Source organism: Myotis yumanensis, unplaced genomic scaffold (genome assembly GCF_028538775.1).
Source record: "Myotis yumanensis isolate MYYU_CA2020_CCGP unplaced genomic scaffold, mMyoYum1.0.hap1 SCAF_2, whole genome shotgun sequence".
Taxonomy (NCBI): domain Eukaryota; kingdom Metazoa; phylum Chordata; class Mammalia; order Chiroptera; family Vespertilionidae; genus Myotis; species Myotis yumanensis.
Window position 1 is genome coordinate 82,494,056 of NW_027223753.1, and position 144,179 is coordinate 82,638,234.

General features: G+C 42.5%; 1 protein-coding gene and 1 pseudogene across 7 annotated transcripts; one reads left to right on the forward strand and one right to left on the reverse strand.

Annotated features, from left to right (window-relative positions):
* Positions 1-46,509: 46,509 nt before the first annotated feature.
* Positions 46,510-107,423, reverse strand: RNF182 (ring finger protein 182). 7 transcript variants are annotated; one of them, XM_070403432.1, is made up of 5 exons: positions 106,916-106,932; positions 105,084-105,135; positions 58,121-58,199; positions 54,011-54,159; positions 46,510-49,585 (listed from the first exon to the last, which is right to left on the reverse strand). In XM_070403432.1, exon 5 carries the CDS (start codon positions 49,373-49,375, stop codon positions 48,635-48,637), a length of 741 nt encoding a protein of 246 aa, XP_070259533.1. In that variant the 5' UTR covers positions 49,376-49,585; positions 54,011-54,159; positions 58,121-58,199; positions 105,084-105,135; positions 106,916-106,932; the 3' UTR covers positions 46,510-48,634. The 7 variants fall into 7 exon arrangements, with proteins under 7 accessions (XP_070259533.1, XP_070259535.1, XP_070259537.1 ...); XM_070403434.1 differs by lacking the exon at positions 105,084-105,135 and having other exon boundaries at positions 106,916-106,981; XM_070403436.1 differs by lacking the exons at positions 105,084-105,135; positions 106,916-106,932 and adding an exon at positions 106,620-106,662.
* A 9,319-nt stretch (positions 107,424-116,742) lies between these two features.
* On the forward strand, positions 116,743-117,842 carry LOC139001933 (doublesex- and mab-3-related transcription factor C2 pseudogene; annotated as a pseudogene).
* The last annotated feature ends 26,337 nt before the right edge of the window (positions 117,843-144,179 follow it).

Below are 144,179 nucleotides of genomic sequence, written 5' to 3' on the forward strand. Positions count from 1 at the left end.
AAGTGAGCCTGGAGCAAGTTATTGTTGTGGTGGGGGAATGGAGGGAAAGCAAAGGTAAGAGACATAAGTAAAATCAGAATGTCTAGGAAAAATTAAAGGGAATATATCCTAAAACTTCCAGGAAATCTCCACCAATGAAGCAAAGAAAAAAAATGCCTCTATTATTCTGTGAGCAACAAACCAAACTGGGTTGGGGGTCTCAGACAATTCGCTCATATGATTCCAAAGACAGACAGAAACTCCCGGATTGGAGAGGGCTTCCCTGATGGCTCCCAGATTGGAGAGGGTTCAGGTCAGGCTGAGGGACCCATCCCCAGTGCACGAATCTTCATGCACCGGGCCCCTAGTGTGTGTATATATATTTGTGTATATATATGTGTGTATATATTTTTTTTCTGTTTTCCAAGTAATACAGAAGAGACTGGTGTACTTTGCCATAGACAGCTGTGCTGCTGTGTTGGCCAACAAGGCGAGGTTCCTGCAGGTAAGCTTCAACAGAGAAACCAGATCTGATGCTGTATTTGCATATTAGTCAGGATAAACAACCCTCCAAAATCTCAGTGGCTTGATACAGTGTAGGTTTATTCCTTGCTCAAGTCACATCCAGAGCAGACTGGTGGCTTTCTTCCAAGAGGTGACTCAGGAACCTAAGCTCTTTCTATTTTGTTTTGCCAACATCTTACATATGCGGCCTTTAAGGTTGTCATGGAAGAAGAGAGAACATGAACTGTTGCACACAGGGTTTCATGCCAGGCCTGGAAGCAGCTTATAGCTCTTCCAGCTGCATTCCATTGGCCAAAGCCCAATCACACAGTCCCAGCCTAATGACAAGGGGAGTTAGGCAATGTGTTCTCCCAGGGTGCCAGGGAGAGAAAACAAGTTCAATATGCAGCCAATCTCCATCACAGTAATGCTTTCTTCAGTCCATTAAGTTGTTAAACTTTAAGTGTGCTAAATCAGCAGGGTAAGAAAGAAGAAGGGAAAACGCTAAACAAGAACTTTGTTGGTCTGATACAATCAGAGCTTTCATTGGGCTGCATATCCCCAAGTGGCAGACCAAATGAGAGAGCTAAATCAAGGTGGAAGCACTCAATGTAGATGCTAAAAAGTTACTTTCACTCCAAAGTGCATGGAAGGCTCAGCTTACAGGAACTGGTGTACCCCAGGAGCATGCCAAGACATGACGTGGCTTTGCAACACTAGAATGACCAGGTCTGGAGGCAAGTGTATCCCTGGGGCCCCAGCTGAGGATGAAGGGAAAAAACATTCTTGAGAATTATTCCACAAACATACTGTTCTCTAGAGAATCAGGACCGGAGCTTAAGGAAGAGAGCTAGATTAGTCAGAGCTATCAAGGGATGTGGGAGTCCAGAACCATCCTTGGCAGAATGGGGGACTCCATCAGGAAACAAATCACTGTGTATCCTCACACACAACATGCACCCCCCTGTGTATCCCACCCCAGGGAAATGGTACCACAAGCCAGACTCCTCTGCCCTCCACCTTCTACCTGCAGGGTCCCCACCCTGCTGATTCCACCTCCCAACTCTTTTTGGAATGCATCCCACTCTCTTTCTCCCATGCATGGCCTTAGTCCAGGCTCATAGTGACTCCTTGATCTTCCAAATCAGCTTCCTACCTGGCCTTCTTGCCTCCATCTAGTCTCACCCCATCCCATCTATGCTCATACTGCAATCAGAGTATTCTTTCTAAAACACAAAGCTGATTATGTCAACCCCCTGCTTAAAATTCTATAATGTGTCCCATTACCTTCAGAAAAAAATTTTGAATCATTGGCATGGCCAACAAGGCCTAACCTAATTTGTTTCTTGCTTGGTCCCCTAGCATCACCCCTGGCATTGCCCCTTCTCCCTAACACCCCACTTGTACTCTATAAACCAACCAAATGCTACCACTCAAGGTTCCCAGGGAAACACAAGTTCCATCTTCTCCAGGATTGGCTCATCTCCTTTTTCAGTCTCAACTCCTGGCCACTCACATCCCTATCACTTCCCACTTGTCTTTGATAGAGTGAATGTAATGCTCCTCTGTCCCAAAGCAGGAAGTATCCACTTGAACAAGGCATGATCATGCATCTTAAAATGAGAATATGACAGACTTAGCATCATTGCTCCAGGTCACTGTTTGGCAAGGATTAGGGTCAAAATATTGCTATTCAGAGGAATATACTGGTGATGGAAAGAGATTTGACTTTAGCTGGTAAATGCACAATGCAATATACAGATGATGTATTATAGAACTAGAGGCCCAGTGCACAAAAATTTGTGTACTCGGGAGGGTGGGGTTCCTCAGCCTGGCCTATGCCCTCGTGCAGTCTGGGACCCCTCGGAGGATGTCCACCTGCTGGCTTATGCCCGCTTTCTGAGGGATCGGGCCCAAGCTGGCAGTCAGACATCCCTCTGGCAGCCCGGCAGCCCTCGGGGGATGTCCACTTACAAGCAGGGAGCAGACCTAAGCTGCCGTTGGACATCCTTAGTGCTGCTGAGGAGGTGGGAGAGGCTCCTGCCACCACCGCTGTGCTGGCAGCCATCAGCCTGGCTTGTGGCTGAGCAGAGCTCCCCCTGTGGGAGCGCATGACCACCAGGGGACATCTCCTGCATTGAGAGTCTGCCCCCTGGTGGTCAGTGTGTGTAATAGTGACCAGTCATTCCCAGTCGTCCTGCTGTTAGGGTCAGTTTGCATATTACCCTTTTATTATATAGGATAGAGGCCTGGTGCATGGGTGGGGGCCGGCTGGTTTGCCTTGAAGGGTGTCCCGGATCAGGGTGGGGTTCCCGCTGGGGTGCCTGGCCAGCCTGGGTGAGGGGCTGATGGGTGTTTGCAGGCTGGTCACACCCCCTTCAGGGTGGGGGTCCCCACTGGGATGCCTGGCCAGCCTGGTGAGGGGCTGATGGCTGTTTGCAGGCTGGTCAAGCCTCCCCCCCTGGGGACCCTCACCCCATGGAGGTTTGGCCAGCCTGGGTGAGGGGCTGAGGGCCATTTTCAGGCTGGCCAAGCCCCCCAGAGACAGAAGCTCCCAGCCTCTCCTTTTTTTCTTTTTCTTTTTTTATTCTGGGATTTATTTACCATCTATAATTGAAACTTTGTTGCTTTGAGTGGAGCTCAGAGCCGGCCAGGGAAGATGGGAGGGAAGCCTTCTGCTCGCTCCAGCTCTGTGGCCACGGCCGGCAGAAAGCAGGTATCTGGGATTTATTTACCTTCATAATTGAAAGTTTGTTGCTTTGAGTGGAGCTCAGAGCCAAGCTTGGCTTCCTCCATCATTAGGGCAACCAAGCCTCCTGCTTGCTCCAGCTCCATGGCTGCTGGCCACCATCTTGGTTGGGTTAATTTGCATATAGCTGCTCTGATTGGCTGGTGGGCGTGGCTTAAGTCATAGTGAAGGTACAGTCAATTTGCATGTTTGTCTTTTATTAGTGTAGATTGTATACTTGAAACATAGATAATTTTACTAACCAATGTCACCCCAGTAAATTCTCTCATATAGACTATAAAGAAGCACTCCACAGACCAGCCCCAAGTTTCTTTTATGCACTTGAGGAGCACAAGTGGCTCTGGTATCATGAGAGGAAAGAAACCTCACAAAAATGGAGATACTCACAGGCCTCCTGCCCTTGTCTCCCTTTTCATAGATCCAACCCCATCTCAGCCCTCTCTCCTAGAAGTCTTCAGGAGCTAAAGCACATGGAGACACCACTGACATCTCGCTGGAGCCTGGCAGGGCAGAGTTTTCAAGTCTCAAGGAAGTCTTAGGACTAGAGCTCAGTTATCCCACAAGAAGCTTGTCATGCATGCCCTGAGAAGGCATGGGCTCAAGCAGTCATGGCTTAGAAGAGGCTGTAGAACAACCTCAAGGAGAAACTAAAGAAACAAGGACACTCCAAAGCAGTGGTTCTCAACGTGTGGGTCGCGACCCCTTTGGGGGTCAAATGACCCTTTCACAGGGGTTGCCTAAGACCATCGGAAAACACATATATAATTACATATAGTTTTTGTGATTAATCACTATGCTTTAATTATGTTCAATTTGTAACAATGAAATTGGGGGTCACCACAACATGAGGAACTGTATTAAAGGGTCACGGCATTAGGAAGGTTGAGAACCACTGCTCCAAAGGCATAATCAGTGGATCCTCTGCTGATGGCCCAAGGGTGGAACTAGCACACTGTCCAGGTAATCCACAAAAGAAGCTGCACACCTATGCAGGGCTTCCTCAGGAGTGCCCTAAACCAAGCAGTGAGGGCAGGTTTGTGACCTCAGGCCTATTATCACCTGCAGAACACACAAGTGGAGTGAGGATGATCAGGGAGAAGAATGGAGGGGGGGACTTCTGGTTGTCTGAGGGGCTCCTTGTCCCCTTCCCCTCCACAGGAGAGGGAGGGGATACTCTCTCCCTTCCTGAAGCCAGATGAGGGGACATTCAAAGGAAATGGTTGAAGATTTGGGTGTGGCCCAGGAGTCTGCAGGACCCACGCAGAGACTGTGCCTGACCCTGAAAACAAAAATCTGTCCAGAGGCCTCCTGGATGGAGAGCAAAGGAAGAAAGTGGGCAATGGTGGGAGCAGCCTGCCTTCCCAGCTTAGAGGAGAGTGAGCATTTCCTGTGGACCACAGTGAACCCTGTAGGAGGTCACAAGGCTTGAGCTGTCTTGGAGACCCTCCCCATAGATCTGCCTAGAGGAGGAAGTGGCCACAAAAGAATAGTCTGTGAAGGGCAAACCTTCAGAAACAAAGCTTAGAGGGAAATCCAAATGACCAGTCCAAGGGGGTACCACCTGCACCACTGCCCCAGTGAGCCTACAGTGGGCAGAGGCCCCACAGGGGGTTCCCCAGAGGGACATTTTCAAAGAACTCACAAAGATCAGAGCTCCCGTTTGGGTATCTGGCCCTCCCAGAGGCAGGCAGTATGGTGACTCCTCCTGCCCCCCCCCCCCTTCTTCCTCTTCCTCGGCCTAGAGGCTAAGCCAGCCTAGGGAGTGGGAGGCGAATGTCAGGCAAAGGATGAGGAAAAGCTGAAGAAGCAGGGCCGGCGGGCGTTCTCCACACTGCGGGCTTTAAACTGGGGACACTAAAGCTTTCATATTCGATGCAACTAGACTTTTTAAGCCTATAAAGGAGTCTGTTCATTAGACCCAAAACTGACCAGGAAAGCTGTGGGGCCAGAAGGACACATCAGAACATAGTGGGAGGGAAGGTGTTGGATGGTGAGGAAGCATCAAGCTCTCCCTGCTTCCTCTGCACCAAGTGTCCTCATTCAGGGGATCAGTCACGTGAGCGACACTGGGGCGATATTCCCGGCCATGTAGACATGAACCTCACGTGGCTCAGCCAGCTTTCTGATGTCTTGGATTGCCACTCACCTGGGCTTCAAGTAAGCTTACATTTTGGCCAGTAAACAAGGCTGCTCCATAATCTTAACCTTTTTTACAGTGTGGCCATCTTGAGCAAAAGTGACCACCCTGGTCTCGATTCTCCTGAAGTTACTTGTTTATGATTCTGCTTGGAGGACATTCATCTGCTAACATGAAGCCTTGGGACACACTGCTCTCTTCAGGGAAGGGAAGGAGAAGCCATGCCTGGGCAGTCGAAGGAATTCTGCTCTCACATCTTGGGGATTTGTTCAGCCTGCCTGGCGAAGGTTGCTGATTCCAGGCGCAGACCCAAGAACTGGAAAATGTCAGACTTCGCTCACAAGCCCCTTCTGTGACTGAGAGGAACGGATGGGTTTGGAGGGAATACAAATGGGACAACTGCTTAAGCAGCCAAATGAATCCACCAGCCTTTCCTGGACTCTGTAGAATGAGCAGAAAAGGAGAGTGCCCCCTTCCAGAGTCTCTCCCTCAAGTCCTCAGTAGTGGAGCATTACTTTCCTGTGCACGTGAATTTTTCATTCTCTAAATGTCAAGTACCGGTGAGGAGCTAGCCTCAGTATTTCTCCTCATTTCTTTCTTCTTCTTCTTCTTTTGTTTTCTCCCAGAAATGTGTGTGTGTGTGTGTGTGTGTGTGTGTGTGTTGGTGTATTAGTTTTGTAGAGCTGCCATAACAAGTTACCACAAATTTGATGGCTTAAAACAACAGAACTTTATTCTCTGGCAGTTCTGGAGGCTACAAGTCCCAAATCAAGGTGTCAGCAGGGCTATGACCCCCACCCCCACCCCCACCCCCAGGCTGCAGGGGAGAATCCTTCCTCGTCTCTGCCAGCTTCTGCTGGCTCCAGGCAATCCTGGGCTTGAGCTGCATCACTTCAATCTGCCTCTGTCTTCACATGGCTGTTTCTCCTCTGAGTGTCCACATTTCCTTTATTTTGTCTCTGGCAAGGACAATTGTCACTGGATGTAGGGGCAATGTGGATAATCTGGGATGATCTTATTTTGAGATCCTTAATGTAATTGCTTCTGAAAAGACTCCTGTTCCAAATAAGTTCACATTCACAGATTCCTGGTAAATGAGTCTTTTTGTGAGGAGGACGTCATTCAACCCACTGCAGAAGGCAAAAAGACGGCAATAAATGATAGACTACTTAGGGTTCAGGAATAAGGACCTGGAGATCATGGGAAAGTTTCTCCATTTTGGAGACGTAAGTCTAGCTCCTCCTTGTATCTATACCAAGCGCCTCACAGGGCCCCAAACACCACTGCCTCTCTTGCAACCTCTAGATCTGGATCAGTTGGAGGCACTAGGATTGAGGGGACACGGGGCGCTCTCCCCAGAGCTGTGCACCAGATCACGCCTCTGTTGGGTGGCACACAGGGAAGCATCAGAGTCTGTAAGGAGATGGAAACCCCTTCTCTTTCGTGAAGTAGAAAAATCAATCACCGAGGCCTCTATCTCCAGGGCCAACTCCTCTAACAGGTACTGCTCTCTTGAGGATAATGAACGACAAGTACTTTGCAAATTTCGAAGGCTCTGCAAATGCAAGCCTTCTTTATAGCATCACCATCATTGTGATTCGGAGGAAATAACCTCTAACCTGAGCCTGGAGAGGCCTAGGGTCAGCGATAGCAGCCACAGTAACAACAGCAAGTATCCACCGCTGTGCTCCACAGTTTACACCCAGAACCTCTTTCTGTCTCATTTTCCTTTTTTATGAAAAATATGCTTATTGATTTCTGAGAGGAAGGGAGAGGGAGAGAGAGATACATCTATGATGAGAGAGAATCATGGATTGGCTGCCTCTTGCACACCCACTACTGGGGATCAAGCCCACAACCGGGCATGTGCCCTTGACCGGAATCGAACCTGGGACCCCTCGGTCTGCAGGCAGACACTCTAACCACTGAGCCAAACCGGCTAGGGCAGTGGTTCTCAACCTTCCTAATGCCTCGACCCTTTAATACAGTTCCTCATGTGGTGGTGACCCCCAACCATAAAATTATTTTCATTGCTACTTCATAACTGCAATTTTGCTACTGTTATGAATCGCAATGTAAATATCTGATATGCAGGATGTATTTTCATTGTTACAAATTGAACATAATTAAAGCATAGTGATTAATCACAAAAACAATATGTAATTACATATGTGTTTTCCAATGGTCTTAGGCGACCCCTGTGAAAGGGTCGTTCTACCCCCAAAGGGGTTGCGACCCACAGGTTGAGAACCGCTGGGTTGGGGCATCATTTTCCTTATTTTTAACGAAAATAACAACCCTCCCTCCTTGGTTGTTTTGAAAATTAAGTGAGTAAAATATGTGTGTATGACCAAGGTCATACAGCCAGTGAGTGCTCTCTGGGGACGCAGCTAGATCTTTCTGATTCCAATGCCGGTGAGCTTAACAACGGTGCGTGTTTTCCCACTAGTGTGACTTTATACAGCAAGGGACAGTTTTTGCCAGTGGGACTGTCTCTGCACTCTTGAGTATTATCTTCTTTCTTTCAGGTTCTTCCCCTGTGCAGACTTACTAGAGCCTTTTAGAGACATGAGGAACAGGTGGATTCTCAGAGGCTAGACTCGGTGAGGAACAAGCTATTCCTGGTGGGTTAGCCCAGGGTTCTCTGGCTCTATGAGCCCGAGTTCCTAAGCCCTGGTTCTGTACTGCCTCCAGCAGGCCTAATGAAAAAGGTGCTTTAAACCCTTAGGCACCAGCTGTTCTTCCACAAGTAATTATGGAAGCCCTGTGAGGGAAGGATGCTTCAGGAAGCTTCAGTCTGGTTGATAAGAGGACAAACAGAGTAAAGTGGTGGGAAAAAGTATGTTTACAGTTGTACTCATAAGTAATATGATAATTAATAAATAATAGCACACAAATAAACTCTGTTTCCTGTATTCACAACTGTTAACCTACTTTTGCCCACCCCAGCATATAATCAAGTGTTGGTAGAAGTGCAAACCATAAAACGGGATGTGCACGGGGAATGGACAATCAGGGTGTTGTGCATTATTGAAAGCCCAGTTCAAGTTCATCCAGCTCTGTGAGGCTGGCTTCAGGGTATGCTGCTGCCCTGGCCTTAAAGGAGCCGGCTGCCCTCCTGGTGGTCAAGTGCGGGCTGATGTTCTGTTTCCTTTAGCCGATAATTTGAGCTAGTGATTCTAGGGTGGTATATTTGCACACAGAAGGTAAAAAATTGCTAGGTGAATTGCCTGACACCCAGACGCCCCCAAACCTTCATCCTTTAGGAGTCACACGCTCGACAATGGTCCAGGCCCTGCACTTTGTACTCCCCAAGGGACTGCCTCACTGTGGAGGAGCTCTGGTCTGCTCCTCCAGCCACACCCACTCACCCGTATGATGGGTGAGACACTAACTAGCTTTCCTGGGGCTTCTGTTATTCCCAAGACCACTTTGCCCAAGCTTGAGCCCTGTACCATTCCTTAATTCTAAATAGAGATTGAATGCTTGACAAGGCTTTGGTGAAAGCTCTGAGAGAACAGAAGGTTTGGCTGGTCTTGGAGCCCAGGTACCAGGCCTTCCTCAAAGTCTCTGCCCACCCTGCCCTCATGGGGCCCTGTTCTGTCTATGGTGGCAATAAGGAGCCAACTCCACTCCCAAAGAATCAATGTGAGGTTCAGGTCTGCTCTGAGGCTTCCATGGAAGGCAAAAAAAGTTGTTTCTAGAGGAAAATTATCATCTGAAATTTGCAATTCTACTCTCAGTAAAGACATTTTAATTATACAAAACATTTAGATTCTTGTTGACTTAAACTCTTCTCTTCCTGCAGATGATCTGGGATTTACAAATTTCATAACCAAAATGTCCATTAAAGTATTGTTCTGCAATAAATGAAGAAGCTTATCTTCTATCTCCAGAGAAAATGAAACACTATAGACAGCTTCAGAAAAAGCAGATTCTTCCTATAATGGTGTTTCGGGGTGGGGGAGAGGCTCTCTAGGCTCCTACAAGCATCCTGTTATATGCCAAGAATGAAGGGATGGAAAGAAGGAGAAAGGGAGGGAGGAGGCTGCTTGATTAGTTTACACTTGCTCATATATTATTTTATTTATTTATTATCATGTGTCTCTTTCACTACAGTAAGCAACCAAAGAGCAAAAACTGTGATCTACTCAGTTGTATGTCTCTGTCTTTAACAGGCCTAATGGGTGGTCAGTGAAAGTTGGAGAGAAGGGAGAAGGGAAGGAAGGAGGAAGGAAGGAAGGAAGGAAGGAAGGAAGGAAGGAAGGAAGGAAGGAAGGAAGGAAGGGAAGGAAGGGAGGGAAGAAGGAAAATGTCACCAGGGCATCAGTTTAGGACAGAGATTTCTATGTACATAGAGGTGAAGGCTGGAGGAATAAGAAATGGGCTGGAAGCAAATCGGGGTCAATAGTCTCCACCTCCATGCTGCCCCTCCCCTCCCCCTCACACCCCTGTGCCCATAGCAAACATTCAGGTCCCTCCCTTACTCTCTCTTGACTGTAAAATCCACTGGCCCCTCACAGGCAGTGGGAAGGAGATGATGTGGCAGAAAGAGAACAGGTTTCCAAGGCACGCAGCCCAGTGAGATGCTGGCTCTGCAAACCACTGGCTGTCAACTGAGTTCAGGTTGCATAGCTCCTCAGAGCCCCATTCCCTCGCCTGCTGAGGGAAGATGGAAAACCACCCTCGAGAAGTGCAAACCCCCCTGAGGCTTCTGAGGACTCTAGATAAGATCAAAGCTTCAGGTGCTCAACTCCTTCATTTCTCCAAGGCACGGAGTGCTCACTGCCCTGGTGCCTGGTGGTGCCTGACAGGTAGCCAAGCCCCTGGTAAACTAGTCCTCGTCCCGAGTAAGAAATTGAGGCATGCCATCCCCCAATTGTGATTATTTTCTCTGAAAAAGCATACCACTTAAATGGTGTTGCAAACTGAGAATCCAATTTGTAGCAAGATTTAAAAAATACAACTCCTACACTCACAGCTAACATCTCCTTGAATTAAACCAGCAAATGTGACTGGGCCTAATCTTGGCTCAGGAGCTTACATGCTTCCTTTCTTATCCCAAATCTGTAGATCTGTTTTTTCCTAGTAGTACTATTACTTTGAGGCTCTATAGAGCTAGCTATGTGTTTTAAAAATAAAGCAAAAGGGAAAGGAAGTAGAGAGGAGGAGATAGGGAGGGGGAGGGAGGGGAGGGAAAGGAAAGAAGAAAGGAAGAAAGGAAGGGAGGAAAGAAGAAAGGAGAAAAGAAAAGAAAAACTTCTTGATTTATGGGGTGGCATGTTACTTCTGCTTTCAAGTTCTACCAATTAGCTCTAGCACATGGTTTTTCTTGGCGCTTTCTGCCTCCCTCCACAGATGGCATGGAAAAGTCTGACTGCTGACTCTCTGGTTCTTCCTCCCTGTTTCCTCTCCCACGGCTAATTTAAGAAAGTCTACAGGATACCAGACCATTGTCAGCCCCGCCTCATTCCCCTGCCTTTGCCTTCTCTAGCCACCTCTACTGCTGGACTCCAGCACCCAGGCCTGATCAGATGGCCCAGGAAATGATCAGCATCCTCAGCCGCATGAACCAGTGTGGAATGGATCCAAGTTATTCCCTTCCCCAGTGGGGAAGCGGTGCCCTTCTGGGCTCTGACAAGCTCCACCTGCCTCCAGTGTGAGCACTGCCTTCCTTGAAGAAGTTTGGATCCATTCCACGGAGCTAGGCTACCCTTGGCCCTGTTTACCAGTCCCTCACTGGTCCTGGGCAGGACCATCCTAGAGTCAGCAGTTCCTAAGCCACATTTGGCTCTTCCCATGTCACTCCATGGAGGCCACTCATTTCTCGATGCCTATGATGAGGAGACAGGATTCCACAGGCCCTATGGAAGACGGGTCTATGACTATAGGCCATGCCCAGGCTAGCACCCCTGCCTGGGTCACTCCCAACACAGGTGCCCACACCCTTCACTGAGCTTCCAGGAAGCAGGTGCTAGTTCCCTGGGGCTGGCAGGGCTGAGCAGAGCCTTCTGCTGGGTGGAGGAGCAGGAGCAATGAGGCCGGGCAGTCTCAGCAGTTTCTGATGAAGGCCCAGCCTGAGTCTGTGGGAATGGAAAGAAAGGAACAGGTTTCCACACACTGCAGGTAATGGGACAAGAACGCCTTATTGATGGCTGATACCACAGGACCCCACTGTTGCTAGGGAGGGTGGGGCACCCTGATGGGGCTGGGTACCCAAGATTAATAGCTGCATTTGGGACAAGACCAGAGCCCACTCCTTTAATAAAGGAGGCTTTATTAGGTACAGCTCTGGCTGTCACTCTGCTATTTAATTACGTTTGACAGTTTCCCATTGCCTGCAAAATAGCTTGACCCACAACTTCCTTTGCAATCTGAGATCAATATTGTACCAGTCAGGGTTTTCCAGAGAAAGAGAACAATAACATTGTTTCCTTCAATGTGGTTTCATTATAACACTAGAGGCCTGGTGCACAAAAATTTGTGCACTCGGGGGGGTCCCTCAGCCTGGCCTGTGCCCTCTCGCAGTCTGGGGCCTCTCAGGGGCCTCTTCCCCTGGCTGCTGGCACCAGTTTTCCTCCGGAACCCAGAACCCAGGCCTCCGCTCTTCACTGGGAGGGGCTGGAGCAGCGGGCGAGGGGCTTAGCTCCTCCCTTGCAGCGAGTGGGCCCCGGGGGCATAGCGGAGGCCGGCGCAGCAGGCTTCCTTCTTTGCTCTTCACTTGCCACGCTGGCCTTCACACGCTGCTCCTGCCCAGGGCCAGCCGGCTTCACTTTGTTGCTTGGCGCCTACATATGTAAATTAACCGCCATCTTTCTTAGCAGTTAATTTGCATATCGTCCTGATTAGCCAATGGGAAGCGTAGTGAAGGTATGGTCAATTACCCTTTTTGTCTTTTATTAGATAGGATTGATGAGGGGAAAAAATTGATTCCTGGACAGGGTCGCTGTTTGTGCAGAGTTTGCACAGGGTCACTATCTGTGTGGAGTTTGCACAGGGTCACTGTCTGTGTGGGGTTTGCACAGGGTCACTGTCTGTGTGGGGGTTGCACAGGGTCACTGTCTGTGTGGGGCTTGCACAGGGTCACTGTCTGTGGGGGTTGCACAGGGTCACTGTCTGTGTGGGATTTGCACAGGGTCACTGTCTGTGTGGGATTTGCACACGGTCACCGTCTGTGTGGGGCTTGCACAGGGTCACTGTCTGTGGGGGTTGCGCAGGGTCACTGTCTGTGTGGGATTTGCACAGGGTCACTGTCTGTGGGGGGTGCACAGGGTCACTGTCTGTGTGGGGCTTGCACAGGGTCACTGTCTGTGGGGGTTGCACAGGGTCACTGTCTGTGTGGGGGTTGCACAGGGTCACTGTCTGTATGGGGGTTGCACAAGGTCACTGTCTGTGGGGGTTGCACAGGGTCACTGTCTGTGTGGGGGTTGCACAGGGTCACTGTCTGTGTGGGGGTTGCACAGGGTCACTGTCTGTGCGGGTTGGCACAGGTTGGCCATCTGTGCGGAGTCTGCACATTGTCTTCATGTCTGTGTTGGTCTCCTCCCACATTCCAGAGATGTGCTTTTTAGGTGAACTGGTGTGTCTAAATGGTCCCAGTGTGAATGTGGATGTGGGTGGAAGTACACACAGAATCAGAGAAAAGCCTGAGACTAAAAATCCATAAGGAAGCGAAAGGAAAGACCAAAGAAAGAGGCTGGACACTCCAGTCTGGCAACTAACTGCAAGACAAAGTGGATATTTCCCCCGCTGCTTGGCATGCACCAACGAATTATATAGGGTAAAGGTGTATGTGTTGGGGGGGTAGGGATGGGGGTTGGAGAAAGGGGCAGTCACGGCACTAATACAAGAATGCTACCAGGTACGGGGAATTACTTCGCCTGCTTGACCAGGTCAGGACAATGGCCTGTTCCAAAAACCAGCACACAGTGGGAGGCAGGGAGGGGTGCTGACTTATGTCAGACTGAGTATCGATTACCATCAGACAACCTCAAAGGTTTGAATCTCCATTGGGGTAAGAACCTCCATTCCAGCCCGGGGCCAGCTGGAGGGACAGATGGTGGTCAGGTCATGAAACTGTTTCTCCTCTACGCCTGTCCAGAGTTGGGTCCCGCCAGCTGCTGGGATAGGCTCCAACACCCGCAACCCTGAACTGGAAAATAATTACTCTTCTTGTTTTCATTAATCTTTGTTTTTTCTTTCTTTCTTTTTTTTGTTAATCCTCACTGGAGGATTTTTTCCCATTGATTCTTAGATAGAGTGAAAGGGAAGAGAAGAGACAGACAGAGAGAAACAAGGATGTGAGACACATCAATTGGTTGCCTCCCACATGCCGCCTGACCAGGGCCAGGTATCGAGCCTGCAACCAAGGTACGTTCCCTCGACCGGAATGGAACCTGGGACCCATCAGTCCATGAGCCGACGCTCCAACCACTGAGCAAACTGGCCAGGGTTTAATCCTCCTTAAGTGTATATATAGCTCACATGTATTTAATGTTTAATTTTGGAAGTGTCTTGAGTCTTTACATAGAAGTTTGGTGATGTTTTCGTGACCAGAAATATGCCATAAGAACTCAACTCTTGTTTATATCAATTACCTATGGCAAAATTGGTTTTGTTATATGTCATTTCACTTAGTCAGTTTCCTACAACATTGAGAACTTTATCTCTGTATCTCTATTTATATCTATGCATCTATCATCTGTGTCTATATATCTGGAGAGAGAGATTTATTTTAAGGAACTGGCTCAGATTGTGGAAGCTGGCAAGTTCAAAACCTGTAGGCTGGCGACCCAGAGAAGAACCGACGTTGTAGCAAAGCCATCTGTTGGCAGCACTCCCTCTTCCTCAGGGAAGGTCAGTCTTTTTTCTATTAAAACCTTCAACTGATTGGATGGAACCCACCCACAGTTTGGAGGGTAATCTGTTTTAAATGTCCACTGATTTAAATGTTAATCTCATCTAAAACAAACCTCCACCAAAAAAGCTAGAATAATATTTAATCAGATTAAATATCTGGGGACTGTTTTCCAGCCAAAATGACACAAATTAATCATCACAAACACAGTTTCCCAGCTTCTTTTTCAGACGTGCGCCTGCATGGGCCTTTCTTCTGGCCACTCAGAGACCAGTTCTTTGGACACACCAGAAACTTCCTAGCTCTGGGCCCTTGTCCATCCCCATGGACTCCCAGAGCCCTGCGCCTGTGTCTTAGCACAATTCGTTGTAATTGGGTGTTCACCTGCCTGTCTTCCACTGGATTTTTTTACAGCCTCAAAGACACCTTTAGTCTTTTATTCATCCCCACGCTGCCAGGATCTGACATAGTAATTGAAATTCAAAGAACTTCAGTGGATGTTTGTGACATAAAAATGAATCAAGAATGCTGAAGAGCCACACCAGAGCTGAGGGCTGAGATTAACCGCAGTCTGAGAACCAAGGAGATAAATGTTCAAAAGGTGGTAATGAAGCCCAGAATCACTTCTGGCTGGAAATCACAGAAGACTTTATCAGGGAAATAGCATTTGCATTTTGCCCCATGGGATTTCAACAGGTAGAGATGGGGGAAGGGCAATCGAGGGAAGGGAGTGCCTTGGGTTACAGCACAGAAGTGGGAAGATGCAGAGAATGTTCAGGAAAGAGTGCATGTTTTCCTAGGACGTGGGCTACATGCGGTGGTGTGGGTAGAGCTGGAAAGGCAGCAGGACCACAGCACTGCGGGCGGCAGTTCCGACGTGGTGGGGAACCATCAGAGGCTGTCTACACCAGGCAAGGGGTGGGCGGTGACATAATGGTTCAGGCCGGGCTGTCACGCCTGCCTCTGCCCAGAGAGTTATTAGAGCGAGGTCCGCACTGCGCCAGTGCTGAGGGTGAGCTCACTGATGCCTGAGTGAATTAAATACGTGGGTGGGCGAGGGAAGCCGCCTTCACTGTCATTCATTTGCAAACCTTAGACAGAGCCACAAATCTGACTGCTCTGGTTTCATGTCGTGGTGTCATTTAGACAGGCTGGAAGAAGAGGTAAAGGAAAATGTTTCAAAAGCTGAAAGGCCAAAACAACTGCTAGGCTTTATTTAGTCTTGGCTGCAAATGAAAGCAAACAAAAGGCTGAGGGAATGACATGATCAAGATCAGCCCTGAGGTGGGGGACCCAGGGCTGGAGTCCTGCCTGAGAAGGGTCTGGAGGGCTGGGCTTTAAGAGCCCCTTCTCCCGAAGGCCCAGGATGACCACGGCCTCTCCCACAGCCGAGGCCGCAGCCTCTGCACTGCTCCGGCGCTGGCTGCAGGGGCCTCTGGGTGAGGCGGAAGCTGGGCCCCGGCCCTGAAGCATTCAGGGAGGCAGCCTGTGCAGATGGGCTGTGGGCTACTTTGTAGTTCTAATTCTTCCACTTATCCGCCTCCCCACCCTCTGTTTTTTTCCCCTCGTTCCATCTCAAATATGATTATTTGAACAGCTTCCCAAAACATCTTGTTCAAGTGGCTTTTCTTGACTCTTAGCACCCAGGAAGAATGAGTCCCCACCACATAGCTCACCTGCTCCTGACTCCAGGCGGCGGTTAGGGGTGGGTTCCCTGCAGCCTCTCAGCCTGTGCCTCCGGCCTCCCTTGTGCTGCCTGCTCCCGCTCAGCGCCCTGCTTCCCCTGGCCCTCAGTTGCACCCCCAGCACCGCAGGGACTGCCGGGCCAGTTTTGTGGGCCAGGTCTGGACTCCGGCACAGTATGTTGGCAATAGCATGGAGCTCTGCGCATAAAACACTGCACGGCAATGTTTCGGGTTACAGGGCAAGCCCCCCCCCCGCTCCCGCTTCCCCCACCCCACCCCCACCCCCCCCTCCCGTATGCGGCCCCAGGCAGTGAGAGGACAGGGGGGTGCTGGGCACGGCCCTGTGCTATTCCCAGCTGGGTTTTAGAGCTGCGGCTGCCCCACTTTGCTGCGATTGGAGCGGAGCTTCAGGGAGGAGAAAGAAGGGCCGTGAACCAAATACCCCAGAATATATTTTAAGGTCTTTCAGTGAAGAAAAAAAAAAATAGACGGAATGATTTTCCCATTTAAAAAAAGAAACAGAACCAACACCTCGTGGAAGATTGAGCAAATGAATGAAAGGCCTATTAAGCACAGGAGTGTTTGTTTACTCCCCGAATTTCAGGCTGCATTTCACAGGGACTACCTTCCCCCTGCAACAAAAACCTGCTCAGAGGACAGGACAAATGGTCTGTCTGCAGCCCCATAAAGCTCCACTGAGGCGGAGCTTCTCAAGGAAGATAGTTTCTCAGACGCTGCTCCTTCTGGTGAAACTGCAGGGCTCTCAGAATTCCTAGGCCTACCTTGGAGGCCCGCCTCCCTAAGCTTGGAAAGCTACAAACTCCTCCCCCAAAGAAAAACCATGAGGTTGACTGAGCAAAGGATTTTGACCCCTAGGAACCAAGGAGGGACCTGTAAGGAGTAAGGCCCCTCCAGCTCTCCCATCCCGCTCTGCAGAGGGAGCTCGGGGGCTGTTGGGGGGGAAGGGTCACAGGCCTGAGTGGAGGGCCCACACTGAGAACTCAGGCCGTTCCTGAGTTATGTCAGCCTCTGCATTATCTGACTTAATCCTCACGACAGCCTCACGGCTTAAACTATGACTATCTCCATTGTTCCCCTAAGAAAACAGACACCCAGAGAAGTTAAGTCACGTGTCCACGCTCACACAACTAGTAGAATTAGAACCCAGGACTGTCTAAGCCTACAGCCTGAGACTCTAACCATTTTTTTGTTGTTGTTAAGTATCTGCCTGAATTCAACCATCAGCTCCTTTCTGCAAGCCCTGTCAATTGGCCACTCAGGGGCAGGGGAACATAGCTGAGCAGAACAGCCAATGCCTAAGTGTAGGGTGGAGAAGGGACACACATATGGGCAAACGATACCCCATCCATTCCTCCAGTGATGATCCCACCCTAACTCTCACTTCTTCCAGTTCCCCCTGGGAAGGGCGCCCTATCCTATGACTCTAGCTAGCCATGGATAAAGTTTTGCCCACATATTCTGGGTATTGCAAGTGTAAAACATAAACATCAAAGCTAGTGAAACAACATAAAACAGCCACTTGAATCTGTGAGACCTCTTCCTTCCCCTCCCTTCAGGCTGCACTGGAACTGGCAGGAGAGCACATAGGTTACCTGCTAATGATGGCGTGTTTACCTGCTCTGCTCTCCTCTGCTCAGCTGCCTGCAGAGTTAAAGCGGTGGGAATTGTCAGTGACAAAACAAATATGGGTGAATGTCATTTTCACATTTCTAATCATTTTTGAAGACCAGTTGCAAAGGCCAGTGCACGAATCTGTCCCCTTTGCCATGTTTCGTGGTACACCTGTTCCTGGAAACTGTACCCCAAGCTGGCAATCCTGGTCATGGCGTGGAGATCTACCCAGCTGCCCCGAGTCAGAAACATCTTCTCCCACATCGCACAGACCACTCACTGTTGACCAATTGGACATGCAGGATTCGTGTGAAGTCGGGCTTCAGTAACACCTGGTCTCACGCTCAGCACCTTCGTTTTCACTGGTTGAGAGAGTGACGACGGAAAACAGTTCCTCCATTTGTGTGATCCAGTCCTAGCGAGACTTTTCAATCCGTCTCCTAAGTCACTGGTTTTCTACATTTTTATTACTTTCCAAAAGCATTGGAGGAAGGTTGAAAAGAGGCCAAGTCTTGAATCATCTGTCTGGGGCGCTGGTTATGTGCTACCTGGCAGCCTTCTTACTGGCAAGACAGTGGGGAGACAAATAGTGGTTTCTCATTACTGACAGCGGTGGGGTGTCAGGATGGCTCAGCTGCTAGCTATACTTCAAAGACGGAAGTCTCAAAAACCACCTCCCTCGGTATGCCATTAATCCCTAATGAGAACACGTATTCCACATACACTCTGGGCAACACAATTATAGAAAATCTGTCTGAATACACAGAATCAAAATATCCTCTTTTGAATAGTCATCTTGTGTCCTAGGGGTTCAGCTGCATCCTATTCCCAGGGCTGCTCCAGTTCTGCATCCTACCTCTTCCTAGGGGACACATACGTAGGATATAGCTGGTGCTTTCTCTCTGCTAGCAATCAAAGGAATTAAAAGAGCACTCAAAAAAGGACAACTTTGAAGAGAAAATAAGCAGCTGTCACAGCAATTTATATGAGACATACACTCAAATATTGGTCTACTCCCAAGTTCTACAAACCTATTTATAAATCAGCAGTTGAATTGTTTGTGAATGCCTTTCCACAGATAAAATCATTCCACAGTAGGGAAAGATTTTTAAGGGACAAATGATGATCTACAAGTAGAAAGAAATTATTCATAGCACTATTTTCACTAGACCTTCCACTGTGCCACCTTGAATGAGCTGTTGACAATGTGAATTTAAATATTCATTTACTTTTTTTTTTTAAACTCTATGACTTCCTTTTAGGAAATGCCTCCCCCACCAACCCTCCAATCTGTGATTTCCCAGAGCTGTCATTCCAGTAAACTTGCCTTCCAGCACAGTAATGAGCAAGGTCTGTACCCTTGTTATCTGAGGCAGCTTCCAAGAAGGTGCCCAACCATCCTGCCCCCTTGGGCTCACACCCTGTGTAGCACCTGCCCAGAGCTGGTCTTTGTGACCAATAGAATACAACAGAATTGACATGTCATTTCCAAAATTAGGCTGTAAAAGAAGGTGGCTTCTATATTGGGTTCTCTTCTCTCTTCTCTTCTATCCTCTCTTCTAATCTTTTTCTCTTGGTTGTCACTCTGGGGGAAGCCAGCTGCCATGTGGAAGGGACTCTCAGGTAAACTATGAAGGGGCCACATGGTGAGGTGCCCAACAACCAGAGACAAACTGAGGCCAGCAGGCAACCACATGGATAAGCTGCGAAGGAGATCCTCCAGCCCCAGGTGAGACTGAGGAGATGATGAAGCCTGTGAGAGACCCTGCGCCAGAGTCACCCAACTTAACGGCTCTCAGGTACTTGCCCCATTGAAATTATGTGAAGTAATAAATGTTTTAAGCTGCTATGTTTTAGAGTAATTTGCTATGCAGCAAAGGATGACTATTACATTGGCCAATCATGCCAAACTCTCACACACATAAAACACCGTGATTGGTCGAGAGGTAGAAACACGATCCAAGCACAGCCAATCAAAATTGTTTTCAAAAACTGATATGGAGACTAGGTGACAGAGAGTTGGGCTGTTTTCTCTACGAAGGAAGTAAGCCCAGAGATTATACTGCCTCCCCAAGGGGCATCTGCAAGTGTGGGGACATATTTAGTAATCACAATGTATGGAAACCCTGGTGGCATTTGCTGCAGAGCAGCCAGGGATGCTGACTATCCTGTAATGCATGGGACATCCACACAACAAAGAATTATCCATTCCAATTTTCAATAGCACCCACATTGAGAAATGCTAAGCTAGACCCTTCACTTGGCTTCATTCATTCATTCTTTCATGCCATATGAGAGTTCTTTTATGAGAATAAAGTAAATTGAGGTAACAGAAAAAAAAAAAACAAGATGTAGCAAAAGAGAAAGATAGAGTCTTGATGATAGATTTGAATCCCAGAATGCATTCCTGCCTAAAGCTAGAAGCAGTACCCTTTGATCTTCCCAAGTACATGACCCAATACATTTTCTTTTATGTTTAAAACAGGTTAAATTGGATTATTGATGTCTTTCACCCAAAGAGCTGTGACTGCTTTGTCATTCTACCATCCATTCATTCAAATAATATTTATTGACCCTTTACTATGTGCAAGTCACTGGGTTAGATCCTGGGGCTATGTAGTTAAAGATGACACATTCCAGAATGACAAGGAGTTAACTAACAATTATAATACAGAGTGACATGAGATATTTACACACACATACACATGCAATTTTTTTAATGCTAAGGAAGTACAAAAAAGGAACAGTGTAATGGTGGGAGGAGGTACACAGGGAAGTCCTCATTTAGATAAAATGGGAAATTAGTAACATATAGAGACTGTCTAGAAAAGCCAGCAGAGCAGGTAGAGAAGCCTTGCTTAATAAACAACAAATGACTCATCGCACAGACCAAAGCTGTTAATATATCTTAGTCCTGACAACTGAGGCTGAGATCACAGTGATTCAAGAATCACTTGCAAGCCATTTGGGAAAATCCAGAGCAATAAGACAAAGTGGCATTGATCCAATACAGTGTCCCTTATAAAGCACTCAGGTCATTCTCTTCCTCCACTTCTTTATGATCTCTAGTATTTCATCTCAAGAAATAAGTCTCTGTTACAAAAGCAACTCTGTTTTTTACAAGTGACAAAGAGACTCAGGTCAGAGTAGGCAAAATCATCTTCATTATTCCTGACATTTTTACATCTCCTTCACCCAGCACACAGAATTATGGGAGGGAGTTAATGCTATTAATGGGAGCTATTGCAATAACTCTATTTCCTAATACCAGGGGGAAATCAGTGGTGCTGCATGTTAAGGAGCCTCTCAATCTCTTGTGAGCATTCAGACTGGGTCTTGGTTATAAGTGAATAAAGAAGTAGTCACTGAATTTTTTCCAGATCCTTCCAAACATTCCTGAACTAGTTCCTCAATTCTTAAATTTCCAGATCACCAATCAATCACATTATAATATCTATTGGAGATCAGTGAGGGCAAGGCATTATTCCAGATACCATAGGAGAAGATGTGGAAAGATATACTGCCCTTGATCCCAAAGGACATACAATTTTATTAGGGAGACAATCATGATGTCACAAGAATTAAATGTGACAAGCTGGCTGACCTACAATAGGAGAATAGTTAGAAGGCAGTTCATGGATGCTGGCCTGGCCTTTAGCCAGGTCTACAGAATGGGTAGAATTTGATCAAGAAGAGAGAAGGAAGAACACTCGCTCAGCACCCAGCAGACCCTAAATGGAGACGACGAGGCAGCAAAACTGATAGGCCAGAGGGTTTGTGCTGGGAAACAGAGTCAGGAAGTAGTGAGAGCCAGACTCAGGGAGCAGTAAAGGGTCCTGCCATCAATCTACTGCCTTCAGCCTCAAAGTCACGTTGTCACGTTTTTTCACCTGTTCTGTGATAAGGGAGCTTTAGGCATTTCTCCTTTGCAGCAAATGCAATATTAAGATTTGTCAGAAGAGAGCTGTGGGTGCGGGCAGGAGGCAGGGGTTCTCTTCCTAGTCCTGGTGTGCTGCTGGTTTTTCTCTGTCTTGAGCTGCAAGGCTCCCAGTGGCTGTCCCCAACCTCACACCAACAGCACACAGATCTCAAGCTCATCACCAACGGAGACCATCTGGCATGGTGCTCCTGAGGTAGACCCTGACGCCCAGTCCTTATGCTGCCCTGCTGGAGACCAGGCCTCGGACACCTGCTGCCTCTGCACTCACCAGCAAACTGCAGCCCGGCTTCACTGCAGACACCAGTCTTCTCCTTGTTCAGCATCCACGGGCAACCTGGAGAACTTCCTGCCACCCAGCAGGCTGAGATCACACTTTCTCCAATGCTCTGAGCTCCAGCCCAGGAGAGGGCCCTTTTCCAAGCTTGCCCTTCCATGGGTGCTACCCGTCAGCTTAGAGTGTTGTTTAGGGTTTTCTTTGTCTTAACTAGAGGCCCGGTGCATGAAATTCATGCATTGGTGGGTGGGGGGGTGTCCCTCAGCCCAGCCTGCACCCTCTCCAATCTGGGACATCCCTCTCACAATCCAGGACTGCTAGCTCCTAACCACTCGCCTGCCTGCCTGCCTGATTGCTCCTAACCGCTTCTGCCTGCCAGCCTGATTGCCCCCTAACCACTCCCCTGCCAGCCTGATTGATGCCTAACTTCTCCCCTGATAGCCTGAGCACCCCCAACTGCCCTCCCCTGCCGGCCTGGTCACCCCCAACTGCCCTCCCCTGCCGGCCTGGTCACCCCCAACTGCCCTCCCCTGCTGGCCTGTTCACCCCCAACTGCCCTCCCCTACTGGCCTGTTCACCCCCAACTGACCTCCCCTGCCGGCCTGGTCACCCCCAACAGCCCTCCCTTGCTGGCTTAATCTCACCCCCAACTGCCCTCCCCTGAGGGCCTGCCCCCCCCCCCAACTGCCCTCCCCTGCAGGCCTGGTCACCCCCAACTGCCCTCCCCTGCAGGCCTGGTCACCCCCAACTGCCCTCCCCTGCCGGCCATATTGTGGCAACCATCTTGCGGTGGTCATCTTGTGACAATGTGTGGGCAGCCATCTTGTGATGACATGGAGGCGGCCATTTTGTGGTGATGTGAGGGCATCACACAAGGGCAAGAGGTCCACCTAGGCTTTTATTAGTATAGATAGTTATTCTGCTGTTAGGATGACTACATCTTTATATTAAACTTCTCGCATGCAACTTGTAGTGTGATTTCTGGTTCCTGATTGGACCCTGACTGACATAGGCAGGCAGAGAAGTCTAGACAATGCGGTTAGGGGGCCATGTCCGGGCGATGTGGGTGTGTATGCTAAAAGACAAGGAGCTGGACCAGGAGTGCACAGGAGAGAAAGGAGGAGCAGAGAAGAGAGAACAGATGATTTGGGGAGAGCACAAGAAGCCTGGTCTTAGAGACCTACTCCACCAGGCTGTCTGGCTGCCCATCCATATGCCACCATCTCCTGGTAGTGCCTGGCCCAGCCAGTCCAGCCTGAGAGCCACATGGTGATGTGTTTGAGAACGATGAGTCTCGGAAGTGTTGGAGAATGCATTGAAGTGGGTGGTGAAGGAAGTGGAGGGAAGAAAATGCAGAACCTGAGTTGACTGGCTGTGGGACTCAGGAGTCCAAAGGAAGAATGCACAGCCAACTGAGTGGTGGCCGAACAGGTCTAAGTGACAAAGGATTCAGAAGGAGGACTCGGAAAGGGAAGCAGTAGTTATTTCCAGGAAACCTCCCTTAAGAAAAGAGAACATGAGGGAAGGAGAGGACTGGCCTCTTCCGTGTGTGCAAGCTTGGGCGAGTCGTTGGCCTCTCTCACCTCAGCTTTCTGTAGAGCATGCCTCCTGTAGAGTATGGTCTTAGGGGTTAAATGCAACACACTTAGTGCCATGTCTGGAATGTAGAGATGCTCATTACGTTGCAAAGTGACAGCAAGGAATGGGAGTCCTGATGGGTAAGCTGGACCCAGGTGACAGAGGGGAGGAGGAGGGGCTAGCTGCAAGGTCAGGGCTCCTGAACTTTGGAAAAGAGGAAGCAGCAGGAGGGCACCAGGTCCTGGGACAGGGAGGATGGTTCTCTGAGTGAAGAGAAGATGCCAAAAAGAAGGAGGGAGAAGAGCACACCTGCCTTAGCCTAAGGCTGGTGGGTTTTTGAAATTTCAAGCTAATCATCGTAATACGTTTACTGAACAGTAGTGTTTTCAGCAGTGCAGAGCCATTGTATTGGGTCATGCCAAGCTTGCAAACAAATTTTTTCATGGCAATCTACTGCTTTAAATGGATGGGTCAGGGGTCATTTCTGCCCTGTGGTAACATCCAAAAGTTGGGAGAAAATGCATGTGTTACCTTTGTCAGGTAACTTCCTGCCTCTAATTTGTTCTTAAACCTATGATCTTAGAAAATTCCCTGAAGGTTAATTAAAAGCTTCACTTTCCAACCTCTTGTGTATTGTGCTAAATATATTTGTTGGTTTGGATGTCAACAGCAACTGGTATTTGTGAATAGCTTATGCAACATCAGAGTTAAATAAAAGAAGAGACAAAAAACCTCAGATAATATACGCCACAGCTAATAATTGCCTCGCCTCCAGTACTGTTAAAATAGTCTAATTCTACATAAGAAGCACTTTATTAAAGGCTTTTTTCAAGTAAATAAATATATTCAAACAGTGCAAACTTTTAAATTAAATAAAGTACTCCATTATTCACATTTGTGTATTAGAATATTGATTGGGGTCAAGAGTGACTAAAAATATCATGTGATAAAAATGGTTATATATGAAAGTCTTTGATGAAACCTTTCTCTCTCTCTCTCTCTCTCTCTCTCTCTCACACACACACACACACACACACACACACACACACTACCACCACACAGATGAAAGGCTGAGTAGACTCATTCATCACACTTTATTATATACACTAAAAAGCAGAAACAGACCTGGCAGGTATGGCTCTACCTATGAACCAGGAGGTCATGATTCAACTCTGGTCAAGGCCACATGCCTGGGTTTCAGGGTTGATCCCCAGTAGGGGGTGTGCAGAAGGCAGCCAATCAATGATTATCTCTCATCATTGATATTTCATCTCTCTCTCCCTTTTCCTTCCTCTCTGAAATCAATACAAATATATGTATTTTAAAAAGAATCAGGTTATTGGTCAAGGGTTTCAATCTCACTTTATCTGGTTTGGTTCAGTGGATAGAGCATCGGCCTTCGGACTGAAGGGTCCCAGGTTCGATTCCAGTCAAGGGCACATGCCCGGGCTGTGGGCTCGATCCCCAGTAGGGGGCTTGCAGAAGCAGCCAATCAATGATTCTCTCTCATCATTGACATTTCTATCTCTCCCTTCTTCACTGAAATCAATAAAAATATTTTTTTTAAAGTTTCAATCTCTTGAACCAGAATTCTAACTTTCATTCAGATTTCAAAGATTATGATGATAATCATGATCATAATTATGATCATTTTTAAAAGGTTTCAAAACAAACACAGAAATTTTCAGAAAGATGCACTTTGAAGTAATTTTTTTCCTTTGAAAGATAGTCTTATTCAAACTTATTCTAGAACTAACAGCAAAATTCCCAGGAAGAGGTTTATGCTCATTAGAGTTGATTCCCTTGGTTTATCAACAATTAGTTATCATTAAGAAAAAATTTCATTTAGTCCTTCTCCAAAGTCCTACTTCTATTAATTACTTAATGATTGTGCAGTGAATTAGGGACTCACTTGGAAACACCAGGAGGAATGTTAGAGTCATTTTGCACTTGCGTACTTGGCTTTGATAAGAATCCATAAGTGGGAAATGGGACTTGGCGTTGGTGGTATTAGGGAACTCAGAGCTGGCCATCTCCTGCAGATAACTCTCTTAGCAGGCACCACGATGCCCTGGATTCCGCTTCCCTGCGCCATCCCCACTCTGGGCCCTATAATCTACTTTGTCAAATGCCATCTGTTATCGCCACATGCTGGGGCTGTATCACTCTTGTTTCTGTGCCAGCTTTGCTCCATGTTCTTATGCTATCCCCTGCCCTCTGTGGCAACCACAGCAAGCTAAATGCATGTCCAGAAAGTATGCTTGCATTTGAGCCAGGTATCTGGGTAACCTAAACCCACATTGGCCATTTTCCTGTCCGTGAGTGAATCGGAAGCACTTTAAAGTTAGAAAGGGGGGTGGGGGGTGGGTATGGAAATGTGGTGGAAACCCAAAAGGAGAGAAATACATAAGATTCAACCATAAATGGTGAGAAAGTCACAAGTAACCACAACTGAATATTTATTTAGCATCCAGAATCTCAGGATTGGATGGAATCTTAAATGTTGTTGTATTGGGTAAGGTAACGACTAGCTGCTAAAACAAATAAATGCCAGAATCTCAGTGACTTAACAAAGTAAGAGCTTGAAACTGCTAGGGAGGTTGGGAAGGGTAGTCTAGTTAGTGCCCAGAAGGAAGAGAAAACAGGTTGGTAGTCAACCAGCCAGGCTCCACCATAGTTCCCTGGGACAACCCTTCACACCGCCCCTTAGTCACCTATACGAGTGTGGCATACCTGTGCTTGAGCACCTCGTCCCCAGCTGGAAACCTGTAGCACACTCAGCTGGGGTTGGGCAGGTCCTGCTTGTGGCCAGATGACTTTCCACGAAGAGAAATACACTGAGCGGGTTTAATTCCAAACTGGCCCTAGTGTGGTTAGGAGTGCAGGCTCTGCTACCACAAAGCAACTAGAAACGTGAAAAGTCCACCAGGTTTGTTCCTGGGAGGAGCAACAGAGAGTCAGCAGAGATAAAAGCCCACAGAGCATTGTTTAAATTTCTAAAGCTAAGTGAGTAACAACAGGTCACTGTGAAATCATTGCCTGATCAATTCTTGTCTACTCATTTGGTTTATAAACACGTTGGGATATTTCATAATCTGTAAAGCTTTAGACACAGGTGGAAAAGGTGGTCATTGCTAATTTGCATCAACAGATGTGTATTGATTCAAATTGTTTGCATTATAAGTTTATTAGCAAATTCACTATGCCTTGGGAAAGACTTTAATAAAGAATGCAAAACACACCCTTCTAGCATGTCCTACTTACTTCCACTTCTGTCAGCTTTAACTTCTGCTGCTCTAGGCGGTTTATATGCATCGGTCCTGAGCAAGCAGCGATCCTGATTCCTCATGTCACAGTTCAATGGGAGCCTATGGTGACGCCTGGTACCTTGGTGAGAGTCGGATTGATCTGCTAAACACGGGATGTGCTCATTCCTGGCAGCACTGCAGCCGTTGGAGGCTGCACACAGGGAGGCACTGTGAAAGAGCATGTGGAGAGATTTAACTATCGAAATTTATTAGTAGCAGAAATAAACATGGAGTAAAGGGCTTTGGAGTAAAGAGGGAATAGTGTAAAGAGTAAGACCCACTCTCATAAGATGCTCTTTCTGCCTAAATTTGGGGAAGCCTCTGGCCTCACCCTGGAGAGCTCCATTTTTAGAGGGCGTTCCTAAACCTTCAGGTGTCGAAGGGCAATAGCAGTGCTTGAATTTGCCTAGATCCGTGTCTCCGAATTCCCTGAATATTTCAAACGTGCACATAAGCTTACCAGAGACAAGTTTTGGAAATACAGCTGATGACAACTGTGCAGTGGAAGCAGCAAACCCACGTGGGCACAGGCAGGAGGGAGCAGTGGATGACTTAAAGGGCAGTGGCAGGGGGAGCCATCTGGGGCTGTGGCCTTTGTGGCAGAGGAATCTGAGTGCTGCTGGCTTGGGGCTGTGTCTCCAAGAAGCAACCAGTAGGAGCAAAGACAGCTCTGACATCAGATGCAGAACAGGATCTGAGGATGTTTTATGCAAAATTAACCTATTATCTCCTCTGTTACTTTACTCCAGGTGCCGTATTATAGAAAGGTAATGGTCATAACAGTAATTTCATTGAAGTAACTTACTTTTACTGTTATGTCATGGACATGTCCATCTCCAACACACAATGAGAGGTTTTTCTTTCCTTTAAAGTAAAGTAAAAAACAATAACAGCAGGCTTGATTCAGCATTTATTTCTCTAGCTTACAATGTGGTCTATTCCACACAATCGTAAGTAACTTCAGTGTGCTATTTGAGGCTGCTGAGTACTTCAAAGATCTTGATAATGCCAACAGTTATGCCATTAATGCAGGTACCTCATTTTGCTGCAGTTCACTTTATTGCACTTCACAGATATGTGTTTTTTACAAACTAAAGGCCAGACCTTCCACCAGAGAAAATATTCTGATTCGCTTTATCGCAGTGGTCTGGAGCCGAATCGCTGAGGGATGCCAGGACCACGTACAGATGTCTAAGGGGATGCATTTTGTTTTTATCCTGCCCACAAAAATTTGAACAGGAAAAAATGTTTTTCTAATGCGGTCAGAGCATCTTAAGGCAGTCCAGGTAACCTAACAACAGCTTTCTGAGATGGGGAGGCAAAAGTCGATGTGTCCGTTTCACAGATGGAGAAAGAGAAACCCAGGAAAGTCTTTCCCAAAGCCCAGCGGCCCACCATGCAGAGAAACAGGGTGGCAGGTCGCCCAGGACACCGCAGACAGCACTTAAAAAGCGTTTCCTGGTGATGACAGGAAATGAAGGTCTCTGACCCCAGGCTGAGAAATGTGTTGACATCCCTAACTTTTACTGACTCTCTAGACTTTATCTGATGTTACCTTAGAGAGATGCTTGAAAGTGCAAGAAAAGACTTGCTAGTAAGTGAAAAATAGGCACAGAGCAAACCTCCACTTCGAAAGGGACCTTTCCTGATTATTTTTCAGACAGGGAAACTGAGGCAGGGAAGGCAAATGGCCTGAACACAGCAACAGTAAGTGGCAGAGCCGGATGAGGCTGCAGACCTGCTCATTCCTCCCCTGGCCCCAGGTTGACAGACTCAAAGCCGAACCCAGCTTTTAAGGCCCCCTTCAACAGAAAACAGGCCAAACTAATCACTGTTTTGGTAAAGTCTGTGTAAGATGTGATCCATCACTGCTAGGAGATAATCTCACTGACATTCTGATTTCTAAACTGTCAAAACATATAAAGGATCATGAAGTTAAAATTAAATCTCTGATGAGTTGGAGAAAATTGTCAGGTTTAAAAAAGAAGACAGAAAAAGGAAGAAATTTAAAAAAGCTCACTCAGTCTCTCACATGACAGCAGTCTCTCACAGGTAGTTTTCAGAGGGATGGAGGCAGCCACCTGGAAAGGTCTGTGCTGGCTGCCAGCCACCGGATAGCATTCCATGAAGGAAGTTCCCAGCGACAGGCTCTGGAAAACGTTTGTAGAGGATGCAGAGTGACAAAGAGTCCTTGAAATGCGATTCATATATTTGGAAAATTCAAATGAGTGTGCAGGACAAGATAAGAACAACCCTATGTACAAATCTCATTCCTTCCACCCTAAGGGAGCCATGAATTCTAAGAAGCATTTTTTCCTGGAAATAAAGGAAGAAAGAGAGGGAAGCAGGGAGGTAGAGGAGGAGGGAGGCCTATGAATCCTCATCATTCATATCAGGGAAAAGAGAAAGAGAAGGAAGGGAAGGGAGGGGGCAGGGGAGGGGAGGGGAGGAGAGGAAAGGGAATTTACCCTCAACTATAAAGACATACACTCAACATTGTGTTGGAAACATCTCAAGTTGCCTGCTCACCTTTTTTGCCTGCCAGGCATAACTTAGGCACAGAGAAAATGCGGTACAAGAATCCCAAAGAACTATTCAATAAATCTTGTTGTATTATTAAAAAAAACAATAGACTAGCAAAATGAGCTTTCACACACTTCTATCCGAGTGTAAGTCTTAAGCTCAGTTTCTGCAGAGAGCAGGCCATGCTCTCTTTCAAAAGAGCACAAAAGGCAGATTTGGGTGACAAACTGCTGATGTCTAGTTGACAGCAGGACAAATCCAATAGGATGACAAATGGGGGCACTGTGCTACCAAAGGGGGACAGGCACGGGAGGCGTCTCTTCTAAAACCACTTGCAATTTTCATGTCAGCTTGACTCTAAAAGGGATATCTTCCTGTCTGAAAAAGAAAATGATATTTTTTAAGTAAAATCTCAATGAAGTGCAGGGCTTCCGCATGCATAAAGAATCCCAATTCTAAGGTGCAAACGTCTTCCTCTGCTCTGGGCTTTCATTAGTCTCCTGTTCAGTCTCGGTGGGACACGCCATTTGTTTGGAACAGAGAGCAGTTCCTGTGATGTTGTGTTAAAGGAGCCTGGAAATCCCACACATGAGTCCTTATTGCAGCAACAAACCCAACTTCCTACTGGAAATGCTCCCCTCAAATGTAGGAAGCAGGTGTTTGTGTTCCTTCTCTTTATGCTGCATAAAAGGAGGCATGAGTAGAGCAGGGAACACGGCTCTGTGCCCATGACCTTGAGTGGAAACACCGGACTGTTTCTCTTGGCGCTGTCCTGAGAATCCACCCACGAGAGCTCTGGACAATTCACCTACACTCATTTTGGCAGTAGCCTGAAGTCCTCTGTTTAGGACATAAAGTAAGAATCTTAATAAGAAGATTTCCCATTTTACGGGTATTCAGAACAGTTCACCACGGAGTTAGTCACTGGGGCAAGCACAGCAAGTGTTGCTGAGAAAGTCTTCTTTCCTACAACTGTCAAAGGCTCCTGTCATTCATACCTGGGAGGCCCATCTACTTCTGTTGCTATGGAGATTTGCATGGGTTGAGGAAGTGCATTGACTTTTGCCTTCCCCCTGGAATTTGAAGTAAGAGTCTGTATTCTGATCTAGGCCTCAGTCATCACACAACTTTCTCTACTTATTAAGAGAGCTAGTTAGTCAGACATCTAGACTTAGTCATCAAATCTCTCTCCATCCAGGTTCCCCAGCTCATTGATTTCCAGCAACAAAACAAGTGCTTTTATCAAGATAACTAGGGGTCCCTAGGCCTGCCTTGCAATCAAGGCCCATCTGTGGGGTGACCGGTGCGGTGAATGGGAGCCCCACCACTGACACCCACCTTGGCTGGCTTGGCACCGTCCACTCACCGGCCCCATCCCCAGCTCCCCACTGCAGTCGCTGGTCACCTCCCACAGAGGGAGTGACCAGCAGGGCGATCTGGGGTGGTGGCAGCCTGCTCGCCAGCCTGCCCTGCCCCCTGCTGCTGCCACCGCTGCCAGTTGCCTCCCTCTGCCAGGTGACTGGCAGGGCAATCAGGGGTGGGGGAGGTGCCCTGCTGGCACCTACCTTGGCTGGCCTGGGGCCTGCAGACTGGGGGCACCTCCTACATTGACTGTCTGCCCCTTCATGGTCAGTGCGCATCATAGCCACCAGTCATTCCACCGGTCATTCTGCTGTTTGGTCAATTTGCATAGACTTTTATTATATAGGACTTGAGGTCTGGTGCACAAAATTCATGCAGGGGGGGTGTCCCTCAGCTTGGCCTGCACCCTCTCGTAATCGGGGACTCCTCAAGGGATGTCCAACTGCTGGTTTAGGCTCAATCCCATAGGAATCACTGCAGGATCGGGCCTAAACTGGCAGTCAGACATTCCTCTCGCAATCTATGACCACTGGCTCCTAACCACTTGCCTGCCTGCCTGCCTGCCTGATCACCCCTAACTGCCTCTGCCTCGACCCCCGCCCACCGTGGCAGCTACTTCTGCCTTGCCCCTGCCGCCACAGCTTCATCTGGAAGGTCATCTGGAAGGATGTCTGGAATGATGTCCTGAAGGTATGCTGCTGTCCAGTCTAATTAGCATATTATACTTTTATTATTATAGATAGAGAAGATAGCCTGCATAATTGGCCACCATGAGCAGCTTATGGGGTCATTTCTGGCCTTCAATCTAAACTCCCATTTCGTCTAAATTTGGTTCCCAAGCATCCTTCAGCACGACTGCGGCATATGATATGCATTGGAAGTGTAATGGGGGGGGGGGGGTACGGGGAATGAGAAAAATGGACACTCAACCAATATTGAGTGGACATCTTCAACTGGCAGAGAACAACGTCCAGTAGGTTACATGACACACGGCACAGCCTTTGAGGAGCAGAAACTTATGTCCTGTTTATTAACTCCCAAAGGAAGGATAAAGAATAAAAGACACACCGGCTATTTGAAAGACACTTAGAAAATACTGGCACAAAAAGAAAACTGCCTTCACTCTATGATCTGTCGATACCCACTGTTAGCATGTTGCCCTAAATTGCTCCTGCTCTTTTTCTGTTTTCCCCCTTACAACTAAAATGGTACTAAACATATCAATTTTTATTTCTTGATTATTTTTCTTTTAACATATGGGAAGACTATTCCCACTGTTACCAGAGAAACCCAGTGGGCAAGATTCTTTCCTAATGAGTTGTTTTGCCTTTGTCCTGCTGAGATAGAATCATTCATCACATTTAAATGCTTTTATTTCCGAGTTTCACTGGATTCTGATGAAGTAGGGGTTGTAACGTGATGATCTGGAGGTCGCTGAGTTTTGTGTGAGTTTATATTAAATCTTGAGTATAAGCTGGGTGCTAGGGAACCATCCACAAACACTCAAGGGTCAAAGGGCAGACTGCTAAAGGGAAGATCCTTTCCTCAGGTTGAAAAAAGACAGTGTTAGAAAGTCTGGCTGGCAAACACAGAGACAAAGAGAGAGCAGAGGGATTATTGAGAAAATCAAATTAACTACTGATCTAAAGCCCAGATTATACTTCCATTAAGTACTATCAGATCTGAGAATCTCTTGTTAGAGGTAAGCAAAGGTGGTTGGCAGTTAGTCCCCTGTGGAGCTATAAATAAATAAATAAATAAATAAATAAATAAATAAATCACAGGAAAGCTAAAGGACTTCTGAAAAGAAGTTAGGATGGGAAGAAAGCTGTGTTCTCTTTAAGCTCAGACATGGAGAATACCGGGGTTAGATGAGCAATACCTAAAAAGGGCTAAGAAGTGGTGGAAATGACGATTCATTTTTCTTAAGTCTATTCGAATCACAGAGTTGGAAGGTGTTGTGGAGTGAACTGTGTCCCCCAAATTCATGTGTTGACAGACTGGCCCCTAGAATGTGACCTTATTTGGAAATAGGGTTGTTGCATAGGTAACTGGTTTAGGTGAGGTTATACTGGACTGGGGTGGGCCCTAATCCAATATGACTGGTGCCTTATGAAAAGGGGAAATTTGGCCCCAGAGGCAAAGGGAGAAGAACAAATGAAGACTGAAGTTCTGCTGCCCCAAGTCAAGGACCTGTTAGAAGCTCCAGAGGCTGGAGACAAATGGCCCTTCCCCAGGGTGGCTAGAGGGAAGGTGGCCCTCTGACACCCTGATCTTAGACATCCAGTTTCCAAAACTGTATGACAATAATTTTCTGTTGTGTAAGCCACTCAGTTTGTGGCACTTTTTTACAATTGTCCCACGAAACTAATACAGAAGAAATTCTAGAAGCTATTTCATCCAACTTCCTATTTGATGAAGATCTCCTTCCCAATGTGGATAGATGTTCACTTCAGCCAGCTTCTAAGGGAAACTTCCAGGGATGGAGTCATTGTTCTTGAGGCAATAAATCCAATTATTTCATTGTGTGTGCATCATGCTTTTGTAATATGATTTAATTATTAGCAATCGAGCAAATGTTAAGCTTTGCTGTTTTTTGGTATAACATTCTGCTTCACATTCGCTAAAAAAGATGCTGTGTAGAAAAGTGTGTGCCCCTACAGCTTACCCCATAACCAAGGCACCGTCATTCATGCAAAGGCAGCAAAAGTGCTAGGTACTTAGGTGGAAATAAACAAACTCTGACTTCTGGCCTAGCTCATATAAACTAAAAAGCAAGAACCCATGTCACAATCTCTTCTGTGGCTTGCAGAGCCTTCTGCCTAACACAGTGTCCACCAAAAACAAATCAATGCTAACAGGCTGGCCGACTGAGTCATAAGCACAATTCCTGAGCCAAGCACAGCATCTTTCTTTCCTGCTCCAAAGGGCAGAGAAGGAAACAGTTGTGAGTCATAGTGTAATAATGGGAATGGGAATGGGAAAATCCCACGGGAGTCGCCAAGGGTAGGTGAGAAACATCTTGGATATGTTCCATTGCATTCTTTTTTCCAGTAGCCACATTTCAGAACGGATTGAGAGCTAGATTGCTGCCATCTCCCCTTCGGTCTGATTCAATAAGCACCTGTTGTATGAACACTGACCATTTGCCCCAGGGAGAAATAACTGGAGTGATGGACTAATTAATTCTGATGAGCTAGCTGCAAGGAGGTTCCTGGGGGCTGATTCATGGTCAGAGATCAATGCTTTTAGGAAGATGTGGCAAACAGGTTTCATTTCTGAAATGCCTGGCTCTGGATGCTGATGAGAAATTCTGTCCCTACTCTGCAGTTGGAGGCCTCTCTCCATTCTCCAGTGATGAGATCAAGCCACCTCACTGTAGGAAGCAGACTCTGTATTTTCACCCTCCGGGTCTATTAAGAATGTTCTAAGCCTCTTTCCACTGGGTACACCTAGACTTCTTGTTTTCACGAACTATTTAGCATTCACATTTAGTTAAGTTTAACAAAAGTTCACTGAGTGGTGTTTACTCTGGGCAAGCCCATGCCAGGTGCTATAGTGGCTATGAAAGTAATGCCCAGTGCCCTGAAGGAGCTGGGGGAGAAAGTACGGTGGTTACTTTGCCTTCACTTGCTGGCATCAGTTCACAGGCTGGTATTTCTGTTTCTTTTTCATGTGGAATCAGAAGAACCTAAATTCATAATCTGACACTGGTATTTACTTGCTGTGGAACACTAGACAAAATCCTATAAGAGATTTAGGAGAGATTTCATAAAATACAACAAACTGATATAGAAATTCATAGGAAAAGCAAAGGATTGAGACTAGCTAAGACAATTTTGAAGGTGATGACCAAGGTTAGGGGTCTGTCACTGCAAGATATCAGATACCTGTGGAAAGTGGTAGGATTGTGGTATTGAGGCAGAATTGATCAATGATGCCCACGAGAAAGGTAGGAGCAAACTCCCATCCATGTGTGTCTGAAGGGGAAGTAGAGGAGGGAAAATGACCACTGAACCAGAAAGGTGCCTTGATACCCAAAAATAAAGCAGACGAATTCATTGACTATAAGAGAATTTTTTAAAGTATATTTTTATTGATTTTAGAGAGGAAGGGAGAGGGAGAGAGAGATAGAAACATCAATGATGAGAGAGAATCATTGATCGGCTACCTCCTGCAGGCCCCATACTGGGATGGAGCCCGTAACCCAGGCATGTGCCCTTGATGGGAATCGAACCTGAGACCCTTTAGTCACCAGCCGATGCTCTATCCACTGAGCCAAACAGGCTAGGGCGACTATAAGAGAATTTATTGTAGGATAATTTACCTACAGGAAGAGATAACCCAGACTGCACAGGTTATTCTCCACTATACTATACAGTGACTACATCAAGTGTTTGGGGGTATCTATATATATATAAGAAGCCAGTGACAGTAACACTATAATGACCATAACAACCAGAGACCAGAACACCCTTGCCCAGGCTGGCCCCACAAGATGAACCCAACTCAGTGTTTTATTCACCACTCCACACTTCCATTAATAAATTTAAAATTAATACACCCTAACATTTCTGTACCTCTTTTGCAAAAGCCAGCACCTTAAGACATTGGCTTTCAAATTTGACTACATGTTAGAATCCATGGGGTCCCTGGGCTTCAACCCCAGAGATTTTAATTAAATTGATCAGGGATGTGGCCTCAGTGGTAAGAATGCTTAAAGCTTCCAAGTGAGTCTAATGTGCAGCTGCTCTGTTAATTTCTCCCTTGGCACAATCAGGATTATAATACCTATTTTGTTGGATTGCTAGATGAATTAAATAAGAATGATGTGTTGAAATTACCTGGTATAGCACCTTATTTTATGGAAGTGAAAATTAGTTACTATCCTGGATGATCTTACAAGAAATGAACACCAAGCAAATTGCTCAAATCCCGAGAGTGGGCTGAGCATTTTAACACCACCACCCTTCCCTGTGCCTGTCTTCCTTCTCTCTTCTCCTCCATCCCACTGAACCTGCTGCTCTCTCAGCCTATCTTATTTAAATTCAAGCTTGGAATTTTGAAAAGTCACAATTGCATGTTTACACCCAAAATATAGCCTTTCAGCCAACAACTTGGTCTGTTGGATTCTCAATATTTCTTAACTGGTATCATTATCTAAATGTGTCAAATAGCACCATCAAAGTAATGAATGAAAATATTTTTTTACAATAGAGGGAAAGATGCCACATTATAAAGCCACAGTCTTTTAATCTACTTTGTTCATTAATGAGACTTCTCTTGTCTTCAGAAGATTGGACTCTATTTCAAAGTCTATTGTTACTCATTCTGTGAATCATGTATTAAAAAAAAGTTATGTATTCATCATTTTCAACACTATTTTGTCAAATTCTTCTTTTATGTATGGAGAGATGAGAAGAGTAGACATCCAAGAGATTGTTTTAAAAACTATGAGTATGTAACCTACCAGGTGATGTTGCTGACCAGACCACATTCTGTGCCTCAGGGAAACATTTAGTGTGTTTACCACATACAAGATGTGTGACAGAAAAAGCAATGCATGATACATAGCCTCTATTCACATGACACTTGTAAGGTATTTTTTATTCATTTCAGAGAGGGAGGAAGGAAGAGAAAAAGAGAAATATCAATGTGAGAGAGATACACTGATTGATTGCCTCCCATATGCATCCCAACGGGGTACTGAGCCCACAAACCAGGTATGTGCCCTGACTGGGAATCAAACCCGCAACCTTCTGATACATGGAATGATGCTCCAACCAACTAAGCCACATCGGCCAGGGTTTGTAAGACATTTTTAAAGAGAATATATAGTCTTAAAAAGACTTGAAATAACTTATAATACAAGAATTTAAAGCTAATCATATGTGGAGACAATACCTGTGAGAATTCTGTGGAGAGAAACACCATGCCACTTGGTGTGGTGAGATCATTGGGGCAGGGAACCATGCTTGATCTGTGCATTAAAGAATGGATGATCTGGCAAACTCCAAAGTTGGCCTGCAACGTCATTCTCCCCTTCCTCATTGCTTCCAGATCCCTGATTTTGTTTGGACAGAAATATGCCCATTTCTGGGAAGTAAATCATGTCCTACAGCAATCCTGTTGTCTTTGCAACTGATGGATTTGGGGTTGACTTGGGGTCTAGTTTTGCCTGCTCAAATTCTAGAAAGTATTTTCTTGTCTTTTGTCCCAGTCCCTTTCTTTCTTGGATTCCTGACCTATAAAGATAAGAGTCGAAAAGCTAAATCAGCCTTCTAGGGAACATTATGTCTAGAGACATCACCAAGACAACGAAGATGGCAGAGTACAAGGATGAACAAGTCTGGGTCATTGGCAACATTGCAGAGCCATTCTGCCAACCCTAGATAGCTTGCCTCCAAATTGTCCATTATGTGAAATAATTATGTCTTTATTATTTAAAATACTTTGGTTGACAATTCTATTACTGATGCAGGTGGGTCAGGTATCCAAAGTAGGACAGCTAGAGATATTAGCAAGTTTGGGAGATGAGGGACCGACAAATTTGACTAAGTTGAACTGGAGGGTTTGATAAAGAAATAAACATTGAGGTCTAAGGAAAAAAAGCATGGGACTCACAGAATCAGGCAGACCTCGGATCCAGTCCTCATCATTCACTATCTCTGTGACCATGGCAGTTATTTCCCTTCCTTGTATCTAGAGCTCACATCTGTAAAATGGAGATACTTACACATAACTCACAGTGTTATTGTGTTAAAAACTGATAAATAGTAGGCACTCAATAAATTATAGCATCATTTTTGTTTGAAAAGAAGGCTGAAATATGGAGCCTTTGCCAGGCTAAAGAATTTGAACTCAATTTTATTGAAAATAGGAAGTCCTGCCCTGACCGGTTTGGCTCAGTGGGTAGAGCGTCGGCCTGTGAACTGAAGGGTCCCGGGTTCGATTCCAGTCAAGGGCATGTACCTTGGTTGCAGGCACATCCCCAGTAAGGGGTGTGCAGGAGGCAGCTAATTGATGTTTCTCTCTCATCAATGTTTCTAACTCTCTATCCCTCTCCCTTCCTCTCTGTAAAAAATCAATAAAATATATTTTTTTAAAAAAAGAAAATAGGAAGTCCTTAAAGGTTTTCATTTTGAAGCTTTATATATACATATAATTAAAGGCATTATATATAAAATTAAAGCTCTATTTACCTATTATACAATGCAAAATCTCCAACTTTCAACAGAACTGCCAAAACTCACATGAGAAGAAATAGAAAAGGCTTGGATAACCCTATATCTATTAAAGAAAAATTGAATTAATAATAAATAACCTTCTAAAAAAGAAAGTATCAGGTTCAGATGGTTTTCTAGTTAATTCTACCAAATTTAAAGAAGACATCTACCAATTCTTCACAATCCCATTCAAAAAATAGAGGTAGAGGGAATACTTTCTAACTCATTCTATGAGGCCAACATTAATACCAGAAGCAGGTAAAGACAATACAAAAAAAGGAAAAATGTAAACCAATCTCTCTCATGAATGTAGAAGCAAAAGCCCTCAACAAAATATTAGCAGGTATAAAAATTATACACCAAGACCAAGTGGGATTTATTCCAAGTATGCCAAGCTGGTTCAACATTTGAAAAATCAATCAAGTACCGATAATCTATCATATCAACAGCTGAAGAAAAAAAATCATATGATCATAATCATTGATTCAGAAAAAACATTTGGCAAAATTCCATGCCCACTCATTCATGATAAAAACTTTCAGCAAACTAGGAAAGAGGGAAATTACCTCAAGTTGGTAGAGAGCAACTACAATACCCTATGCAACATCAAAGCTAATGTTGAAAGACTGAAAGCTTTCTCCCAGAAATAGGGAACCTACAAATATAGTCAACCAATGTTTGACAAAGGAGTAAAGGCAATTTAAATGGGGAAAGGATAATTCTCAATACAAAGAGGCGGCTGGAATGATCCATGTGGTAATGAATTGGAGTTGGCAATAATAATATGAAATCAGGTTTGATTTCATATACAGGTGATTCTATATAGAAATATTTATAGATTTGTGTAAGTGCGAAGGTTAATATACCCACACATGTGTCCTTGCTCTGCCAGCTGAGGGACCTGGAAGCAACACCCCAATCGCAGCAGCACTCTTGGTGCCTGTGGCTTGGTCTGTAAGACCAGCCTCCAATAAACAGAACTGGGGTCCTGTGGAAAAGGGCTGATTTTAGGACAGGGACAGGAAATATACACGATAAGCCTGGAACACCTTGTAGAGCCAGAAGTCGGCACATGCTCAAAAACCAAACCAAAGCAAAAATCCACAATGAAGGGCCAGGTAGTCAAAGGGAAACAGGAGCCCACTGAGAGAGATAGAGCAATCTGAGTAACAAAATAAAGGAACACTAGCTTATAACCCAAACTATAAAATACATGTCCATGAGTCCATGCTGAAGTAAATAAATGATTGAATAAATAAGCAAATGTGGGAGAAGGGACCAATCTTTCATAGAGAAAAACTGCAAATACTTGAGGTCGATACTCTACCCTCAAAGAGGTGGAGCATAACACTTCTTTAAGTGTAGATGCCTCACAGTGGCTTCCTTCCAGAGAGGACAATATGGAAGTGGGGGGGGGAGGGGTAGGGAGAGAGAGAGAATCTTTATAATAGGGAAATTTGACAAGATTACCTCAGCCATGTGATCAAGGTCAACATCCACCAGGATAAGCCATGTGGACAGTACATACCATGTGCTTTACCTCTGTGGTCTTCCTTCCCACAACCATAACCCCAGTCTGATCATGAGAAAAGCATCAGACACCCCAGTTGAGGGATGTTGCACAAAATATATCAAACTCTGAAAACTGCCAAGGTCTCCTTGAAATGACTCAGCAGTCTCCTGAAAACTGTCAAGATCATTAGAAACCAGGAAAGTCTGAGAAACTGTCTCAGCCAGCAGACTCCTAGGGAGACATGACACTGAATAAATGTATATCCTGGATGGGGTCCTGAAACAGAAAAAAACAATTAGGGCAAAGCTAAGGAAATTCAAATAATGTATAAACTTCAGTGAACGACAAATGGATATTGGTTCATTAATTGTAACAAGTGTAGCATGTTAATATTAGATATTAATAGGAAGGGAGACCAGGTGTGGGTATATGGAAATGCTCTCTACTATCATCTAAAATGTTTCTGTAAATCTAAACCTTTTCTAAAATAAAAAGTTTAAGAAATATTTATTTAATGCTGCTGGGAAGCATGGCACTAACCAGAGGTCCTCAAACTTTTTAAACAGGGGCCAGTTCACTGTCCCTCAGACATTCCACACATGCGCACTGCGGGCCGGGACGAGTTGGCTGCTAAGCAGGACAGGCAGCGGCGGCAAAAACACCCAGCGGGCCGGATAAATGTTTTCGGCGGGCCGCATGTGGCCCGCGGGCCATAGTTTGAGGACCCCTGCTAAGCCATTCTCAGTGTCTCCATACCAAATCAATAAAAAGCTGGATCTAAAGACCAGAGTTTATGGAACAGAGAGAGGCAGCCAGTCATGAAGAAATAAACCTGGGGCGGGGGGAGGGGGGGGGAGGTAAGGCATATTATTTATGTTATAAACATAATTAATGAAACGATTATATTGCATAACTAACAAAACTGGAGGTCATGGGAATTAAGCACTTCCTCTCTGAGAGAAGGGATCCAGAGTACTGTGTAAAGGAGATACATTAAAATTTTTAATAGTTAAAAGGGAATATTTCTAAGGACTAGAGCTGGGTTTGTGAAAAGAAAACTTTTATTTCTCACCTGATATCATCCTGACTTAGCTGCTAGATGAGGATAATAGGTCTGCTGCGACCACGGGCTGAGAGTGTGGCACCTGAGGCATTTCACCTGGAGCGTGGCACTTGGTAATTAAGGCTCAGCAAATCCCACGAGGACTGTCATGGCAGCACACCCAGGAATGTCTGCAGGAAGAGGGAACGGGCTCAGACTCCTGAGGGGGTCTTAATCCATAAGCAGGACGTAACTGAAAAAGTGCAGGAAACGACGTCATTGTTCAACAGAGAACATCACCCCGGCCTTAGTACTCCTCAATGTGCAGCACGTCATAATGTCGCGGCCCAGTGTTCAACAGTAACTGGCTGATGTGCCAATGTCAGATACCTTTCCAGGCAACAGGCTCCAGTCTCACATTTACCTGCATAATTGAAAACAAATGATGCCTGACAAATGCTTAATTATTTCTGAATTTTATATTAGAACAATGTCAGCATCTTGCAAAATAGATGTTGATGAATAACTTGGCCACACACACAAAAAGACTGGCTTTGATGTTCTGAGATTTTAAGTTTGTGATATCATTAATCACTGCAAGTATTATGTCTCATTTGTGCTAGGGAGCTATTTCATACCCTTAGGGCTGTGGATGTTTATTAGACAAGTTAAAAAAGAAAATGATTTCTGCTCATGGCTATTCAAATTGTATTAAAAATAATTTCTAAACCAGCAATCATTTTTCCCATATCCTCATTAGGTATAGGAAAGAGTAGGCCATAAAAAGTCTACCAGGCTGCACAGCCTGATATGGTGAGATGAGACAGCACCCGTGGACAAAGAACCCTTCTTGGGGGAGATTGCTACTGCGAGGACTGTCTGCCCTGCACTTCTGAAATCCAAGGGAGCCCATCCGTGTCTTAGGTGGAATCAGCACGTGGTACCACATGTGCCTTCTGAACGTTTCTAATCTTCGCTTCACTGTGTTGTATATACACTTCGAGCACATTATAAGAAAAAGTTCTAAATTTCTGGAACCTGTGGGAGCTCACTGGGAATCACCACAGCTAATAAATATCGTGAGGACACATTTTACCGAAAACTGCCCCTGAGCCCGCAGTCGGAGCAAGCAGCAGCTACAGCAAGGAGAGGAAGGGATGCCAAAAAGAAGCAACCTAATTCAGGCACCAGAACCCTGGAGAAGCTCGAGAATTAGAGCCCCAGCTACCTCTGAAGATGCAGGTACTGAGTGGTTGAGAGTGGGCACAGAGGCCAGTAGCCTCCCAGGTTCTCTTGCTCCTCCCCTGGCCCACTGAAGACAGGTGCCTTTAAGGGCGATTACTTTCTATTCTAAAATAATTTTTTGGCTCTTTAATTTACATTCTGAAAACCATATTTATACAACTATTCTGCCTTTCCCACCATGAACATATATAACTTTGAGAAAAATAGAAGTTACTTTTTAGAAAGTTATCAGTCCCTTTGAGAGAGCAGTTTCGTTATAGTTGTAGTAAAAGCCAAATGTGAGTGACTGGGGAGCATGAATGGTGGTGAGGGTGTGGAGGTGGGCAGGGCGCAGGAGGCCCCACCACGGAGGGGAGGCCCAGGCACCGGCGCCAGAGCAGTGCCTCCTGTGTGAGAATGACTCCTGATACTGAGGAGATCAGAATGGCACAGGACCCCTATCCACCACACAGAAAATCTGCCTCAAATACTGCCACGATCCACGTAAGGTTCTAAATTAAGATGGTGCGTATTGATAAAGACTCTCCATGGCCTGGCTTTAATCCGACTCCTCTGGGCCCTCAACTCACCCAGGCCTGAACTCAGGCTTCCCTCTCTGTCCTTGCAGACTCCATTTTGAGTATAAATACTGCTAAGTCAGTTAAGCGAAATCCCCCACCCTTGGTATCTGACCACCCTGGCCTGCCTTCAGCAAGATTTCTGTTGAGTCTAACAAGAATGCCCCTTTCGCCCTGGCCATTGTGGCTCAGTTGGCTGGGCATTGTCCCGTGCACCAAATAGTTGCTGGCTCAATTCCCAGTCAGGGCACATGCCCAGGTTTCAGGCTGGATCCCTCGTAGGGGGCACGCTGGAGACAGCCGATCCATGTTTCACTCTCACATGGATGTTTCTCTCTCTCCCTCTCCTTTCCTCTCTCTCCAAAAATCAATAAAAAAAATCTTTTTTTTAAGAATCCCCCTTTCCACTGATGGTTCCTCTTAGTAATTTTCTATTGTCTGACCCCCACCTGCTCCCTCACTGTAAATCCCTACGGGTCCTACCTGGAGTCAGAGTTGAGCCCAGTCTCTCTCCCCTCCTTCCACGGCCACTTCACCCCTCACAAAGGCTCCCTTGAATAAAGTCTGACTTGCCATTCTTTAACAAGTGTCATGGAATACCTTTTTTTTAAACAGTTAAAATTATAGTTTTCCTTTAAAAATATAGAAAGAAAAGATAGAGTGAGTCTCCAGATCCTGCTAATTGTCCCACATGTACTGTGACCTCTCACCTCAACATCCTCTTCCTTTTCCTAAGGACAACAGCTGCCTGCTTGTGTGTGGCAAAGCTCTCAGTGTTGGTTTTATGGGTGGTTTTCAGTACTCAAAAGCTTTGATCTTACTTCTCCAGAATAAGTTAGGATGTTGAATAATTCCAATGATTATTTCCTGCCTTCATTACATGTTTTCGTAGCTAGACATAGCTTCCAGGAACAAAATAACCTCTGTCTAGCTGCATACTGCTTTGCCCATAAGTGGACAAAATAAGTTGACTGATACTGACTAAGCAACGTGGAAGTCTAGGGTAAAAAGCAGACTTGGGCTTCAAAGTCCTTGGTTAAAAATTGGGCCTGTCACTTGTCCTATGACTCCGATCATTTCTCAGTGTCATTTTACCCCCGACTGAGGATGGAACCTAAAACCTAGGTATGTGCCCTGACCGGGAATCAAACCCACAACCTTTTGGTGTATGGGATGACACTCCAACCACCTGAGCCATCCAGCCAGGGCTCTCACAGTGTCAGTTTCACTGTCTGTAAATTAAGGCAGTTGGACTGTGATTGCTAAAATCTTTCCAGTCTTAACATTTGATTATCAAAACTTACACTCTGGTACAGGTTTTTCAAAAATTGGAACATTGGGTTCCATTTTTAGTGAACTAAGTAGAATTTTCGGAGGCTCAAAAATAACCAGTAGTTAATTATTCTGCTTGGGACCTCCTTCTGTATATGTTTAGATATTAGCCCCTGTGTAATGTGAAGGCTGATGCCGATGCTGGTGTTAGAGGCGTGGTTCAAATGTGTCATTCCGTAAGCTTTGATAAGAATGTAAAGTGTTTACATTGGAAAACTGTCCCTTGCCTCCTTTACATTTTGACATTCTACTTGGACCTACTGCCTAACCATGACTTTCTTCTCCACGGTCTTTTTAATTCATGCACTGGTTCAGTGGCTTACATCTGTAGTCAGAATCCATATCGTGACTGTTTTATCAATTCTCCAGTGAAAAATTCCACAAAATGGTCTCCATAGAGCACTAATTCCACAAAGTATTGGTAGATGTTTTGAGAAAACATTTCATGGTTTTAAATTTAACAAAACACTCACTTAAACTGCCAAACTGCTGAACAGGTTTCTTTAACCGAATGTCCTACGTTTTGCTGTGCTGATGCTCAGTGAGAACTCTCCCGGAAGACACGGGATGCGCAGCTCCATAAACAGACACAGCAGGAGTCCTCTCCTCTTGGGCTCTCTGTCTACTTGGACATGTCCCATGTCATATATTTTAGAACAACTGCTTTAATAAATGCTGTTTGTAAACGCCTTTTTATATTTTAGCAATAAAGTGTGCATGCAGGCATATCACTGCAAAGAGTCAAAGAATATTTGTATACTATGCAAACTAGATAGTCAACAATGTGAATTAAAATAATGAGTGTTTAGATGTTTTATCAGAAAATCTGGCAAGGTTCCCATTTGGGATATAAAACTCTAAGGAAGGAGGAGGACTAAGTCACCAGCAGTACAGTCTTCCTTCCCAGTTCCAGAACAGAATGTAGTCTTCTTCCCTCTCCTGTTGCCATCTCCCTCCACTCTCATGGTAGAGAAAGCCCACAACATTACGGTGCGTTATGCTCCTTTTCGACTGGTCATCAGAGTTAGTCAAATGATGATCTGGAAATAATTATATATGATTTTTAAAACTCTAACTAGAAATAAAATTTGTAATGACAATAAATTTGACCATAGAAATACATAGTTCTAGCTGGAACATCTTAAGAAATCACATCCAATAGAGGCAACGTTAATAACCATCATTCAGTAATGATGAATCTGTAAAAGGAATAATTACCTTTCAGGCAAGCAGCTGACTCCATTATTCTATGAGAACTCAAAAATGTGGTTGTTAGTGGTCATAAAATAGTTTAAAATAGTACTTAAATGCATGATTATCAACTGGTGGAAGATTAATGTAGTTCTCTTTTATAAATGTTTCATAAAACTTGAAGACTTGGGAGAGGTGTGTGTGTGTGCACACAGCAGGTGTGGAGGTCGATGGCAGTGAGAAGCACTAGATTCTTCCATAAATGGCATTAAAGAAATCAAAGAAAATGGCGGAAAGGAAGAATGCGAGAGGGTTTGGCTCAGTACATAACAAAACAGATGCTCATTTACTGACTAATGATTTTATTTAGCATTAAAAATAGCATTTCAAGCCTTGGGTTTCTCCAGAGGAGTTAACATTCATAAAGGGTTTGAGGCAAAGAGATGTGGAAAACATGTAAGACTCAAGCTCGGAGAGTAATTGATGAAATTTTCTCAGGGATCTTACCCTCACGGCTTTGAGGAAGGCTCTAGAATAAAATGTAGTGTTTCCAAAGTTTTTCAAAAGAATCAAAGCAAGTATTTGTTTTTTAGCAAGAAGAGTATGCAAAAAGAACTAGTTTCCCATAAAATGCAGAAACACATAGAATTTAGTTCACCTCCATGACACCTCTTCTGTACCCCAGTCGTCACAGAGCTCATATTTATAACTGATAAAACAACTTGCCTGTCAATACAGGTCCTGTGGCGTCCGTGTTGACCTGGTCAACATGCCAGGAAATTTCTTCAAACTCAGGGTGTGTTTGAGGCCTAGTATCTGTGTACAATCAGGCAAATGCTCATCATCCGAGGGTCTCTCAGCGGATGAGCACAAGTTCACACTCAGGTCATAACTAGCACCTAACCAGAGTCTTCGCTGGTTTATGTAAAGATTTTGGAAGTGAATGAAACCATAACTCTTGATTAATATATGGTACCAATTCACTATCATAAGCATATTACTGCTACATATTCTAAATTATTTCTATTTTGCATGAAAGTGGCATATTTAGATATCAGGTAATTTTTTAAATTTGCCCAGACAACACGAGGTGAATTATTCCCTGACCAAAATGGATTCTATTTTGTTGAGCAGCTAGGGAAAATCTGGATAACAAATTAAAACTGAAAAATATATTTAAAGATACAGTATTTTTGTTTCATCTTCCCTAATTTTTCTCCCCCGCTTTTTTTTTAAGTATCAAGACCTTTTAGAAGTGGAATGGGTTAGATCTGCTTTGTCAGAGGTTCTGAAATCTTCATGCATATGATAAAGGCATTAGCTGAATCAGTGGTTCTGGAAGCTCATGTTTGCAGTTATCTAACACTAGAGGCCTGGTGCATGAAATTCATGCCGGGGGGGCGGGGGGGTGTCCTTCAGCCCAGCCTGCACCCTCTCCAATCTGGGACATCCCTCTCACAATCCAGGACTGCTGGCTCTCAATCGCTCACCTGCCTGCCAGCCTGATCACCCCCTAACCACTTCCCTGCCAGCCTGATCGATGCCTAACTGTTCCCCTGCCAGCCCAATTGCCCCTAACTGCCCTCCCCTGCTGGCCCAGTCACCCCCAACTGTCCTCCCCTGCAGGCCTGGTTGCCCCCACTGCCCTCCCCTGCAGGCCTGGTCACCCCCAATTGCCCTCTCCTGCAGGCCATCTTTGACCACATGGGGGTGGCCATCTTGTGTGTTGGAGTGATGGTCAATTTGCATATTGCCTCTTTATTAGGCTAAACACAGGTCCAAAGTGATCACTAAATCTCAACCATGAGTCAGAGAAATCAAACTTCTAGTTTGGAAGTAATAACAATTTAATGGACAAACAAAACATCACAGTGAAGAAAATATTGAAGCATTCTCCTTTTTTCATTCAACAGCATAATGAGTTTTTTGTTGTCATACATTTAAAAACTTTTTACAACCAACTCAACTTACTAGCAACTAAAAAAAAAGACTATCACAATGCACAGAGGGATACAGTTTAAAACTGCAGACATTATACAAATAAGCAACACATAGTACCCATGTCCAGAGCTTTCTAGAAATCTCACCAGACAACTCACCTATTTATTTAATGTTACATTTCTAATATCAAATTTAACATCATTTTTGTTCATACAAAATGAACATTTTTTTAAAAAACCTTATAAATATATAAATTCAAACCACAAAACATCTCCTAACCATGTATTTACTCTAAGTACAAATGGACTTCTGGAATTTGCATTCACAATGCAATCTAAAGTAGAGTTTATTAAATCGTATGTGTATTTAGCTGGATCTGAAATTCATTGGACCATATCCCACATACACTTTGCTGTCATACTTACCTTGGGCATACATAGTCTCAAAGTTAATAGTTATATCATTGAAATCAAACTACTATTCTAGAAATAAGTGTCAATGTTTCCTGAATAAGGGGTTTGGAACTGATCCACTGTAACTATATCACGCAACAAATGTTTCATCACAAATAAGCTAAAGTTGTCTTAGTAATGCCCCTTTCTAGGAGTTATAAATATTTTAATGTTAATCATCAGTAATGGTTTTTAGAGATTAAAAAGCTTTTTGTTGTCTAGCTTCTGTGGGAATTCTATTCCTTCAAACCTAAAATATGCTGAACAATTTCTTTTCATAAATATGTACATTCAACTTCCCCTACATCTTGAAAAGAAGTTCATTCATTGAAGTCACATAGCTTATATTTTACTTGAAATAAATTGTGTAAGAGCTTGAATCTGTTCTAAAACTGACTCCGCCACCTTCATTTTACTTCCTGGAAGGGTCGTTTCCAGCAGGGCACCAGCCTTGTCTGCTTCTTGCTCATCTTTTTGCCTGGCCTGTTGCAATAGCCTGGCACGCAAACCTAAGCCTTACACTTTGGCTAACTCAGTAGAGCACAGCAAAATATTTAGGCTCTCAGCACGTCACACTGTGAACCAGAACATCTCATTCATTCTTTCTGGGTTTCCACTATCACAATTTACCCCCAAATTGTTATAGGATTAAGTTAAATTAGTCAACACTTTACAATGGGGAAAAAACAAAATCTTCATAAACTTATAGCAACTAATTTAAAAGAAGCCCTCTCAGGAAAAGGGGTGGGGCTAAGTGAACCATGTAGTTTAAAAAAAAACTAAACTGAAACGTTTTAAGGAAAGATGCAAATGAAGATTTTCATGAACTATAACTGCTCTGTGAGAATTTCAGAGAGGAGAGGAGAGAGGAAATAAATATGGGGAAAGGCTGCGTCTCAAAGACAAGTGGCCATACTGTCATGAAGTTTCCTTTCATGCAAATGGCTTAATGTTTTTAGTTCTCTTTAGTATATTGTGGCAGACAGATATTTGATTAAAACCACACAAGGGAATGAGGCCCACCCAGCTTCCTCTTGACAAGGGAGCACGTGCAAAGGAAACAAGCACCTCAAGTCAAGTAGCAGCCCCCACAGAGCAGCATTACTTCTAAGAGAAACAGCTGAGGGGGACTCGGGGAGCCCCAACAACAGAGCCGTGGGGGGTGCTCCCTTTTCTAATGGATGTGTCTTGGAATAGCTCTTCTCTTGGTTCACCCTGCATCATAGATTATCAACGATGATGAGAAGAGGAATCAGGTCATTCCTAACCTTCCATGAAGACTCCACTGCAGGCTAACACTTCTGCCCACCCCCTCAGGGTCCACCTAGCAGGGCTGAGTGAAATCCTGACCATTCTCTAGGAAGACTCATGCAAAGAGCTCCATGAAGGCTTAGCTTACATATTTTTGCTTCTCTGCTAACACCTAAATACAAATAAACATTTGTACTTCCAGCACACATGAAAACTCACTGTGTCAACATTTGATGGAAAAATGGACCACAGACATATGGCCAATATGTCTAAGCATAGAGAATATAAAATCTTTGATAAATTACCTAATTTGAAACATAGCAATGTGTGTCAAATTTCTTAGTTTGCAATATCAATTAAGAAGGTGCCATACAGTCTAGAAATTCATGACACACACACTGGCAAAAACCATACACCATCAGAATAACCAGGCTCGAAGGGACGAGGCTAACAAAGATGACCCCAAGGGTGACCTTCTTAGAGACCAGCAGGTAGATCCCTAAGGGTAAGGAGCTGAAGTAGAGCAAACCTAACAACCAAACCAACACCCGGATGGATGTCTGAAACAGCAGGGAAGTACAGTTCCACACAGTCCAGTTGTGCGACACGGTGGTAACAGGGTCAAAACTTGCAGGCCTATAAAATTCTACCACAGGAGTGGAGCTCAGAGATGGGGAGCTTTCTCTCTGCACCTCCATGATGGTTATAACCAGACAGTTGGAGGAAGTGTGAGAAGGACTGACGAGAGAGGCCAGCCTCTTAGGGGTCAGCAGCAGCTCAGTGGGGTTTTCTGGCAGGCACTTCTTGCCTTTGCTCCCACAAGTCAAGTTCACGAGGATGTTGTTGTCATCGGGCAGGCTACTAACTTCATCATCTGGCAGGCATGTCTCAAACCTACAGAAGGGACAGACGATGACACCTTGGGGGGAGTCCCCGAAGTCTATGATCTTATAGAGGCATTTGGCACAAACCCTGTGACAACATTCCAGCACTTTGGGTTTCCTCTGTTTCAGATTGTATCGATTATAGCAGATCTTACACTCGAGCTCGTCAGAGACCTGAGACTCGGCAGCGTCTTCTGGTGGCTGACTCGCCATCTTGGATTATATATACAATCTTTGGGCAGATGTGTCCTTTTGGAGAACGACTTCAGTGAAGGTGTCCCTCTGAATATCACATCATTCAAATCAGGCAGAGATGCAAAAAGCCAGGAAAAGTGGTGACAGAAACAAGAAATCTTCCAGGCATTTCAGCCTCTACATAGAACTCTGTCTCAAATGCATATCTGAAAAGGCCACATGAGGGGTCTGCAAAGGAAAAAAGAGATTCTAATATAGTGAGGATTCTACTGGAGCAGTAAACTTAAAAGGTTAAATCCCCTTCATCTTTTCACACATTTCTGCCTCCAGAGTAGAAACGTGTTATCTCCATGCTTAGCTTTTTTAGCCCCCAAATATAAATGTAAAGAAGGAATTAAGAATCTTAGTGGCGTAAAATACACACCAGAGCACTGTGAGTATAGCTAGGTAGCGATTTTCTTTCTGGAACCTGTAACAAATCCCGGCCTCTTTGAAAATAGAATGAGACACATCTGAAATAGATACACTTGTCATCAAATTCAATTCACTACAAACTAATTCAGAATGTCCTTGGTGTAAATACCAGTTGTCTCAATACCCTCAATAGTGCTTAGGAACACACAAAAGAAGAGAACCCTTCAGGATAAATGCTTACCATGTGTTTTCAGAAAGTACTCTGATAGAGATGAAGGCATATTTAAATACAATAAGACTGCCCTCACCTTCCCAGTGAAAAGAAATCTGTTATAAATGCCTTCACCATTTGACTATTCAATTTCAAACTCTTTGTTTCAGTACTAGTCTTAAAAGCCATAGTTGTTCATACACATGCACTCAAGGAAGAGTGAAGCCCATGACGCCTGACGTAAGCACTATAACAGGCCAAGTCTAATTCTCAAGAAACAGGAGTAAACATGATAACCATGCACAGCTATAGCTGCAAAGATGAAGAGTCACGCCTGCACGGCTACCAAGAAGCACTCAAGGTATCCCCACCTGCATACCTTAGCTTATGTAAACTCTCTTTCTGTAGTGAACACAAAGCAAAATATCAACTGTCCTTACTGTCGGCCTTTAGTTGCTATTACTGGCTTTGGACAAATGACTGAAGGTTGATTTCATGTGCACAGTTAGTTCTCAATTATTAGTACTAATAGAAGGGAGAAGCAATATAAAAAATATCCAAATAAATTTTATTTTGCTTTAATATATATGACTTTGGTAGTAGGTTTGTCTTAAATTATGTTTTACTTGGAAAAATATAAAAATGTATTGAATTTCTGAGCATCTCCCTCAGCGCCCGCCCCCACCCCACCACCAAGCAATAATAGCAGAAGGCTGCCATAACAGTCCTGAGAAATTGAGTGCAACTATGCTAGAATTTAAAGTTTCCTATGGGTCATGCTGCCTTAAAAGAGAAGAGGCAGGCCCTGGCCAGTTTTCTCAGTGGTTAAAGCTTCGGCCCGCAGATTGAAGAGTCTCGGGTTTGATTCTCTGTCTCCCCCACTCCCTTCCACTCTCTCTTAAAAAACAATCAATTGAAAAAATATCCTCAGGTGAGGATTAACAAAAAAAAAAATTATAAAAAGAGAAGAGGCAGTGGGTAGCTAAACTTGGATCATTTCTGAAATCATGAATAACTAGTAAATGAATAGATATTACCTTCTTTTTACTCATGACTTTAACTACATTTTTAATTGAGCATATAATACAAGAATGTATAATATAATGAATATTAGTAGCAAGATATTCTTGGTGGGAAAAGGAAGTCAATCAATAAATAGAACCTAACATCAACCAAAAAATATAGGTAGGATTTTTTTTAAATTAAGTTTACTACATATATATATATACATATATATATATATATATATATATATATATATATATATATATGCATTTCATAATTACTACCCTAAGCTAGTTACTATCTATCCACTCTTACACACAAAAAGGACATACAGACACAAGCATAACTCCTGTATTCCTTTTCCTTCTGTGTATCCTAGATATTTTCTTCATTTCTGATCCTGATTATGTTCAGAATGCATGTGCCCAAATATCTACAAAACATTCTTGCCCACAGTTCTACCAAGAGACTTTGTATTCTCCTGTGGGATGAACAACTCCAGGATGACAGTCAAAGATGAGAAGGTGCTCTATCACACTGGGTCCTAGCTGCCAAGAGAATGGTCCCTCGTCCTGGGCAGGTGGTTTACTTACTGGACAGTTCCCATTCATTCTGTCGTCCTGGTAGCCACACAAAGGCCCATCCAAACTGAACCTGCTACATTCTCCTTGCAGCTGCCTCACACCCTCTCAATCACAGGCACACTGAAGTGGATAGTAATAGCAGTGATTGCCTTGATTGCCATCAAAAGAACTGCTGTGTGTGAAGTTGTGTGAAAAAGAAAAAAAAGTATGTAAACACACACATAATGACATCAGGAAAAGAGAGAGCAAAATATTCAATGGGGATAAATAAGCAAAATTACATCTAAAAGCATAGAAAGCCAGAGTATACATACAGAAACACCAACAAAAGGCTTTTGTGTAATAAAATTAGAACGCTACCTTACACCACTCACAAAAATTAACTCAAAATGGATTAAAGACTTAAATGTAAGACTCCTAAAAGAAAACACAGGAGAAAAGCTCCTTGGCCTGGATCTTGCAATGAATTTTTGAATATGACACCTCAGGCACAAGCAACAAAACAAAAAGTAAACAAGTGGTACTCCGTCAAACTAAAAAGCTTCTGCACAGCAAAGAAATGATCATTAAAAAAATAACTTATGGGATGGAAAAAAATATTTGTAAGTCATATACTGGATCAGGGGTTAATGTCCAAAATAAATAAAGAATTCATACAACTCAATAGCAATAATAATAATAATAATAATAATAATTCCATTTTAAAATGGGCAAAGGACCTGAACAGACATTTCCCCAAGAAGATATATGAATGGTCAACAGGTACATGAAAAGGTTCTCACCATCACTAATCATAAAATGCAAATCAAAACCACAATGAGATATCACCTCATGCCTATTAGAGTAGCTATGATTAAAAATACAAGAGATAACAAATGCTGGTCAGGTGTGTCGAAAAGGGAACCCTTGTGCATTGTTGGTGGGACTGTAAATTGATGCAGCCACTATGGAACTGTATGGAAGTTCCTCAAAAAATTAAAAATAGAACTACCATATAATCCAGTAACCCCACCTCTGGGAATATATCCAAAGGAAATGAAAACACCATATCAAAGAGATACAGGCACTCCAAGGTTCACAGCAGCATTGCTTACAATAGCCAAGGCATGGAAACAACCTCAGTGCTCATTGATGGATAAATGGATAAAGGTGTAATAAATACACACTCATACACACACACAATGGAATTATTCAGCCATAAAAGAGAAATCCTGTCGTTTTCTGCAACATGGATGGACTTTTAAGGTATTATGCTAAAGCAAAATAAGTCAGCCATAAATGTGATCTTTTTTCTTTTTTATTGATTTCAGAGAGGAAGGGAGAGGGAGAGGGAGATAGAAACATCAATGATGAGAGAGAATCATTTATCAGCTGCCTCCTGCATGCCCCCAACTGGGGATTGAGCCCTCAACCTAGGCACGTGCCCTGGCCAGGAATTGAACCGTGACCTCCAGGTTCATAGGTCGATGCTCAACCACTGAGCCAAGCCAGCTGGGCATAAATGTGATCTTAAATGTGAAATCTAAAAAAAAATTAAAAAAATAAAAATAAAACACACACACACACACACACAGAAAAAGAGATCTAAAGATTAGATTTGTGGTTACCGTAAGTAGGGGGTAAAGGGACAGGGAATTGGCAGAAGATGGTCAAAGGTGCAAACTTCCACTTATAAGATAAACTAGAGGTCCAGTGCACAAAATTCATTCACGGGTAGGGTCCTTAGGCCTGGCCAGCCGCTTCTTCCTTCGCCACCCATGCACCGCCACAGCACTATTCCCCCCCCACACACCCCCACTTCCTCCTTCCCTCACTCCCTCAGCACCCCAGCACCACCACTGATCACCCGCCATGGTCCGCGCCGCCCCCTAGTGGTCAGCGCACGTCATAGCGAGCAACTGAACTCCGGTTCTCCTGATCAAACTCGCGAGGGAACACTTTGCTTATTAGCCTTTTATATGTACATAGACTAGAGGCCCAGAGCACGAAATTTGTGCATGGGGGCGGGGGTCCCTCAACCCGACCTGCTCCCTCCCCAATCCAGGAGCCCTCAGGGGATGCTCTACTGACGGCTTAGGCCCAATCCCCACTTATAGTATGTGAGAATTCACTATGTTGTCAGTGAGTCACATTAATACTCCCTGTACCAAACTTCCAACCATTAGAAGAGTGGCAGGAATGTTTTATGTTGGGCTGGCCACAATTTCTAGTTTATATTTCAGTAAACATAAATCATTTGCTTAGATAATACTGAACTATTACTTGAAACAGAGCTTTCCTTCTTCACAAAAACACTCTATCAGACCTTTGAATATGTTAAGATATAGTGTTAAATAATCATAATGTTCATATATATATAAATGCAGAAGGGGGCTTCCTGGTAGCACACAAAGAAAATGCCAAATGTTCAAATATACAATAAAAAAAAAAGAGACCTACTTTAATTCTAAGGCCAATTCTAGCAAACCCACGCATCAGCTTGACAAACTTCATCGATTCCCACCTCTGAGAGGCACTTCTGGGCAGAGCTGGTGGGAGCCAGGAGCACTGGTGGCATCACTGGAAGTGCAGCCAGCACAGTGTTCTTCCTGGAATGCAGAAAACAACCTGGTGATTATCCCTCCTGGGAAGGTGGGGTACCAGCTGCTAGAGTTCTCAGCAAATACTTCATCTGTCTCATTATGACTCTAAGGTCCCTCAAAGAACTCAAATAATAACCTAAACTCTATAACGTTATAGGGCTGCCATCAGTTGGAGTTGTTATTTGTCCTCTGAAAGATATGCAGTCCAGCCTGTTCCCACCCTACCTTCGCTCCCTAACTGTGCACAACAATGATGATGTTGAGTGAAAGAAGCACATACTGTATGATTTCCTTTCTACAAAAACAAAACAGGCAAAACTAAGCTGTAGTCAGCATGCAAGTTTAAATGGTAAACTAAAAAAGAAGAGTCAGAAAGTGATCAGCTCATGGCAGCAGATGCCTCTGAGGGGACTGTGTGTGAGGCAAGAGCATGGAGGGACTGCCTAGGGTGAGAGGCTCTGGCTCCTGGCCGGGCCGTGCTGCTTCTCCACCAGGCAGCATAATTTTCTGTACTAGTGTTATCTTCCCCAGCAACAAGTTTGAAAAAAATCTGTGGCTAAATGCTTTAGCTATTAGATAGCCCAGGTTGCCAATGGATATTTGGATCAACTTATTATTTTTTCCTCTATGATGTGTAAACTTCTTAATTTTTTTCACAAAATTAAAATGTGAGTCATTTATGTATCATCTAAATATTCAGACTTTATAGTAAATCAGTGTTAAAATACATGAAACCCTTAAAGATAAGCAAGTGTGGAGCATGATAAAAACAACTGCTGAAAGTATGTCTCAGGCACAGGGGACAGAATCAGCCCACTGACACTGCCTCAGAATTAAAATATGTAATGACATGAAGTGATGACTGTGTTATCGAATCTTATGGTGGTGAGCATTTTGCAATGTACCAAATCGTCATATTACCTTAAACTTACATAAGGTTATATGTCAATTCCATCTCAATAAAGCTGGGAAAACATAAATACAAAAGGTTTGCTTTAACTAGAAAAATCCATCAAATATATGAAGCTAGTATTCCTTATTATTCATTTTAATCCTGTCATAAATAATCTGGAGTAAGAATATACAAATGGATAACTACCCATCATAATTTTCATAAATCAACATAAACTATTACACAAATGATGATTTTCACTGCCCTAAATGTATAGTACTTCCTATTTGATTTGCCGAGAAACAGACAGTGGCAAAGACAGACACTGAATGGGTTTCTGGATCTAATTGCATGTGAAGGCTCTCGTGGGCCAACAAATCTCCTTTTTTGCTCATGCTCGTTTGTGGTTGGATTTCTGCTACTTACAACACACAGCCATGATACAATTGCCATTTTGAGAATTTCAGATGAAGGTTCCTACTTAGTAGTGCTACAGAAATTATAAATGATTGAACAAAATAGCCCAGAGCGAAGAGGAATTCTTTACTTTTAAAATTTCATTTGCATGGGTGTGCTGCACACATATACCCACAAACTTATATACATAAATATAGAAAAGTCATCATACAGGTTGTGTTTCTTTATTAATCATCTCTGTGTGTGTATGTTCTTTTTTATTTGGTTAATTTCTCCTCTTCCCTGTCCTCCACCCTTACCAGTCTGAAAGCCACTCCCTGCTCCCCAGCCCGCCTGCCCCTCCGCCCCCCCACCCCCACCCCGGTAACCCATATTAACCACCTGGTATATTTTCTTCCATATATATTTCCATGTACACCTGATTGTAAAGACATACAAGCACACTTTTTCCTATTGTTCTTTTCTAACTACTATATCATACCCAGTTTTCCCATTCAATAATGGCTCATGAAAAATTTTCAATTCAACTGATAGGGCCCTAAATTCCTTTCTAAATGGCTGCATAATATTTCACCATTTGGATATACTGTGATACAGCCAACCATTTCTTTCCTGGTAAACATTTGTTTATCTCCATTTTTCCCCTTCACATATGGCAGAACACATTACAACACATATCCTCACATACAGGTGTTTTTATTTCTTTAAGAGAACAATGAATGGAATTCCTGGATGATACAGATATTACTTCTGACATATGTAATTGCTTCCCAACAGACTATAACACATACTGCAACCTGTAATGTGTATACTATTTCTTCCTAACAGGAACAGATATATCATCATCTGAGTCTGAGTGTCTTATTTGTTGGCCTTCTGCATTTGCTATTCTCTGAACAATGTTCATATTTTTTCTTATTTTTCTCTTGGGTTGTTGGCCCTTTCTAGTAAATTTTTAAATATTCTTTGTCATTACAGATATCAAACTCTGTCCTCTGTATTGCAAACACTTCCCCACAAATTGACTATTTATTGGCTTTGTACCTACGAGTTCTATCAAAAAGCCATTATATAAGAATCCTTCCTATGTTTCTATTTCAAAAACATTCATGTATACTTTGTAAAACAGACTGTTTTGGTCTCCTTCCCCAGCTTTCATGATTCAACTCTTCTATTTCCATTTTAAGTTTATCAGTGGCCCATTTTACCTAGATGTCCTCTGCTCTGCCCGTCACGTAGAGGAGATTGTTTGCAAACATGGCTGCAATCATTCTCCACAGCCTTAGAAATGGGACTTTCCACTCATCCCATGCACATCCCTTCCCCCACCCTTAAGTCTCAGCTGGCCTTGTGACATGTTTGGCCTAATAAAATAAAGTTGAAGTGACTTTGGAACAGTTCGGAACCCCCACCGCAGGGTGCCCTGCAGCTTCTGCTCCTGCCCTCTTGGAACCTGTGTGAAGAATCCCAGGCTAGCCTCCCTAAAGATGAAATGATGCTGAAGACTTGCTTCTGTCTGGAATTTCTTTTTGTGCAAAATAGAACATCACTCTTCAAACATTTTCATTCCTTGATCATCAGTTTTTAAGATGTCTCAAATTCTTTGACTAATAACTCTATTTCTCAAAATATATGAGAGATCCTGGCACTTACAGCATCATTCTTCTTCGTGAATAATCAAGGCAGAACACTGGTTTTAAGCTCAGCTGTTGATAAATGACATGCACTCGCCATCTCTCATCCACAAAACCCTAAGCTCCAAATCGTAGTCTCCATGACACTTCAGTCTCAATAAGCTTAAACCATACATGTGGCATATACCCCCAAGAAAGGCACCTTTCCATCTAGAGCAGTGGTTCTCAACCTTGGCTGCACATTAGAATCACCTGGAAATCTTTTTAAAATCCTGATTTCTGGGCCTCATCCTCCGGAAATTCTGTTTCTTTGTTATGGGGTGGGGCCACAACATTAGTAACAAAGAAACAATTTCCGGAGGATGAGGCCCAGAAACCAGGATTTTAAAAAGATTCCCAGGTGATTCTAATGTGCAGCCAAGGTTGAGAACCACTGAGTTAGAGTGTGAAAGATTCACATTACTCTTAATAATCACTAATCACCAATAGTATGCTGGTCTCAGTCCTAATTACCATAGTTCTCCCTTAGGGAACATTAACAATATTTGAACTATTGTATAGTGTGATAGTCTCAGAATTAAGCTTTTGCTATGCCTTTTCACTGAAAACAATCCTTCTTGGTGTAATAAAAGGCTCTAATTTAGAAAACCCTACAATAATAGGCTCAACAGTTGCAAGCACTCATTCTTAAACTATCAACAGCTGACTCTAAATGAATTTAACCTGCAACACCAATAACCCTTAATGGTTGCCTGGCAGCACACTGAGCACCTTCCAGAAAACTCCCCTCGAAGATTAAAACTCTTACTTTACCACTCCTCCAAGACCAAGTAATTTAATTTGATGGGGAATCACAGCTATTTATTAGAATACAGCCAAGTTATTGGTCTAGAATTCTAGGCTACTAATCTTGGATGAGAGGCCACTATTTACACGTTGAGGAAGGATTATCATGCATCTTTTGCCAGCAGTTTTAAGCCAATCAGTATTCAGCAAGGAAGGAGAAAAACCAGGTACTCCTCACCCTGTGTACAGTCATCCACATCTGCAACCTCAGGACCCTGGATGTGTGGCCAGGAGCATGGCCATCACTTGCAGGCAGTCTGAAATGGAAGCACATGGGATCTGGTATCAGTAAACCTAGATCTGGGGTCTGGCTCTGATTTCAATGGTTATGTAACCTTGAACTAAGAAATAATACCTGCCTCACAATGTTGTTGTGAGGATTCAATGAAATTATATAGGTACTAGAGGCCCGGTGCACGAAATTCATGCACTGGGGGAGGGGGTGTCCCTCAGCCCAGCCTGCACCCTCTCCAATCTGGGACCCCTCAAGGGATGTCCAACTGCCCACCAGGATAGGGCCTAAACTGGCAGTCGGACATCCCTCTCACAATCCAGGACTGCTGGCTCCCAACCTCTCACCTGCCTGCCTGCCTGATTGCCCCTAACCACTTCTGCCTGCCAGATCACCCCCTAACCACTTCCTGTCAGCCCGATCGACGCCTAACTGCTCCCCTGCCAGCCCGGTTGCCCCCAACAGCCCTTCCCTGCCAGCCACGTCGCCCCCAACTGCCCTCCCCTGCCAGGTGCCACCATCTTTGAGGGTGTGACAGTCAATTAGCATATTCCCTCCTTATTGGCTGTGGGTGCTGCCATCTTTGAGGGCAGGGCAGTCAATTAGCATATCCCCTCCTTATTGGCTGTAGGCACCACCATCTTTGAGGGTGGGGCTGTCAATTAGCATATTCACTCCTTATTGGCTATGGGCACCACCACCTTTGTGATGGTGTGAGGGTCAATTAGCATATTCCCTCTTTATTAGATAGAATATGTATTTTGCATAAATAAGCACTTTATGGATGCTATTAGAAATTTAATTACACTGTACCCATTGATATTTTTAAGTACTTCAGCATTATAAATTGGTAGTAGATATAATGATATGCATTGAACACAGTATCAAAAGTTATGCAGGTTTTCTGTCCATTGATAGAGACCAGATCAAATTAAGCATAACCTATCAATTTTGCAAAATGTATCTCCAATACTTGATGAACTGAAAGGGAAATATTTTTTCCTTGCTTATTCTACCTCTATGGAGCACTAACAGCTAATGTAGAAGTCTTATAAGTTTAGATTGTTTGCTTGTTACCTTACTCTTTACTTGGGAGAAACAAACAAAGATATAATTTAAGGAGATCAAGGATTAATACAAATACAGGCTGCAAATTACATTATTAAAAGTGGTTGAGTACTATCTCATTAGACAAATCTCTTTCCTATTAATTCCTTTCTCCATAGTTTTCCTTGACCAAAGATTAATAAAACTCTAACCATATTTTAAAAAAGAATAGTCCTAGCCAGTTTTGCTTAGTGGATAGAGCGTCAGCCTGCAGACTGAAGGGTCCTGGGTTTGATTCTGATCAAGGGCACATGCCCAGGTTGCCAGCTGGATCCACAGTAGGGGGCGTGCAGGAGGCAGCCGTTCCATGAGTCTCTCTCATCATGTTTCTATCTATCTCTCCCTCCCCCTTCCTCTCTGAAATCAATAAAAATATATAAAATAAAAAATAATTTTTTAAAAAGAATAAAATGTCTAAAGAAACTAACATAGATGCTTTGAGATGCTTTGCACCATTTCTACAACTTCAAACTTACGTAGAAATAGGTTAATTATTTTGATGCTGATTACACTAAATAAAACTAACACTACACACACACACACACACACACACACACACACATATAAATGTTCCCTGTTCTTCCAAACCACTGTAACTGCTTTTTCTGGTAGGCAGAGGTAACATAGCTACTGATTAAGAAGTACACGATTCAGAAACCAAGATGGCGGCATAGGTAAACACGGGAGTTTGCTGCCTCGAACAACCACTTCAAAAATACAACTAAAAGACGGAACGGACATCATCCAGAACCACAGGAAAGCTGGCTGAGTGGATGTTCTACAACTAGGAGGAAAGAGAAAAGCATACCGAGGCTCAGAGGAGGCGCAGTGCTGAAGTAAAATACTAAGGTTCGGAGTGCATGCGGAGTGGGCTGGAGGCTGAGGGCGTGGTTGTTTTCAATCGGGAGGGAGTCTCAGGCTCTGAGCTCCAGTTCCGGGCGAGTCTCTAAGGACCCAGACTCATACGGGAGAAGCGGGACTGTCTGGCATCGCTCAGAACCCTAGGGCAGCTTTCTCTCCGTGGGGCTTGCAGCGACTACTGGGACACTGAGAAGCAGAGCCTCTGAGGGCAAGACTGAGAGCAGCCATAATTGCTAACCCCGCCCTGTTGATCCCGTGGGACCCGCCCCGCCCAAGCCCTGCAGGGAGGCTTTTGCTGGATAGCCTCAGGCAAAGGCTAGATTAGCACCTCCCTAGAGATCCAGGAGCCAGGAAGCCCAGAGGTCAGAGTGGGACCATCCAGCTTTAAGCTCCGTGGAACCATAAAAGACACACTCAGGAGGCAGACTCAGTGAGCACCAAAGCCCCATCGAAGCAAGTCTAGCCCCAGAGGGGTGTCTCCAGCACAGAAGTTCTCCCACCGCAGACACAGCTGGAGGTCAATTCCTCACAGTGATAACTACAAAAATCAAGGCTTAACCACAACAAGACTGTGCACAAAGCCCACAAGGGGGTGCACCAAGAGTGTCTACCTTAGGTAATTGGGACACTTAGCACAGAAAGGCACTCTATCGACACAGCGAAGCATAAAAAAATGCCGAGACAAAGAAACAGGACACAAATGACAGAATTGGAGGAAAGCAAACTGTTGGATATAGAGTTCAAAACCACACTTTTAAGGTCTTTAAAGAACTGTTTAGAAGCCCTCGAAAAGACTGGTAAGACCGCCGATAAATGTAGTGAGATCCTCAAGAAATCTAATGAGACCCTCGATGTTGTGATAAAGGACCAACTAGAAATTAAGCATACACTGACTGAAATAAAGAATATTATACAGACTCCCAACAGCAGACCAGAGGGTCGCAAGAATCAAGTCAAAGATTTGAAATACGAAGAAGCAAAAAACACCCAACCGGAAAAGCAAAATGAAAAAAGAATCCGAAAATATAAAGATAGTGTAAGGAGCCTCTGGGACAGCTTCAAGCGTACCAACATCCGAATTATAGGGGTGCCAGAAGATGAGAGAGAGCAAGATATTGAAAACCTATTTGAAGAAATAATGACAGAAAACTTCCCCTACCTGGTGAAAGGAATAGACTTCCAAGTCCAGGAAGCGCAGAGAATCCCAAACAAAAGGAATCCAAAGAGGACCACACCAAGACACATCATAATTAAAATGCCAAGAGCAAAAGACAAAGAGAGAATCCTAAAAGCAGCAAGAGAAAGAAAATCAGTTACCTACAAGGGAGTACCCATACGACTGTCAGCTGATTTCTCAACAGAAACTTTGCAGGCCAGAAGGGAATGGCAAGAAATATTCAAAGTGATGAATACCAAGAACCTACAACCAAGACTACTTTATCCAGCAAAGCTATCATTCAGAAGTGAAGGCCAGATAAAGAGCTTCACAGATAAGAAAAAGCTAAAGGAGTTCATTACCACCAAACCAGTATTATATGAAATGCTGAAAGGTATCCTGTAAGAAGAGGAAGAAGAAGAAAAAGGTAAAGATACAAATTATGAACAACAAATACACATCAATCAACAAGTGAATCTAAAAATCAAGTGAATAAATAATCTGATGAACTGGTGATTGTAATAGAATCAGGGACATAGAAAGGGAATGGACTGACTATTCTTGGGGGGGGGGGAGAAAGGGGTGTGGGGTGAGTGAAGAGATTAGACAACAATCGTGCACCTATGGATGAGGACAGTGGGTGGGGAGTGAGGGCAGAGGGTGGGGTTGGAACTGGGTGGAGGGGAGTTATGGTGGGAAAAAAGAGTAACTAATGTAATAATCTGAACAATAAAGATTTAATTAAAAAAAAAAAAAGAAGTACACGATTACATACCTAACATGACTGAAAATCATAATATATTTTTATCAATATATTATTAATTGATAGGAAAGTCATTTTCAACTGCTATAGAAACTCACTTAAAAGAGGAATAGTTAGATTTTAATTCTTAATAGACTCAAGGTATAGCCCTCTTTTGATACTATCTCTTTCATTTAATCATTCAATAAGTATTTACTGAATGTCTTTACTGTTAGGTGTCAGGCCATGTGCTAGATGTTGGGGATGCAAAGATAAATAAGATGAGATTTCTAAATGCAGGAGCTAATTATAAAAGTAAATGAATCCTCTTCTGCCCTCACCTTCTTTCACCTCTCAAGGGCTTTCTACCTGATGGCAACATCCTTCCTCCTGAAACCCTCTCTTCTCATCACTTCCATGATGTCACCCTTTTCCAGTTCCCTTCCTGACCACTCTTCCTCAGTATTCTCTGCCAGCTCCTCTTCTGTCAAATCCTAAATGTTGAGCATCTAGCACTTGGTCTTGAGCCACTGTTCCTTCTCTATTTGCACTCTTTCCCTTGGATTACCTCATTTACTCCAACAACTTCAAGTACCACCTGACAACTCCAAGTTTGTGTCTACAGCTCATACTTTTCCTCCAAGTCCCTGATTGCATGCTGGATACTTCCACTAGTGTTCTTACAAACATTTCAAATTTAACTGGAGTCTAAGACAAGACTTAATCCTCACCTCTCACCCACCACACCCAGCATAATTTCCCCATCATAACAAAGGGCATCACCATTCTCTCTGTTTTTCAGGTCAAAAACTATGAGTCATCTTTGATTCTATACTATATCTCTCTCCTCACAGCCAATCCATTGGCAATTCTAGTCATTTCTACCTCCAAACTGATCTTCTTGCTTCTACTTTTGCTCCACTACAAAATAAGCTTCTAAAAATATTAATTAGATGACATCATTGTCTGTTCAATAGGTTTCCATTACATAGAGATTAAAATCCAACTCCATACAGTAAGGTAGTGTACAAACTGGCCCCTGCCATCCTTCCAGTCCCATCTTGAACCACTGTCCATGTTGCCTTCCTGTCCCAGAGGCCCTTAAGTTCCACAAACAATCCACAAACTCTTTCCTGCTGTGGGCCGTTTGCTCGCTGTGAAATGTCCTTACTGAGCTCCTTCCTCCTCATAGATCTCAATTTCAATAGAAAGTCCTCAAGGAGGTTCTCCCTAATTACCTTCTTTTTAAATCCCTTACCATTTATTTTCTATTACAGCACCCTTATACTTTCTTCAACAAACTTCCACCTGCACAGTTTAACTAATTAGTCTGTTTGTTCTCAATTTCTACTACTTGAATATAAATTATAAGAATACAAGAGCCACAGATATGTTGTTGACCACGTAGCACAAGCACCTATCATAAGCCAGCACAGAGTAAATACTCATTAATTACTTGCTATATAAATAATTACTCTGAATTGTCTCCAAGTTCCTCCTATCTCCACTAATCTGTGATGGTATACCCACCCTTAAGTGTGTTAAAGTCAGCACTTTGTCTTAATAAACATTCTCGAGTACTATACATTTTAATCTAGATTTTTAAATTGTAAATCTAATACCCCATAATTTCCATAAAGAAATACAGATTCTGATCAGTTAAACTTCCCAAGAAATCTTTAATCATAAAATAAAATCTGTAAAAAGATACATAAATCCTAGCATCTAGGAAGCTCTCAATATGTTAAACAAATGAATTCCTTTCTTTATTTTCATCACTGAAAATCCCCAATTTTCATAAGTATTTGTCCACATCAGCTTCAGGTTTATGCTCATTAAACATGTCCATTAATAAAATTCATAGAATACAATCCCTATAGGATTATTTTGTTACCACTGTAATTAGCTGGTTATTAATAACTAGAGGCCTGGCACACGATATTCGTGCATGGGAGGAGGGGGTGTGTCCCTCAGCCCAGCCTGCACTCTCCAATCCAGGACTGCTGGCTCCCAACCATTCACCTGCCTCCCTGCCTGATTGCCCCTAACCACTCCCCTGCCAGCCTGATTGACGCCTAACTGCTCCCCTGCCAGCCTGATTGCCCCTAACTGCCCTCCCCTGCTGGCCTGGTCACCCCTAACTGCCCTCCCCTGCCAGCCCAGTCACTTCTAACTGCCTTCCCCTGCAGGCCTGGTTGCCCCCAACTGTCCTCCCCTGCAGGCCATCTTGTGTCCACATGGGGGCGGCCATCTTTGACCACATGGGGCAGCCATCTTGTGTGCTGGAGTGATGGTCAATTTGCATATTACTCTTTTATTAGATAGGATAGGAAGGGAGCAAAAGGGAGACCAGAAGTTATAAGCATGACCATCTGGGCAGCTTCACCAGAAGCTGCAACTTTACATTCTCCAGGGAACCACTAGTCCATTCCCTGCAAATCACTGGGGAAAGGGGCCCAACAAAGGTGAGAGGGGTGTGTAGGCAGTGAAGTCAGGGTGATGTAGGGAAAGTGCCTGTCAGTCTAACCTGGGAACAAAAATCATTGGCTGATGAGGCAGAGCCACTGCAAGCATGCAAAATCTTAGATTGAAATCCCTAGACCAGTGGTCGGCAAACTGCGTCTCTGCAAACCGCGGCTCACGATCCACATGTGGCTCTTTGGACCCTTGAGTGTGGCTCTTCCACAAAATATTGGCTCTTTCACGAAATACCGACTTCTGTGCATGAGCCATGAAGTTTCAATTGCACTGTACGTGCACGCCCGCACGTGGTATTTTGTGGAAGAGCCACACTCAAGGGGCCAAAGAGCCGCATGTGGCTCGCGAGCTGCGGTTTGCCGACCACGGCCCTAGACAAAGGAGTTCATTCTCTTCGCTCTCTTATTCCTCTGGTTCTGCTCCTGCTTTCTTGCATTTGCCTAGAAGCCTCATGGCCCATTGCCATGTGGACCCCCCTATGGACTAATGGACTGCAGCTGGGAACACAAGCTAAGCTTGCCTGACACTGGACTGGACTGTGCTCCAATGTGGAATGGAAACTTTGGGCAGTAGCTTTAATCCAAGTTCTGCTAAGGACACAGCTGGACTTCTTCCATGGCAGGATGGAGGGAGAGGGGAGAGCTTAGAAACTCAGGGATTTAATTCCATACAAATAAATGCCACTCATTCTCCTGTGTGAGTCTCAAAAATCCCTTTTCTTGTGACATCACAAGAATCACATTTTCCCTGGCCATAGGTGGGGACACGGAGAGCTCCCCACCTGTAACAATTTCTCTGTAAATGTCTAGATATCAATCTGAGGAGGTGTATTTTGTATGTAAGGCTTTTAAATTTTCTCTGAATATAAAAGCAAAACGGTCACTACTACTATATCTCAATACTCACAGCTTTCTGAAAATTATAAATAAAGGAAGAACTAGAAAGATGTTATTTTTATATTATCTATATTAATAAAAGCCTAGGTCAGTGATGGTGAACCTTTTGAGCTTGGCATATCAGCATTTTGAAAAACCCTAACTTAACTCTGGTGCCGTGTCACACATAGAAATTTTTTGATATTTGCAACCATAGTAAAACAAAGACTTATATTTTTGATATTTATTTTATATATTTAAATGCCATTTAACAAAGAAAAATCAACCAAAAAAATGAGTACGCATGTCATCTGACACGCGTGTCATAGGTTCGCCATCACTGGCCTAGGTGGTCCTCGTGTGCAACATTATCACAAGATGGCTGCCACAAGATGGCTGTGTGCACAGTGAAGGTGGGGCCCAGTGGCCACTCCACACAGTGAGATCTGGGGGTCCGCGGCTCCGCACAGCACAGAGGAGGCTAGTCCTGGCATCTCCACTGCCTTGCGCAGAGGAGGCAGGTCACGGCAGGGGAGGGCAGTTGTGGGTCATCAGGCCAGCAGGGGAGGGCAGTTGGGGGCCATCAGGCCAGCAGGGGAGGGTAGTTGGGGGCCATCAGGCTAGCAGAGGAGCAGTTAGGCATCAATCAGGCTGGCAGGCAGAAGTGGTTAGGGGCAATCAGGCAGGCAGGCAGGCAAGTGGTTAGGAGCCAGTGGTCCCACAGGGATTGGGCCTAAACTGACAGTCTGATATCCCCCGAGGGGTCCCAGATTGGAGAGGGTGCAGGCCAGGCTGAGGGAGCCCCCCCTCCCCGCATGCATGAATTTTGTGCACCGGGCCTCTAGTTCTAAAATAAATAAAAAAATCACAAACAAAAATATTTTCCTTTTCATCTCCTCCAATTCTACTCATCTCCCATAATTCTAATGTTCTCCCACATTAATAAAAATAGCTATCTAGCCTCCTGAAATTGAGTATATTTATACTTACCAAGGTCCAACTGTACTCTGACTCAGCAAAATGTCACTAATCCAATTAATGAAATACTTCAATTAATGATGGGCAAAAAGGAAAAAAAAATCATTTTCTAAATTCTATCACTTTTACAATATGCCCTAATCCAAGCTTGGCAAGGAGAAACAAAAATATAGATTAAATTTTATTGAAGTTATTTGCCCTGAATGTCTTTTCTCAATAGGCCTTTCAGACTCATTTTAATGAGTCACTTTACACAACACAGCCACACAATGTGGCACTATTGATGATACACTCAACAGAAAATTAGGAGAAAGGAAAAAGCTGCAATATATTTTAAATGAGATCAAAATGATATCTGTATAAGAAAAGAAGCACACTGTCAGAAAAGATGATTTTATATTGATTACATATTAAGGTTAAGTGATTTTTAATGGACATACCACACACTCCTATCCTTTAGAGGCAAACCCAGAAGAGCACTGCTTCCCTTCTTATCAGCCCAGAGAAAAAATGGGTTTGGGAAGCTTTTAAGTTATGAAAAAAATTCTTCCTCACTTTATGGTTGACAGAAAAAGAGCTAAACTGCCAATATCCCTGAAGATAGTCAGAATTACTCTGGAAAATATGCCTGTGAAGAAGGGGAAATTGTAGTGGACAAGATCTATTACACAGACAAAGAAAGCCACAGAACAATCTAAAGCAAAAGACAGCCAGCAGATATTGGGCCAAAGCAGAGATAGGGTGCAGCAGAAGGCAAAAATAGAAAACAACTTTTCAAAGGTTTTAAACCCATCTTCAAAATCTTTTCATAATTCATCTAGCAACCAGGGCTCAATGAGTAACATCAATACATTTAAAAGGTACCTTGAGAACATGATGTCCTCTCTTCTCTTAGATTTTACTTCCAATTGTTAGAAAAAAAAGTCAAAGTTTAAACATCTTATACTTGATAATAAATATAGAAACATTATAACTCAGAATTAGAAACAGATTTCTAAAAGTCACCTGCATATGTGAATAACTGGAATCATGAACCTAAAATTGGCAAACTATGAGCTTTCCAAGGAAGTTATGAAACTTAGAGAGAAAGTGAGAAGTGCTGAGGATATATAAAACAAGACCCGGGAACATTGTTCATAGGTTGGGAACAGAGAAAAGGAATCAAGAGGTCAAGAAAAAAAAATCATCCCTAAATCCAAGGAAAGAAAAGGGTAACAAGGAGGTGTCAAAAGCACCAAGGAAGTTAATAATAGAAACACTTAGAAGATAATAGACATTCGAACAGGTGAGAGGTGGTATCTTATTGTGGTTTTTATTTGCATTTCCCTAATAACTAATGAAGTTGACCATATTTTCAGACATGTACCTGTTGGCCATTTGTATGTCTTCTTGGGAGAAGTGTCTCTTCAGGTCCTCTGCCCATTTTCTAATTGGATTGGTTGTTTGGTTGGTTTTAAGTTGTATGAGTTCTTTATATATTTAGATATTAACCCCTTGTCAGAGCTGTTGTTTGCAAATATCTTCTCCCATTGGTTGGTTGCCTTTTTGTTTTGTTGGCAGTTTCTTTTGCTGTGCAGAAGCTTTTTAGTTTAATACAGTTTCAAAAACTTATTTTGCATTTACTTTCCTTGCCTTTGGGTCAAATTCATAAAATCTTTCTAAGACCAAGGTCCATAAGTTTAGTATCCATGTGTTCTTCTATTATCAACAAGACAAGTTATAACAAGAGTTGGAGAGGTGGTAGAGAAAAAGAACCCTTCACTACTGGTGGGAATGTAAACTAGTACAGCCACTATGGAAAACAGTATAGAGGTTCCTCAAAAAATTAAGAATAAAGTTACCATATTGTTACCATTGTAATTTGCTAGTTATTAAAAAGAAGAAGAAGAAAGGAGCAGGGGAGAGGACAGACATTATGAGCATGGCCATCTGGGCAGCTTCACCAGGAAGCTGCAACTTCACACTCCCTAGGGAACCACCAGTCCATTCCCCACAGATCATTGGGGGAAGGAATCCAACAAAGGGGAAGATGGACACATGCGCATTAACATCAGGGTGATGTAGGGAAAATACTTGTCTGGGAACAAAGATCATTGGCAAGAGGGGGTGCAGCCACTGCAAGCATGAGAAATCTTAGAATAAAACCCCCAGACATAGGAATTCTCTCTCTCTTGTTCCTCTGGCTTTGCTCCTGCTCCTTTGCACTCACCCATGTTTCATGTGGCCCAAGAAGCCGCATGGTCCATGGCCATGCAGACCCCACACACTATGGGCTACAGCTGGGAACACAAGCTAAGCTAGCCTGATGCTGGACTGGACTGTGTAAATATCAAGCGGAAACTCTGGGCAATGACTTTAATCCTAGCTCTACTGAAGATGAAACAAGACTTCTTCTTTGGCAGGACAGAGGGAAATGGGACCTTGGAAAATCAGGGGTTTAAGTCCATGCAAATAAATATCACTCATTCTCCCATGCAAGTCTCAGAAATTTTCTTTTCTCGTAACATGGCAATAAGCCCACTTCCACAGGCAACCGGTGGGGACATGGAGGACTACCCACAGATAACAATATGACCCAGCAACCCCTCTTCTGGATATCTACCAGAAAAAAACTGAAAACATTTATTCACAAAGATATATGCACCTCTATGTTCATTGCAGCATTAGTCACAGTGGGCAAGGCATGCAAACAACTGAAGTGTCCTTCAATAGGTGATTGGGTAAAGATGGGGTACATATATACAATGGAATACTATTCAACCATAAGAAAAGATGAAATACTGCCATTTGCAACAACATGGTCGAACCCTGAGACTATCATGCTAAGAGAAATAAGTAAGTCAGAAAAAGCTAAGAACCAAATTATTTCACTCATATCTTACCTAATAATAGACAAACATGTAAATTGACCGTCCCTCCACTACACTCACCAGCCAATCAGGAGAGTATGCAAATTAACCCAACAAAGATGGTGGTTAATTTGCATACATTGGCGCGAAGCGGTGGAGTGAAGACTGAAGGCTCCTCGGCTCTGGCCGGAGCAGCAAAGACTGAAGGCTCCGGCCGGAGCAGCGAAGACTGAAGGCTCTGGCTGGAGCGAAGACCTGAGTCCCGGGTGCCCATAGGAAAACTGGTGCCAGCAGCCAGGGGAAGGGAAGGCCTATATTTCGTGCAATGGGCCTCTAGTGTGGGCTATAAAACAGAAACTCATAGATACAGACAATAATGGTGGTTACCAGAGGGAAGGCAGTGGGGAGTTGTAGTAAAGGGTGAAGGGGGCCAAATATATAGCGATGAAAGATTCTTTGACTTTGATGGGCACACAATGCACTATACAAATCATGTGTCATAGAAATGTAGACTTGAAACCTATATACTCTTATTATCCAATGTCATCCCAATAAATTTAATTTTTTTTAAAGAAACACTTAGAGGAAATCACACATAGCCACAAACATCTAAGGGAGACTACACTGGGTTTAGGGTTGAGAGTTTGGGTCATGTCAGAGAGAAAATGTAGACGATGTATTTGAGCAGTTAAAATAATAGAGAAAAGAAGCAAGGAGGAACATTAGAATAGACAACTGATTTAAGTCAATATGGATGATAAATTAGAAGAGAGCATTTTGATATGTTCAATAATCTTAAGTTTGAGCTCTTTAAATAAGTCCATTTTTTCCCAACTTGACATTAATGAAAAACCAAAGGATATCAAATCAACTTTCAGGGTGTAGGGTAACAAAATAAGATTGCACTGTGAACATTTTAATGTCAATTTTGCTTAACAACATGACCCAGTAATGATAAAAAGAAGTTAACATAGACGAATTATGTAAAATTAAGAGAAAGAATCTAATTTCTGAATTTGAAGAACATTAACTATTTTTCTTACCTAATAAAATGAAAGCGGTAGCATCACGGATTTTAGAGCTGCAGACAGAGACCCCCGACTTATTTCATGCTAACTCCACCATGGAGTTAACAACGCTTTGGTAGTGCCACGTGGTTGCAGTGTAACTGTTAACAGACACCAGCCACAGGTATCTACAGGGCCTAGGTCAAGGAAGACTAAAACATCAAATATGTGAAAAACCCATAATGTCATGATGATACTTTAAAAACAAACTTATCAACTTTGGAAGATGCTAGGAAACCAACTCAGTATCCTGAAAATGGATACTAACAAATAAAGGGAAAGACTCAAGCATTTATCCTGTCTTTCCTTTATAAAAAGTTCCTTAGAGTAACCAAATAATTGATAAGGCAAAATTCTTGTTTATAATGTATTTCAATTAATAAAGAAAGGGTGATAGAATTATATTATTTTGCATCTCCTAATGAAATAATTGATGTAGACAGGAGTTGGCAGATAATGGCCAGCGGGTCACATCTGATCTGGTAAATAAAGTTTTACGGGAACACAACCATGCCCTTTCAATTACACATTGCCTAAGGCTGCTGCCACACTACAATGACAGAGACCATATGGCCTACAAAGCGGAAATATGTTCACTATCCGGCCCTTTACCGAAAAAGTCTGCCAACCCCTGATCTCAACAATAACGATCAATGGTAGCTAAAACCATTAAGCAAAAAGAAGATTGGGAGTTTTAAAATGGATGGACCAGACTGACAATACCTGTGCTTACTGGCCAAACATAACCTCACAAGGAGGAGGACAGGTATTATGTGTCTCCTCGTGCCCTACAGCAGGAAGTATACAAGCCACCTCTGAAGTCTTCCTGTCAAAAAGTGGAAAATCTAATCAAAGCTCTGCCTCTAATTATGTTTCCAGGAAATAGGACAGAAAAACAAATTAAACTATACCATGGAGACACAATTGGTAAAAATTCACACTGGGAAATTCTACAGAAAAAGGATCTGGTTTCTCCAATAAATAAATTGCAAGGGGGAAAAAGGGTGAACCTATAGATTAAAAGCAACCTAAGAAATTTATCAACTAAGTGCATGTGTAGTCCTTATTTGGATTCTGATTCAGGCACATCAACTAGACAAGAAATTTACAAGACAATCAGGGAAATTTGAATACTGAGCAGATATTTGATGACAGTAAGGAATTATTGTGCTGTTTTCTGGTGTGCTAGTAGTATTGTGGTTATATTTTTTTAAAAGGCAAGTTTCTTTATTGTTGTAAAGATACATACTAACGTATTCACAGATGAAATAATGCAACATCTGGGCTTTGTTTAAAATAATCCAACGGGGAGATGGGCAGATAAACGAAGCAAGATTAGACATATGTTGATCATTGTTAAGGCTGAGTGATTAGTAAAAAGGGATTCATTCTACCATTTTCTCTACTTCTGAATATGTTTAAAGTTTTTCCATAATAAAAATATAAAAATAAAAACCATTAGCATAGCTTTCTGTCTCTACTTTGCAACAACTGTGTTCATGGATGTTTTGTTTCCCCCCTGCCCATCCACCATGTATCTCTTCATTAACCAAATATTTACTGAACAATTGCTAGATGCTAGCAATAACCTTACCTTCAAGGAATGTATGTTCTAGAGGTAGGGCCCAAAAAGTAACTCAGCTATCACAGTACTTGATGACAAATGCTGCAGAGAAGGATGCTAAGAGAATGCAGAGAAGGCGGGGCTATACTTTCCTGTGTTCCTCATTCCCATCCCTTAATATTTTTTGTAGTATATTAATCTATCCTGATTTTCTGCTTTTTCTCTCCTAAACAACAGAATTCCTTTCTCTAAGTGTCTCTGTCTTACCCCATGTCATAACCCAAAGGTTTCCTATTGCCTCCTCCATGACTCCATGCAAGTGGGACACTGCATTCTGCCTCCACTCTGCATGCCCCCCGCCCCCCCCCCCCCAGGTCCTTTACTTCTGTCACTTACTCTGACAGCCCCAAACTACTACAACTCAATAGCAGAAATTAATAATCCCATTAAAAATGGGCTAAGGACTTGAATAGACGTTTCATCAAAAAAGAGATACAAATGACCAACAGATATATGAAAAAAAAATGTTCAGCATCACTAATCATCAAGGAAATACAAATCAAAACCACAATGAGCTATCACTTCACACCTACTAGGATGGCTGCTATCAAAAAAAAATCAGAAAATATCAACTTTTGGCAAGGATATGTTGGGAATGCAAGATGATACAGCATTATGGAAAACATTATGGAGGTTCCTCAGAGAAAAGAATAGAATTACCATATGATTCTGCAATCCTACTTCTGGGTATTTATCCAAAATAATTGAAATCAAGATCTCAAAGTGATATTAGCACTCCTGTGTTCACTGTAGCACTAATCACAATAGTCAAAATGTGGAAACTACCTAAATGCCCTTCAACGGATGAGTGGATAAAGACAGTATGGTATGTATACACAGTGAAACTTTATTGGGCCATATAAAGGAAATCCTGTCATTTTCTATAATAAGGATAAACCTTGGGGACATTATGCTAATTGAAATAGCCAGACACAGAAAGATAAATAGTGCATGATTCCATTTACATGAGGTATTTAAAGTAGTCAAATTCATAGAATCAGAGTGGAATGGTGGTTGCCAGTGAGAGATTGGAGGGGGGAAGAGGAGTTACTAATCAACAGACATAAAGTTTCAGTTAAGCAAGATGAGTAAGTTCTAGAGATGTGCTTAATAACATTGAATCTACAGTCAACAACATGGTACTACACACGTACAACTGCTAAGAGGTAAGTCTTATATTAAATGTTCTTAATACAATTTTTTAATGGGTTATTTTATTACTAAAGAGAAGCAGAGGAAAACTGTCAACGTGACATAACAGAGAGAAAACAACAAGGGGAACAAAACCCAACTTACTGTTTAACACTCAAAACAGTATAAGTTCATCCTTTCTGACATAAGGACAAAATGTTGTATATTTTAATCTTTGAAATTTTTAAAACACTGTAGTGGACACATTTAATCAAAAAACTTTAAAAGTTTATTTATTTTTTATATCTGTATTGGCTGCTGTGTTGTTGTCATGTTGCTGTTACTTTATTTTTGCCTAAACTACAGTGTGGAAGTAACTCAAAGGAAATTTGGCAGATTCAGACAGAGGTATCTGACAACAGAGAGTTCTGCTAAATCATCTGATGGGGCTACAGGGACACTGTTGAGTCACTGTCATCACCACCTATGGGCATTTCACCTTTTAAGGTTATTTTCTAAAAATATGCAATGGCGGTTTGACATTGATAAATATATACTGTGTTAACAACATCTGAGGGTAAGTCCCCAAATTGGGCCACAGTCGTTTTTGGTTAAACAAATCCCAGCTTTCTCTGATGAGCAGGCTCTATGATTTTGAGTAAATCACTTGGGGAAATCACTAACCGTTTCTGGGTAATGGCTTTTTTATCTGAGAAATTAAGATTCTGGACTTGATGGTTAAAGAACTCCTGTTCCAACGTTACAGGATCTGTGATTAGGAACAGGCTTTTCATATGCATTGGGGTGCTAGCAATAATTCAAACACCAACTGAGAGCATTACATCCTGACAAAGCAAAGTACTAGTAACACTTTAACTTTCTCACTACTCAATGTAGATAGAAGCCTGTTAAATTTTCTTCTTAGGATCTGGCACAGGGTAAATAACTTATCTACATTAACCGTTATTAGTGTAAATTACTTCTAAGAAAAGAAAATTGCTATATAACAATATTAACATGAATTGCTGATGAACAGAGGATGGCATTTTGAAGTAAAAAAAAAAAATGTTTGAATCCCAACTCCACCTATCACTAACTATATGACATCGGTCATGTTATTTAAAATGTCTGAGCCTCTTTTCTTCCTCTCTCTCTCTCTCTCTCTCTCCCCTCTCCCTCTCTCCCTTCTCTCTTCCTAAAATAAAAAAAAAAACATATCCTTGGGTGAGAATTAAAAATAAATAGATACATAGATAGATAGGTAGGTAGACAGATAGACAGATAGACAGACAGACAGACAAAATGTCTCAGCCTCTGTCTCTTGTTTTAATATGACGATAGTACTAAATTCAGGGGATTATTAGAAGGATTAAATAAAAATAAGAGAGATATTAACAAACAGCTAGAGGTGGAGAGATGTAGAGAAAAGGGAACCCTAGTTCACTGCTGGTGGGAATGCTGACTAGTGTGGAAAACAGTACGGAGTTTCCTCAAAAATATTAAAAAATGGCACTCTTGTTTGACCCAGTGATCCCACTTCTGGGAATATATCCCAAGATTCCTGAAACAACAATCAGAAAGAATATATGCACCCCTATGTTCATTGCAGATCTATATACAGTAGCTAAGATCTGGAAACAGCCCAAGTGCCCATCAGTAGATGAGTGAATAAAAAATGTGGTACATTTACACCAAGGAAAACTATGCAGCAGTAAAAAAAAAAAAAAAAAAGGTGGAGGAGGGGAGGAACTCTTACACTATGGGACAGCATGGATGGACCTGGAGATTATTATGCTATGCAAAATAAGCCAGTCAGAGAAAAACAAATATCACATGCTCTCACGTATATGTGGAATCTAATGAACAAAATAAAATAGGACCCGAAACATAGATACATGGAACAGACTGACAGATCTCAGAATGGAGCTGGTGGAGGGAGCAGGAAGAGATAAACCAAAGAACATATATGCATACATGCATAGCCCATGGATATAGATAATAATGGGGTGAAGGCCTGGTGAGGGGTGGGGGCTGGGTGGAGAGGGTCAAAGGGAGGGAAATGTGGGATATCTGTAATACTGTCAACAATAAAAAAAATAAGACTGTTTTACAAAAGACGGAACCTCACAACTCTGGATAGAATGGAAAAAGGATGGGACTATATTAAAATAAAATTGTTTGTAAAGTTAATTTTAAAAAAAACAGATAATATGCCTGCTTAAATAAATATTAATTCCTTTCCCCCTAGCCAGTTCCTGGACATTAAAGTCTTCTAGGCATCCCTGATATTCACCCCATTTCTGGTTTCATCCTGGATTTCCATTCATAAAACACCCTGGCCTGCCCTGTGTTATTGACAAAGACTCTTTCCTTCACCAAATTTTAGTCAGGCTCCTCTGAGCCCTCTACTCAACTAGGCCTCAACCTTGGCCTATAAGAACTGCACTTTCGGCACATTTCATCCACCTCCCATACGGAGACTAAACCGAACACTAGCATAGTTTCCATTAGCTCAAGGCCACATTCCTAGAAAGATGGTCCTGTTCCCTAAAATGCATGCCTGAGAAAGCTCTGTGCTGCCAAAAGAATTTACTGTTTGTTCCAGCCAAAACCTGACTACAGGCCACTGACCTTCCTTTTTCTTGGAGAAAGCTTGCAATCATTAATCCTTTCTCTGCCCCTTTGAGATGTAACTCTTCCACCAACCAGAAATGACTCAGGGTCCTGGGAGTCACCTCTTTGAAATGCAAACATACAGGGAGATAGCTCTTGTCTCCCAGTTCTTAGGGGAGACTCAATATTGCTAAAATGGTCATTCTTCCCAAACAAAGCTATGGTATTGATTCAACACAATCATTATCAAAATCCCAGTAGGAGTTTCTTTTCATTTTGATTTAGTTTGGGGGTTTTTTGCACAAATTGGCAAAATTATCTTAAACTTTATATGGGGATGTATAGGACTTCCAATAACCAAAGCAATTTTGTAAAACAAGAACAAAGATGGAAGATTTACACTATTTGATTTCAAGATTTAATATAAGGCTGCAACATGATATAAGGTAAGGATGGATGGATAGATAGAGAGACAGGTCAAACAGATTTGAAAGTCTAGAAATAAAGCCTTATATTTATTAGTGATTGATTTTTTATAAAGATGCTAATTCAGTGAAGAAATCATAGTCTTTTCAGCAAATGGTACTGGTAAGTGATTGGGTACCGATATACAAATAAACAGACAGGTAAATAAACAAATAGACCTTTACATCAAACCATATGTAAAAATTAATTCAAAATCGATCATTGACCTAGATGTAATAGTGAAAATTATAAATCCTCTAAAAGAAAATATAGAAAATCACTATTTTCATGAAAATATAGGATATCTCAGATTAGACAACAAATTCTTAGGTACAACAACAAAAGCATGCCATGGAAGACAATATTAATAGGTTGTATTTCATCAAAATTAAAATCTTCAAAAGAAGGCACTATTACAAAATGAAAACACTAGTCACAGATTTGGGGAAAATATTTATATATTTTATATCTAATAAAAAGTCTATATCCAGAATATATAAAATATTCTTACAAATCAATAAGAAGACAACCTAATTTAAAAATGGGCAAAAAGAAAAAAAAAAGAATGGGCAAGAGACCCTGGCCAGTATGGTTCAGCTGGTTGGGTGTCATCCCGGGCACCAAAAGGTTGCATGTTCAATTCCCAGTCATGGCACATGCAGGAGGCAGCTGATCAATGTCCAGTTCTCCAATCAATATTTCTTTCTCCCTCTCCCTTCCTCTCTCTCTAAAAATTAATTTTAAAAATATTTTAAAAGAAAGGGCAAAAGAAACAAATAGGTATTTCACCAAGCAAAACATACAAAAGGCTAATAAGCATATAAAAAGGTGCTCAATATTATTAAGCATTAGGAAAATACAAATTAAATAACAAATTAACCTCTACATATCCACTAGAATGGCTATTATCGGTAATTGTTGATCAGGATATGAAGAAACTGAAACCTTCATACATTGCTGGTGGGAATATAAAATGTTACAGCCACTTTAGAAAACAGTTTGGTAGATTCTTAAGACATTAAATATATCCACCACATGACCCAGAAATTCTACTCCACTTCTCTTACCTAAAATAAATGAAAATATATAGCTATACCAAGACTTATATAAATTGTCATGGCAATATTATTCATAGTAGCCAATAATTGGAAACAATCCAAATTTCCATTAACTGATGAATAAACAGAGCACAGTTTATCCATACGACATAATACTATTCAACAATAAAAATGGCTAAAATACCAATGCATACTACAATATGGACAAGCCTTGTAAACATTATGCTGGATCCTGGCCAGGTAGTTCGGTTGGTTGGAGGGTCATCCTGATACGCCTAGTCAGGGCTCATACAAGAAGCAACCAGTACAGAGGAGACCAAGATGGCGGCGTAGGTAAACACCGGAGACCGCTGCCGCAAACAACCATTTCAAAAATACAACTAAAAGACTGAACGGACATCACCCAGAACCACAGGAAGGCTGGCTGAAGAGAGACTCTACAACTAGAAGGAAAGAGAACAGCAAATCGAGGCTCAGAGGCGGCGCAGTGTGGAAAATACAAAGGTACCGAGGTGCGCGCGCAAAGCGGGCTGGTGGCTGAGGGCGCGGTTGTCGTTTTCGGTTGGGAGTGAGTCTCAGACTCTGGGCTCCAGATCCGGGCGAGTCTCTAGGGACCCAGACTCAAACGGGAGAAGCGGGATTATCCGGCATCAGTTGGAACCTGAGGGCAGCTTTCTCTCCGAGGTTTGCAGCGGCTGCCGGGGTTCTGAGAAGCAGAGCCTCTGGGAACGGGACTGAGCGTGGCCATAACTGCTCCCTCCGCCCGCCCTGTTGATCCCGCCCCGCCCAAACCCTGCGCACAGCCATTTGCCGATCGCCTCAGGCAAAGGCTGGATTAGCACCTCCCCAGAAGGCAGACGTTTTCCACACAGCTGATTCCTATAGCCAGTCGTCCTGGTGGTCAAACCCCTCTAGTGTTAACTACAACAATTAAGGCTTGGCTAGAACAAGACTGCGCACAGAGACCACAAGGGGGTGCACCAAGAAAGCATAAAAGATGCGGAGACAAAAAAACATGACAGAAATGGAGGGTATGGAGCTAAGAATCGCAATTTTGAGGGCTTGCCATAAATTTGTGCAGAGCCTCACGAAAACTAATGAGACCCTCGATGCTACGATAAAGAAATTAGAAAGTAAGCATACACGGACTGAAATAAAGAATATTATACCCAATAGCAGACCAGAGGAGCACAATAATCAAACCAAAGATTCGACAAAAAACACCCAATTGGAAAAGCAAAATGAAAAAAGAATCCGAAAGTGTGAAGATAGTGTAAGGAGCCTCTGGGACAGCTTTAAGCGGTCTAATATCAGAATTATTGGAGTGCCAGAAGATGAGAGACAGCAAGATATTGAAAACCTATTTCAAGAAATAATGGCAGAAAACTTCCCCCATCTGGAGAAAGAAATGGACTTACAGGTCCAAGAAGCGCAGAGAACCCCAAACAAAAGGAATCCAAAGAGGACCACACCAAGACACATCATCATTAAAATGCCAAGAGCAAAAGACAAAGAGAGAATCTTAAAAGCAGCAAGAGAAAGAGGCTCAATTACCTACAAGGGAATACCCATACGACTGTCAGCTGATTTCTCAACAGAAACTTTGCAGGCCAGAAGGGAATGGCAAGAAATATTCAAAGTGCTGAATACCAAGAACCTACAACCAAGATTACTTTATCCAGCAAAGCTATCATTCAGAATTGAAGGTCAGATAAAGAGCTTCACAGATAAGGAAAAGCTAAAGGAGTTCATCACCGCCAAACCAGTATTATATGAAATGCTGAAAGGTATCCTTTAAGAAGAGGAAGAAGAAGAAAAAGGTAAAGATACAAATTATGAACAACAAACATGCATCTATCAACAAATGAATCTAAGAACCAAGTGAATAAATAACCTGATGTACAGAATGAACTGGTGATTATAATAGAATCAGGGACATAGAAAGGGAATAGACTGACTATTCTTGGGGGGAAAAGGGGTGTGGGAGATGCGGGAAGTGACTGGACAAAAATCATGCACCTATGGATGAACACAGTGGGTGGGGAGTGAGGGTGGAGGGTGGGGTGGGAGCTGGAAGGAGGGGAGTTATGGGGGGAAAAAAGAGGAACAAATGTAATAATCTGAACAATAAAGATTTAATTAAAAAAAAACAAAAAAAACAAAAAAAAAAGAAGCAACCAGTAAATGCATAAATGAGTGGAACAACAAGTCAGTCTCTCTCTCTCTCTCTCTCTCTCTCTCTCCCCCTTCTTCCTCTTTCTTTCTCTCTCAAAAAATAAATAAATAAATAAATATTTTTTAAAAACAAACACTATGCTAGATAAAAGAAGCCAGATACATAAGACTATATATCATACAATTCAATTTATATTAAATGAGTCGAAAAGACAAATTTGAAGAAACTGGCTGCCTGGGATTAGGAATGGGAGCAGAGATTGCAATTGGGCTCAAGAGAATTTTGGGGATAGATAAATGTTCTAAAACTGGATCATAGTAATAGTTACGGAACTATAAATTTAGCTAACATCATTGAACTATATACTTAAAATGTGTGAACCTTATGGCATGTAAATTATGCCTCCATAAGGCTACAATATATGCTTTAAAAAGCAGATTAAACACTAAGAAGAGAGTATTAGTGCAGCAGAAGATGGATCATTAGAAAATTTCCAAACTAAAGCAAAGAAGAAAAAAAGAATGGAAAATACAGAAAAGAGTTTAAGAGTCAAATAGGATATAGTGAGGAGTCTAACAAATGTATTAAATTGTACTTTCAGGAGAAGAGGAGAGGCTGAACCAGGAGAAGTAATATCTGATGCAATAATTGCCAAGAACATTTTTAAACTGATTCAGGAATCTCTGTGATCCTTAAGCAGGATAAATTATAAGAAAAATATACCTAGGCACATAATAATAGAACTCCTCAATATCAAAGACAAAGAAAAAAATTTAAAGCACAGAAAAATAGCACATCATCTTCAAAGGACCAACAATGAGATTAACAACTATTCTTTAAACAAAAATAAATTTCCCAAAGGATGATGAAATTACATCTTTAACACACTGAAAGACACTGAAACCTAGAATTCTACATGCAACAAAAATACATTTCAATAATTAAGAAAAAAATAAAGAAAATTTCCAACAAATAAAAATACAAAGAAATACTAAAGGGAGTTCTTCCAGCATAAGGAAAATAACCCCAGAGAGAAACATAGACTTACATGAAGAAATGAAGAGAAATGGTAAATATAAATAAATACTAACTGCATAAAATAGCAATAATAATACAACATGTGGTTTATTCATATGTGAAATTAAAATAAATGAAAGCAAAAGTACAAAAGGAAGCGGGGGTTTTTACAGAGTTAAAGTATTCTCACAATCATGCATTGTGAGGGAAGTGGTTGAAGTACTCATTTAGAGTAAATTCACAAGTGAAGGATGGATGTTGTAGGGAAGTGGCTAAAAGAAAAACAGGATATATAATTAACAAGCCAACAGAGAAGAAAATTGAATTTTAAGTGCTTCATTCATCAAAGGAAAAAAGGCAAGAAAAGGAGAGAGGGAAACAAAAAACAGATGAGATAATTAAAAAAACAAATAGTAAAACATAAATTTATACTCAAGTATGATATCAATTACTTTAACTGTAAATGGCTTATTAGATGCCTCAAAGATTGTCAGATGATAATAAAGAAGCAAAACCCAACTACATGCTGCTTATAAAAGAAACAGCTCAAAAATAAAAGTCTTAAAAGTTAAAGTATAGGAAAAGGTACACAATGCAAACACTAACTTAAGGAGAGCCTGTTGATACTAATATCAAGTCAAGAACCACTACTAGCACTGAAGAGAGGCATTTAATTATAACAAAAGAGTCCAATACAGGAAAAGATAGAACAATTATAAATGTTATGTATCTAATAACATTTCCTCAAAATATGTTTGGAAAAAAAATGATAGAATTAAAAAGAGACATAAAAATTTGTCATCACAGTTAGAGACTTAGTTTACACTTCTCAGTAACTGACAAAATAAATAGAAAAAAATAATAGATAGGAAGCTTGATTAATACAATAGCTGTTATCTAATCCATATTTATGGAACACCACACCAATAGCTTCAGAATATACTGGATAGTCTATTCAAGTGTACATGTATCATTTACCAAAAGTGATCCTAATCAGGCCATAAAACAAGTCTCAAAAATATAAAATGACTAAAATCTTAACAACATTTTATTTGATAACAATGGGATTAAGCTATAAATCAATGTTAAAAATCATTAGACTATCCCAATTAATTGGAAATTAATTAGTCAAAAAATACAATGGCCATTTTAAAATACTTTGAGCAGAAAAATTAAGATATGACATCAAAACTTTTAAGATGCTATTAAAACCAGGGCTTAATAGAAAATGCAGAACTTTGCTTATATATATTAGAAAAGCAGAGTGAAAATCAATAATATAAGTAGTGTTCTCACAAAGTTAGAAAAAGAACAGCTCATTGATGCCAAAAATATTGCACTGATACATATAGGCAAAAAATATATATAAACCAAGAACAAAAATGAATGACTTAGAAAATAAGCATCAATAACAAAAAAACCAACAAAGTCAAAATTGTCTCATTGAAAGAATAAACTTGATAAATGCTACACAAGACTAATAAAAAAAAAAGCACAAAATGTCAACATCAGTAATGAAAAAGGGGACACTACACAAATCCCACAAACTTTCAAACGAAGACGGTTGTAGTACCAACTTTCACCTGTAAATTTGAAAATTTATATGAAATAACCAAATTCCTTGAAAAACACAACCTACCAAATTCACACAAGAAGAAATGAAAAACCTGGGTGGGTCTATACCTAATGTAATTGTATTCATTTTCTTTCCTACAAAGAAAACTCTAGCCTCAGATGGCTTCACTGAGTGCTTCTTGGCCTTTTGGCTAAGATCAGGAGTAGTATCAGATGGTTTCGCTGGTGAATTTTCTATCAAACATTTAAGGAAGAACTAATACCAATCTCTTCCAGAGAGTTGGAGTAAAAAAGGAACACTTCCCAACTGATTTTATAAGACTAGCATGCCCCTGAAACTTAAATAAGGCAAGTTCATTACACACACACACACACACACACACACACACACACACACAGAAAATTACAAGCTACTCTCTCTCCTAAACATAGACACGAAAATCTTTAACAAAATATTAGCAAACTGAATCCAACAAAACACAAAAATCACTGCACATCTGTTGAGTTTATACAAGATTGTTTATACAAGATAGAGATACAAGATTGTTTTAACATTTTTGAAAATGTGATTACCACATTGATAAAGGAGAAACAACCCATATGATAATCGCAATAGATGCAGAAAAGCATTTGCTAAAACTTGACACATGTTCATGATTAAAATGCCTATCAAATTATAAATAAGAGAATTTTCTTAACCTGAAAATGTTTCAACTACACTTCTAAGTAAGTAAATGCCATACTTTAAATATTGAAAGCCTTCTCCCTGAAATTGGGAATGAGAACGGGACAAACACTATCATCACTACTATTCAACATTAAAACCGAGGTCCTAGTTAGTGCAAAGAGGCAATTAAAAAATATGAAAAGTATAAGAACTGAACAAGAAAAAATAAAACTATCATAAAATTATTATGCACATAGATAAGCCAAATGATTCTACAGATAAACCATTAAAATTAAGAAGTAACTGTACCAAAATCCTTGCACTCCAGGTCAATATACCAAAATGTATTGCATTTATATATACAAGCATCAAAAAATTAGGTGAAACTTTAAAAGATGTAATTTGCAGTAACAACAAAAAGAATTAGTCTAATGAAAGATGTGCAAAAATGCTACAGAGATAAATTGAAAGCATTACTTAGAGAAATTAAAGACAACCTAATTAGAGAGCTATAATGTGTTCATTGATTAGAAGTATTATAAAGATGGCAACTTTCCCAAATTGAGCTACAGATTCAATGCAATTCCAAACAAAATCTCAACCAATTTTTTGTGTGTGGGGGAATTGATAGAGTGATTCTAGAATTTATAAGTAAATGCTAAACACCAAGAAAACACAAAAGAAAATCAAAAAGAAAAACAAAATTGAAAGACTTATACTACCTCATATCAGGACTAAGTAATTTAAGTTATTTTATAGCCCAATAAGAATAGAATATGAAGTCCATAAACAGATTCATAAATATGCGATTACTTGATTTATGAAGAAGGTGCCATTGCAATTCAGCGGAGAAAAGATGATTTTTACCAGAAAAAATGCTGGGTCAACAGGATATTTACAAAAATAAAAGTAATCTTGACTCCTACTTCACACTGTACACAAAATTCAATTCCAAGAGGGCTATAGATCTAAATGTAAAAGGTACAACAATAAGACTTCTTGTTAGCACAGAAGAATATCTTCATGACACCAAGGCAAGCAAAAATTTCTTAAACAAGATACAAAAGGCACTAACCTAAAGGACAGAGTTATAAATTGAAATTCATTCGAATTAAAATTTTCTGTTCATCATAGAAACAACATTTCAAGATTAAAAAGCCAACACTGTGTAGGAGAAGACATCTGCAAGACATTTATCTTACAAAAGACATGTATCTAGAAAATACAAAGAACTCCATAAAAATTAATAAGGAAAGGACAATCCTTTTTTAATGGGCAAAATATTTGAACAAGCGTCTACAGAAGATGTTATACAAATGGCCAATGAAACATATAAAAAATGCTCAAGAGCACTTATTAGGAAAGTATACATAAGAACCACTATGACTGCCATACCAAATGCGAGCAAGAAAGAGAAGCAACTAAAACTTCCATACACTGATGTAAATTATACAACTAATTTGGGCAACTGTTTGGCCATATCAAAGATAAATCAGAGCCCTGACCAGGTAGCTCAGTTGGTTAGAGTGTCATCCCGATACACCAAGGTTGCAGGTTTGATCTCCAGTCAGGGCAAGGATCAACCAATAAATGCATAAATGAATGGAACTATAAACCAATCAATCTCTCTCTCTCTCTCTCTCTCTCTCTCTCTCTCCTGTCTCCCTCCCTCCCTTCCTCTTAAATAAATAATAACATAAAGGTAAATCATACATATAACTGACAATGCATTCCATTCAAAGGTATACACTCAACAGGAACATCCACATATACATGTATAAGAAAGCTCATGGCAGTACTATTTGTAACAGAGAAAAACTGTAAATGACCCAAATGTCTATGAACTGTAAGATAATTTTTTTAGATGTCATATATACAACAATGGAATATCAAGATGTAGAAGAAAAAATAGCTATTACTATACCCAGCAGCATGGATGAATATCACAAAGAAATAATTAGTGACCCAAACAAGTACATATTATATTATTTCATTTGTTTAAAGTTTTAAAATTGGCAAAACGAATCAATTGTGATATATTCAGACTAGTGGTCACCCTCTGAGCACAGGTTATAACTAAAAGAAAGCAATACTAGTAGATGAATTCTGGGGTGATAATATTTTATTTTTTGATGTGGCTAGTAGTTACTAAATAGGTGGCTTACTTTGTGAAAATACATAGGGCTATAACCTTATGACTTGTATACTTTTCTGTATGCATGTTAACCTTCAATAACAGAGTTTACTTAAAAAAACAATGCTTCCTTATGTCTATAAATGATACATACAACACAAACCAGGTACAAGAATTTTGTAATTTTTTTTTAGTCTATACAAAGCACCCAGAGAGATTTTCTAGAGCTCAAATCTGCTAATTTACTCCCATGCTGAAAATATTTTAATATCTTCTTCATTTGGCCTCTGCCTTCCTCACCAGCCACATCTCTTAGCACTCCCTCTCCCTCCTCCTCCCCCACATCCTTTCATCCCACCCCAAGTCTACCTACTCTCCAAAAGAAGCCACATTATCTCTAGAAGATTCTAGACTTTAGTATGCAAAGTTCCCTCTTCCTAGGTCTTTTCCTTACTCTCACCATTCAAACCAATCCCATACTTGTCCCCTTGCCTGGGATATCCCTCATTGAGCATAGATATTAATCACTCCCAAACCTGAGTTGGATGCCTCTCTACGTGCTTCCACAGGCATCATCACGTGACCTCATGTCACACTCTAGTGATAAAACCAGTCACCGTAATGTTAGCCCCAAGAAGGTGTTCATCTTTGGGTCATTAGTACCTTGCACACAGTGAGGATTCAATAAGTAATTATTGAATAAATAAAGTAATAAAGAAGGTAAAATTCTTAAGTGCATTTACCTAAAAAATTTCTGACCTGGCCAGCGTGGCTTAGTTGATTGGGCTTTGTCCCGTGCACCCAAAAGTGGCTGGTTCCATTCCCGGTCAGGGCACATGCCCAGGGTTGCGGGCTTGATCCCAGGTTAAGCGGTGTGCAGGAGACAGCCAATCGCTGTTCTACTGTCACATTGATGTTTCTCTTCCTCTCTCTCTAAAAATCAATAAAAATATATTTTTTAAATTCTTCCCTTCTATAATGCAAGATTTTTACACAGGCTATTTTTTTTTCAAGCTGATTTTCTCTGACAGAAAAAAATCTATCATTTATAGACCAATCAACCATGACCTAGAGCAGGGGTGGGCAAACTTTTTGACTCGAGGGCCACAATGGGTTCTTAAACTGGACCGGAGGGCCGGAACAAAAGCATGGATGGAGTGTTTGTGTGAACTAATATAAATTCAAAGTAAACATCATTACATAAAAGGGTACGGTCTTTTTTTGTTGTTGTTTTATTCATTTCAAACGGGCTGGATCCGGCCCGCGGGCCGTAGTTTGCCCACAGCTGACCTAGAGGTTATTAATCAAGCCATTTAAATTTATTGCAGACCAAAGAATAATTGAATCTCAGTCTAGATATAATTTTGAGTTCTAAGATGCTTTAAGCTCCTCCTAATTATGTGTCCCACTGTTGGAGTAAAATTTGTTTAAAGGTTTCAAACTCTTCCATCATTGTCTATAAAGATGGAGAAAGGAAAACAATAAATTGGTTATGTGGCTAGCTCCACACCAAAACTGTGTAAATCAATATCATGGTCCATTTCAAATGCCCCATTATAATAGGTGAGGTCTATCTTAAAAGAATCACAGATGTCTTATTTTTAAAAATTAAATATTTTAAAACATCTTTCATATTTATTTAATGGAAGACACGCTCAGTAACTTTGCTACCCATACATTATCATGACTAAAAGATCGTAACAATCTCGTTTCAGTGACATCATATGGTTATAATTAATGTGCTTCCCTTTTTTTACTATCAAATGTCCTCACAGATTCCCCATGAAAATACCTTCCACTTATTAATATGTGGCTTGTAGCAGTTACACTGCCAGAATAACCATGAAGGTCTTACAACTCTTACCTGAATAAGTGAATAAGGGCCTTGACATTATGACTATAATTTTTTTCCTGCTAGCTATAATAATTTCCTTGGCCATGACACATGCATTTATCTTTTTATATGTGATAAAAGGAAAACACTGAATTGATAGTTATATCAACATAGATGGACCATATCTTATTGTTTCTCAAAATCCTTATCTAGTCACTCAAGTAGTAGGCAACTAAGTGTCCATAGGATGCTAGGCTCTGGACTAGGCACTGGGAATACAACTTTAAGCAAAAAGACATTGCCTCTGACTTCAGGGAGCTTACAGTCCAGTGAGGACAATATCAACCAACTAATCACATAAATAAATGCAAAATTACAAGTGTAATAAGAACACCATCTCTTACCTGGACTACAACAATAGGATCCCTATAGATCTCCCTGTTACCACTTTTGCTTCCTCACAATCCAGTCTCTGTATGAAAGGATATTTCTAAAATGTAAACCAAATTATTCCCATTTCCCCCAGCCCCCACCTCTGCAAAAGCCCTCCAATGGTTTCCCACTGCACATAGAAAAAAACCGAAGCTCTTACCCTGAACTGCAAAGCCTTAAGCAGTCTGGTCATTCCTTCCCTTCCTAATCTCATATCACTCTCTTGCCTTTTCTCTGCCTCAGGACCTTTGCACTTACTCCTTCTGTCTGAAATGCTCTGCTCCTAATCAAGGGCTCCCCTTGTCACTCAGATCTCAGCTTAAATGTTACCTTCCCTCCTCATCTAAGGTAGCATCCAAAACTTGCCTTAATTTAATTATCCGAATGTTATTTGTCTCTCCTAGTTTCCTTGTTTATTTTGATATTCTCTCTCCTCCTCCTCCTCCTCCTCCTCCTCCTCCTCTTCCTCCTCCTACTCCTCCTCCTCCTCCTCCTCCTCCTCCTCCTCCTCCTCCTCCTCCTCACCATGGAAAAGGAACCTTGTCCGTTAATATTCTCAGAGCTCAGAACTCTGCCTGGAATAGTGTGGCCACTCCAATATTTGTTGAATGAGTACTAGTGTTTGACCTGGTTAGGAATGTGAGGCAAGATTTCCCTAAGGAAGTAACTACTAAGCTGCAATCTGAAAATAAGCAGGAGTTACTGAGCGAAGAAAGAATGGAAGAACACCCACACAGAAAGACTAGCCAGTTCAAAAGCCCAGGGGCGGGAGGAAGCATTGCAGAAATGAGGGATGAAAAGAAGACCTATGAGATGAGTTCAGAATACCAAAAATAAAGGTATAGCTGAGAAAGATATTAGGAGAGATCTGTTAGCTGTTTGAAGGATGCAAAGGCAAGTATTATACAATAAAATTAATACACTTATCAGGTTTGAGCAAAACAAGAGGTATATATTTTAAAAATCACTACAGGCATAAATAACAAGATAAAATGTATTCAATTAGTAATATTTTAATATATTTTTATTGATTTCAGAGAGGGAGAGATAGAAACATCAATGATGAGAAAGAATCATTGATCGGCTGCCTCCTGCATGCCCTACACTGGGAATCTAGCCCACAACCTGGGTATGTGCCCTGACTGGAAATTGACTGTAACTTCATGGTTCATAGGTCAACACTCAACTATTCAGCCATGCTGGCCCAGCAATTGATAATATTTTTTAAAAAGGATGTACTACAACATATTTAACCTAAATCCCACAATCTAATCATATCTATTCTTATTTTTCTGACCTAATTTTAATAGATTACTCCATCTAAAAAAAACCCTGCTACATGGAAAATGTTTTATAAAACATATCAATTAATGAAAATTTATTTGTACATTTGGTTTAATAAGAAAGCCTGATTCTATTCATTGAGATATTGTTAATGCCATACTAAGTATGTTTGACATTTTGTCACACTTAATTTTTTTAATAGATTCACAGTGCAGTTTTTAAAATTAAATAGGATTCTGCATTTGAAGAGAGGTGTAAAGAACTTTGTGACTAAAAAATAAACAGGGACCTTGGAAAAAAAGGTAAAATGGCAGAATTATTTTTTAAAGTAATGATTTAAAATTATCTTTAAGTCTTCATCATGTAGGGGAAAAGGCAGAAATGAGAGGTCATGTGATAGAGGAAAACTTGCCAGATAGCAAAGAGCTGCCATTTATTAAGTACATTTTCTCCATCATATGAGTTGTACATGTTACATCCATCCACCCATCATTCATCCGCACAACAACCCTACCCAGTGATGGCATTATTCCAGCCCCATGTCCACTGGCTCCTGATCTCCTCCTTGTACATGTGCCATTTGCTTTACCTGTATAAATATACTCTGTAAATTAATATATCCTCTTATAAAACCAAAACTTGATGGGCTAAGTCCAAGATTGACACCTTCAGAACAATACATATATAAGTTTTAATAGAAAAAGTTGTTTACCCTGCTCTTTAAAACTTTATACCACCATCATTTGCCAGAAGGAATAAATTCCTACTTTATCCTAACAGATTTATTTGTTCCCAACATTCTCTAAATTATTCAATCTCAGCCATGTACTCAGGTGGGAATAGCAGTTGCAAGAACACACACTAATACAGATGTATCTTAACTCCAATGAAACTGCTATCACTAAATGACAATAACACCTTTAAATCAACACAGATCAATTCCACTACTGCCGGAAGCCGGTCCATCCTTGCTGCTTGACACAGTCGCTGCAGGAAAGAAACATCTGCACAGCATATGTTTCAATGGACCTGGCATATATAGCATACTGTTCTTAATATGTTTGCTCCCTTTAGCGCCATGTGTTTTAACCAAGGTCACCTCTCCGAGAAAGGTTGTTTCCCCAGGTGGGGATCTTTCCCTGAGGTTAGGGAGGGGATACAACCCCTTAATTAAGTGCCAGGCGGGTAGTTAAGCTACATAATCTTTACTCCCTGGAATGGAGATAAGAAACGCCCTAACCTTTGTAATAGAAATTGACAGGATTAAAATCGGCTGGTATAAATACGGATGTAACAAGACAATAAACATCAGATCCTCATCAGTTCCTAACCAGAACTCCGACCAGAACTTTGGCTGGAGATCCTGGCTAGAGGTCCTGACTAGGCTGCTGATCAACTGAAGGCTGTCTTCGTGTCATTCCTTCTTCGCCGATTCCGTCCACACCTTTGGAGACCCCTGGACCCGCTGGGGTTGGACCCCAGCACACTACTAGAAAAGTTTATGTCCAAGATGGTTATACCATCTTTCCATATAAATGGAAATGTAATACTACTGTCCACTTGCATTATAATCTCCCCAAGTTAACAATATTATATACCTAACAGGAAACAATAAATAAGCTGATAAATCATAAATACATATATTACCTCACTTAATTCTTTAACCCTCTAATATTTCACCATGATAGGTACATTAGTATTACACTTTGTAATAAAGTCAGTGAAGCTTGTAAGGGAAGTCAGGGAACATGCTCTAGGTCACATGATTTACTAAATGGCAAAGCCAGGATTCCAACCCAGAATCTCACGCACCTCCCATCTATGCAATATGGGCAGAGTGAACCAGCAAGGCAGACCATGCACCAATGAATCACTCTTGATTCATTTCCATCTTTTAGCACCTAACAGCTGATTTAATAACCTTCAATAGTCTGTTCACTTCTTGGGAAACATTGGGCACAAGCTCAGAAAGAAAAAGTTCATAAATGACACATACACATCAGACACAACAAAATGCAGAATTTAATTCCCAGGCTGGGAGTGGGGATATATTTTGTATTTTGTACAGTCTGTTCATAATCCTTTTTTATTGTTCTTTATTGTTTAAAATTTTACATATGTCTTCTTTTTCCCCCATTGACCTCTCCCCGGCTGCTCCCACCCCACCCCAGCACATGCCCTCACCCCTCTACTGTCTGTGTCCATGGATTATGCTTATATGCATGCATACAAGTCCTTTGGTTGATCTCTCCCCCTTACCCCACCTCCCCTGCCTTCCCTCTGAAGCTTGACGGTCTCTTTGATGCTTTTATGTCTCTGGATCTATATTTGTTCATCACTTTATGTTGTTCATTATATTCCACAAATGAATGAGCTCATGTGATATTTAGCTTTCTCAGACTGGCTTATTTCACTTAACATAATGCTCTCCAGGTCCACCCATGCTGTTGTGGGTAAGAGTAATTTTAGGGCTAAGAAATAAGAGTTCCTTCTTTTTCACAGCAGCATATTATTCCATTGTGTAGATGTACCACCCGGTTTTAATCCATTCACCTGCTTGCTAATGGGCACTTAGGCTGTTTCCAAATCTTAGCTATTATAAATTGTGCTGCTATGAACATAGGGGTGCATATATCCTTTCTGATTGGTGTTTCTGATTTCTTGGGATATATTCCTAGAAGTGGGATTACTGAGTCAAATGGGAGTTCCATTTTTAATTTTTTGAGGAAACTCCATACTGTTTTCCACAGTGGCTGCACCAGTGTGCATTTCTACTAGCAGTGCATGAGGGTTCCTTGTTCTCTGCATCCTCTTCAGCACTTGTCATTTGTTGATTTGTTGATGATAGCCATTCTGACAGATGTGAGATGGTACCTCATTGTTGTTTTGATTAATGAATTTGACCATGTTTTCATATGTCTCTTGGCCTTCTGTATGTCCACTTTCGAAAAGTGTCTATTTAGGTCCTTTGCCCATTTTTTGATTGGATTGTTTACCTACCTTTTGTTAAGTTGTATGAGTTCCCTATAAATATTGGCGATTAAACCCTTATCAGATATAACATTGGCAAATATGTTCTCCCATGCAGTGGGCTCTCTTGTTGTTTTGTTGATGATTTCTTTTGCTGTGCAGAAGTCTGTTCATATTTCAATCACTAACACATTAAAAACTTTGCTAAAGCAGTCCTAACCAGTTTGGCTCAGTGGATAGAGCGTCAGCCTGCGGACTGAAGGGTCCCAGGTTGGATCCCAGTCAAGGGCATGTATCTTGGTTGCGGGTACATCCCCAGTGGGGGCGGGTGCGGGAGGTAGCTGATCGATGTTTCTCTCTCATCGATGTTTCTGACTCTCTATCCCTCTCCCTTCCTCTCTGTAAGAAATCAATAAAATATATTTTTTTAAAAAAAAACTTTGTTAAAGCACAATTTCCCAACCCCTCCCCCCAGAAAACACATTTATTTCAATTTTAAAAACAGATACATCAAAAAACTATAAGACATATTTTGCTGCCTCTAGCTCTTTTTTATTGAATTTATTGTATTGACATTGGTTAATAAAATTATAAAGGTTTCAGGTGTACAGTTCTACATCATCTATATATTGCATTGTGTGTTCAGCACCCCAAGTCTCCTTTCATCACTATTTATCCCCCTTTACCCTCTTCTACTTCTTCCCACACCCTGAGACACCATGTTTTTAAAGTACTAGTTATTACCATCAGTACTTGAATATCTACAAACAAACTGTTAATTCAAGTTCATAGAGAAGTGAGTTTTAGGTGGTTTCCTTTTATTTCTTAGCCCTAAAATTACACATAAGAAATTCTGGACCGGGGGGAAGATGGCGGCGTAGGTAAACACCGGAGACCGCTGCCGCAAACAACCATTTCAAAAATACAACTAAAAGACTGAACGGACATCACCCAGAACCACAGGAAGGCTGGCTGAAGAGAGACTCTACAACTAGAAGGAAAGAGAACAGCAAATCGAGGCTCAGAGGCGGCGCAGTGTGGAAAATACAAAGGTGCCGAGGTGCGCGCGCAAAGCGGGCTGGTGGCTGAGGGCGCGGTTGTCGTTTTCGGTCGGGAGTGAGTCTCAGACTCTGGGCTCCAGATCCGGGCGAGTCTCTAGGGACCCAGACTCAAACGGGAGAAGCGGGATTATCCGGCATCAGTTGGAACCTGAGGGCAGCTTTCTCTCCGAGGTTTGCAGCGGCTGCCGGGGTTCTGAGAAGCAGAGCCTCTGGGAACGGGACTGAGCGTGGCCATAACTGCTCCCTCCGCCCGCCCTGTTGATCCCGCCCCGCCCAAAGCCTGCGCACAGCCATTTGCCGATCGCCTCAGGCAAAGGCTGGATTAGCGCCTCCCCAGAAGGCAGACGTTTTCCACACAGCTGATTCCTATAGCCAGTCGTCCTGGGGGTCAAATCCCTCTAGTGTTAACTACAACAATTAAGGCTTGGCTAGACAAGACTGCGCACAGAGACCACAAGGGGGTGCACCAAGAAAGCATAAAAGATGCGGAGACAAAAAAACATGACAGAAATGGAGGATATGGAGCTAAGAATCGCAATTTTGAGGGCTTGCCATAAATTTGTGCAGAGCCTCACGAAAACTAATGAGACCCTCGATGCTACGATAAAGAAATTAGAAAGTAAGCATACACGGACTGAAATAAAGAATATTATACCCAATAGCAGACCAGAGGAGTACAATAATCAAACCAAAGATTCGACAAAAAACACCCAATTGGAAAAGCAAAATGAAAAAAGAATCCGAAAGTGTGAAGATAGTGTAAGGAGCCTCTGGGACAGCTTTAAGCGGTCTAATATCAGAGTCATTGGAGTGCCAGAAGATGAGAGACAGCAAGATATTGAAAACCTATTTCAAGAAATAATGGCAGAAAACTTCCCCCACCTGGTGAAAGAAATGGACTTACAGGTCCAAGAAGCGCAGAGAACCCCAAACAAAAGGAATCCAAAGAGGACCACACCAAGACACATCATCATTAAAATGCCAAGAGCAAAAGACAAAGAGAAAATCTTAAAAGCAGCAAGAGAAAGAGGCTCAATTACCTACAAGGGAATACCCATACGACTGTCAGCTGATTTCTCAACAGAAACTTTGCAGGCCAGAAGGGAATGACAAGAAATATTCAAAGTGCTGAATACCAAGAACCTACAACCAAGATTACTTTATCCAGCAAAGCTATCATTCAGAATTGAAGGTCAGATAAAGAGCTTCACAGATAAGGAAAAGCTAAAGGAGTTCATCACCGCCAAACCAGTATTATATGAAATGCTGAAAGGTATCCTTTAAGAAGAGGAAGAAGAAGAAAAAGGTAAAGATGCAAATTATGAACAACAAACATGCATCTATCAACAAATGAATCTAAGAATCAAGTGAATAAATAACCTGATGTACAGAATGAACTGGTGATTATAATAGAATCAGGGACATAGAAAGGGAATGGACTGACTATTCTTGGGGGAAAAAGGGGTGTGGGAGATGCGGGAAGTGACTGGACAAAAATCATGCACCTATGGATGAACACAGTGGGTGGGGAGTGAGGGTGGAGGGTGGGGTGGGAGCTGGAAGGAGGGGAGTTATGGGGGGAAAAAAGAGGAACAAATGTAATAATCTGAACAATAAAGATTTAATTTAAAAAAAAAAAGAAAGAAATTCTAACTCATGTTAACTTAGCAAGGGTCCAAAATTACCTTCAAATTGTTTATATCCATTTTTCCAAAGCCTTGAGGAGAGGGGGGAACTATACAGTACCTTTTTTTTAAGACTTCAAAAAAAAAAACAGTTAAAAGATGAAGTCTCTGCCATGGAAATGGTAGTGATTATAGATGTCTCAAACTTTACCAAATAAATAAATTTGATCTGTTTAACAGAACAGAGGATGGAATTTTCTGTGCTCTTCTTTGGGGCCATTCAATAAGCTATGGAAACAACCACCCGACACCACCAAGCACAGAGCCTTGACTACATAAATCGAAAACTTTTCTATAATATTCTGGAGTTTTCTAAGACTGATCACTGTGTGCTGGAAACAGGCATCATATAAAATTATTCTATTCATTCAATAAATATTTACTGAGCACTTACTTTATTCCTGGCATTGTGCTAGAAGCTGAGAATATAGTAGCAAAAAAAAACACAAAACAAAAAAACACAGAACCACTGTCTTTATGGATTTTACACAATAGAAGAAAGAGGAAGACAAATGTATACTTTTTTGTTTACATGTTGTGTCCGGTGCTACAGAAAAGAACAGGCAAGAGGGGCAGAGAGTACAGAAGACAAAAAGATCACAATTTTTTGTAGAGTACTTTTTTATAGAAGGCCACTCTGATAAGATTTGAGTCCAAAACTAAAAGAAACGAGGAAGTGAGCTTACAAATATTTCAAGAAAGAGCAGTCCCAGCAAAGGGACAGCAGTGCTAAGTCCCAGAGGCCAGAGCAGGCTTGGTGTGCTCAGAGCACAGTAGGCTGGAGTGCTTGTGCAAGGTGGATGGGGCAGAGCTGGCAGGGGCCAGAGCATCTAGGCCTTGCAGGCCCTGAACTGGCTCTGCCATGAATTCTGAGTGAGGAGGGAAATAGGGCAGGGGGTGTTATTTAGTTTTCTTTTGGCATCAGAGTCTTTTGAGCAGGGGAATGATAGGATCTGATTTGAAGTTCAAAGGATTGTCCTCGCTGCTACCTAGGAAATAGACTGTATTCTGCCTTATAAAGGAAGAGGCGTGGAGACCAGTTGGAAACTACCTGCAATTAAAAAAATTGGGGAAATGGTAATAGATTGTACTACAGTGGGAGAAATTATCAAATTTGAAGACAGAATCAACAACGCAGCTAATGGACTCAATTTAAAGTATAAAAAGAAAATCAAGCTATAAAGAAGTCCAAAGTTATGCCAAAGCACCTGAAAGAATGGCAATGCCATGTAATGAACTGGGAAAAACTGTGGGAGCAGCAGGCTGGGAAGGTATTGATACAGGGAATCAGGAGTTCATTTTTGGATATGTTGAGTCTGAGGTGCCTATTTAGACATCCAAGTGGAATTAAGGGAAAATTTTTCTATTGAAGGTATGAATTTGAGACTCATCAGCAGGTAACTGATATTAAAGTCACGAGACAAGATGAGCTACCTAGGAAATGGGATGGACCAAAAAAAAGGAAAGAATCCAAAGTCTGGACTTGCAGACACTGCAATGTTTGGAGAGATCTGCAGCAACCATCAAAGGACACTGAGCAGGAAAGCCAGTGAGATGGGCAGAGAATCAAAGAAAGGAATCCAGGAGGCCACATGTGATGTGCTGCATTATTGTTCAGCAAATATTCACTCTCATTTATTTCCCAATTGTGAGTGGGGTATGCTTCACTGCCCATTGATGTTAAGCCTGGCTATGTGAATTTTTCAGCCAATGGGAATGTTCATGGGCAAGGTGAAATAAAAGGCCTTCAGTGTGCTTATGTGGTTTGACATTACTCTTGGACCCCAATAATTTGCCATGACAAGAACAAACCCTGGGTAGTCCCTTCAGCATAAATCCCAGAACAAATGCAGGAGGAGCAGATATAAACCCAATCCACAGTCTGGAGCAGGACCACCCAACTCAGCTCATCCTTGATCAGCTAAAATACAATCATAGGAGACCCATGAACAAAAGAGTAAATGTGAGCTACTGAATTTGAGGGTGGTTTGAAATGCAGTATTACTAAAGCAACAGCTAATGCATACACCAAGTGAACAAAGTCTTTCAAGAAGAAAGGATTGATCTACCGTCAAATGTTACTGATTGGTTGGGCAAGAGGAAGATTGGGAACTAATCCTGGATTTGGAAAGATCACCCTGAAGCATTTCAGCAGTGTGATGGGCGTGAAGCCCTAATCGGGATACATTCAAGAATAAGAGGACAGAAATAGGAAAGCGCAGTGTAGACAACTCTTTCAGGAAGTTTTGCTATAAAGGAAAACAGAGAAATGGTGTGAAGCTGAAGAAACATGCAGGTGGTAAGAAAGTATCATGTTGTATATGTTGAAATCAACATATATATATTGATTTCAGAGAGGAAGGGAGAGAGAGATAGGAACATCAATAATCAGAATCATTGATCAGTTGCCTCCTGCATGCCCCCTACTGGGGATAGAGCCCACAAACCAGGCATGTGCCCTGACCAGGACTTGAACGGTGACCTCCTGGTTCATAGGTTAACACTCAACCACTGAGCCACACCAGCAGGGCTTGTGTTTGTTTTCAAGATGAGCTTAAATTAATACAATGTATAATACTACTATATATAAACTGATGGAAAGTACTCAATAATGAGGAAAATTGATGACAGAGAAATCATTATCCAGGACTGGGCAAGATGGGAAGAATACAATGCACAAGTGAAGGAGGTGGCTGCAGAGAGGAGCTCGGTCACTTAGGGTCCCATGGGAGATGGTAGTGTGTATGGGCTGAGAAGCAGATAAGGCTGAAGATCCAGCAGAAGTCCCTAGAAGTAAGGGCATCTGAAGAGGGTAAAGGAGGAGACAGGGGTATAGGTTTGAGGGGAGAACAGAAGGGAAGAAGTGGTTGTCTCAGATAACAGGATAATGAGCAGCAAAAAGGAGGAGGGTTGCCAGTCACACATAGATTACATTCAAGTCTTAACATTCCCATCTAAAAGATGAATTACAGAGATGAAATAAGCTCACCCCACTGTACCACCTTTGAAGCAACAAATGCAGTTGTAAACTAATTTTTTAAAGTGTCTGAGAATTCACTCAGGAAAAAAAAGACAAAAATTGCAATATTTGAATTTAATAAAATGACATCAATCATATGTCATTAAAATCCTGTGGCCTAGAGAAATAAAGAACCAGCTGTGTGAAAGAAGCTATCTGAAACAGGCATGGGGCACAACCTAAAGCTGATCAAAGAATTAAGAGAGGAGGAGGTCTGAATGCAGAATCCAGGGCTGGACTTTCAATATGGGAGCCACTATCCACGTGTGGCTACTGAGCATGTGAAAGGTAGCTAGTGCAACTAAACAACTAAAATTTTAATTTTATTTTATTTAAATTTTGAAACAGAAGCAATATTTTTCCGTCAAATACAACTTTACTATTTTGGCAGTACAACATTTCATTGTAACTACCGAAAATTTAGCATCCAAAATGGGAGATTCTTTAAGTATAAAATACATACCAGATTTCAAAGTCTTCATTAAAAAAAATAAAAGAATGGCCCTAACCGGTTTGGCTCAGTGGATAGAGCGTCAGCCTGAGGACTGAAGGGTCCCGGTTCCATTCCAGTCAAAGGTATGTACCTTGGTTGTGGGCACATCCCCAGCAGGGGGTGTGCAGGAGGCAGCTGATTGATGTTTCTCTCTCATCGATGTTTCTAACTCTCTATTCCTCTCCCTTCCTCTCTGTAAAAAATCAATAAAATTTTTTTTTAAAGACTCATTCATTCCTACCTTTAAAAAAAAAAAGGAATGTAACATATCTTGTTAATAATTTTATACTGTCCTGGTCAGTGTGGCTCAGTTGGTTGAGCGTCATTCCATGTACTGAGGGGTGGCTGGTTTGATTCCTGGTCAGGGCACATGCCCAGCTGCAGGCTCCACCCCCAGTTGGGGGCCTGTAGGAGGCAGCCAACCAATGTTTCTCTCTCCTTGATGTTTCTCTCTCTCTCCTTCTCCCTTCCTCTCTCTAAAACCAATATATAATAATAATTTTATACTTATTACATGTTGAAATTATGGTGTTATTTTGGATATGTTGGGTTAAATAAAATCTATTATTAAAATTAATTACTTTTTGCTTTTTTAATATGGCTACCTGGAACAATATTACATATTGGACAGCACTGGTTTAAGGATTAAAATACTGATACTATCTGAAAAGCGTGGTTTGAAGTCATCTGTTGTCATGGTGACTATAAAAGGAGGCCAAACCTATCCATCCATGTCACAGAAAGAGCTATCCAGAATTTTATGCAGCCCAGGTGCAGTATCTAAGCCTTAAATCCGTGACCAATAAGGAACCATATTTCAATGAAAAATGGTCAAGCAGTAACTGAAATCAATATGGAATGGTATGTTAACCAAAGCTCACCTGAAATGGTACTGCCAGCTTCCCTGAGATAATACACTTCCTTCTAGTGGGTAAGTGGCTTTCCAATCTAGAGAAGGTTTAGAATTAAATGCAGAGATGATGAAGAAAATCAGATTCATATTAATACTTTTTAGAAAAGCCAAAGAATATGTTTTACATCAATTATAACAGTTTGTGAATAATTATGTTTTTAATGTTTAAATGAATCTGACATAAACTGGCAGATTAGCTTTATGATGCTAGTTTAAAATGTGTTATAAATTTAGATATATGATTTATTTATATTGAAATATTCAAGAAGATTTGGCTATGTCTGTAAAATATGATATAAAATAAAATTTAAAATGTAAAAGTTTTGAAGTGATGGAACAGGCAAAAGAACTTGAGCTTGTATTTGGAAAGGTTTTACTCATTTGAGTCATAAATTTGCTCAATAAGCATCTGATTTGTTTAAACAGAAAATTAAATACATTAAGTTTATACTTGCAATTGAAAATATTTAAGGGTTTAAATTATTACCTAAGTTTGTAAATGAGACTGACAGTTAAAGGAACTGAATCTGTTCAATTTGAACTAAAGTTTCATCAAAGAAAAAGTAAAGATGATTGCTCACATTTACCAGATTTATAAACAGAATAAGATAAATTGGATTTTAAAGGCCTAAAGAAATCTAGATTTTATTTTTACCTGTTATTTATATATGTGATATACATATATATTAGTTGTCCTTTCCGTACACAAAACTTACTCTTAATAGCTAATAAGTAAGTAGTTTACAAAGATTAATTCATTTAACCCTCACAACAACCCAGAGAGGTAATATTAGTCTCCCCATTTTCCAGGTCATGAAATGAAGGCATAGTATGGTTAAGCAGCTGCCAGGAGGTCACACAGCTAGAAGGTAGCAGAGCCAGGATTCAACCCAGGTTGTCTGGCTTCAAAATTCATGCTCTTCATATTGCCCTTGAATGTGAAAAAGAGCTCACACTGACAAAAATAGTAACTAGTGTTCATAAAAGTGAGCTTTTATAGGCTGGTAAGATTTTTAACTAAAAGTCTCTTATTCTTCTTTTTCCCCAGTAGCTATCAAGAAAGGTTTTTGCACTAAGAATTCAGGAGGAAACCCATGGTATACAGGGGAATGACCCAAATGAGAACAGTTTTCAAGGCTTCTAACTTCTTCCTGACCCAATACTCCAGATCTCTGGTATCCTAGAAGAGTACAGCCTAAGGTATATGGCATTTATTGAATTACTTTTCATTTATTTTCATCCTATATTACCTCTATGGCCCTTTTCTACATGAATTCCCAATCCAAGACACAGTATAAAATTAAAATGAGTTCAGGAGAGAAAAGGTAATTTCATTTAATTTTGTTTTTAATGCTAAAAAATATATTTGAAGGGAAGAGTTCTCCCCTCCTTCTACCCCAAACCTCACCTGGATTCTGCAGCAATAAGTGTAAACAAAAATTTATTTGTCTTGGTTACCGCCTTAGAACCCTCTCCCCTACCTAAACTGACCACACCTACCACTCTGAACCTTCCCCAGCAGGCAGTCCTCGACTGGCCCTCTTTCCAAAGCACATAATCTGAACGCATCTTCACTGCAGCGGGAAGGCATTCTTTGTCTGCTGGTAATTGACAAAGCAATCATAGTCAACTTCAGAGTGTGATTTATCCACATGAATCATGTTTTTAAATGTACTGACTCTGTGCAATTTTGGATAAGATATTTATTCACATCTCATAGATGAGGAAACAAGAGTTATTGTGATGATCAAAAGATAGTTTGTGTAGCAAACTTAATAGAGGACCTGGCACCAAGTAAGTGTTCGACAGATGGTAGCTATTACAATATGTATTATTTAACGAACCTGCAGAACTATGATTCATTACTTGCTTTTATGAACTCCTATCTCTTATTAATTTACTTTTCATATAACTTAAATAAGAAAGACCCCCTGAAATTAAACTGTTTCGTGAGCCTTCTGTGGAGATAGTAAGAACAAGTGTTTATAAGGGTGGATGAAAAGAGGAGAGAAGAGTTAAAGTAATAGAAGTATTATAAAGACAAATGTAAACGGGTTTTGGATATCTATTTTTTGCTGTCTTTTACCAGAATCAAAAGCTTATTCATAATTGCTAGTATAAAATTAAGCTAAATAGGGTTTTTATGCTTTTTATATGTAACTTTTTAAGACATGAACATCAGGAATCCAAATAATTAAAAACAGAATTGTGATATTTGATTTCTAATGTTGTATATCAAGTAACTAAAAGCTCAAATTAACTTTAAAGTGCCCTAATGATATATTTTGAAACTTAGATAACTGATGTAATCTATATAATAAAAGCCTAAGTGACCGTTACAGCAGCTACCAGAACTACCGGTAGCTGTGGTGCACACTGGCCACCAGGGGGCAGACACTCAATGCAGGAGCTGCCCCCGGTTGGTCACTGTGCTCCCACAGCAGGAGCCCTGCTCAGCCAGAAGCCGGGCTCATGGCTGGCAAGCACAGCAGGGGGTGGCGGGAGCCTCTTCACCTCCATGGCAGCGCTAAGGAGCTGCCAGCCAAGTGTAAGGAGCAAGCAGGGGGGCGGTAAGGAGCGAGGGGTCTGGGAATGCGAGAGGGCGCAAGCCAGGCTGTGGGACACCCCCCCACACACACACAAATTTCATGCATCAGGCCTCTAGTACTACTATAAGGAACCTGAGTCAGTTTCCTATGGCCCTAAAATTGATTGTGTTAAGGCCCTCAATACTGACTTTGGAACTAGTTAAAACATAATAATTTTATGTCACATAAAAATTTTTCTAAGAATTCAATTAGGGAAAAGCATACTTGTACATACTTTATCTTTGGAAATGAATAAGACATAGTTCTTGAGAAGCTTACAATCTAGCACACACAAAACAAACAGCTATATGTGTTTTTAAACAACAGCTAAATTGTTTTTTAAAGGGGTATACAGAGAGTTCTCTTGAAAGAGAGTGACAGGAGTATCACTTAGTCCTTAGGACAGAGTAGAGTTAGCTAAGAAAAGAATAGGTGAGTCTAAATTTTTTTACTATGTTTTTATTGATTTCAGAGAGAGGAAGGGAGAGGGAGAGAGAGAGAGAAACATCAATGATGAGAGAGAATGATTATTTGGCTCCCTCCCACATACTCCTCCATCAGGGATCAAGCCCACAACCTGGGCATGTGCCCTGACCAGGAATTGAACCGTGACCTCCTGGTTCATAGGTCAACACAACCACTGAGCCACACCAACCTGGCAGGTGAGACTGGATTGATGACAGATCACATAAGACAATGAAAAATAGACAGACATTTTAAATAGATATTTGCATGCATATAGCAAGGCTAATAGCATGGAGAATATATATTCTTTTAGTATATGAATATAATAAGTAAAAGAACTCCAGAAAGTATTTTTTCTGTAAATCAGTCTATTCTAGTTTCTCTGTACAAAAAAACACTGGTATGTGTACAATATGCTATGAAGAAATACTTATTTTATGACTCTAGGTTTTGTTTCTTTTTATTAAAATAAGTTTAAAAACCCAAGTGCCATAACAATTGGTGCCTTTATTTCTACACTTAAAATATATCAGTGAATTGAAAAGTAAAGCTTGCTGCATTCCTTGACATAAAGAAGCCAGAATCCTGGTATATTCTGTGTACCTTTAAGTTAATTTAACAAAGAGAGAGATCAATCACATCAGTTTCTTCCTTCTTAAATGTGGGGATCATTTTAGTACCTGATTCATAGTGTTCTTAAGAGAATTAAGTTAATATTTGTGAAATGCTCAGAACAGTGCCTGGCCCATAGGAAGCATTAGTAAGGGTTTGATTGACTGACAGGTAAAAGATGGAACTGCAATCATACTACACAGGGTCTGAGGAAAACATTTATAACAAGAGGAAATGCCCAATAAGACCACACAGAAACCTTTTATTGTGGATTTACAATTCAAGAATTTAAGCATCTGTTCTTCATTGTAACTATGCCCGTCATATCACATAGTGATAAAACTGTGGAAAATGCCATGTTTCCCTTGAATGGCTATGGTTACATAGAGGGAAGACGATTTATAATGGCCTGATAGTCAGAAACACAATTTCTCATTTAAACACATCAAATATGTTAGACAAACACATAATTTTAGTTTATAGTTCTATTACTATCTTGATTATCTAATTGGTCTACTTGACCTATTAGTTTACATAATATACCCCATGCAGAAAACCTTTACTCTTATGCCCTAATTTGTAGTTTTCAATATTCAAAGTGCACTTACACCACAATTTAAAGAAGTCACTTTTTAGTCAATCAGAAGAAAAGGTGAGAGTAAGCAACCGGAACCAGCATCTCTGTGGCAGAAGTGGCCAACCTCTGGAAACTACCCTTGGGTAATTGCCTCAGGATTCTGAACCATAAGATGTCGAATAGATTATTAGTGCCATCAGAGTCTTTTTCCTCTTCTCCCCTTCACCACCAAACCCTGCAGCTCCCAACATATTAAACTTTTAAGTCACTGAAGCCTCCACCTCGAGGTCCTCTGGCTTTCATTTTCACTGATTATAAGATAAAGAAGCAAGGATCTAGATCAAGACACTTAAGGCAATGAGCAATCAATCACCTAACAGGCTCACAAATTCTATCCACCATACGACCTCTGTAAACGTCCAAAATGTGAAATTGAGGTTTATAACATGTGTTGTTTTCATGCATTTAAACATGTGTGTTTTTAATGCACACCATTATAAACTAAGTTTCCAAGATTCTTCTGGTTGAATAACAAATTAACCAAATCATATCTTTTAAAAGCCCTAGGGTTATAAAATTAGTTTTAAAGCATTAAGGAATTACCTGGTAACTTTCCCTCATAAGAAAAGGAAGGCTGAAAACTAGGCCAAAGGAGACTATTTAGGTGTCCTACATAAAATAAAATGAATAATCATAATAGTTGGAAAACAAGTAATTCCTCATCCATAAGAGCTCAGATTACTTGCATCAAGCAACATGGAATACACAGAAGAAAACACTTGATAACTATTTGTTGATTGATATCCAAAACAATAGTATATAATTGCTAAAAATAACTGGCACGTAAGGAAATCAATCATTGACCTCAAACTATATTTATAACACACCAATTATGTGCCAGACAGTATAAATGTATGCATTCTCCCCAAGCACTAGTGATTTACAAAATGTCTTAAGACATCTTATCTTCATTTTAATTGGGAGGACAAAAAATTTAAACACATGCCCACAAAATTTTTCAACCTACATTAATCACTATTAACAATCCATGTCACAAAACACCACTTCCTGTCACCACCACTATATGTCTACCATGCCTTTTCTCAACACAGTAGTTATGATCAATACGACCATGCACAGTAGGTCAGTTAACAATACACTGTAGCTCTTATATATTTATAGCACTTTTTCTGCCAGATCTCAGGGCTACATTCTTCTTCCCAGCCACAAATGCAAACATAAGTGTTTTGATAATGAAGAAATCATTAAAAACTATCGTCTTTCCCAAATGTGCTTTCATAAATGCTACAACACATTGTACTAGATGCTAAATTACCAACAAGTCATCATGTTATTACAGTGCAACTAGAAATTGCAAGAGCATGTGACTCAGAAATAGCCAATAAAGCAGTGGTTCTCAACCTGTGGGTCACGACCCCTTTGGGGGTCGAACGACCCTTTCACAGGGGTCACCTAAGACCATAGGAAAACACATATATAATTACATATTGTTTTTGTGATTAATCACTTTGCTTTAATTATGTTCAATTTGTAACAATGAAATTGGGGGTCACCACAACATGAGGGACAGTATTAAAGGGTCGAGGCATTAGGAAGGTTGAGAACCACTGCAATAAAGGCTTCAGTGGCCTTGTGCTGCCCATGCATTGACTCATTTTACATCGTTGGACATGCTTGATCAGTTACAGAATTCTTCAGGAAGAGCAATGGCCGTGGTTATGTTTATAGACCATATTTTTTAACTTATACCAAAAACGGGGACCAGTTTTACTTCATAAAATTAAGCCTCTTAAGCCTAGAAATGCACAAGTCTCATACTACTGTGAATCAGTGAAAGTGACAAATGGTGTTTCACACCTGAGGCTGTGCTGTGCTGTTCCCTACTCCCACCAGGTGGCTAAACTAAACCACGGACATAAATCACACTCTCCATTGGTATTTCCTAAGGAGATCCTGTGGACATCACAGTATTTTTCTCTTTCATTAACTGGTTATGCACAAAATACCTCAGTATGCTAGTAACATAAACAAACATGCCAAATTAATGTTTTGTGCTGCCCTGACAAAAGCTTCATTTCATGCTTCAGAGTTTGGGTAAATAAACCACTGCAACCAAACAGTGCTTGCAACACATGCCTGTATCTGATGTTTACTGACTTTATTGTTTGGCAAAAAGCAATACAGCTTTAAAATGCCAAACTATATTGAACCTTGTGTAAGCTAACAACAAAGGCAAAACGTTAAGTCCTTATTGTGCTGAATTAACACTGGATGCCTCCATTCTTCAGAATACATTTTCTAGCCACAAAATAAATGCGCAGGCTAAAACTCATAGTGAGAGTTCTGTCTGACTGAAAGCAGGTCCAGGGTCCTGGCACATACCTGAATGTTGGCTTTGCTAACAAAGATCCTAATAAAGCTGTACTCTTGGTACCTCAGAAAGAACACAAAATACGTTTCAGTACAAAACACGAGACTACAGTCAGTGTCTATAAATCATGCCTACACTTCAATATTCCCATTGCCTTTCACGTTTCAATGAGAAAATACATATATTCTCTCCTGGTTATCTTCTCAAAACAGATCTACTTCATTTGAATCAATGTACCATTTCATTACCATCATCAAAGAGTATTTAGCAGAGCATCTGTGAATCACTCCACAAGTCAGATTCAGTTAAAAACAAACCCAACTGTGAACTAATCTGCAAACTGTTGTTGCGACTTACCCTTTAAGTTTCCAATACAATCTCCTAATGAAGAGACATGACTTAAAAGTGCTAGCAAATATGAACAGACTTAGAAACCTAGTAATCAGCAGGCTAACAGGTGTTGAAATCCCAAAAGGGAGAAGAGGAATATGAGGTAATCACTTCATGCCTGACACCTCATGTAGCTTTAATATCCATAATTCTAATCAACTTAACTGCAATTCAACATGATCCAGGCCACTGGTTTCTTTTCATTAACTACTGTTTAGCAAAGAGGTAATTTCTTGTATTTCATATGGTCACTAGCCGATCAGTTCCAACTTACAAATTATTTTACTAAATTGGATATACAATTTAATTGGTTGACTCACTTTCCAGTCATCAATGTGACATCTCTCACCAATTAAAGCAAATATTAACAAATATATATTATTTCCTTCCCAATTGGTCAGCTATATTCCTGAAAATAATTTTCTTTCACATTATACGTAAGATGATATCTAAGTAGCCACAAAAACAGTTTTAGCAATCATATTTTTAATGCATTCTTTGTGTTTGCAACAAAGTAAATATCACGAAATGATGGAAGGACTTGGGCCGTTGAGAAAGGAGGAGGAGTGGTCCGGGTACCCCTAACTTGAGCAATTCCCCACCCAGGACCCGCATGCCCTTGGCAACCGCATCTAACCCTCACTCTGCCCATAAACACATGCAAATACCGCCCAGCTACCGGCTGCTCCTTACACAGAAAAACGCAAGGCAATTTCCAGTTCCTTAAAACATGAACACAATACCTTCCAGAAACAATAGCAACGACACGGGTGCCAGGTATCTAACCTACAATTTACTGGTCCTGCTCCCGACTCTGGTCTTGCCGGGTGGGAACCCCGGCTGCCTCTCCATTGAGTTACAGGTGCAACCGCACCTTCCGGAGACACGGTCTTTATGCTCAAAACCCACCCGAACGAACTTCAGAAGCGCCTCAAAAAGCCTCGGTCACAAGCACAGAAAAATGAGCTCACTTTCCAGAGATCATTAAAAAAAAAAATGACTTGTATATTGCAACCCTCCCGTGCCACTCTCCAAGAAACAATGAAACATGGAAATCCAAAGATAAAGAGTCCCATCTTTTTTCCTAAAAAGGCTTGATAACGAGAGAGAGTGAGAGAGAGAGAGAGAGAGAGAGAGAGAAGGTAGGTACCACCCACCGCCTCTGCAAAATCACAGCCGAGGAGCCCCGGCCGGAGCTGGGAGCCCCGCGCGGCGCGGGCCGTCTGGGGCGCCGGGAGGAGGCTGAGCCCCGGCCGGGAACTTTGCCGCCGCGGTCCCGGCCGCAGCGCCGGCGGCGGGCGGAGGGCTCCCGGGCGCGGGGAGGCCGTCTGCCGGCGGGGACGCGCCCCGCGGGGACTCGGCTGCAGCCGGCGGCGCCCTCTCCCTGCGGCGGGCGGACCCCCAGCCCCGGCGCCCGCCCGACCCCTCCCGGCCGCGGGCCCGCGGGCCTTACCTGCCCGCGGCGGCCGTGGCGGGCGCGGGGCCCGGAGCCGCTCGGGCGGCGGCGCCTGGGCGGGAGGGAGGCGGCCGCGGAGGAGGAGCTCGGGCGAGGAGCGGGCGGGCGGCGGGCCGCTTTGTTTCCACTGCGCGGAGCTGCGGACCCTGCGTCACCATGGCAACCGCCGGACCGGCCCAGTGGGGACCCCGGGACACCCAGGGTCCTGGACCCTCGGGGCCGCGGCCGCCGGCACCCCCGCTCTTCTCCTCGGCAGTGTCGTTGCTCCGAGGGGACAAGGACCCCCAAGGAGCCGCCACCACCGCACACACACCCCCTCAGTCTCCCTCACCAAGGCGCGTGTCTCTCCCCAGCGAGATGGGACGGGGCGAAGGAGAGGAGCCCAGAGCCGAGTCTTAGCTCCATCCCGGCGGGCAGCCCCTTTGATTTCCCACGCGGGACATTCCAACCCCGCCCCCCCCCCCCCCCCCCCCCCAGCACACCTTTCTTCTACGGAGCTGATCCCTCCAAACGGAAATTCACTGAAGATTAAAGAAAAAGCCGTACAAACTAATAAAGTGTTGAGCAACTGGTACTTGGCGCTTCTGTTGACAACAACGTCCCTCCTCCTCCTCGTCCTCCTCCTCCTCCTCCTCCCTCTCACCAAGCTTTGCCTCTACTAGGTCTGGCCTCTGTCCATCCAAATCCTGCATCTGTCTTGTTGAGGTCCCCTGTAGGATAGAGAGGGGAGGAGGCTTGCTTTATTTATTTATTCATTCATTTAATAAACAGAGGAAACACTTGCAACCTCACAGGCTAAAGCACAACTTTGGGCTGCATTGTGAACCTCCGCTGCTGCCACTGCTCAGCTACTGGCTGTGACTGCTAAGCATCTACCAGGGCTCTGGCTTACTCTGTGCCAAAGACCAGCTATGTACCGCAGGTCCCGGCGCTCCGGAGGAGAGGGGGACAAGGCTAACCTTGGCACATGCTAGGCATCCCCTCCTAAGGAAATTCTTGGAGAGGGCGGGAAAAGTACCAGCAGAGCCACAGTGATGCTTTCTCTAAAGGACGGAGCTAGAGGACAGCTACCATGGGGTGAGTGAGTCATCGCCCCATACTGTGTCTTCCTGAAAGATACGTTACTGAATCCAAAACCTACAGGGTCTTCATTTAGACCCTGGGGAGCGCCGCGTTTGTTTCTGCCATTTGTGAATCACCAAAGGAATGTCAAAAACTTACAATAAGACTCCAGGGTAGTTGATGTTTTCTGGTTTTGCTACCTGTCTGAGAAGCCATAAAGCAGAACAATGTTATTACCACTTGAAGCCACATATATTAAATAATGAAAATATTTAGATCCTTTTTAGAGTGGAGAGTAGAAACAGCTTGTTTCTCAGAAGGTTGGCCACTTTCCTGTAATGGGAACATTGGTACTTCCAGATGAAGTCAAAACACAAGGTCTTGCCCACAGGCTGTTAAGCAGTTTGGCAGTATTTGTCAAAATTTTAAATATACATTCCTTTTACCCAGCTATTAGAAATCTTTCTCAGTTCTTAGAAATCTTTCAAGCAGAAATACCCAGTGTGCTATGATAGATGTACAAGGATGTGCAGGGCAGCAGTTTTGTAATAGCAAAAAATTGAAACAACTTGTTTGTTCATCAACAATGATGTGGTTAAATTAATTTGGCACATTCATACCATACAATACTATGCAGCCATTAAGGAGAATAAAATGTAGCCCGGCCAGCATGGCTCGTGGTTGAGTGTCAACCTATGAACCAGGAGGTCACGGTTCAATTCCCGGTTAGGGCACCATGCCCAGGTTGCAGGCTTGACCCCCAGTGTGGGGCGTGCAGGAGGCAGCTGATCAATTATTCTCTCTCATCATTGATGTTTCTATCTCTCTCTCTCCCTTCCTCTCTGAAATCAATAAAAATGTATTTTAAAAAAATAATCCTATATAATAAAAGCCTAATATGCAAATTGACCAAATGGCAGAATGACCAGATGGAACGACTGGTCGCGATGGCATGCACTGGCCACCAGGGGGCAGACACTCAACACAGGAGCTGCCCACAGCCCACAGGGGACCCCAATCTCCCCGCTGGTCACCCCGCAGAGGGAGGTGATTGGTGGCGGCCGGCAGGGGGTGGGGCTAGCCAAGTCGAGTGCCAGCGGGTGCCCCCCGGTTGTCCCGCAGATTGGCCCTGATCGCTGGCCAGGCCTAGGGACCCTACATGTGCATGAATTTCATGCACTGGGCCTCTAGTAAAATATATAAAACACATAGAAAGAGATTGATTTCATTTAAGTAAAAGAGGGGCTGCAGAGCTCTAGCCAGTTTTCCCAGTGGTTAATTCATTTGCCTGAGGACTGAAGGCTTGTGGGTTGGATCCAGTCAAGGACACATACCTCAGATGCAGGCCTGATTCCTGGCCCCTGGTCACTGCGTGCAGGAGGCTACCAATCAATGTGTCTCTCTTACATCCATGGTTCTCCCCCTCCCTCCCACTCTTTCTTTAAAAATCAATGGGAAAAATATCCTCTGGTGAGGATTAACAAACAAAGGAAAAAAAAAAAGCAGGGGCTGCAGAACAATATGTATGGTGTAATCTATTTCCATCCAAAAAATTCTAGATAAGATAGAAACATAGACATAGATATATAAATAAAGGTCTGGGAGAATGCATACCTAATCATTCACAGTGGTTATCTCTGAAACGAGAGTAAGAATTAAAGGAGCTATTACTTGTTACTATAAATAATCCAGAATAGTTTGGTTTGTCTGATTTTTTTGTATTAGTAGTTTTTTCAATGAAGAATCAGAAACAAAGATCCTTAACAAATATTTATCAACAGCCTGGTTGAGTACTGAATACAGAACAGCAAAAAGAGTTGGCCAGTCCTGCCCTCAGATGCCAAAGACTTGGAAAGTCCACGTTGGGTCCACACGTAGTAAATTCCTTAGTGACTATTCTGTGAGGTAGACATTCACTTTTCCCAAGGAGATTTAGTTCTAACTTAAAGTCAGCTCCATTCTAGCTCTTAGACAAAATTACAAGATTGTAAGGAAACCATCCTTCTAAAATTTGTCACCTTACCTGCCAGAGTATATAATTTAAACAGGTTAAGTGACAGCTGTTAATTCAGTTAGTTAATTTGGAAATAATGGTACTAGAACTGAGATATTATTATATGGATGCATGACTGGCCTTTCCTATTCTCACCACGCTTGGAATATGTAAAATAATGAATTTACTTTCCTAAAAAGAACTATAACTGCACTGTCCAATTTAGTAGCCACTAGCAAAGGTGGCTGTTGAGCACTTAAAATAGAGCCAAAGTGACATGCTCAGTAAGTGAAAAATATACACCAGATTTCCAAGACTTGGAACAAAGGCCCCCCTAAAAGTATAATATCTCGTTAATAATGTTTACATTGATTATATGTTGAAATCATATTTTAACATTATGGGTTAAATAAAATATATTATTAAAATTATGACATTTTCACTTTAACATGGTTACTAGAAATTTTTAAATTACGTATTAGACAGCTCTATTTTAGAATTGGTGTTTACACTAAAATATCATTAGGAAATCCAAAGTTAGCCATTTTTTTAAATATATTTTTATTTATTTCAGAGAGAAAGGGAGAGAGAGAGAGAGTGTGAGAGAGAGAGAGAGAGAGCAATGATGAGAGAGAATCATTGATGAGTTGCCTCCTGCACGCCCCACAATGAGGATCGAGCTCACAAGCCCAGCATATGCCCTGACCAGGAATCAAACCATGACCTCCTGATTTATAGGTCGACCACTGAGCCACTGCAGCCAAGCAAAAGTTAGCTATTTTTAACTTTTATTTAAAACAAAATATAATTACCTCATTGATACTCTCCAACTTATAGATGTGCCATAATATAGCAATTTATGTAAATAATTTCAACTTATTAGAAAAATGTTAGATACAAATATTTGTTTATATTTTAGGAAGATTTTACCACAGATTGTAAAGTTATATTACCTGGTCCTGAGTCCCAACTCTGCTATTTTTCAGCGACATGACCTAGGCAAGCAGTTTACTACATCTGATAAGATTTCCACATCTGTAAAATGGAGGTCATAATGGTGCATACCTCATTGCACTGTTGTGAGAGTGAGGTCAATGAATGCATGAAAAACTCTAATTACAATGCCTGATCACATATAATGCTGAATAAATTTTAGCTGTTATTATCGTTATTATTATTATTATTATTATTATTCCACTTTGTCATATCTGTCACATTCTATTAACCTTCAATTTAGGTTAGTCTATATTTATAATAATTCTTTCATCTTCTTTCAAATAAGCTGATTGGAACTGTGACTGAGCCGTCAAAATTTAATTCTCCTCACCCTGAACTAAGATATTTTGACTCATTTTAAGTTAGCAAAATAAATGAAAAGTTCCGATCACCAGATATGCATTCATGATAATTTCATTTTGATAAATATTAAAATTTCCAGGTTTAACAAAATGCAACAAATATCTAAAGTGGTTTACATTCTGTTTATTATCACAAAATCCCTAATGTGTAAAATAAAGAAGCTATCCCTACTGAAGCATTTGTATACGAAGTTTCTTGTTCTATAATTTGGAATTTGTCTCCCCAAGTTCTTATTTTTTTCTCAATTACAAATCATAATAGCTGATATTTATTACACACTGTATCCAATGTAACACAGTTATTTAGTAGCAGAATTATTAGACTCTTAACCACTGCAGCTAAGAAATATCTTAATTGAGAGCTTGAGTTCAAATATATTTTATCCCATTAAACCATGAGTTTTGGAACAGGAAGAGAAAAAAGCAAACTTCAATGTTCTCTCATTACAACCTCACTAAGCAACAACTCCTTCGACACTTGCCTTCTAGTCATGTTCAGACATTGTTTAATGAGGTGATATCAACACACGCAAAACACATGAAAATAGTACTTCTGTTGTCTGTCTTAAAATCAGTTCTCTTCATGGATAGTTTTAAAGTTTGATTAGAAAAACCCAGCTCCTGCCATTCAGAAGGCTTGAAAAAGAAAAACAAACACCCTGCTGAGTCTATAGAAGTTGAAAATTCAGAACTCACAAACTCTTATCTGCCCATTGCTCCCCCAACCCGACCCAGGGCAGTAGGCAAATCTGCTCTAAAAGGCAAATATTGACCATTATATCCCTACAAGTAGAGAAAAATGTGCTCCTTTATACGCTGTTCCAAAGCAATATAAATAGCCTGGCTCAAAGAAGGTATATTGGTCCCTTGGAGTAAAAATCCTGTGGCCATACAGGAGAGTTTAAATCATATTTGTTTTAAAATCTCCAAGCGATACCTAATTAACATCATACTTAATCTCTTAGAGAAATGAAAGATCCGGCCAAATGACAGGAATTTCACCTAACTTGAAAGAAGCCCTGTGTTGGTTGACAATAGACTACGGTCTTAGCAATCCTATGTAATAATAGACAAAATGGTAATTGACCATAACTTCGCTATGCCTCCCATTAGTTAATCAGTGCGATCATTGGCAGCTACCAGCCCTGATCGCCCCTCAGGGTTTCTCCACCTCCCCCGCTCCTGAGGGGCGATCGGGGCCAGCAGCCACCTCTCACACCCACTGCCAGTGACAGCCCCGCTCACACCCACTGCTGGCAGTGGCCCCAATCGCTCCATGCCGGCAGCGGGTGTGAGCAGGGCCAGCACTGCCAGCACATGGCAGCCACAGTGACGGGAGTGGGGTTGCTGGCAGACAGGAGACTAGGGACTGTGGTGGGAGGGGCCAGGCAGGGGTGCAGAAGATGGGCCGAGACCCGCCTCTGTGTCCACCACAGCCTTGCGGCCCACAGTTCCTTTCAGGGTGCACAAATTCGTGCACTGGGCCCCTAGTCCTATATAATAAAAGCCTAATATGCAAATCGACTGAACGGCGGAACAACCAGTTGCTATGATGCGCACTGACCACCAGGGGGCAGACGCTCAACACAAGAGCTTCCCCCTGGTGGTCAGTGTGCTCCCACAGGGGGAGCGCCACTCAGCCAGAAGCTGGGCTCACGGCTGGTGAGTATAGTGGCTGTGGCAGGAGCAGCGAGCCGAGCAGTAAGGAGTAGTGAGCAGGCAGACAGTAAAAAGCAAGTGGTCCTGGACTGCGAGAGGGCTGTCCAACTGCCAACTTAGGCCCGCACCCCATGGGGAACAGGCCTAAGCTGGCAGGCGGACATCCCCCAAGGGGTCCTGGACTGCAAGAGGGTGCAGGTCAGGCTGAGGGACCCCGCCCCCCATGCACAAATTTCGTTCACTGGGCCTCTAATAAAGAAATAAAAAGACATCCAGTTTTCTTATCAATGCCAAATCCTATATAATAAAACCTTAATATGCAAATTGACCAACCGGCAGAACCACCAGTTGCTATGATGCACACTGACCACCAGGGGGCAGATGCTCAATGCAGGAGCTGCCCCCAGTAGGGGTTGGTGAGCAGGCAGCACCAGGCCACCAGCCAAGGCAAGTGCCAGCGGGGGCCCCTGATTGCCCCACCCACCAGTCATCCCACAGAGGGAGGCAACCAGCAATGACAGCAGGGGGTGGAGCTGGTGAGTGGGCAGCACCAGGCTGCCAGCCAAGGCAGGTGCCACCGGGGGCCCCTACGATTGCCCCAACCACCGGCTGCCCCACAGATTGGCCCTGATTGCCAGCCAGGCCTAGGGACCCTACCCATGCACAAATTTCATGCACCGGGCCTCTAGTAGTTTCATAATTGCTTATAGAACTGAAGAAAATGAACATTTCACTGCAATCTATTCCACAAAGATAAGAAGAATTTTGAAACCAAGTATTACGAAAAATATTGTCAATAATTGGTAGTGGCCATATATTTCACCACTGAGCTATCTGACATATCAGTCAGTATCAATGTGACAAAAGTTGTGCTAATTAGAGAAATGTATCTTCTAAGAATCCTGGGGAACACAGCCAAAAGTAGATGGGATTGAGAAGAACTGTCTTATCCATCACTTTTTATCTGCTTATATTAATCGTCAGCCCATTTAAAAATATGTACATATTATTTGCCAACGAGGTAAGTGACAGGGAAACAGAGAGTTAAAAAACAAATACATCAAAAGCTCCCTATGGAGAGATCCAACATGATATCTCAGCCAAAAGTGTAATTTAATATTGAACAGATCACAGTAAACTTTTGATGTGCTTTAAATAAACTTTATTTTAAATGAATTACCTTTTGGCTGTGCTCAAAATGTTGTATTCAGAGAGTGAATGTCAAGATGTTGCTTCCTTTTCTTGGGTCATTAATTAGAGGCTCTCATCTCTTTCTAGGGCTCCCTGGCATCAAACCTTCTCCACGCTCACAGCTTATCTCATTTCAGTAGCAAAAATGTGTCAGAATATGAACTAGTTCCAATATTATCTGTTTTAAATTCATAGTTTATTTACTTATTGATTCCTGACACAGCTCTTAGCAGAATGGAAATCATTTGTTTCGAGTTTTCTCATCTATAAAATGAGGGTATTGAAGCCTGCCCTTTTCCCCAGGAAAGGATTTCATAAGTCTGAATTAGATTGTTCAGTAAAGCTCATTGATGAAAGGTTCCGTGTGATACTAATGCCGTAATACTATTGGAGTAAGGGACTAGATGAGGTATCAAAGGAAACTGTGTGCTCTACACTTCATTATAATAGTCAAACTATTTTAAAGGCTCTCTTTGTGACTAGATCTTTTGAACATTATAAATGAAGAATTGCACACCATCAGAGGCAAGCCAAGGGTATTGTGACCACACGCCACACGGGCTCTTCATGGATGAGGTACATAATGTGTCAAAGGAAAGATGCATGGCAGCATGTCCACTGACACCTTACCATCGCTTTCATACCTTGCTTTGCTAGATAGGCACAGGTCACAGGAAATACCCAGACGTGGGCTTGTTAACTGTAGGCAGATGTGGCAGATTTAGGCAGGAGTGGAGATCTGAAACAAACTCTGCTCAGTGGGGTGGAGAGGACTCTAGGCAAAAGGCAGGTAGAGTTGCCAGATAAAAACACGGGATATGTAATATTTGGGAATTACAAATATTAAAACGTATTATTCTTTGTGTTTTTTTAGAATTCAAATTTAACTGGGCATTCTCTATTTTTATTTGCTAAATCAGTCAACCCTAGGCAGAGAGCACCGGGAGGATTTCAAAAGGTGCAGGTGCAACTTCAAGGAAGAACCTATTCTAGTGGGCAGAACAGTATCTGTAGTCAACATGATCTTAGCCATAGCTAATGATGGTAGTGAGGGTAAGTGGTCAATGAAGGGAGTGAGGGCAGATGTGGGGAAGTTTGGGGAGATGAAAAGCACAGCAATTAGATTTGGACACAAGATCAAGGCCACCCTAACAAGAACAAACTGATGCTGGGTCCCAAAACATTGTTTCTGCCTTTATACCATTCACAAAACCAAACCCTCCCATCAGTAATACCTCACTTTATATCTCCCCAGAGGCGTTTCAAATTTCCCAAAAAGCAGATAGGGTCTGCAAAATCCACCCCAAGCTTCTAACATGTATCACCACCACAAATGAGTCTATTCCCCGATTGGCAATGTTTTGAAGATGACTGTTTCTTACAGAGAACGGATTTGAGGTGAGCAAGATAAAAGCAGGGAGACCCAAGCATACACTAATTCGGTAGATCAGGTGAAAGAAGATTTAGCGTTGAGCAGGGGGGATGGTGGCAGTGGAGGTGGAGAGAAGTGAAAAGACTAAACAAGTATTTTGGAGAAAGAATGGAGAAGTCTTAGTGAGGGTTTTCCTCTAGGACATAAGGGAGAGGAAAGTGCCAAGAATGCCTCCTAAGTTTCTGGGCAACCATAAAGACTTCTGTCGGGGGAGGAGCTGAGCCAATTAGATTATCTCTCCTGAAAGAAGACGCTGAGACCAGATGGTGGAAGTGGATACAGTTGAGATGTCACAATGCACCCCCAGAGGTAACTGCCGTTCTGATCTCAGGGCAGGAGGAAGATAAGCAACAGCAAAGAGCAAAACAAAGACACGTGTTCCATGGCCCCTAACGGGTGGCCTCAGAGGCTTTCTTTCTCTTCTTGGAACACACGTGTGTTTCTGCCTGAGTCCCCTGCCCTCTGTTTCCTAACTTGGAATGCTCCCCCACCCCCTCCATTTATCTCCTTTGTGTTTTTCAGCTACTCACTTAAATGTCATCCATTCAGAGAACGTTTCCTGACCACCCAATCTGAAATCGCACCCAGTTTCTCATTATCACATGATGCTCTTTTATTGTCTTCAAAACACCATCTTCTGAACTCATCATTGGTTCACAAGTCCACCACCTCACCCTCTAGAATGCAGGCTCCCAGACTGCAAAGATTTGCCTCTCCTTTTCATGCTGATTACCCAACGCCTGGAACAGCACCTGGTGCAGTGAGCCCTCAGGAAATGTTGCTGACCAGAGGTTCTGGGGGACACTTTCCCAGTTCCAGGTTCTAGTTCACAGGAAGTGACTATAGCTTGTTTTCTGCCCTTGGCTACTGTAAAATAGTCCCTTATAATAACCTTTCCTTTTCCCTGACCTCCTTCGAGTGGCTTCTTTTCCTTAGCAGTACAGGGCCATCCCAGAACACATATAGGAATCTAAATCATCACTATATGTCATAATAATGACATATCCCTGGGACAAAATCTAGGGGATATGTCAATGCTTAATAAGGGGAAGAGCCACAAATATTTAAAAATTAAAACAGATTTGCTTTCGCCGCCTCCCGAGTCTGACCCAGCTCAAGACTGTGATCCATGGAACCTAATGAGATGCTTGCTGCCCACCACTGCTCCTCAGACTCCGCCACAGGGGATGAGACCAGAGTCCCCCAGGGCACCGAGCTCATGCCTAAGAGAGTGGTCAGTCGCTCTCCAACCTGTGCCCGCTGCCGAAACCACGGTGTCACTGCTCACCTCAAGGGCCACAAGCGCCTCTGCCTCTTCCAGGCTTGCGAGTGTCACAAATGTGTCCTCATCTTGGAGCACCGAGGGGTCATGGCTGCCCCGGTGGCCTTGCGTAGGCAGCAGGAGGCACCGCTGAAGAGGCACCTGGCTCAGGAGCTGACGAGAGGGGCGGCTTCTCCTAAAGCTCACAGCCACGTCAAGAAGGTGGCCATGTGACCAGGGCTCCCCCCACCCCCCCGGAAAGGAGAGTATAGTGCCCCAGCCTCAGACCCTCCATGGGGCAGTCCCACTGGCACTGACCACCCCTGGGAAGGAGAATTCCCAGGTGCCTCTGCTGCTTAGCCGTCCCCCAGAACCCTTGCCTTTGCCCTGGACTCCAAGTGCTTGGACCCCTGGACATTGGCTGCCTCCAGGCCTTTCCATGCCACCCCCAGTAGTGTGCCGCTTGCTATGCCAAAGCCTGTTGTCCCTCTGCATTCCTTCCCTGGCTTTGATCCTGGTACCTCCCTCCAGCTGCCCACTCATGGGCCCTTCCCAAACTGCCCAGGATCTCACCCAATACAGACTGCTCCTCTTCCTGGAGAACCCCAAGGGCCCTCTGCCCTGCCCCACACATGCTCAGCTTTGATACTTCAGCCCTGTGGTACCCCAGACCCTCTTCTGCTTCAACCACAGGCCCCCGAGCCTCTCGCCTGGCCTGGACCTCTGCCTCTGCAGAGCAGCAGCTGCAGCGGGAGGCAGCTGAGGCTCTTGTGGGGCTGAAAGATTCATCCCAGGCTCCCTGCCTGACCCCTTCTGTCCCCACTAACTCTGCCTGGATCTCCCTGCTCCATCCAGCTCCTGCTGGAGGAAGAGGATTCCAGCCTGTTGGCCCTTCTCTCAGACCCAGTCCAGCCCCCTCCGTGGCTCTGCATATTGGGCATCTGGATTCCATCTTCCTCCTAAGCTAGAAGCCCAGACGTGGAAGCCTCACTGGGGCAGGTGCAACAGCCTGCAGACCCTGCATATCTGGTATTTTATTGAGGGATTTGTGCAGTAGGAGCTTCAGCTTTTTTTTAAGCCTTCAGGTGCTTTGTTATCTTTTGGTTCCTTTTTCAGCATGGGCATTTCCTTAGCCAACGGTGGATATGCTCTTACCCCCTTGGGTCTTGGGACCTTTTAATATCCCAACAAATATAGAACTGTGCAATTTAAGGTTCAAAATAGGTTTTTGGATGAATTCAAGTTCCAGGTTATTTATTTGACATGTGATTCTGTACATACCTGTGCACTTATGTCTGTCTCCATGCATGCAAAAACAGAAGAGTATTTTCATTTTGTGTCTAGGTTTGTGGAGTAAGAAAGAAATAAAGCTTTGTTGTTTTTAAAAAAAATTAAAACAGATTTTATTCTTATGTGTTGTCTTCCTCTCGTGCACAATCTCTGGGCACGGCCGGAGGTCTAGAGATGAGCAGGGGTTGGCCCTGCCATAAGGGAAGTCAGTCTGCAGAGGGCAGATAAGAGTGAAACTCGATGGCGGAACAGGTGGAAAGCTCTCCACGGCAGTCTGCCAATCATGCTGTGGGCCCTGAAGGCCACCAAGTGGTATTTTCCCACTGGCTCTGGAGGCAACAAAGGAAGGGAGGTCATTCCAGGTAGAGGAAACAACAGATGCAAAGCGCCGAGATGCTGAACCAGCAGATCAAGTTCTGGGACTCTCCATTCGCTGTGGCCAGAATTCAGGGCATTTATCGGATAGTGGCAGGAAATTGTACTGGGATAGTAGCAGGGATCAGATTGTATGGGCCAGTGTAAGGAAAACTCATTTTCTTTAATAAAATTAAAGCCCAGGACAGTAAAATCTAGCCCTGGAAAAAGCCTTTCCTGATTAACAGGACCTCACAGAGCCTGACTCCATTCCCTCCCAGGTTTTCCCACCCACTGGTAACTCTCAATAATAAAGCCTCCAGGACCCTGTGGTTGGAGCTGAGTAGCTGGGACTTTATTCCCTAGGTGACCGCGTACACACACACACACACACACACACACACATCTTTTCTTGAGACTGCCTTCAAAAGAGCTTAGGAAATATTAAAGCTGTAAGTGATGAATAATAAAGAGTATTGGAAGTTAAGAGGCTTGCTGGTCCCAGTCCAGGTTCCCATGGAAGGATATCCAGTGTTGCCAAGACCAGCGCCATTGTGCACCTCCTCAATGACAGCTTGCCCGAGAAAGGCAGTGAGCCAGGAATCCTCCAAAGCTGCCTGTTGTGGAGGCTGATGGAGATCGTAGAATCACAAGGAGCTTTAGTTCACTCATTTAACAGGAAAGACATTCATTAGGACTACTTGATTTTAATGAAAACAAAACCTATAGGCTGGGAGGGCACTCTGTCCTTTCAGAAATTCACATTAAATGACAGCCCGGGTGAACCTTGTCATCTGCGTTCTATCCATTTGCCACTTTCTATCAACTATACCTTTATATTTAAATTCTAAACCCATTCTCCTACTCATTTTCGTTTTCATAACCTTAGTAAGGACTTCACTGTATTTTACCTGAAATATCATAATAGCTTCTTAGTTGGTCATGTGGTCTCCCCCTACCTTTTTAGTCATCTCACTCATTGTTGCTGACCCCATCTTGCTAAAACACAACTTTGAATATGCTATGCCACGCCCTGCTCCTAAGCACTCTGTAACTCCCCATTGCCTCTGGAATGACAACCTTTCCCAAATCTTTTGCTCTCTATGAACTGGCACTAACTTACTTTTCTAACTGTAATGCCTACTACATTGTCTTCATTCCATAGCTAAACTAAAATATAGTGTCTTTCTGTAGGGACAGGTTTATTCTGCTTGCAGTGCCCTTTCCTCCAACTCTCCTCACGGTCAAATATTGCCCACCTTTCAAAGCTCACTCCAAATGCCCACACTTCCGTGAAGCAATCTCTCAGCCTGTTGACCAGATGGAATTTCTCGCACCTGGCATCTATCTCCCATAGCACATGACCTTGTATCTCTCTGGTAGAACTTAACTACCTTACATTTTGTGCTAAGTGGTATTTGCATATCAGGAATAAAAATTCCTAACCCACAAAGTTTGGGGTCTTGCCCTCTAGGGGGGTGTTTGTTGAATTAATTAGTTCAGTGTTTCGTCCTACATAGAACTCCCAGCCCTGGTGAACTTCCACCTGGGTCATTACCGCAGCATTTTGTTTAGCTGTCCAATGAGAGTGCACATCAAAGGTTTATTTTTCTCTTTCTGTTTTGTGAGGAAGGTGGTGGTTGGTAGTTTGGGGTGCAGGCATGCTGGAGAAGTGCCAATTTGTAAAGTGTGGCCTGGAAATCAACTCGCCCCATTGCTCTGAAGGCGACTTATTGGCACAAAAGCACAGCTTTGGAGGTGCAATCTGAGCTTCCTTTCCTGAGTCCCTAATTACTCCTGCGGGCTTCTTTTGTTGGAGGTTTTTTCCCTCCTTGGACCTTTGCCCTGTTTAACAGCCCTGAGCAACCCAGCACTACAGACGCATTTGTTTCATAAGCTTCTACTCCAAAAGGATTTTATAGGATCCGTTTGTTTAATTAACTTTTAATTTGGTTTTGTTTTCTCTTCAGGGACTTTATTTGTAAAACTGGAATGTGTGTGCACAAAATCAGATGATTAAAGAGAATGAAATCCCAGAAAGAAGAAAGATAGCTTAGTCTCAGGGAACATAGGGACAAACAATATCCCAGGTGGTTGTCTTGAGTGTTTTCACACTTATAACAGCAAAATGTTAAATTACTAAAGTACTGTGTCCATTCAGGCTGCTATTAAAAAAAACGCCAGAGACTGGGTGTCTTCAACAACAAACATTTATATCTCACAGTTCTGGAGGCTGGGAAATCCAAGACGAAGGTGCTGGTAGATACATCTTAGGGAGAGCCCAGTTCCCAGTTCAAAGTTCATCTTTTTCTGTGCCCTCACCTGGCAGGTCCCTCTGGGGTCTCTTCTGTAAGAGCATTAATCCCATTCATCAGGGCTCCACCCTCAAGACCTCAGTGCCTCCCAAAGGCTCCCCCTCCTAAAACCATCACACTGAGCATTCGGTTTCAATGTATGAATCTGGAAAGGACACGAACATTCACGCCATAGCAACATATATCATCAGGTAGGATGCTTTCAACTCCCAGAAAGGAAATAACTGACTAAAATCAGCCCTAATAATAGGTTTTTATTTCACAAAACAAGAACATTAGAGGAAGGCAGTTCCAGCAGCTCACAATATCAGCCAAGCATGGCTCTTGCTTCGTCTCTGCTCTCCTCTCCTCTCCCAATACATTGGCAGTAGTTCCCTTTATAACAAAATGGCTGGGATGGCTACAAACTTCATGTCTTCACACAACTACATCCAAACCGGAAGAAATAGGATGTAGCAATAGGCCTTTCTCATCATGCTACTCCCTTTAATTAGAGAGGAACATTTTTCCCAGGTTTCCTCAGCAGCTTAAGTCTTAATGAACAGAGTTGGGTCTCATCTTTGGGCCAATCACTGTCAAAGGGAAATTCTAAAACCATGATTGGTAGAGACCAAACACATCATTCCCTGGAGCTGGGCACATTGCCTGGTGAAAAAGGAAATGGGGTTCTGAGAGTATGAAAAGGGAGAAATGGTTGTGGGCAGACAACCCATAGTACCTGCCAAATGCTCTATACCCCTCTCCATCTAGGTTAATACCAAGAAGGTACTTTATGAGCAGTTAAACAGTATCGACAGGAGTGAATGAAGGGCTTTCCATTCACAGGCATGGCTCGTTTTGGTGCCCTTTGCTTTATGGTGTTTCACAGATGTTGTGTTTTTTACAAATTAAAGACAAGACTCTCCACCAACAAAAAGATTATGACTTGCTTTACTGCAATATCCGCTTTCTTGCAATGGTCTGGAATCAAACCCACAATATCTCCAAGATATGCCTGTAGAGTAATTCAAACCCAAGCAAATAATAATAATAACTTGTTATGATCATCAAAAGAAATGATGATGATACTGGCTGGTGTGGCTCAGTTGGTTGAAAAGTCATCCTATACACCAAAAGTTTATGGGTTCGATTCCTGGTGTTAGAAATGCTCTCAACAATGTTGCAGGAATGAGACAAACACTCAAAACTGGATCGACAAGGCAAATTTATTTCTGCGCAGAAGGGTGCCTCTGCCCAGCTGGAAATCATGGGCAAAAGCACACCCAACGGGAAGTCCCTTTGGGTTTTATTTCCTGATGTGGGGTCTGCCCTGCCTCTCACTCTGAACTCTGACCTGATTGGTCAGGGCTCAGAGCTCAGGTTCCCATCATTGCAAGATTGGCTAATTCAGAGGAAGGGGAGGGTAAGGCAGAGCCTAAGATGATGCCCCGGAGAGCCCAAAGGTCATATCAAGATGGCAGAACCTAAGATGACGTGAGCTCCTTTCTTTGACAGAAAAGATCGCTGGTTCACTCTCACATTGGCTAGGATGCATACTTAGGTGGGGCACTTACGGAAGGCAACTGATCAGTGTTTTTTTTCTCTCTTTCTCTCTCTTCCTCTTTCTTTCTCTCTCTCTTCCTTACCCTCTCTCTAAAATTGGTAAGCATATCCTCAGGTGAGTATTTTTTTAAAAAGAAAGAAATGATGATGAAGGCCTGAACCTAAAAGACCAAGACCCTCTTCCTGATTTAAGCTGTTGCTTGTTTTATTATCCTGGATATTATTATACACGCTTGCTGGAAACATTTTTCTTATGTTTACTTAAATTAAGCTGAAAGCCTATCACTATTTATTCTCTTCGTGTTGGTTGCTAAATTAAATAGTGGCTCATGTGTAATTACTGGGTCTGGAGGCTTATCCTGACTTGTGGGGAAATTCCTCTCACTCTGCCCATCAGCATGAGCTTTTATTCAAACTGAGCCACCCAACCTTGACCACTTCCTGCTAGCCTGACTGCAGCTGTCATTTATCTTCTTTCACGGCTTCACAGTATGCTTCCCACCATCCTTACTTTTTTGGATGTTCTTTCTCACCTGAAATTTATTTTATTTACTTTTGCATGGATTGCTCATCCTTTCGTGTCTTGCATTCACTGGTTCTCCGCAATGTTCTTTGATCATGCTGCAATCTAACATTGCCCAGGGATATATAAATCCCCCCTAGGGAAACCTTCAAGGCTACAAATCAAATGTAGGACTCCAAATATCAGAGTGCTCTTTGAAGCTGTGCTTCATATTGAGCCATTCAAGAGACAGCAGGGGAAATGAACAGAGCAATAGAGCAATTCAAGAAGAATGACTAAAATACCAGGGAACAGAAAGGTAAAAAAAAACCCACAAAACTCAGGAAACCTTGAGCCAAACTGAATGCCAATATTGTAGAGACAGGAGGAGCACAGAACTTGTCTGAGGACTGTTACAGAAGGCCAGTTTCGGTAAGGAAGAGGATGGTGCCTGAATGAGAGCTCTGAAGAGGAACAGTGATGGGGGATCTGATCATGTGCTGACTCAGTCGGCTTTCTTTGATACTCTATGACTTTAAGTCAGTTTATCAGACTGTCAAGGTTTGTTCCTGCTTCCTGTCTTTCTCCATCGCCTGCTGCTATCCACCCACTTCCTCTTCCTTGGTAGATTTCACAGTGAGGCAGAAGTGGAATATGGAATACCTAATAGTTTCTCACATAAAATAGAATCGCTCTACTTCAGGCAAAATCTCTCTGCAAATTTAGTTCTCTTGAGACCTTCTGACAATACATAATGAAGAATGAAATGGGCACTATTTCACACAATGCTTGCATATTATTTCACTTTACCTCTCATAAATTCCCAAATCCCCAACCAATTTTATTTCCTGCTCCTCCCCTTTCTTCTTTTTAACTCTCCTTCACCACCATTTAAGCATTTTGACCTACCTCTTCTCCTAGATTCAATAATAATAATAATAAAGTTTAAGAAAAAACTGTCTTCCTGGATACAGCAAATGGCTCAGACTTTGTCCTTGCCAGCTCTTTCACATCTGGGTGATATGATGTAGTGGCAAGTCCCAGACAGAGAGCAGTAGACGGGCTTCTGTGCCCGCTCGGCCCTAAGTGTGTTCTTTCCCTCATATGCACAACAGTAGTATCTAACTAGGTGATCACACACAAGCACTTCCTCTCTCATGGGCAGTAATGCCTATAGCTAAGACTAGAGATTTGGAGCTTCTTTAATTCTACCCAAAAGATTCTAAAGCAGTCTCTTGCAAGCCTGGTAACCTTGGGCAAGATCCTTCATCGCCCTGTGTCTACAGTTAGGTTTGCCTAACTGTAACATAGAAAAGATTAAAGTACCAACTTGAGGTTGTTGTGAAGATTAAAAGAGTTAAGCCCTAGCTGGTTTGGCTCAGTGGATAGAGCATTGGCCTGCAGACTGAAGGGTCCTGGGTTTGATTCCAGACAAGGGCACATACCTGGGTTGCAGGCATGATCCCTAGTAGGGGGTGTGCAGGAAGCAGCCGATCAATGATTCTCTTTCATCATTGATGTCTCTGTCTCTCTCTCCCTCTCCCTTCCTCTCTGAAATCAATAAAAACATTTTTTTTAAAAAAAAGATTAAAAGAGTTAACACATGCAAAGTGCTCAGAACAGTACCTGGCAAACACATTCTACATAAGTAGGTATAGCAGACCAGAGATTCTTTAAAAAAAAACAGGTTTATTGAAGTATAATTCACATACATACAACTCACCCACTTCAAATGTATAATTCTGTATATTTACAGTTGTGCAACTATCACTATAATCAACTTTAGAGCATTTTGTCACCCCCCCCCACCCGCAAAAGACCCTGTACTCTTTTAACTATAACCTTTCTATCCCCCACACCCATCCACCCAGCCCTAGGAAACCACAAATCTACTTTCAGTCTATACAGATTTGCCTATTTTTCATATCTCATATAAATGGATCATAAAATATGTGGTCTTTTGTGTTTGGCTTCTTTCACATAGTGTCCTCAAGGTTTGTCTATGTTATACCATGTATCAGTATTTCATTCCTTGTTATAGCTGAATAATATTCTAGCCCTAGCTGTTTTGGCTCAGTAGATAGAGTGTCGGCCTATGGACTGAAGGGTCCTGGGTTCAATTCCGGTCAAGGGCACATGCCTGGGTTTCGGGCTTGATCCCAAGTAGGGGGCGTGCAGGAGTCAACCAATCAATGATTCGCTTTCATCATTGATGTTTCTATCTCTCTCTCCCGCTCCCTTCCTCTCTGCAATCAATAAAAATATATTTTAAAATAATAATAACATCCTACTGTTTGGATATAACCATTCATCATTTAATGAACATTTGGGTTGTTTCCACATTTGGGCTATTAAGAACAATGCTGCTAGAACATCCATGTACAATTTTTTGCATGGATATAACATTTTCATTTCCCTTGGATATAAATCTGGGAGTGGGATTGCTATGTTCTATGGTAACTCTATGCTAAACCATTCAAGGAACCACTAGACTTTTTTCAAAGCAGCTGCATCATTTTTCATTGCCCCAGTAGTGTATGAGAGTTCCAATTTTCTACATCCTCACCAACATTTGCTGTTTTCTGACTTTTTAATTCTAACCGTCCTTATGGGTGTGAAGTGGTATCTCATGTGGTTTGGACTTGTATTTCCCTAATAACTAAAGATGTTGAACATTTTTGCATGTCCTTACTGGCCATTTGTAAGCTAGGGATTTTTATAAAATACCTCTTGTTGATGCTTCAGGGGGCCTTATGTCACCAGAGATACTCTGAGAGCAAATCCAGATCCTGGTTCCCATGAGAGTTTAGGAAGATCTGGTTCATATAATTCGACCCTTGCAAGGTGAGGACACTGGCCAAAATCTTAGTGTTATCCCAAAAAAGGGAAATTCAAGAATAGAATGGTCTATCTTGAGTTCAACAAGGCTCCTCTTTAGCCTCCATTTCTACCCAGGCCCCTTTCATTTTTAAGAAAACTCTTTTATTCCAAAGTTTCTTCCAAAGGTCTCAATTACCATAATGTAGGCTTACCCCAATTCTGCCGCCTTGATGTCTTTTTCATGTGTGTAAGCCCTCCCAGTGTCTTCAAGGGCATGGGACATTTATAACTTTCCTAATGCACCTGGAAGTAATCTGTGCACACTGATTGAGAAGGTCAAAGTCTTACCACATCTCAAGAAGGAGCCTCCTTAAACTAGCAACACAGTTTCAATCAGATTTGTAAACTTGAACAAGTTAATTCACTTCCATCTCTTCCTTGTTCAAAAGAGATTCATAAACTCTAATTTATAGAGCTCTTATGAGTAGTAAATGAGATGTTGTATATAAAGTATTTGGCAGAATGCTAGTCAAATAATAAGCGAAGAATAAAAGGCAAAATATATTTCTTTTATCATATACTAGAGGCTCAGTGCATGAAATTCATGCACGAGGGTGGGGGAGGTCCCTCAGCCCAGCCTGCACCCTCTTCAATCTGGGACCCCTGTGGGATTGGGCGTAAACTGTCAGTTGGACATGCCTCTTACAATCTGGGACTGCTGGCTCCTAACCACTCACCTGCCTGCCTAATCGCCTCTAACCCCTCTGCCTGCCTGCCTGATCACCCCTAACCACCTCTGCCTGCCAGGTTGCCCCTAACCACCTCTGACTGCCTACCTGATCACCCCTAACTGCTCCCCTGCTGGCCTGATCACCCCTAACTCCTCCCCTGCTGGCCCCTAACTGCCTCTGCTTCGGCCCTGCACCTGAGACCCAGGCTTCCCTCCCTCTGCTGGCCTCAAGCACCCAGGACCCAGGCTGGCTCCACCTGGGACCACGGTGGGTGACTTCTCTTCTCCCGGGCTGCAGCCACAGGCGCTGATACCCAGGACCATGGGTAGGCAGCTTCACCGGGTCCGGCTTTGTCAGAAAGGATGTCTGGAAGACGTCCAGTCTAATTAGCATATTACCCTTTTATTGGTATAGACTAGAGGCTCGATGCACGAAGATTAATGTAAGAATGGGCCTTCCTTCCCCTGGCTGCCGTTACCGCCTTCGCTCTGGCCCGGAGCCGCCTTTTCGCTTTCACTTCCACTGGGAGCTGCCGTTCCACCTTCCCATGCTGCCCAGAGGCCCAGAGCAGCTGGGGCAGTGCAGAACGCCTGCATCGTCACGATGGCAACAACACAAGTGTCCCACCCCACCCTTGGCCACTCAGCGCCTGTGTATGGAAATTAACCTGCCATCTTTGTTGGGTTAATTGGCATACTCACTCCTGATTGGCTGGTGGGTGTTGTGAAGGTATGGTCAAATTGCATCTTTCTCTTTTCTTAGTGTAGGCTAGAGCCCAGTGCATGAAATTTGTGCATTGGCGGGGGGGTCCCCCAGCCTGGCCTGTGCCCTCTCACAGTGTGGGAGCCCCACGATCAATGACCCCAAAGAGGTAGGCCACCCATCCAGGGCTCCTCAATGGATTGCCCCAAAGAGGTAGGCCAGAGCCGGGGGTCCTGCTTCCACGTTGCACAGAGCCGAGGGACCCCCAGGCCTCGCTGCATGGGGCCACCAGGCCCCGTCTCCTCCATGCCGCATGGAGCCGCAGGACCCCCAGACCTTGCCGCACAGAGCCGCTGGGACCCCCAGCATCGCGCCAGGATCTGCCTCCATACCATGCACAGTGTCACGTCCCTACCCACCCACACATGCCTCGCCGCACATGCAGCCCCGCCCACCCACGTGCACCTGCTGTGCACACAGCCTCCTGGTGATGGATCGTGACGGCATGAGGGTGTGATGGCCATTTGCATATTAGCTCTTTATTATAGAGGATAGTTTAAATTACTGTCTAAAGTCATCTGCAGGTTGACCCTCCAGCCTCATGGGGCAGTGGTGCATCTCAGGACTCACATAGAGGCTGCCCCAGAATACAATTTGCTGGAAGTTTGGCAAATAAGAGAGAAGGACTCTAAACCCACAGGGACCAAATGGACAAGACTGAGTTATCAGAGGGAACTTCCATTTTATAATTGTCAACTTGAATGAGTTGAGGCAAAGGGCAAAAGGAACTGACTGGGCAATCCAGGTAATCCCCAAGCCACAGGCCTCCCTGCCTGGCCTCCACCATTCCTTCAAGTGCTACTGGAATTCTTCCCTTAAATTTTAGAAGAATCAAAACAGAACAAACTTCTCCTGCTCTGACCAGAAAAGCTGCATCTCCAACAACTGACGCATCCTCCAGAGATGTAATCTGTCTTCTTCCACATTCTTCCCTTTGCCACAGTTTTACAACACAAGGGCCTCACAGGGACTGGCTAAAGGCCTGGTGATTTAGCAAAGTGGTCACATGCTGCCATCTATGGGTAGAACATTAAAAGTGACCTAAAGGGAGATGAAAATTTATCACATCCATTACTGTCTATTTAAATGTAATTGTACAAAAAGGACCAAAGAATTTTTTTGCTTATTCGTTGATTTTCCTAATATGCAGAAATATAAAAAGGAAGATTTAAGGTATCTAGCAACCCTACAACAAATATCATCAAACCTTCCTGAGAACTGTAATTCACAGATTATATTATTGGTTTGAAAAATAAATTGACTCTGATTTGTCTAGCTCACCACAGCCTTAAACTGGGAGAAATTTTAAAAACAGATCAAATTAGACTAAGGAATTTTTAATTTAAAAATTGTAATTGTTCTAACTAAAATTAAGGTCATCCAAACCTATTTTAGCAAAGGTTCATTTGTTGTGGTTATCATGGGATAGAATTTTCACAATTATTTTAAAATAGTACTTCCTCTCCATTGCTAGAAGCTTTTACATATAGACAAGAGAATGGGCTTTAATGAGAGAAGCTCAATTTTGTCCTAAAATACTTATACCAGCTTTGCAACTAAATATAAAACGTTTACCCAGTTTTGCCTCCAAATACATCCTTGGAAAGGATAGAAAATGTAATCTCTGATTCACCAAAAAACAGAAACAAAAAAGTTGTTTTGACTTATCTGGGCTGCCGATTTTAGGCAACTTAAAAGGTGGGGGGTAGGCGAATAGAACAGGAAAATGGAAAAATGGCAGCTTTAGTTAGGGAGATGGAGGTAAACACACTTGGGAATACGTGTTAATCCTCACCCAAGGATATTTTCCCATTAATTTTTGAGATAGGGATAGGGAGGATGAGAGACAGGGACAGAGAAACATTCGTGTGAGAGAGACACACCAATCAGTTGCCTCTGCATGTGGTCCTGGCTCCCCGAACAGGACCAGGATCAAGCCTACAACCAAGGTACCTGCCCTTGACCAGAACTGAACCTGGGACCCTTCATCCACTGGCCTACATTCTATCCACTGACCCAAACTGGCTAGGGCTCCAGTGCCTAAAGTTTAAACAATAAATATTTGTGGGTATCTAGTCAACAAAAGTTTATTGTATACCTACTGTGTACAAATCAGTGTTCTAGGTGCTTATTCTCGGCAGTGTTACAGGGGAAGGGAGAGAGGGAGGGAGGGAAGGAGAAAGGGATTTCAGTGTGTGTTGAAAGATGGGTGCTAGCTTTAGTAAAGCAGGCATATTATAAGGCAGGAGGAATAGTATCTTGTTGAGTGGATACATTCAGACAAGTTTATTTGATTTGACTAATAAGTTTACCATGATGTTACTTGCATTACTAAGAAGATGTAATGCACAAAGGCTAAACTTTAGTGCAGTATGTTGACTAAATTCAAGTAGATCAGATTATTCCCAGCTAAGAAAAAATAGAATATCATCTGTTTTGCTTACAACTATATCTCTATTACTTAGAACAGTTCTTGGTACATAGGTCTCAACAAATATCTGTGAATGGATGTTAATATCACACCACCCTACTAGAGGCCTTGCCTGGAATACTTGTAAAACTGAGGCCTTTGGAGGAATAGAATGACCCTCTCAAAGTCTTTTAACAAGAAACTGTTTGAATTCCAACTGGTATCCAAATGCTTGATTTCTGAGGTCCCAAGGTTAGTCACTAGCCAGACCATGTTACACTGCTCAGATCAGGCTAGTCTTATTAACACTACCAAATAAATGCATACAAAGAAACCAGTATAGCGAGTCCACAGCCTCTTCACTGGCCTTCGCCACAGATCCTTACTCTGCCACCTCCTGTCTGAGGATATCTGAAGGGCTCCGTGTAATCACTGAATTACATAACCTAACCATCCAAATGAGATTGCTCTTCCATCTGTTAAGGGCTATCAGAGCCCCTGTGCAATGAATTTCAATTTAAGGAGCTTTATCGCCCATCTGGAGCAAGAAGATCCATACCTATGTAAGAGAAAAAGATCATTGTGATTTTAACCTGGCTTTAATGGAAATGACTAAATTCAAGTTTTAAAAATTTAAATGATGTTTAAACACTGTATGTTTCAGCTCACTAAGAATGATCTTGCTAACAATTATTATCAAAGTCGCTTTTTTTTAAATCCTCAGCTGAGGACATGTTTTCAATGATCCTAGAGAGAGGAGCGGAGGGAGAAAGGGAGGGGGGAGAGGGAAACATCTATGCCTCCCTGGATGCATCCTGACAGTGTCCAGGCTGGGATCGAACCCACAACCTGGGTATGTGCTCTGGATGGCACTCCAATCAATGGAGCCACAAGTCACATTTCCACAGCAGTAATTGCTCATTAGAAATAGGCCTTATATGCAAGAACTCTCATTGCAGCATTGCTTTTAAGAGGAGAAAACTTGAAACTAATCCAAATGCTCACCAAAAAGATGAGATAAATAAATTTAAAATTAATGAACAAAGTTTAAAATGACAATTTATATGTCATATAGTCTTTTACAGAGTCACTCTGTGCCACATGTTTTGCATATGTTTATATTCTTTAGTCCAGTAATCTTTAATACCAAAAATCTTTATTAATAAACTAGAGGCCCTGTGCATGAAATTCGTTCATGGAGGTGGGGGGTCCCTCAGCCCAGCCTGAACCCTCTCGCAATCCAGGACCCCTTGGGGGATGTCTGACTGCTGGTTTAGACCCGATCCCACAGGGATTCCTGTGGGATCGGGCCTAAACCAGCAGTCAGACATCCCTCTGCTTGCCTCTGGCTCCTAACTGCTTGCCTACATGCCTGCCTGATCACCCCTAACCACTCGCCTGCCTGTCTGATCCCCCCTAACCACTGTGCCTGCCTGCCTGATTGCCCCTAACCACTCTGCCTGCCTGCCTGATCGCCTCTAACTGCTTGCCTGCCTGCCTGATTGCCCCTAACCACTTGCCTGCCTGTCTGATTGCCCCTAACCACTCGCCTACCTGCCTGATCGCCCCTAACCACTCACCTGCCTGCCTGATTGCTCCTAACCATCTCTGCCTTGACCCCCGCTGCTGCGGCTTTGTCCAGAAGGACATCCAGAATGACATCTGGAAGGTCGTTTGGCTGTCTGGTCTAATTAGCATATTATGCTTTTATTATTATAGACTAGAGGCCCGGTGCACAAAAATTTGTGCACTCAGGGGGGAAGGGGGGGTCCCTCAGCCCGGCCTGTGCCCTCTCGCAGTCTGGGACCCCTCGAGAGATAACGACCTGCTGGCTTAGGCCTGCTCCCAGGTGGCAGAGGGCACGCCCAATCCCTAGGTGCAGCCCCTGGTCGGGCTCAGAGCAGGGCTGATTGGGGAGTTGGGGCACCGCCCCCTGTCATGCACAGAGCAGGGCGGATTGGGAGGTTGCGATGCCACCCTCAGTCACGCTCAGGGTAGGGCCGATTGGGGGGTTGGGGCACCGCCCCCTGTCACACTCAAGGCAGGGTCGATGGGTAGGTTGCGGCTCCAACCCCGTCACGCACAGAGCAGGGCCCATCAGGGGGTTGGGGCTCCGTACCCTGTCACGCACAGAGCAGGACCAGTCAGGGGGTTGGGCGCTGCCCCTTGTCATGCACAGAGCAGGGCCCATCAGGGGGTTGAGGAGCTCCCCCCTGTCACTCACAGAGTACGGCCGATAGGGGAGTTAGGGCACCGCCCCCTGTCACACACAGAGCAGGGCAGATCAGGGGGTTGGGGCACCGCCACTGTCACACTCAGGGCAGGGCCGATGGGGAGGTTATGGCTCTACCCTGTCACACACAGAGCAGGGCCTGTGGGGGGGGGGGGGCGTTGGGGCGCCGCACCCTGTCACACACAGAGTCGCAGGGTGATCAGGGGGTTTGGGCACTGCCCCCTGTCACGCTGATCCTGGTGCTGGGAGGCATATTACCCTTTTACTATATAGGATAGAGGCCTGGGGGGAGGTTGGTTTGCCCTGAAGGGTGTTCTGGATCAGGGTGGGGGTCCCCACTGGGGTGCCTGGCCAGCCTGGATGAGGGGATGATGGCTGTTTGCAGCTGGTCACACACCCTTCAGAGTGGGGGTCCCCACTGGGGTGCCTGGCCAGTCTGGGTGAGGGGCTGAGGGCTGCCTTCAGGCTGGCGATTGACTGAAGCTCCCAACAGCTCCTTTTTTTCTTTTTCTTTTTTATTATTCTGGGCCAGCTTTAGCTCTGGCTCTAGCTCTGAGGCTTCCGCTGCTGGTTTGTTTGTGTTCTATAATCGAAACAATGTATAACTCCAGCTCTGAGATCCCTGCAGCTAAAAGCTGGTTTCTGGGGTTTTGTTTAGCTTCTATATTTGTTACAAAGTTTCAAACTGCCAGCTCAGAGGCCGGCAGCCGCAGGCGGGGAACGTTGGAGTCCTCCTTCACTGAAGCAAGCAAGCCTCATGTTCGCTTCCAGCTGCCTGGCTGCCGGCTGCCATCTTGGCTGACAGTTAATTTGCATATACTCACTGATTAGCCAATGAAAAGGGTAGCGGTCGTACGCTAATTACCATGTTTCTCTTTTATTAGTGTAGATATGTTTATTATAATTCTATTGTTATAGCACAAAATTGGAAACAAACCAAGTAGTTAACAGAGAAATAGTTAAATAAACTACCATCTTCAATAAAATATTATGTAGCCATTTAATAAGCAGTGTTAAGGAGACTATAAATAACATGAAATACTTATGTAGTAACTAGAGGCCCGATGCATGAAATTCGTGCAAGAGTAGGCCTTCTTTCCCCCAGCTACCAGCACTGGCTTCCCTCTGGCACCCAGAACCCGGGTTTCCCTCGAAGCCCCGGCTTCATCCAAAAGGTCATCTGGAAGGACGTCCGGTCTAATTAGCATATTACCCTTTTATTATTATAGATGTTAAGGGGAAATGGCAAGATATAAAATTATATATTCAAAGGTGTGCAGTAATATTTCTCAATAGAAAATAAACTAGAAATAAATTTACCAGAGGCTAAGAATAATGTTGTTTAGAAGATAAAAATCTTGTTTATTTTTCTTCCTTACACATTTTCTTTCCTTTTTTTAAATATATTTTTACTGATCTCAGAGAGGAAGGGAAAAGGAGATAGAAACATCAATACTGAGAAAGAATCATTGATCAGCTACTTCCTGCAAGCCCTCTACTGGGGATTGAGCCCACAACCTAGGCATGTGCCCTGACCAGGAATTGAACTGTGACCCCCTGATTCATAGGTCAAAGCTCAACTACTGAGCCGGGCCTTACACATTTTCATATTTTCCAATTTTCTAATTAATCTTTCCTACATTTATAATGGAAAATGAAATTATTGCTCTTGATGGGACCTTAAAGATAGCAACACTCATATGACTGACCTGGCATATAAATGTCTTCACATTTTCCTCTTTCACTCCACCCTCAGGTCCATTCGAATCCTACTCCTGCCCCCAACTCTCCCGGTGCTATGGAGCAAACCACCGACTTCTTCGCTCAATACCTGTGAAATTAGGCTAAATAAGAAATTGAATAATTTATAAAAAATGAAATTCCCACAAAAGGAGATCTATTCTTCTAATGATTAAGCTTAGTATCACACATGAGCAACTGTTAGAGGGATGGACAGTCCAACGGCAGAGGAGTAGAGTTCCTGTCACAATTCAGACATTTACTCAGGGGATATTCTTTCTGACCGTTATTTAATCTCCCCATTTTTAACTTTTTCACTTGTAAAACAACTATGTTGAACTAGAATCTGAATTTTAGACTTAGAATTTTCCTAGATTAAAGGGAATGGGAAGTACCTACTGTGTTCCAGGAACATATCAGATTGATATCATTACCTTTAATTGACATATATAAATAAATAAATGAATATATAAAGAGGATAAGAAAGTTGATCAAGGTAGTGACTGAGCTAGGAGTCAGTCCCAGGCAGTCTGGCTTCTTGAAGATTTAGTTACTAGGTTTAGTTACTAGTTTAGTAGGTTAAGGAAGTGAGGCTTCAAAGGGTTGAATGATTTGTCTGATGTCCCAGAACCGAGATCTCTTTATGCCAATCATATATTTACTTTACTCTTTTTCTATTTCTTTAAACTCAGATACAGATTTGAATTACTTATAATCCTTAATACATAGTTCAATATCATTAATTATCGGTATTTCCACTGTCTTATTTTATTCAATTTTTCCCTTTAGTTTCCTACCTGCACTGTAATTTGCCTTCTGGGAATCTTCTGGATCTGATTTGACAGTTCACTAATTTGCTCTTCAACTATGTGTTTTCTATTGTGTATCCTATCTTTTGAGTATGATATATTTTTTTTAAATATATCTTTTATTTAAAATTTTTTAATATTTTTATTGATTTCAAAAAGGAAAGGAGAGGGAGAGATAGAAACATTGATCGGCTGCCTCCTGCCTAGCCTGACCAGGAATTGACCCATGACCTCCTGGGTCAGAGGTCAATGCTCAACCACTGAGCCACACTAGCAGGGCTCTTGAGTTTGATAATTTACCCTTTTTAACAAAATATAACCAGTATATCCAGTATATTCTCCTTTGTCATGTTACAAATATCCTCTGTCTTAGACTGTGAAAGTGGGGCCTCCCGATCCAGACCTTTTGCGTTTTAAGCAGGAGATGTCAGAAAAGTTACCACAGGAGTAACTGGCTTGTGGCAGCCAAGCATTCATAGTGACATCGCTTTTTGATCCTTTGATGTCAGCTCTTCCTATTCTTGATCTATTTGATTATTTCCAACTCCTACAGTGACATACTGGTCAGGATAGGATAGGATATCCTGCAGTAACAAGTAATCCTGGGAATTTCAATGGCTAACACAATCAAAGCTTATCTCTCTCACTCACGAGCAAACATCCATCCCTTGCTTTTCTTTGACTGTGACTCAAGCTGCTTCCACATTGCAACTTCACCATTTTGGAGTTCTTCATTCTAAGTCACAAAACAATAGCAAAAAAAAAAAATGGAGAACTCATATCCTATCAGCCAGAACAAGACACGTGGCCTTTACCCAACTGCAGGGAAGGCTGGAACATGACAGAGGAGCACAGAGACATTTGGTGAGCACCAGTTATCTCCACTAAGGGGAGCTTGCTTAGTTTACTGTCTCTCTTTCATTGTGTTGTGCCCCTCAGGTGTCTGTGAGCTCATTTTCCCCTGGGAGTTCATTGTCCCTTTTCCCCATGTTGGCTAGAAATGTGTATCTGTGGAAGGGGCCCGAGTTCAGGCTCTAGTAGGTTTCGTTCTTTTTAGATTTAAGGAGGGAAAGTATGTGGGTTAGGTCACAGCAAAAAGTCCCCTGTCTCATAAGGGATTTGACCACCAGCCCTACACATACACACTTGACCCTGACCCTAAGGTAAGCTTTTAATTCTCTGCCCCAGGCATTGGTCATCGAGATAAAATGGGTGTAATCACCTATCGCAGTGGGAAAGGAAGAGGAAAGAATGCCCAGTAGTGGCTCCACTGCCTCCCTGATGTTATCACCACCCAATGTCCACAGCACAGGACATTGCTGTTTGTCCCACAAGGGGAAAGGCCGTGAACCACCCAAGGCCAAGGAGCAGGGAAAAGAAGGAAGAGGTGTGCCCTAGCCAGTTTTGCTCAGTGGTTACAGCGTTGGCCCGTGGACTGAAGGGTCCCAAATTCAATTCCAGTCAAGGGCACATACGTTCAGTTGCAGGTTCCATCCCCGGTCCCAGTCAGGGGCTTGCAGGAGGCACCAGTTGATGTGTATCTCCTGGTCCCTTCCACTCTCTCTTAAAAAATCAAAGGAAAAAAATATCCTCAGGTAAAAATTAACAACAGAAAGAAAGAAAGAAAGAAAGAAAGAAAGAAAGAAAGAAAGAAAGAAAGAAAGAAAGAAAGAAAGAAAGAAAGAAGCGAGGGAGGGAGGGAGGGAGGGAGGAGGGAGGGAGGGAGGAAGGAAGGAAGGAAGGAAGGGAGAAAAGAGGTGTGTTTAAGTTGTCCCAAATTGGTAAATGCAAACTTCCTCTTCCCGACTCCCAGTTCTTCCCCCAGTATGTCACAAACTCTGTTTTTCTCCATGAGGGTTTTCTGCTCTTTACTTCTCAGTTAGGCTGGGGATGAGGGAGGGAGCAGGTACCAGAGTTCAGACCAGTTCTGCTGCAGCATTGCTACTGCCTCCTTGGAAATGGATAAGAGCCCTAAGATAGTGAGCTTTTCCAGAGAACACTGAACTTTTTTTCCATCTTGGAATGAGGGTACCTGGTACTGGCACATAGCAGGGGCTCAAAATATGTTGACTTGACTCAACTTGACTTGGCTTGACTTGAATATCCCATCTCCCGTCATATGAAGAGGAAACCACTTCTCCCAAAATATGCAGCCCTAATCAGTGTGGCCACCCCAAAGTGTGTGTTATCTTTCTACCAAGAAGCCTGAACCTAGCACCCTCTTTTCTCAAGTTGTTGTTCATATCTGGACAGCACTTAGGAGAATGGGATAGGAGGTCAGACATGAAGAACATGAGGTGGCTATATTTTCTCATTTGCACCCTGCCTGAAAGTTGACTTTTATGAGCATAATTAAATACCAGGAAGTGAAGAAATGAGATATTGTTTTCAGCATTTTTTGTTATCAGGGGAAAGTATGTATGATTTGCTTGTGGCATATGCCTAAAATATAATAAATGTAAACATTTTAATCCTAAAGGTATAACCTAAACTGCAGTTTAAAATAAATCCTTATTTCACCAACTGTTGTAGGTGACGGGGACAGCACAAGATGTTAGACCCATGAGGTCAGACTGGACCTGGGTTGAGCAACCTCGGTACTTGGGTTCTGGCTAGTGTTAACGTAAAAACATTTAAACCTGTAAATAATTTTTGTGAGTTTATTTGAGCCAAACTGTCGACAATTGCTGGGAAGCAGAACCTCAACGGATTGAGATAATGCTCCAGAGAATGACTTTCTTCCATCTATTTTTATACATTGCAATCAAAGGAGGGGATGTAAGTGGGTTACATGAAATCCATTGGTGATAGACTAGAAAAGCAGGAGAAAGCAAAGCGGGAAACTCCTGGGATTGAATAAAAAGTAAAATGATAGACACATACTTAGGTGGGTGCAGGATAGTTAATAGTCAACAATTAACATGATAACAAAAACAATGAAGTAATTTGTGGTATCTGTCCTGGCACCCAGGCACATTAGGTTGTGCCCCAAAGGGTCCGGAAAAAGGGAAGTTACAAGTTACCCAGACATTTCAAGGATATGTTATCATAGATGCAAAAGGACAGATAGGCTCAGTTAAGATAAAGGTTGACCTTGTCAGTGAAGATACCAGCCTAGGATCTAACTACCCACCATAACTGCTTTTAGTTAAAGTTTAATTTTAGACAATCCTTTGTGGTTACTTTAGGTCTCTGAATTTGCAAGGCTGCCATGCAGGCCTTCCCTGAGCTTGTCAGTTTAGCATGTGCCCCTTTCGTCCACAATAGGAAAGAATTCAGGGCCAAGACCCAAACTGTAAGAGAACATTTATATATATAAAAGGCTAAGTGTCCGTCCTTCCCTCCAACCGGTAGCTATGATGCGCAATGACCACTAGAGGGCAGATGCTCAATGCAGGAGCTGCCATGAAGCACACTGGCCATTTGAAAATAAATAGCACCATGGACCTGGCGCTGACAAACCAACACTCAGCTTTCCGAAAACCAACACAGGCCCCGCCACCACCCTGGAGCAACACCCCACCAAATTGCAGCCAAAGCTGCCAAGACCCCATGGTGCAAAATGCGGCCCACAGTCCAGCCCAGCCCAAATTGGAAATGGTCACTGTGGGCACCAGGTAATGACATCTTGTAGCAACACCCAGCTTCCTCTCCCTAGCGACTAGCCACCTTGGAGTTTCTTCAGCCCAGGAACACAACTTGCTTTATAACCAGGTGCAAGCATTTTACAGTTCAACCAATTGTTTGTGAAGCATTTTCCCATGCCTCAACTCATTTGATCCTCACAGAGGTTCTGGAGTAGGTAGATAGGAGACTCGGTAGAATCCTATTTTCTTTTCATTAGCAGAATATAGTCAAACACTGCTGCAGTTAAATATTTTGCCTTTTGTTCTCCCTGTGTGATCTACAATAATAATATGCTTTGTGTTGATATTTACTGCTGTGTTCCTGACAATTACCTGAAAGAGAAGTTGGGATGCTTCACTGGGCTGGAAAAAGTTTAGCTAAGTCAGAAATCAGGTCTAATTAAGCAAGTTTATCTATATATATTAAAGGCTAAGTTGACTCACGCATGCACGACACATATAAAGCTCTCGCTGGCACCAATCGCACGTGTGTGTTTCGGTCTGTCATTGTCGATCGTGAATTTGGTTAACACTTCTATTATAGAGAAAGGGCGAATAGTGATATTTGAATATTTCTTCTAATTAATTTTCTTTCAATGTGCACAAATCCATGCACCAGGATGCTAGTTTATTTATAAAATCACAGAGATAGAAAAAGTAATTCCTAGAAGAATGGGCTTAGAAAACAAGATATAGAGGTAAAGGAAGGGACCTAGGAGCTCGGCAGTGAGGAAGATAATGGTAATGCACGTGCATGGGTGGGAGGTGAGGGAGGAGGGAGTTGGAGGGGAAGGGACAGAGGTGCTCCTGGGAGGGAGAGCATGTTGGGTCCTCTTTCCTAAGGGTTTTAAAGGTGGAGATTTTAGGGGAGGTCCTAGGGGAAGATCCTAATACAATATTCAACAGCTTTCCAGGTGTGTCCTTTCAGGGTCTAGGTCTCCACTGATTGATTGGTGGTCACAAGGGCAGGGAGTTATTAAGTCAATGCAGTTGGTCCTGAGGTCAGCCTTTGGGTCACTGCTCTGGTTTTGCTGCTTTTCTAGGCCTGGAACTGAAATACAACTGTGGCCTAAATGTTATCTCTAAGGAGGAAAGATCAGGGAGTCCTAACTGCATGACCAGAAATATACTAGGAGAGGAAAGGTCACCCTGGGGGGGAGGTCCCACCCTCCAATTGCCCTTTGCTAGACACCTGCGGCTTTCCAGCCTGGTGATCTTCTGTACCTGGCCCATAGTCCTTGCTCTGCTCATGTCTAACTGCCTACCTCACAACCCCTTTAATTGAAGCATCCTATCTAATAAAAGACAAAAAGGGTAATTGACCATGCCTTTGCTATGCTTCCCATTGGCTAATCAGGGCGATATGCAAATTAACTGCCAAGAAAGATGGCGGTTAACCGCCAACAAAGATGGCAGTTAATTTGCATACGTAGGCACCAAGCAACGGAGCGAAGCCGGCTGGCCCCAGGCAGGAGCAGCAAGCAAAGGCCAGCATGGCGAGTGAAGAGCAAAGAGGGAAGCCCGCTGCACCAGCTTCCGCCAAGCCCCTGGGGCCTCGAGTGGCCTGCAGCGAGAGGTGCCCCTGGGCCCCACATGCTGCGAGCGAGGAGCTAAGCCCCTCACCTGCCACGCCGGCTTTTCCCAGAGAAGAGCAACAGCCTAGGTTCCGGGAGCCAGAGGAAAACTGGTGCCAGCAGCCAGGGGAAGGGGCCCCCAAGGGGCCCCAGACTGTGAGAGGGCACAGGCCAGGCTGAGGGACCCACACGAGTGCACAAATTTTTGTGCACCAGGCCTCTAGTAATATATAATCAGAAAAGGGGAAAGGTAAACTTACTTGTTTATCTTTGCCCAACCTCCCCACCATATCAGCTGCTCTTGGTGGCTTACTTCAGAATCATCCCCTGCCTATTTGTGCCTTACCTACCTCAAACTACAGAGCATGAAAACCTCAGAAACTTGCTTTGCCAACCTACCTTACAGCCAGGGTAGGTAAACAATCCAGTTCTTATCAAAGGTTTGTAAGAGAAATCTCCTTGGGAGAACAGAGAATATCAATCTGATAATGGACCACTCCTAAGAAGGAAGACATTTGCCACCCTGTCCTTCCCCCTTTTTCCACTGCTTCCTACCTTCAAAGGTAGTCACACTATCTGGAGCTATTGTATTATCTGGAACCATGAAGCAGCAAGCTTAGCATGAGAAAGCAACACAATCAAGATAACAGAATAGAATGATAGTAAGGAATTCTTAGGTGTCCTTGAAGACAGTGTTGAGCTGCTGCAGCAAACTTGAAAGTGCCTGTCCCCAAATTTCTTGTTAGGATAATTAAGGCTTTATAGCTTCAGCAACTGTTTGTTAGTATATTACTTGCAACCAAAAGTATTCCTAAAAAATTAGTATATCTTCTTTGGACAAATGTCTATTCAGGTCTTTGGCTCATTTTTATTGGATTACCACAGTTTTTGCTATTGAGTTTATGTATTCCCTATATATTTTAAATATTAACCTCTTGTCAGATATATAGTTTTACAAATATTTTCTTCCATTCCACGGGGTGCTTTTTTATTTTGTTTATAGTTTCCTTTGCTGCGCAGAAGCTTTTTAGCTTGTTGTAGTTCTGCTTGTTTATGTTTGTTTTAGTTGCTTGTGCTTTTAGTGTCATATCCAAAAAAAGTATTGCCAAGACTGATGTAAAGGAGCTTTTAGCTGATGTTTTCTTCTAGGAGTTTTATTGTTTCAGGTTTTACATTTAAGCCCTTAATCCATTTTGAGTTATATTTTGTGAAGAGTGTAACAGTGGTCCAGTTTCGTCCTTTTGCATGTAAATATTGAGTGTTACCAACACCATTTATTGAAGAGACTATCCTTTCCCCACTGAGTATTCTTAGTTCCCTTGTCAAATATCAGTTGACTGAGTTACATGCAGGAGTTTATTTCTGGGATCTTGATTCTGTTCCATTGGTCTGTGTCTGTTTTTATTCTGGAATCATACTGTTTTGAGTACTATAACTTTATAGTATAGTTTGAAACCAAGGAATGTGATTCTTCCAGCTTTGTCCTTTCTCAACATTTCTTTGGCTATTTGAGATCTTTTGGGGTTCTATACAGGTATTTTTTCTATGCCTGTGAAAATTCTTTTGGAACTTTGATAGGGGTTGCATTGAATCTGTGTTTCATTTATGTTCTATTTATGTTTCAGATAGTCTGCTGTTGGTTATAAATGTGCTATTAATTTTGTATGTCAATTTTGTATTCTGCAACTTGACTGAATTTATTAGTTTTAAGAGGTTGTGGGGTTGGTTTTTTTGCAGACTATTTAAGGTATTGTATATGCAGCTATCCCTTGAATACCAAAATCCAAGACCCTTACATAAAATGATGTAGTATTTGCATATAATCTATGTACACCCTCTCATATACTTTAAATCATTTTTAGATTACTTATAATACCTAATGCAAAGTAAATGCTATGTAAATAGTTGTCATTATGTTTTGTTTAGGGAATAATGACAAGGGGAAAAAAGTCTATACATGTTCAATACAGAGGCAACCATTGTATACTTAACTACATAGTATACACATCAGCAACAACATAACTTTTTTTCTCAAATATTTCAATCTGTGATTGGTTGAGTCCATGGATATAGAATGCATTGGGTATAGAGAGATGACTGTATAAGATCATGTCATCACCAGAAAGAGACCATTTTACTCCTTCCTTTCTGATTTGGATGACTTTTATTTCATTTTCTTGCCTGATTGCCCTGGGTAGGATTCCCAGTACTATGTTGAATAGGAGTGGTGAGAGTGGGCATCCTTGTCTTGTTTTTCATCTTAAAGGAAAAACTTTCAACCTTTCACCATTAAGTATGATGTTAACTGTGAGTTTGTCATATGTGACCTTTATTATGTTGAGGTATATTCCTTCTATACTTAATTTGTTGAGAGCTTTTATTATGAAAGGATGCTAAATTTGTCAAATGTTTTTTCTGTATCTATTGAAATAATTATATAATTTTTATCTTATATTCTACCAATGTTTTTTATTATATTTACTCATTTGCATGTATTGAACCATCCTTGAATCCCAGGAATAAGTCCCATTTGATAATGGTGTGTGACCCTTTTAATGTGCTACTAAATTTGGTTTGCTAGTATATTGTTGAGACTTTTTGCATCTGTACTCATCAGATATACTGGCTTTTAATTTTCTTGTAGTGTCCTTATCTAAGTTGGTATCAGGTAACACTGGCCCCATAAAATGAGTTTGGGAGTGTTTCCTCTTCTTTGATTTTTTTTTTTTTTTGGAAGAATTTGAGAAGGATTGATGTTAATTCTTTAAATATTTGGAAGAATTCACCAGTAAAAGCATCTGGTCCTAGGAATTTCTTTGTTGGGCAGAGGACAGCTCTATTTTTTAGTTAATTGTGTGACTTAGAGTACTTTAGTAATTGCTGAGTTTTCATAAGTTTTTATCTTTAGTAAGTATCTTTTGGCTGAAGCCACATTTAGCAGTTTGTCAATCCAAAATTGAATTTATAATTTCAATGACCTTAAAACTATACAAATTCCTGGCTGTGATTAGCTAATGCCTCATCACAAATAGCTGACAGCCCTCTAAGAACCAAATTTCTACCTGGAGGGAAAGCAAGGAAGGGCAAGTGCTAGAGAAGCGAGAGGTTTCCATGACTACCCAAACAAACACAGATCTATAGTCCACCTGGGAACATGGTAAGAATTTTTATTTTTTTCAAATGTATTGACTGTTACCTTCTTTCTGTACTCTTTAGAAAAATCCTAAAGGGGGAGGGGAGGAATGAATGTATGTCTTGAATTAATTAGACAATTTTCTAAGTACCCCAAGCTACTCTGCCAGCTACAATGCAAGCACCAGTCAGCCATAATCCTTCTTATCTTGAAAGTGTTGGTTACTGGGTCTGTAGTTAAAGTCAACAAAACAGGCAGCCTGCTGGAAAGGAAGCTCTAAAGTTAAAAATAGGCTCCACACATTATTAGCAACGTGACAACTCCAAAATAAACGGAAAGAAATAGAAAATGGGTTTATAAAATGGGTCACAGTGGTTGAAACTTCACCTGATATTCTTTGTTCCATGGCTTTTTAACTATTAAGGATTATACAAATACTAGAGGGTACACAAAATTCGTGCACTGGGGGAGAGGGGTGTCCCTCAGCCTAGCCTGCACCCTCTCCAATCTGGGACCCCTTGAGGGATGTCTGACTGTCCATTTAGGCCCGATCCCCTCTCACAATCCAGGACTGCTGGCTCCCAACTGCTCGCCTGCCTGCCAGCCTAATCACCCCCTAACCACTCCCCTGACAGCCTGATTGATGCCTAACTGTTCCCCTGCTGGCCTAATCACCCCCAACTGGCCTCCCCTGCCCACCCAGTCACCCCTAGTTGCTCTCCCCTGCAGGCCCAGTCCCCCCAAATGCCCTCCCCTGCAGGCCATCTTGTGGTGGCCATCTTTGACCATATGGGGGGGGGGGCATCTTGTGTGTTGGAGTGATGGTCAATTTGCATACTGGTCATGACTAATTAGCCTGCTGATTAGCACATCCCTCTCTTATTATATAGGATCATTCTTTAGACTAGTAATATTAGCACACCTTTTTTTTTTTTTTATAAATGGTGCTTATTTTTAGAGGATAAGATTTTCAGTCACACTTAGTGTAAGTAATGCTGAAGCAGAGATGAGTATACGCAGATAAAATAAATAGCTACATGTCCTCTAGAAAGACTCACTGGAAACAGAGTCTAACACAGAGGGTCATGAAGTTGGTTCATCTGCAAGTGCTCTCAGGAGATGCACCTGGAAAAAAAATGAGGAAGGCAGGAAGGCAAAAGGAAAAGCTGCTTTGCAATACAGTTGTGACAGACTCCTCAACAAATCCTTCAAAGAGCTCTGGAACTGGAACAGCCCGTTAGATTGTCCCAAATTGAGATAAAAGAATGCTACAGACTGAAATGCACACCCCCCCAAAAAAAACAACAATTTTTTTTTCTATGTTGAAGTCCTAACCCTTAGTACTCCCTTAGTACTCTGTTTGGAGTTGGGGCCTTTAAAGAGGTGATTAATGTTAAAAGAGGTCATGTGAGTGGGTCCTAGTCCAATAGGACTGTGTCCGTGTAAGAAGAGACACCAGAGAAT

Bases quoted from the DNA above. Each gene is read 5' to 3' on its own strand.
- RNF182 (XM_070403438.1), bottom strand. From the start codon at position 49,375: ATGGCGAGTCAGCCACCAGAAGACGCTGCCGAGTCTCAGGTCTCTGAC.